The 144,179-nt window shown below is 40.8% G+C and overlaps 3 protein-coding genes and 1 pseudogene across 3 annotated transcripts; 2 read left to right on the top strand and 2 right to left on the bottom strand.

Moving 5' to 3' along the window:
• Window positions 1-38,778: 38,778 nt before the first annotated feature.
• Window positions 38,779-39,192, top strand: LOC147432202 (uncharacterized). Its single transcript, XM_086491896.1, has one exon. The coding sequence runs from the start codon at window positions 38,779-38,781 to the stop codon at window positions 39,190-39,192; it is 414 nt and encodes a 137-aa protein (XP_086348022.1).
• Window positions 39,193-43,296: 4,104 nt separating this feature from the next.
• LOC147432201 (pentatricopeptide repeat-containing protein At2g13600-like) lies at window positions 43,297-46,168 on the top strand. The gene has a single exon (XM_086492183.1). It carries the CDS (start codon window positions 43,657-43,659, stop codon window positions 45,553-45,555), a length of 1,899 nt encoding a protein of 632 aa, XP_086348309.1. The 5' UTR covers window positions 43,297-43,656; the 3' UTR covers window positions 45,556-46,168.
• A 639-nt stretch (window positions 46,169-46,807) lies between these two features.
• Window positions 46,808-49,941, bottom strand: LOC147432200 (pentatricopeptide repeat-containing protein At2g03380, mitochondrial-like). The gene has a single exon (XM_086492182.1). It carries the CDS (start codon window positions 49,523-49,525, stop codon window positions 46,949-46,951), a length of 2,577 nt encoding a protein of 858 aa, XP_086348308.1. The 5' UTR covers window positions 49,526-49,941; the 3' UTR covers window positions 46,808-46,948.
• A 15,570-nt stretch (window positions 49,942-65,511) lies between these two features.
• Window positions 65,512-112,321, bottom strand: LOC147432199 (uncharacterized; annotated as a pseudogene).
• Between the last annotated feature and the right edge of the window lie 31,858 nt (window positions 112,322-144,179).

Genomic DNA, 144,179 nt, shown 5'->3' with positions numbered 1-144,179 from the left:
CTTTAAATCTTCTTTGGCTCTTTGCTTGTCCTTTCTATTGAGTACATTGTGGATGTGTTGCCACATGGTGCCGGTGAGCTCCATTGCTTCTACTGCTTTTCTTCTTTTATATCACTTGATTTTCTCTAGCCGCTCAGATTTCCTTTGTTCTAGTTTCTTGTCGAGGTCTCCTCATCTTCATCGTCAGCTTTAGAACCCACTTTATCAATTTTCTTTTTCTCCTCTATAAGCTTTTGGAGTTGTTCCTCTCACAATCTCTGAGCTTCCTACATAGGAATCTTCTCCTCTAACTTTTATATGTTTCTCACCAAGGTAATGGTGATGTTTTCTTCTTTGTCCTCCTCAAAGGTCGATCGGAATTCAGACGGCATGTCCCTGTTCCTTGGCTTGACTTTGCCACTAAATTCCATGTCAGACTCCATGGCTTCACTATCTATCACCTTTTCTTTAGAACTCTAGCCTCCAATTCTTCTTTTGGTGGGAGTTCAGGAAGACCCCCATATTGCTATGATAGAGTGCTTGGCTTTGTGTAGAAAATCGAGCTAGGATTCAACAAGTGGCAGCTAGTCTATCATTCCCAAAGCTTGGTAGGTGATCCGCATCAATACTGGTTCAAAATTGATGTATGTTTTGTTGCAATTGCTTCTTTTCTTGTTAGCTTCTACCAGATTGTCCAAGATATAGTTGTTGAGGTCATATCTTATCGCTCATTTCTCAGCTAGCCCCATAGACATGATTACTGCAAAGTGTAAGTTTGGGAGGCTTTTGAACATTCAAATGTTGAGAAATGAGCGACAAGGGTAGCTTTGTCTCTGAATAAATGATGTCTTTGTGTGTAAATTTATGTCCTTGTTACTTGATAAATGCCTTGTTGTTATCAATTGCTTTTGGTTTAGATGAGGAGGTTGTGGTTGCTCGGTGGTATGTGTAGAGCTTGATTGATCAATTCATATGTTACTTTGACCTTTGCTCTAGCTCTGTCTTTATCCGTTAAGGTAGCATCTCTATTGTATTGAATAGAGCTCATCAACTTGTGTGCCCTCTAGAAGTCAGTTCCCCAAGGTGGAAGCTGAAAGAAGGGATCTAGATGTAAGCATATCAACCCTTCAATGATTTCCCTTTGCTTGTGCAGTGTCCACAGTTCTTTGCGGAAGATTGTGATCTTTACTTTGTAACTTGGAACTTCTCGATGAATACGTTGGCCACAATCTTTTCCAACTCCTCTTCAGAGATGTGGGCCTTCTCGTTTGATGAGATGTTGATTACTTTGTATGGTGCAACCTCCCATTGCTTGTGTGGTGTTCTATGAGGCATTTTGGTACCAAAAAATCAATTGATTAGCTAATGAAATTGATCAAAAAGTCATCAAAAAAGTCGTCAAAATGCAAACTTGATCGTAAAATAAAAAATGAGCATAACTTGAACAAAATAAGTCCAAACTTGACCAAAATTCACCAATGCGTCTAGGACAATTATAGGCACTAGGTCATGTGGTTACAAGTCAGATTTATCTTTGAGGTACATGGATTGTTGTCTATGTAGGATAACATTTTGGAGATCTGATGACATCATCTAATTTAGCATGGTATGGGGATGGTATGGTTCAAAAAAAAATTAATTTGGACTACTGGTTAGAGATTTATGCCATTTCTTGGGAATTTTCCATAGACTTAGAGAATTTGGCACTTTGGTTAGGGGTTTGAAATTCAAATAGCTTGAAACTTTAGGGTTAGACTTTTCTTTACAATTAGGACTTGATGGTATGGTTTTGGCTAGGAAAATTGAAAAAGGTACATGGATCGTGATCGATGTTTGGTAGCCTTTTGAGATTAAACTTGGTGTACATGTTCCTATAGCCTATCCTATTACAATGATGAAATCTTTTCAAATTTGGACAAGATTTTCCCTAGTTTTCCCAATTTATATTTGGTCTAACTTTGCCATATTTGGTTTTGGATGTCATTTTTTATCCTTCTGGGTGATTATTCTGTATGATATTTTGTCTATGTGATGGTTGAGAGTTGGAGAAGGGTCTTAATCCTAGCTATCTACTGCTGCTGGTTTTTCCCCAATTTGGAGCTTCTTTCGACCTCTCATGCCATCTAGCAAATTTGGCCCATTTTTCCAGCATGTATTGCATTCACTGAGATTTCTTCCAATCACCAATACTTTGCCCAATTTTCACACATTGGTTTCCATGAATGTTGATTGATACATTTGCTTGGCCAAAGCTAATCATTGTTCCTTTGTTGGCTACCCTTATCTCAATTTTGTTTGGCATCACTATCTCATCTGAAAACTTTAGATATGTTGAATGCTTGATGGCATTGACTCGGGTAACAGTATCCACAAGTGTGTGTTCTATTGATCCATCTATTAGCTGAACATTGATTTACACATCCATTCCTCCAAGCCAATCTGGTTCTATTTCGATTTATTTGATAGGAAGTTGCGGGGTTTCTAGTTGTTGAATTCGTGCAATATCCTGCTTAGAATCTGCAGTTTTGTTTCTTCCTATGCCTAATCTTTAATGGCTTGAGCCTTTTGATTATGTTCCTTTTCTTGGTGAATCTTTTCCAAAATGTTAGTAGTGAGATGTAAATGGTACTTCTTTAAGCCATAACCATTGATCCAATTAGGCACCTCCTCTCCCTCTAATGTTGTAAGTTTTACAACACCACTAGGTGATATGTCATTGATCACAAATGGGCAATTACCTTGATTTTTCAAATTTTTAGAGTGTTGCTTCAAGGTATAGACTAATACATAGTGAACTTTTTGAAACTCATTGTTTATCACATGCTGGTTATGAAACTCATTGTTTATCACATGCTGGTTATGAAACTCTCTCATTTGTCATTTTTGTGCATAAATGACTACAACAGCCCTGAGTCGCAATTTGTCTAGCTTGATGAGTTGTTCAATCCTGCTTGATAACTCATGTCCTGTCCATACTAAGTCCTTTGCCACTTAACATGGGAACCAAGAATTCTAAGGGCAGTATGGCATTGATCCCAAATACCAAATTGAAAGGTGTCATTCCCAGTGTTGTTTTGTATGCTACCCTATAAACCCATAGAGCTGAGTGTAATTTTTGGTCCCAATTGGCTCTTGATTCTTTTAAATTTTTTGTGAGCACGGTGCATATAATTTTTTTGTGTGCTCTCAGCTTGTCCTTTGCTTGAGAGTGATATGTCATTGACTTTGAATGAAGCACTATAAATTCCCACAACAACAGATGATCAATCAAATCATTTATGAAGTGAGTCCCCCTCTATCACTCACTACCTCAATTGGAAATCTGGAAATTGAGTGAGTATGTTCTCATATAAGAAATGTTGGGATAAAGGGACACATGCCCGCGTGCACCCTTATTGGGCAGTTGTATATTCGCTTATTGGGTGGTTGTATAATCCTACACTATATCTATCAGAAAAACTTAAAGAGGTACAACATTTTGTACCCACATTACATTGTGTTGAATCTATCCTCTCCATCTCTAACTTGTCCTTATCTTTTTTGCATGCATCTCCATCACTTTACTACTGCGTCTGAATTCTATAGGTTGCTCTGTCTAAATTTTGCAAACTGCTGAGTCTAAATTTGTAGTTTGAACAGATTCATGAGTTTGAATTTGTAGTTTGAGCTTCACTCAATCCTTACAAATTGGTATCAAAGAGTTGGTTTTGCAAGCTGGTGTGGTGAGCGTGGATCAACAACAGAGCTGTGCTTTGACAACAGAGTTCTAGTTCAACATCAAAACTCTGGTTCAACATCAAAGTGTGCTTGCAATCTTTTTCACTATAGTTGTGCATGAGATTTAGGTGGAGCAGCAGACCTGCGGAGAGTGTACACAAGCCTGAGGTGCTTATCAGATTTGAGATCTTAGATCTGTAAGCTTGATAACTCAGTTTTGAGTTAGGCAAGAAATATAGGTTTCTAGCAAGTGTTTTCTAGTTCTGGCATCATTTTTTTGGGTTGTCTTGGCTTCTACACATTTGGTCAACTAATTCGTGGCCACTATGATGTATTGAGCATGCGTCCCACAAGTCGGTGGTGGGATCAATCCAGCAAAGTCTATTCCCCATCTGGAAAAATTCCTTGCACCCATCATCAAGTATCGCTTTTGCAGTCTTGTCTACAGAAAAGTAACCTCCTGCCAGTCTCGCATGTGCTTGCTCAAGGATCGGTATGTACTTGCATTCTGTAGCACAGATCATAAGTTGTTATAGTTTCCTCTCTAATAACGATGATTTTCACTTATGACATAGTTCTTTACTTCTCTTTGGATTGAACGTGTCAAGATTAGCTCTTATTAGCTAGCAAGACTCATGTTTCTAGATAGTCCATCATGTATTTACTCCATCTGGGTTCTTCTGTTACTCTCTGAACATCGTCGCATGTTCAATTGGCATTTGAATTGCACAAGTATCACATGAACTAACATTATCATGGACATTTCATTGCATATGAGTCCAATACACTGCAAGTCTCATCAATCCTTGCCATGTCTGCATTTTTGCATTATGAATTCTTGTTGTTTGTACGTGAGCTGCGTAAGTCTTTCTCCGATGTCTCTATACATAGCTGAAGTATCCCATCCTTTCCATGCTTATATAGCCGTCATGCTATTAGCACAAGCAAGCTTGTTTTCTCAATGATAATGGATGCCTTTCAATCTATAGGGAACCAATGGTGAGCAATGCTATCACTTGTTCACTCTACATCGCTACCATCTTTTTTATTGAAAAGGTATGAGTCTGTCATTGTCAACTCCAAGAGGTGCTTCCCCATGAATCAATCAACACAAATGGTCCACTCTTTGATGAGTAGTCCCTTTCTTTACTACTACAATGAAGTCAAAATCTAGCAATATAATGAACCATAAAACTATACGGTGAGTATTGCATGGCTTGTTCACTAATACTTGTGATGAGGTAATGTCTAAACTTTTTGATGACATAGATCAGTTCCAATCCTTCTCTTTCTTTGTGGTCGTATAATTTCTCTTTGCACTATTGAGTTGTCTACTGGAGTAATAGATTGTAAAATCCATATTGTTCTCTTGAGGTTGTGCTAAGATGCATCTGATTGCATATGCCGATGTGTCTACATGGACATGGAAGATTATGTTCCAATCTAGAGCTTTCAAAATTGGAGTAGAAATCAATCTCTACTTTAATGGTTGCAACACTTTGTCACATTCTTTAGTCCACTCAAACATTGTGATGAGAGCATAAAGAGTTTTTGTAATGATTGCATACATATAAATGAATCTTAGGTAATAATTGCAATGACCCATAAAGGCTTGCACCTCTCTAGCTTTGGTGGGTCTTGGAAGAGAAACAATAACTTGTACCTTCTCAAGATCTATGGAAATGCCATTTTTAGACACAATGTGCCCTAAAATATTCCGTTGTCTTATCATGAAGACATGGGTGCTCAAAATGTTTGTTCCATACTAGAAAATGCACACACAAGTCATCCATATAAATTTCCAAGAATTATCTTAGATATTCTTTAAATGCGTGAATCATCAACTTTTGGAATGTGGTAGGTGCATTGATCAAACCAAATGGCATCACTCTATAGAATATATGTCCCATTATGTTGCAAAGGCAGTTTTGTATTGATCCTTTGGCTTTATTGTGAGCTGATTGTAGCCCAAAAAGCCATCAAGAAAGATGTAATCTTTCTTGCGAATGAATTTTATCAATCCCATGATATTTAATGGGTAAGGGATAGTTTTATCTTATCATGCTGACATTTACTTGCTTGAGATTCACACACACTCGCAATTTACCTTTCTTTTTGGGTACTACCATGATGGGTGACACCCACTCTATGTGCTCGATCTCATAGATAAACTCTATCTCTTTCAGCTTGTATATCTCTTTTTTTAATTTTCTTCACAAATGTTTCATTGTAAGTATAGGAACGTTGTCTGTGCATCTTAGCATCACTCGTAAGGGGTATTGTATGTTGACATATGCTAGATTCTACTCCCTTAAGACCCTTATACAAAGCAACGGTCCTTGATTGACACTCTCTTTGGTTGAAATATGACTAACTCTAGTAGTAGGGTTTATACTCTTGTATAGTCTACCTAATCACAAATACATCAAAAACCCTAATGTGTTACCTTTTATGATGCATCCATATCCTCCAATTGAAAGCACTTTGAGCCACACACTCTAGCTCTTGCAATCTGTACAAAAAACACTTGATGGCTATGAGTTTACAGTTGCTTTGTTAGTCAAAATCTAAAACCAAAAAAAAATTATCATACATCTGGCAAAAATTCTAGTTTTTCTTGTAAAATACACAATAAAAATCGAAATTGAAATTTGAAAACACCACTATGCTCCGAGGGACTAGTGTTAGCTATGGTATGAGTTTGGGCTCAATCTATGACAAAGGAACATGGATCGCGATCCATGTACCTTTGAGTTAGATTTCACTAAAACTTGGCACATAGCTTCCCCCTATTCATTGATCCTTGCTATATGGTGTCTATGTGGTTTTTAGGTCACCCAAAAGTCAAACCCTAGGTCTATATGGCAGTTTTTGCACTTGAAGTGATTTTGCCCTCTTTTGGCCCACCTCTTGAAGTCTTTTGGTTTCCTTGATTTTGGATGTTTTGTTTGTATTGGTCTCTCCTACAAGTCTATATCATCTCTGTCCAAAAAATTAGAGAGATACATGGATTGTAATCCATATTCCATCCTATTTGAACCCCAAATTTGGCTTGATGATTATTTGCAGCTTAAGTAGTCTCCTCCACCACTTATTTTTGGATTTGAAAAAGTGTTTGTCAATCAAAAGCAAATTTTGTGTCTGCCCTATGATTTTTGACTAGCTACTAGTTTTTGAATATTTGGTCAACTTTTTTGCAACTTTTGCTATGGTGCCCTTTGCAAAAGTTGTTCCAAATGTTTTCATATATCTATTGCTAAAATATCGCCTCAGATGGTCAAAATGTACATGGATTGCAATCTATTTTTCATAGCATCTTGGCATGAAATTTGGTCAGTAGAATGCTTATGCCCTGTAGAGACCAATCCTCATCCATTTTTGGATTTGTCTCTCTAAAGTAAAAAAGGCCCAATTTTTGGTCAAATTTTTAGGTTTTTTTTCCTTTTGTCCAAATTCTTGATTTTGAAGGTGTTTTGAGCGCCACTTTCTCCAAAACTATATATTTAGTGATTAAGAACCACCTTGGACCCAATGGTATCAACTTTGTTCAAACAATCAAACGGGGACATGGATCGCGATCCATGTTCCTCCACCAAATTGGATGAACTTTCTAGGTTGATTCCCTTGGGTTTGGTTATCCCCTTTTTCTACTTAATTTTGGGTTTTGATCAACTTTCAGGCTCTGACCATCAAATTTTCCTTTTTTTAGAGTTATAGTCTCACTTACCAAAATATGGTTTTTTGCAGTTTTTGTCTTGAAAATTTTAGCTCAATTTGATGGGTGTAGTTGTTACTTAGCCTACTCCTGGGTACTGAAATGAATAAAGAAACAAAAATAAGAAAACAATGCAAATTTGAACATGAAATGGATGATGGAAGATAGCGTGAAGTGGGAGCAAACAACACAATTTGAGTATAACTCAATTATGGCAAATAAAACATGGGAATTAAGAGAGTTTCCAGAGGAAAAACAAGCCTTGCCTTGCAAATGGGTGTACAAGAAGAAGTACATAGCAAAGGATCCCAGCCCTAAGTACAAGGCTAGATTGGTTGATAAGGGTTTTAAGAAAAAGAAAGGTGTGGATTTTGATGAGTTTTTTCTCCAGTGGTCAAGATGACTACATTGTGTCATGCACTTGGATTAGTAGCCACTGAGGACATGGAACTTGTCCAGATGGACGTGAAGATGGATTTCCTTCATGGGGATCTTGATGAGGATGTCTACAGTCTTAAGTCAAAAGTGAGAAGCCTACGAGGTCAAAACTAGTGTGTAGATTGTGTAAGCCATTGTATGGACTAAAACAAGTCTCAAGACAATGGTGCATGAAGTTTGAAAAGTGCATGCAGTCCTAGGGGTATTAAAGGAGCTAGGAAGATCACTACTTGTATACTCAAAAGGTGAACAATGGTTCACTTATCATCTTGATACTTTATGTTGATGATATACTCATTGCTAGGAAGTCTAAAGACAAGATTTCCATCTTGAAAAATTCACTTAGCTTATAGTTTTCTATGAAGGATTTGGGAGATGCAAATGTTACTTTCTTGGTATGTGCATCAAGAGAGAAAATGAGGAATACTAGAGTTGTCTTAGGAAACATATATCCACAAGGTCTTGTAATGTTCTAATATGCAAGCGGGATAGTTATGTTGAGTACCCCAATGTTGGCATATGCAAAACTTAGCAAGAATTTTGCTCGCAAGTCTGACATTGAGAAAGAATAAATGGCCAAGGTGCCATATTCTACAACAGTTTGCAGTCTTATGTATGCCATGGTAGCCACAAAACCAAAAATTTATTTTGCAATGAGGTTTGTTAACAAATTTATGGAAAATCTTGGTAGAAACCATTGGGAAATAGTAAAGCACATCTTAAGATATTTGAAAGGTACTACCAAAAAGTGCTTATGCTTTGAAAATAGTGATGCATCCATAGTGGGTTACACAGATGTGTATTATGTGAGTTGTGTGGATAGTTGAAGATCCACATCTCATTGTGTTTTTCTATTTGATGGAGTAGCCGTGTTATGGAGATCATGTCTCCAAGATTGTACATCATCTTCCACCATAGAGGAAGATTACGGGCAATTTATGATGCTAGCAAGGAAGTTGTGTGGTTAACTTGCCTAATGGGAGATAATGAAACTACTCAAACACTAGTTTTGCATCGTGATAGTCAAAGTGTGATTGCATTAGCAAGGACCCCACGTTTCACTCCAAATCAAAACACATGGAAGTTTGGTATCATATGATATGGGAAATATTGGCTAGCAGGCACATTGCGCTAGTCAAAATTCAAAGGGATGAAAACCTTGCAAATGCTCTCACAAAGAGCCTACCCTCATAGCAGTTTTCACATTGGATGGAGATTATGGATGTAGGTTGAAGTGACTTGAATACTTCACAATTGTACGAATGTACATATCTACACATATAGGCACTTGGGCCATGTTGACCTTCAAGTGGGAGATTGTCACGGTTCAAGAAAACTGGCCAGACACCAATCCTACTAGCTGTATAACCTTATCTCTATTCATTAGTAATATAGATATAAGGACTAGTGAGGCTTCTAATCCTCATGTTGAGCTCCACCCAAAATCTCTGCATTCTCCTTCCTTGCACAACATGCCAAGAACACATGCATTTGCACACTCACTCTTCACATTGTATTTAAAACTACTTTTGCTTTGAGAGACCTTCCTCTTGCTTCTTGCTAAAACTTGATAGAACGAGTTGAACATCTCATGTAAGGAATTTCTCATTTTTCTTCCACCTCCATGACATTGTGAAGGCTTTAGGGAATGTCCTATATAACACCTCCTATCACAATCACAAGATGATGATGAAGAAAAGGATCTTCACAAAGGGGTATGAACTCGGGGGATTCGCTCTATATACAAAAGGAGACGCCACCTGCGAGCGGACAACTTTGATAAAACCCTTGTATAGGGAATATGATCCCCCTTTCTACGCTTATATGACAATCAATGAAGAAAACTATCATACCCCTACCTTACATATAAATTTTAGGTCTTACATGATCTAACTAGGTAAAACTAGTCAAAGAGTGTGTAACATAGTGAGACTGGCAATGTATTAAGGAACCACTTGTGTTGATAACTAGATGTACCCTCAGTGTGTCTTAGTTTGACTTTTGAACTATGTGCTCAATCAGCTTGCACTCTGGCTACTCGTCCAATTTTGACCCATCCAAAGTTGGTGTAAATCAACCCTTGACTTGCTCCAAATCAGCCCTTATCTATGGCCGGCTTGATGCAAAATTTGATGTGTTCCTTGATAAAAAATTCCAAAATTCATCTGAGTTCTACTGCACATCAATGACCAATCATTACAAGTAATCAACCTGGGTCACCCCCCCCCCCCCCCCCCAACATAAATATGATACCCCCTCCCTTAATTTTAAGCTAGGGAGGTAAATCATTGGGGGCCTTCCCCTAACTTATACGCTTATGTAACTTGTAAAGAAACCCCCCTCCCCTGCACTTACGTGGTGCGGCAAGTTTTTCATGGTGAATCCCCCGGGGGTATGAAATGCACAAAGCTATGGAAATCTTTGATTTTTTAATGCTACCATGCTAGTTTTACATCTTATTTAACTTGCTAATGTATACCAATGCAAGATGACCATAGGTGCTCATGAATACACATAATATTGTGGCAAATGAAACCCAAACCAAGAGGAACTCAAAACCCAACAAACTCCAGAAAAAATAAGAAAAACTCAAAATTTGAAGCCCAAAAATTGAGTTAATCTTTGCACTTTCATATATGCAAAATTAGTGCTTCTATCCACAAGCAACATCGACTACACACAAGAGAGGGGTTATAACTTACCAAGGATGCTCAAATCAAACCCAAAGTACAAAAGAGATACACTTTTAGAGATAAAAAAACATAACCTAAAAAAGAAGGGATACACCCTCAGCTTGGCTACACAATACCCATAGCTGGCAATGATGGGCCTTCTGCATCTGAATGCCTCCATAACATGCAAAAAGTAGGAGTGATTTGCTTCCTTGTTCTTCCTATTGGGGTAAGCCTAGCTTATACCCCTAGTATGGATACTCTCCTTAACTCCACATGCATGATTATATACAAAAAATGATGCCCACATGTGTATATATGACCCATGGACTTTCTGGCTCTTTTCCACTTGCATATGAAGCCAATAGATAGGCCAAATGCAGCCCCAAAAAGGTGTGCACGAGGTTTTCCACTTGATACTCTCCTCTTAGGCTACTTTCAATAGTTTCCACACCTCATTGATGATGTCACACAAGCTTCCACTTTTTCTCCTATATATATTGAGCTCATCTCTATGTTGGAATAGATATGTAACTTCATTCTGCAATAAGAGCTTGAACAATTTCCATCTCCTTGTGCTCTTAAGAATTTTCTATATCAATTGGGATTAGCTTTGTCTAAACATGAATGGGACATTAACCCATCCCCCTTAACTACACTAATCCTAACTAGCGGTATAAGAGCCTATGGCTTATTCCTAGGTTTAACAATTCCACTATTGCATTAGCAAGTAGTACTTTTGCATTTAGGAAAAAATCTCCCTCTAAGCCCCCTTTGCTCCACTACTCATGGAAATAAGGTGAGGGAGAATGATTTAGGTTGTCAAAGTTTTTTTAAAAAGGTAATCGTCTGTCTTTAGCTTCCTTAGGTCAATCTCCATAAATCAGTCTTTTCAAGTTGTTGAAGGCCATCATTTAGTCATACAAGGATCAACAACTCATGCTTGTTTGGCCAATCAAATTGTAAAAGCAAACTTGCCCCAATTTAGATGGAGGGAATGGTGAAAATGGCAGGCAACTCACAGACACGTGTCTTGCAAAAGCTCCAATGCAGCGTACTCGCCATATTTGGCATTGACTTCAACACAAAATTTGTGGCTCAACTTGGGGCGCACCCCCATGTTTCTTCAATGAAAACCATTAGCCCTCCGATACACCAATTTTGTCCGGGCCTATTTGTAGAGTCTTCTTGCGTGCTGATGCAGAGATTTTTACTTGCACTGCATTACAAGTTTGCACAATTTCTTCAAAGTGAACTTTTGCCATGCTAAGCAAGACTTGCTCACCATTTTCATGCGGCTTCATCAATTGTACTGCCTGCTAGTCTCAGATATTTTTCGCTGCTTGCAAAGCTTCTTACATGCTAAGCTTCCCTCCTCAAAGCTTGCCATCAACATAAAATACTTCTTTCAATTTAGGGTGCAACCCCTCGTTACTCATGCCAATGCCCAATTTTGCCTAATTTCCCGCTACAAGCCGCGTGCAACTCAGAGAGTCAAAACCTGCTATCCCTTGCAATTGAAGCTAATTGCTTCAAGGCACAATTTTGCCTTGCCTAGAGGCATAAGCTCACCAAGTTTGAGGCAAATATACCGACTGGATTGGATGCTAGCATCCATTCTCTACCACTTTAGAGTTCTTCAAGAAAATGCTATAGTGGTAATGGACCATGGTTAACTTAGTGATTAATTTGATTATTCATCATTATAGTGTCACTCTTTTGATGTTTCACAAGATTTGAGAAAAGGCCTTAATGCCCACAATAGCTTTTGGCATTGAAATCAATGGCATCAATCAAGGTCTGATCACTTATTTGATTAGAGATTATTTGAATGTATTAGCTATGGCCTTCACTAAGATTAGTTGAATCTCATGCATCAATCCTTTGACACTCCCAATTCATTCTTCACAATTTTTGCAATTCACTTGTTTTTTATGTAGTTTATCTTCTTAATGAAGATAATGAGGTTAAGCTCATTGTAATACACTGTAGAGCTATAGACACTACCCCTTTGAGGCCAAGACCTACCTCTAACTCACATTTCATGAGCATTTACACAAACCCTCAACTTGGAGCTGAGATCGGGCATTCCATGAAGATGAATAACTCCACAAAGACTGAACACCATAAGAGGAATCACACGACCATAAGAGAGCTCACCTACAACACGAAGGAGAACAAATACCATGAAGACTATCTACATGAAGATGTAGATATAAAGAAAGAAGACATCGTAATCCAAAGAGCAGACCGTAAGGACTCAAAGACCCAAAAAAATATGACTATGATACTAAGGGCATCATCAACATTGAGAAGAGGTGACATTCCTCTTCACACACATCATGCATCTGAATAGAGGCAAAACTTCCCTCTACACACACACACAAAATTCCTTTTGGCTTTGTATAAACCCTAGGACCTCATGAGACCCTACATGTTGTATCCAATTGAACCATGGTCAATGAATCTATTGCAAATCACCACGATGTATCCAACATAAAACTGTGAGTGTTAAATCTAGTGAGGACTCGTCATGATGTATCATGAGAACCTTGTAGATATATCCCCAACAAGAGACCTAGGCACTATGATTTGATCACTAAAATAATATAGTCTAAGAAGGGTGATTGTTGAGGTAAGCCTAGCTTATACCACTAGTATGGAGACTCTCCCTAAGTCCACATGCATGAATTACATACCCAAAATGATGTCCACATGTGTGTATAAATGACCCATGGAACTTTCTGGCACTTGTTCACTTGCATATGAAGCCAATAGATAGGCCAAAAGCATCCCCAAAAAGATGTGCATGAATTTTTCCACTTGATAGTCTCCTCTTGGACTGATTTGAAAAATTTCCCACACCTCATTGATGATGAATGCCAGTTGTCTTTATGCATGTTGGTTAGTTGTGCATGGTACATATTTTTCTATTTTTGTATATGGAAGTGTCAAGACTTCAAAGACCGAGTAAATGCTTTAAAAATATGATGAAAATTGGAAATTTCATAAGCTTGGGGTTGTGAGTGCTGAGGAGGTTTGAGGGAAGTGTTAGGATTAGCATAGTTAAGTGGGACAGGTTAATGTCCCACTCATGTTTGGACAAAGCTAATCCCAATTGATATAGAAAATGCTTAAGAACACAAGGTAATGGAAATTGTTCAAGATCTTATTTCTGAATGAAGTTACTTATCTATTTCAACATAGAGATGAGCTCAATATATATAAGAGAAAAAGTGACGGCTTGTGTGCACACCACATTTGTACACTTTTTACAAGCATGCTTTATTTATATCCAAGGGGTCTGAGAGCACTAAAAAGAATCTAAGTGTTAGAACACAAGGTAATGGAAATTGTTCAAGATCTTATTTTTGAATGAAGTTACTTATCTATTTCAACATAGAGATGAGCTCAATATATATAAGAGAAAAAGTGACGGCTTGTGTGCACACCACATTTGTACACTTTCTACAAGCATGCTTTATTTATATCCAAGGGGTCTGAGAGCACTAAAAAGAATCTAAGTGTTTAAGGTGGCTTACATTATTTTGTTGAAAACACATTACATTTTTTCCCCCCAACAAGCTTGGAACACTTTCAAGTGTTATAACTACATTGTTTAGATTTTCTTGGCATCCTTATTACTTGAATTCCACATAAAATTGATGAATATCATGAGAAATAGGAAATGCATAGACTCTTGAACCAATCAAAACCATGTCTCATCAAGTAGTTATGTACATAGCATACCAAAAAGAAAGTCCCATGTCATCACCACATAGGGAAGATTCCTCTTACCATGATTAAACACAAACTATGCATATATTTCCATTTGTAGTCCTCATGATTCAATGCCAAAAACCTACCCATGGGTAGCCCATTCATCCCATTAATGGCATCCTTATCCATGAGTTCTTGAATTGAAACATAGCACCACATGGTAGTGTTTCTTTTCACAAATACTTGCCCATCACTTACAAGAGTTAAGACATAGCATCATCCCATTTTGCATACATATTGAATAGAAGGACATTACCCATATGACTAGTTATCTACTTTTGCATCCCCGTACCTCATTGCTCAAGGTAGTGGACAAATTCCCCTTGATATTCATTTCTAACATAGTGGAGGGGTTGTCTACCCCTTGGTCTATCTTTTTGGATCCACTTGGCTACCTACTTTTTGAGCAAAAATGATCTATAAGTGTAGTATACATATATACAATAGCCACAATTTCTCACATATACAATTTGTAGTACGTGTGGTGGACTATTTCTAGATTGAAGATTCCTTAGCACATGTTCCTTAACATTTTGTTAGTGCAAACATTTAAAGGAATTTCTAATGAATAAATAATCCAATAATACATTCCATTCAAAACCAGAGTTTGCTAGCAAATGTAAAACCCTCAAATGAATGGTATAATTGAGCTAAGGGCATTAGCATAAAGAAAGTCTAATCATCTTCATTTTTATGTCTATATGAACATTTCACATGAAAAATTCATAACACAATAAAAATAATCATGAACACCACCCTGTCATAGGGAGGCATCCTCTTGCACTCCAACTCCAGTAGACTAGTGACTCCTAGGTTTGTTGTGTATTACCAGTAGAAAGGAAATTTACTCCTATATGATATTGGCCAAATCTATAATCAATTAAACCAATGCAATCTCTCATTTGTCTTTGATTACCCTATGGGTTGAGGAGATGCCCTCAGTTATCCCAATGCACAACCCCACATTGGTTACCCAAGTGCCAATAAAATTCTAGCCCTCAACAACTTTTGAATAAAAATACATCAACTTGCCCATAAGGTGGCCTTTTCATCATGCCAACATAATGGACTTCTTTGATCAAGCCAACAATCTTGCCTTCTCTAATCAGAAACATAGACTCACAAAGTCCTCTATATGAAGAAGCATCATCTTCTTCCTTCGTTGATATTTTCTCTTCCTTTTATGGAAGCACCTTAAAAAAACACACAAAATTCTTAGAAACATGTGCATACTTCTTTTTAGAAGAGTTTTACTTATAAAGGTCCATGCACACTTCATGCATAGCATATAACTTCTTCATTATGTTCTCTGAGGCTGGTGAGAATAACCGGTGACCAAATATGTTACCGCAAAAGATAGGTACCATAGATGCGTAGATCTTGAAGAGATAATGCTTTTGAGTCCTAGATTGCACAATTCTGACCATTAAAGTTCAAGTGATGTCTATTTTTGTGAAGGGTTGTCCTACATGCATAGAGCGTGCATGTCAACCTGCTTCTTTGATCTAGAGGGTCTGTTGCATACAAAAGAATACTTGCCTCCCCTTTTTAGAGATTTTGACCTTCTTTTATTAGCCTTGTCTTATCTTTCTAAAACCAAACTTAGTGTACATGCTACCAGTAGGCTAAAAAAGATGTTAGTGTTTAACCTTAGAAAACCATCACTTAAACTTCACAAATTTCACATTCAATGATAGATTCTTGATCATGAAATTTCTCTCCTTCAAGAAAACATCAAAAGGCACCCTTGCTTTTTGGATATCATTTTTTGCTTTTTTAAAAGCACTTTTTCTTTTACAAGAAAAATGATTTCCAACGTACGTTCTAATCAAAATTCTCATAGAAATCATTCTTAAAGCATAAAAAGTGTACCATAAAAAGCATGCTTGGTGAAATATACATGAGGAATAGCCAAAGGTTGATCCCCAAAAACCCTCTCCTTAAGCCAAAGGATATGATAGTGTTTGATACTCTAGAAAAAGGTGACTTATAGGTCATCCTCTTGAGAAAAAAGAAGCACATTGATAAACTTCCTTACAAACAACAAGGTAGGACAAGAAAATCCATCAAACATACCGAGCAAGTTCAACTTTGTTTTGCCAATAGAAAAACTTAGAGATTAACCCTTGAAACAAGACTAGGTATAATAAAGCACCTCCAACAAACAAGAGTGCTCACAAACATAATGTTTTGAGATGGTCTTACGTGTCGAGCTCTATGGGGCCTCAAGGATAATGTCTAAACCTTGTACAATATCGGGCACGGACATACTTAGTCTGATTCATTTTAAGACTCTTTCAAAGCCTCTAAACATCTGCATTCGTTGGTAAGAATTTGGGCTTGATTCCTTTAGCTTTGAATAAAGATCTCATAGTCTTGTGTAAGAAGGCATATCCTATATAGCCTATACCACTCTCATCAATAGAACTTTGTACATGATTTAGGTAAATGGTGTTATCGTTGATAAAATAATCCACCACCTCCTTCTACACAACCTTAAAGTAGTTCTTTTGTAGAAGTACTTTGGCAAGCTTTGAGCTAATCAAAGGTTTCATTTTCCTTGTTGGTCTATTGTTAACTGAGTCGACGTCAGTTAATAGGAGCTGCTAAAGGCCCAAGCCTTACAAAAGCACATTGAATATGAATACAGAGAAGCAGTGAAGATTGTAGTTACACACTTTCTACATTTTCCCAAAATGTCCATGTATTATAAACTTCCGACTTATTTCAAGCCATTAAAATATTTGTAGTGTGTTACAGGCTCAATGAGAGTTCCAAGCTATAAAGCATAGGTCAATTAGTGTGTCTAGGCTATAGCTTTAGTAAGTTGTGGAGCCCTAAAGACCTTGGGTGCAGGCACATTGCATATTTTTACTCTAGGTATATAAAGTAGTGTGTAAATAAAATTAGTGTTCTCGTACTCATTTGTTGAGACCACTCTTTAGTGAGAGCTCATGAGGTGTGGGGCTATGGAGTCCTTGAGCTTTTCCTTGCTCATATGACTTGATTAACACTAATCAAGTCTTAATTCTCTTTCACTGTGCTTCTCTCATACTTCAAATGATTGTTAATGATGCTTTGATTAGCTATATAATAATTAATTAGTGGTTAATCCTGCTCTAATCTTGTGTCATTGCCCTCTATTCTTTGTGTGTGTACGTAGGTTTGGTTGGAGTGTGGATGCTCAATAGATATGTGTGTGGGCTTGTGATTAGTGTGTTGCATGATAGGACTAGTGATGTGTGCGTCTTTGCAATCGTTATTTTGTGTGATTGGGTTGATTTGAGGTGAAGAGAAGCGGATGTGGAGATTTCCAATCATTGTGTCTTAGCTCTTCCATAGGCTGAGAAGCTCACCTCATAGAGTCCCCATTCGTGTTGCCATAATTAGCTCACTAAAATTGGTGAGTGTTTCCATGCCCTAGCCGGGTAGCTTATCCCACCGGATTGACATTATTGTTGGTCATTGGAGCTATACTAGGATGGTACCGTCAACATTTGGTGTCGTTGCCGGAAGCGATGGCCTACACTAGTGTAATTATAGCATGATTAAATTGGTCTCCTCACTCATTTCCTCACTAATTTCATTTGTGTGTTTATCGTTTTGTGGATTTTGGATGTGTATGCATGAGGCAATGTGTACAATTCTCCCCAATTTATTACCAAATCTTGCTAATTGTGTGCCTACACACTCTAACTTCACACTAACTCCTTGCTAGTTTCACTATTTTTTGCTGACTTACACACTAATTTTCTACTAATTGGAATAACATTTTGTGCTTATGCTTTGATATTTGCCTAATTAGAGGCTTGGATTGCATTCTAACAATGCCCATTTGTGCTCATCGCTTAATGATTGTTGATTTTAGAATGCAAGATTAGGACTTTGGAGCATCAACAAAATTGGCCTACACATCATGTAATTGGCAAGTGGATGATGCCATTGGATTCAAATCTTGTATGGTATGCGTAGCCATCGTCTAGATTGTGATTTTGAGCTTTTGATTTTGCACATTTGTATGCCGTCGTAATGCCAAAATTCTCATAGAATTGAATGTGCAAATTGATGGCTTCATGTACTAATTTTCATGGTTAATTTGTGCAATTTCTTGCTTGAATGGTCAATTGCAATTGTGCACACTAAAATCAAGTGTGCACTCTAATTGACTGTATGTATACCTAATTTTAGGTGTGTGTGCACTACTTTGCCTTTGTGTATACACTTAAAAATCAATGTGTACATAATGATTTGGAAAATGTGATGATGGATTAATTGTGTTGTGGTCATGTCCAATTAGAGATTTGTGAGTTTATTTTGCAAATTTGATATGATTAACACTTGTGTGTGCGCACCTAAAAGTTGGAAAAAAGTGCCAATTATTAGTGTGTGTGTGTGTGTGTGTGTGTGCCTAAAAAGTGTTTAATGTGCATGATTTAATCGATGTTTGATTGCAAATTTGATGTGTGTGATGGTTAATTGCTGCACTTTTTAGCTCAAAACAAGGATTTACACAGTCCAAATGCGTCAATTTTTTACCTAATTTTGCTGGTTTATTTGTCTAGTTTTGGTTTTTATTGGCAATTGAATCTTTGTGATACTTGAGTTTTGATTTGGCTGCACCATCCTCTAAGTGCTGAGGATTTTTTTGAAAAAAAGGATAATTTGCGATCTTGACAAGCTATTACGTGTGCATATTTAGGGCATGATTTTGAGCGCATTTATGCCTGCATTGGTTGAGTTTTGTGCATTTTGCTATATTTGGGGGCCGATTCAATGATCTTATTTTGACCAACATTTGGTCCCCAAAAGATAAAAGACGTGTGTTGAAAACGGAAAAAATAGGGAACTTGTGATTTTGTGTATATTTTTGCATAAAAATGGGCAAAAGTGCTTGAAAAGCAGAGTTGGAGACTCGTGATTGCTTGTGGATGAAATCTCGCCAAAAAATCATCAGCAAACATCATACACGTATGATGTCTGAAGTATGAATCTGGTGGTCAAATTGAACTTTTGACTTTAAACACATAGTCTACATATTGTGTAGAGCACATACACCAAGTTTCATCTCATTTGGGCATATAAACCGAAAACTGTGAGAGTTTCACTCTTTCCGAGAAGTTCCTTGGTAAAAAGTGGCAATATGGTGCAATTTTGATATCACATGTGCATGTTGTACACATCAAGGGGCACTTGGGGGAGAAACATAACTTCATTCTGACCACTTACACATCATACGCGTAAGATGTCCAAGAGGCCTAATTTTGGGTCAAAAGACACATTTTGGCGAGCCATTGTAATTAAGAGAAGTTAAGAAGTATATGGGGAAATTTCCATTAAGTTCAAAGCAATTTGAGGCTTGTAAAATCCAAGAGATGGATCTGGGAAAAGTGAACGCTTGATTTGACCATATCTAGCACAAAAGGTGTTGAATTTTCATTTTGAAAGTTGCAGTGAGTTTCTTGTGTGATGGAGGACCCCTAGAGTGAATTGCACTTCATTTTGACCAGATAGACAGCATACGCATATGATGGACATTTTTAGTGACCTAGCTTTTGACCTGAAGGACATGAGCTACGTGGACCAAACATATGCAAACATGACATGGATCCACTAAAAGCGAGCGATTGGAAAAACATGTGGCTGGAGAGGGGAGATTTCATGCCACTTGGAATGAAAAGACTTTCTATTTTCCATGAACTCCCATACTGGAGTGACCTGCTGATTAATCATATGCTCGACCCAATGCACATCTTCAAGAATGTGGGGGAGATCATATGTAAAACCATCACTGGAAAAAGGGTGACCAAGGCCCAAGGAGATCGCTTGCAGGCTGTGGGTTGAATGCTAGAGATGTGGCCTTGACTTAAACCCAATGGAAAGTTTGCTATACCAAAAGGTCCATGGGTTGTGAGTCGTGCACAAGAGCAACAAGTGAAGAAGACTATATCTTCATTCAAGACTCCCACTGGGTGTATGTGATGTTTGAAAACGGTTTTTATGAGAGATGACAATCTTAGTTGTCTTAAGTCCCATGATTCGCACAAATTTTTACAGTTTATCTTACCAATTTCCATAAAGGATTTTTTGACATATGACACTAGAAGAAAAATCTATAAAATCAGTGAGTTGGTACGCTAGATCAATTCAAAAGAGATAAGAGAAGACAACATCGATGTAGCACGCTTAAATGCTATTGAAGTGGTGTATGGTGGAGAAGTACTTTACAACAAACATTCTTACCATCCAAATGCATGTACTTGTGCATGTGGTTGATGAAGTTGTAGTTGTTGGGGTAGTCCATAGCAGGTGGATGTTCTTCTTGGAGAGATTTATAAAGACTTTAAAGGGGTTCCTTCATCAAAGGAATCTCCCCGAGGGTAGAATGGTCGAAGGATGTCTTGTACAAGAGTCTCTTGTCCTCATCAGTAAATTTTTGGGCTCAATTGATTCAGAGATGCCCCGAATGTGGACTACTAAGGTCAATGTCAAGGTGACAAGGGACGAGCCACAAGGACAAGGCATCAGTAGGAAGATGGACATCACAATGTGAGAAAAAGTGACAGGGGACGAGCCACAGGGACAAGGCATCAGTAGGAAGATGGACATCACAATTTTGCCTTCTCAACTCAGACATCATGCAAAAGTAGCTAGAGAGGTATGAAGAGGAAAAGAAACAATGCTTGACAGATCGCTTGCAATTCAAGCGCAACCGTGCCACTAGAAACCTTCCTTTTCCAGATCATCTTCAAAAACTGCATGACTTTCCAATTGGGCGGTGTTTAGATGCGACAATCTCAGAGGCAAAGAGAATGGAGTGTTGATTACTGAAGAGGAAGAGGAGATGTCAAGGGGTTGCGATTGGCATGTAAATTTTCACAACTTCCTTTTCAATCTCCAGATGATCACATTACTTTAATAACTTTAAGTTTGTTTCAAGTTTGTGGCTGCAGTATCACAAATATGGATCTTTGTGGTCACATGGGAAACACTTTAGAGTGCAACAGGTAGACGAACAAAGGGTCACCTTTGACAATGGTGTTAGGGCAAGCTTTGTCCAAGAAAATAGGAGTAGTGCCAGGGATCAGAACATAGAGACTAGTCAGCTTGAATACTTTGGCTACAACCAAGACATCTTGAAGATTAGCTTTAGAAAGTTTGATATTTTTATCTTTGATGTCAAGTGGTTCAAAGTTATTACCAACGGCCCTAATGCAAATGTGCGCAAAGACAAGAGTGGAGGCGGGTGTGGACAGATGCGCGGGATACATTCGTATTTCCACAGCATTGTGAACAAGTTGTGTTCACACTAGATTCACTATGGTGGGAAAATGATGAAAAGATCTGTCTAAACCACGTTGGCTCTATGTTGTTCAAGTTGCTCCACGGAGCAAGCAAGTGTGTGAAGGATTGGAAATGGAGGTTGAAGAGCTTTATGAACAAAGTGCAGGGCCGACGGATGATATAAGTTTGAATTTTGAGCTGGAGGTTAGTGGTGAGCATATGCCTGAACCTAGAGATGAGCTTTCAAATACTGAAGTTGATATGGAGATCCACGAAGAAGTGGAGTTTGATGACAAAGATGCAGAAGTACAAATTGAGATAGACATCTTTGGTGCATCAGATCTTATAGAAGATGAGAGATTAGCTACTGATTTTTGCTAGAAACTCTCTTGTAAAACTCTTTTTATTAGTCTACAATATTGGATAGATTCATTGAGTTGTGTTATAGCTTTGTTTTTATGTTATATGTATTGTTTAAGCGTTTATTTTGTAAACTAATGTATTTTATCTATGTTATTGTGTATCTGTAGCCATGGCCGATGACGATGATACATCTCTCCTAGTTTTAGTTATCCTGTCACTTCGGCTAGCATGTCATCCGAGCAGATGGGCTCCTTTTTGACACAGTTCACACTAGAGCAGATTAGTTACGCACAAAACCTTTGGGTAGTTGGTTCCTCTAGCCCTACTACGGCCGCCCCTACGCCTAGGACTAGTGTGCCTCCTACAAGGACCGGCCCCACATCTCAATCGAGTGTGCCCCCTACACCGACGGGTGGTTCATCTTTGAGACAAGATAGGCGTCGTTCTGGAGGCGGTGGTTGCTGTGGTAGTGGCTCTACCAATGCGTCCACACCACTGAGAGATCATCCACCACTCTCCTTCAATAGATACTTCATTGATTGGCACACCACGTACACCTTGGGGATCACACGAGCATGATCCTAGCAAGGTGTACAAGAGCAGGGATGGGGCTGTTGTGACGGATATGATCGGAAAGGCCATGCGATAGAGGATTTGGCAGCTCTATATAGTTCAATTTGGCCACTCTTTGATGGAGATTTGGGGTAATCAAGATGATGAAAGAGAGAGATACATCGACAATGCCATTCACAGAGAATACAGGCCGGCAAAGGGGTACAATCCAATCTCAAATGACTGGATTTTGGGTGTGACGTGTGCCACAATGTCACACCGTCAATTAGAGACAAGATACAGGTACAAGGACAGCAATCCAAAGCCAGCATGGTTGGATGTAGAGGAGTGGTCGAGGATTTCACAAGAGACACAAGACAATCCTGATAGATTTCAGCACCAGAGAGATGTAGCTAGAGCACATTTGGAGTCTGCTGGAGCATCACATCTTGGAAGTGGAGGCTACAACACACTTAGACATGAGTTTGTAAGTATTATATGTATGCTTTATATTGTCAAAAATTTATATGTTATTTGAAGATTTATCTCATGATTAAACCATAATTTTGCAGGAAGTTTCCGTGAAGCCCCCTTCGACACGCCAAGAGGAGAAGTATGCGTACAGGCATGGACTTGTGGCCCTTTTGACCAAGCTACAGGAGGAGGGAGAGGCCATCGACTGGGAGGCATTACCATGAGGGTGACATCCTCCATATATGTTTTTTTTTGTAGTTGTGGTCTTCTTGATACAGTTTACTCATTCATTGCATACATGTACAGTTTCACGCTTATGTTTATGGTTTTGCATTCTGTTTGCGATTATGATTTTGCAATTATGGTATGGCACAGAGGTTTTGGTTATGGTATGGTTATGGTTTTGCAATTATGGTATGGCACAAAGGTTATGGTTATGGTATGGCACAGAGGTTATGGTCATGGTTTGGCAATCAAGTTATGGTTATGGTTTTGCAATGATGGTATGGCAATCATGGTATGGTTAGGGTTTGGCAATCAAGTTATGTTATGGTTTTGCAATGATGATATGGTGATCATGTTATGGTTATGGTTTGGCAATCAGATTATGGTTATGGTTATGGTTATGGTTTTGCAATGATGGTATGGATGTTATGGTTATAGTATGACAAGCAAGTTATGGTTATGGTTTGGCAATCATATTATGGAGATCATGTTATGGCTATGGTTTGGCAATCAGATTATGTTATGGTTATGGTTTGGCAATCAGATTATGGTTATGGTTATGGTTTTGCAATGATGGTATGGCTGTTATGGTTATAGTATGACAAGCAAGTTATGGTTATGGTATGGTAAGTGGGTTATGTTTATGGTTTTACAGTTTTCGAATCATGTTTGGCTATAAAATCTTCATGTTGTTGTGTCTATGGTTTGGAAGTCGACGTTATGGTTATGCTTTTGGGAACTTGTCATGATTAAGCTTTTGATTTTGTTGTTTTGTTCTTCTTATAATTTTGCTAATTTGTATACACTCGCTCTTTAGCGTCAAGATGTAGGTGGAGTGCGGTTGCTTGTGCACTCTTCCTTTGGGCAGAGAGGTCTGTTTTCTGTTGATGCAGTATAAGCAACATCAGTTCCCAACCCTCTCTGCCTACTTTTTTTGCAGGTTTTTTCATCGGTACAGAGTTCAGTACAGACGCTGGTATTCGCCTTGGAATAGACGTTGGTGTAGTAAAATACTATAACAATGCATATACAGGCGGTCTTTTTGGCGTTGTTTTCATTGATTATTCCGACGGCTAATATATCGATGCATATCTCGATGACACAATATCGATGTTTATTCCGATGCTTATTTCAACGCGTTTTAGTTTTAAAACTAGCTTTGAGTCGTCGGTATCCGCGTCGATTTTCATGTGGCGTGTTGTAGTGAGCCTTAATTGCAAATTCGAGTGCTTAAATCATTATTTTTAGTCATTTGACCATAGGAGAGTATTCCTAGACCAGGAGACCTTTCTGGATTGATTTGTTGCAATTTTTAGGAACCTTTTCATGATGGATTGTGATTTTGGTACCTTGTTGGATTGTGACCAGAGTTGGTAGGATAGTGTCCCTAGGTGTCCTACACCTCCTCCTCCGTTTGAGTGCTGAAATGGCACGATGACCTAGAACATTGAGAAAGGACATAGGCAGATTTCCCTGATCATTGAGTGATTGATTTTCTTGTTGAGTTGTTGTGTTAGCTTGTTAAGGTTCACTTCTTGATATTGACAACCTCAAAGAGTCTCCGTGTCCCATCCGAGTCACTTCCCTGAGTATTGACATTATGTTAGTGCCCGATAGCTATGCTACAGACGTCCGTTGTGGCGACCCGCTAACAATGAGTCTTTCTGTACTAGGTTTTCAGGCGTCCTTGTACATAAAGACCCTGGTCTATGGACTTGTGTATTGTTGTGGATTTTTGATGATAGTGGTAGATGCCCTCGCTCATTGTGAGGAGGGATTTATGTAATTCTTTTTGGAGTTAAAATATCACTCCCTGTTAGTTAGTTTTTCCAAAAATAAAGTGAATAGAATCTTCTCTCTCTCTCTCTCTCTCTCTCTCTCTCTCTCTCTCTCTCTCTCTCAAGTGAATACACTTTTCTTTTTTAAAGCTCGTGTGTTATCTATAAAAAAAATCTCTGCGTCGGTACAAGGAGATTTTCAAAAATTTACAATGTGTGTGTGTGTGTGTGTGTGTGTGTGTGTGTGTGTGTGAGAGAGAGAGAGAGAGAGAGAGAGAGAAAGAGAGAGAGAGAGAGAGAGAGTGGAAAAATCCATTAAGCTTAAATTTTTTTACTATACAAAATTGAAGATCGACTCTAGGCAAGAAGTTAGTGTTGTGTCGACTACCGCATGCTTGTCTCCTCGCATTTCTTGAAAGGGAGAATCTTAATAAAATCCATTAAGCTTGAAGGGCTTCCTCTAATTAACTCACTCAATTTTATCATCGCTCAAAAAATTTCGCTCGGAGTTTGTGATTCCTCGTTATCCAAAAGGTACAAAGCTTCTTTTGTGACTTACTCAAAGCTTTTTTAAGCCCTCTATAAAGAGAATTAACAATCTTTCCTCCTGTTGTAACTCTCGTGAGGGACATCTCTCAAGGTATTTTTTGAATTGAAGCAATGCTTCCTGCTCCTTTTCATTGTCCTTTTTCTTGAAAGCATAGATCTGTGACACTGTGTTATGTTTGATCCCCCTTTTAGAGAACGCATATGAAAATTCTTGCAAGAGTTGTTCAATATTTGAAAAAGCCTCTATGTTCAATGGCTAGAACTAAGTCAACGCTATCTCTTCCAAGGTTAAGCCAAATCCCTCATATTGTGAATGGAAATTAGATACTTGTTTAGTCCTTAACACTTGTTTATACAAAACAAAAAAAAATGTAAATAAAAGTCGTAACTGAAAATGGAACAACACTTGAAAGTAACGAGAAAATCAAAGAATGAATGCATTTGGCTATCTCACTCAAAACTCTCTTTACCTCTCGAGAATAGATCTAGCAAGTCCTTGAATTCTAAACACTATCAAGTACTAAAGCTCTTCTTAGCTACTTTGCTACTGGTGCAAATGGAATGGAAAGACTAATCTCTAGAAAACAAAACTCAAAATACGCACTAGGTCACTCACCACCTAAGGATCATTTCTCGACAATGGTACCAATAGCGGGGCGTCACATGATGGACGTGTCTAGCATAGCTATATGGCACTAACATAGTAATGTCAATACTCAAGGAAGTGACTCAAATGGGGCACAAAGACTCTTTGAGAGTGTCAGTCCTCATAAGTGAACCTAACAAGCAAACACATCAACTCAACAAACAAATCACCACTCCCAGATATGAAAATATACCTATGCCCTTTCTCATCGCTCTCGATCATCATGTCATTTCAATGACTAAATAGATTCAGATCTTCATGAAATTTTAAGGGAAGCTATATTAAGTGTGAAGAGATATGGATACAAACACTAGTTACAATCTAACAAGGTACCAAAATTGAAATCCATCATGTACTAGGTCATAGAAACTGCAACAGAAAAACACAAACAGGTCGCCCCAAGGTCTAATAACACTCTTCTGTGACCAAACTGTTAGGAAACAATGGTTTAAGCACTCAAAATTGAAGATTAGGCTCGCAGACACCTAGTCACAAACAACGATAGAACTTGAAATGCTTACACTTGGTTGAAAGAGCAAGAGAGAGGAAAACACAACAAGTTTTAGAATCAAAATTGATTTACCCAATCATTAGAATAGTTGACTACAAGTTGGAGCTGCTTGGCCGCTTGAGCGTACGTACACAGATTTTCCTTTCTCCAAAATACAAGTCTCTCTTTCATACTAAGGTTATTATCTTTTATACCTAGGGCTTTTTTAATGGCTAGTGAAACTGGCTCACATGGGCCTTTACAAAGATCTGAAAGAACTACAATTCACAGAACCAATCTACTACTCTAGAGTCAGGATTTACACATGATATAGCTACAATAGCTCAAAAAATAACAAAGTACAAATATATTAAAAATGTGGTGTCCGGTTAGGTAGGCACTCGTATGCTAAAATGGCCAAATAATAATGTTTGTGAACTTAAAAGTATATAATCTTGAGTGGATGCAAAATGTATTGAAAAAAAACTCAAGTACATTACAAGCAATGCACACATAACCCAATGTGTAGTGTAAGTTTCTCGATTGAAAATTAAAATTTCATTTGTACTTTCATTTGTCCTTAATCTTCAACTTTAATAATTGGGAATTTCAGTTATAAATCCCAACAAATACCTTAGATTTTGGCATCAATCTCGCTTTATCATTAGCTTGACCTTAAAAATTTAGGCCAAGAAAATGGTTCTTTTGTGAGTAGTGCATGTTAGTCTAGTTGATTAAATTCTTCTCTTTGTTGTTCTATCTCACGTAACATTTCCTAGGATTATGGTTGAGCTTCTAATGTAAGCGTGAATGATGATCTTGAAGCATGTAGCAATAAGCTTGGGTATAGAGCCCTTCTACCTCAACCAAGTGGCAACCAAGTGGCAAGAGGGCAGACCACTCAAGAGGAAGCAAATTGTGTATCTAAAATACAAAGTGCATTGAGAAAGTGGCCAAAGAACAATCAATCCCAATAACTAAAGTAATGCTCCAAGTGTGAACAACAAACTAAACCTTCTTAGGGATGGATACTACCCAAGTCAATTGTCAAGAAGATACACCAAGTAAGAGGAAGCAAACTACACACCTAAAATGCAAAGGTAATGATAAAATGGATGAGGAGAGATCCATCCCTACAACAGGGGTAATGCTCCAAGCACTTGCACCAACCTAAAACCCTCAAGAATGACTCCTATCCAAGCTAGTCAACATGAGGATACACCCCCCAAGAGGAATCAAATTATGCATGTAGAAGGCAAGGGCAGTCCCAACAGGCGGGAACTGCTCCTTAGAAGGCAAGGACAGTCCCAACAGGCGGGAACTGCTCCTTAGAAGGCAAGGACAATCCCAACAGGTGGGGACTGCTCCTTAGAAGGCCGACCAATGGGAACTGCTACACTGGCAGCAATTTGGCAGTAATTATAGCAGTTACTACAGTAAATTTATAACCCTATAAATAGGACCCGCTACAATGTCTCTAAGGCTTTTTGGCTTTTGGAAGCTCTTTTATCTTGGCTTACGAGCTCTTGCTTCTAGACTTTTAGCTTCATAAGCTTTTAGCTTTCAACTCTGTAATCACTTACTCTTGTAATCAATTCTCAAACTTCATTTGAGTTTAAGCTTGTTGTACACTATACTAATTATCTTTGTACCGTGGAAAAGATCAAAGAATTGACAAGGCAACTGCAATAACCACCTTCAGAAAAAAGATTGTGTGCATGGTTTTTGAATGGTTTTCATAGCAAGAAGCTGAGAGAGCAAGAGGTACCTGCACCTACGAAGAAGTTTAATGACTTGGTGCAGAGAGCTCTGAAGCTTGAGCGGCAAGCCAAGAAGGAGCGAAGCCATAAAAAGCGGAGGTCTAGCGGTAGCAACTCTTCTACGGAGAATTCTAACTCCAATGAGACTCCAGCGGTTCTGAAAGTAGTCAGATGAAAAGAGCAAGGACAAGGCTAAGAAAGGGTCTTGGTCCCAGACAACCAGTCAGGAAGATGGAAACTTCGTGGTCCAAATGCAAATCCAAAGATCATGTTTCCAACGAATGCCCACAATGCATGTACTGCAAAGCGTATGGCTATCTATGAAATAATTGTGGTATTTGAATCCATCATTTCAAGAAAGGTAAGGATTTGTCTCTCATTGCATTTACAAATGCCGAATCAGCTAAGGTAGAGACGACCAGTTGACCCAAAGAAGAAAAAAGGTAACAGTGGGACTGGTACTGGGCACGACAGATACCAAGGGGGTGTTGGCCGAGGCCGAGGTCGTGGAAATTTCTAGAATCAAAGTATTAATTTCTATAATTGTGGAAAATATGGACACTTTGCAGCTCAGTGTCTAGAGGCAACTAGTACTGAGGCTACTGCGGCAAAAGCGTCAGAACCAATTCCAGTACGGGTAGTCACTCGCAGTAAAGGGGTGATTATTGAAGAACTTTCAGACGAGCCTGTGAAACCAGTCAGTCCTGAAACCAGTAAATGGACTCAGCAGAGAGCGGTCTGGAAGGCTAAGGGCAAGGAGAAGGTAGTCGATGAATGGCAAGAGCAGCGAGAGCTAGCAGCTAGGAACACAGAGGATCTAGCTAAGAAGCTACCAGAACAGCCAGAGAGTTTTGATGCTCATGTTATTCAGAAGATACCAACCGTGTCTTCTGAGAAAAGGCAGTCAGATTAGTCCAGGATCTGGAATCTCTAAGACCATGCTTGCTGCAGTACAAGGATTGATGAATGATCTAGGGCAAGTCAAATCAGATTTGACTGCAATAGAAAACACTGAACTGGGGAAAGCATAATGTCTTTCTCAGTGGCAGTCACGGACACTAGAAGAGAGGATTGGCAATGTGAAGATAGTCTTGATTCCTTGAGTTCTAATGATGATTTTGACCAGGATAAAGAGGAGATCCATGTCAAAATCTGTGAACGAATTCAAAAATTGACGATCGAATCAGAGGATATCAGGAAAAATTTACCTGAAGTAGCTAAATTTATCAAATAGTGGATAAAAGCTGAAGCCGATGCCAGAGCAGTTGATTTGTCAATTGTCAGAGATGATGAGGTGCCAATAATCCAAGTGGATTACAAGGTTAGGAAACAAAGGGAGTCTCTATCCGATGTTATACTGGATGGAGGGGCCGGTGTGAATATTCTAGGGGCACATCTTAAGCAACGGCTTGGTATCATTGATTTGAAGCCATCACCCTTTAAGGTTAGAATGGTTGATCATAGAGTTGTTCAGGCAACTAGTATGATTGAGAATGTGCAAATTATGGTGGGAAAAGAGAAATTCAAAACAAGCTTTCTGGTACTAGATGTTCAAGGAGCATATGGTATGATACTGGGATGCCCATGGCTTTGGGCGGTGCAGGTTGTTCATGATTATGCGAATCAAACCTTAACTATTCAGGGAACCAGTAGGAGAATCCAGCTCCAGACAAATAACACCCACCAAAAGCTGGAAGAAAGCACTTCAACCTGAGGAACTTTGCCAAAAATATGGGGTTAAGAAGATTAAACGGATGCTTGCAGCCATGAACATTTTTTCATTAGCTGAAATCGATCTGAATGCAGTGTTATTCGACAAGGCTCAAGCTGAGAAATAGAGAAAGTAGTTTCCAGATCAGTTCACTAAATCCTGGAGAGAGACCAGTTTAGTTGACTGCATGGCCAGAGGAACCATCTGACTCCAAAGAGGGATATTCAGATTCCAGTACACCAGTGCACACTAAAGAGGTCACTGGAGTTCAAAATTAGAATTCATAACTAACAGATCCGTCCTGGGATATGCTACGAAGTCAACCAAAAGGAAGGGAGGTGGCCCAAATTGGTTGCTTCCAAATTATCAAGAGATTGAAGAGTGGAATTTGGGTTCTAAAGAAAGTCCTCGATTAATCAAGGTAAATTAGCATCTGAACCCAAAAATGAATGAAAAAGCCAGACTTATGTTCCAGAATACAAAGATGTATTTGCATGGGAACATACTGATTTGAAAGGTGTAGATCCAGAGGTTTGCCAGCATAGAATACCTATGGAGCCATATGCCAGACCAGTACGTCTATAGAGGTACAGAATGAATCCGAATTATGCTAAGAAGGTCAAAGAGGAAATTGACAACCTTCTGAAAGCCGAATTCATCCCAAAAGTTGTCAGTAGTGATTGGCTATTCCCTATAGTGGTCGTACTGAAGAAGAATGGGAAACTCAGAGTCTGTGTAGACTACCAGAAATTGAATGTTCAGACTATCAAAGATCCCTTTCCATTACCCTTTACTGATATGCTTCTTGATGAGATTGCATGCCATGATATGTATAGTTTTATGGATGGCTATAGTGGTTACAACCAGTTAAAGATTGTTCCTGGAGATAGGAGAAAAACCACTTTTATTATTGAACGGGGTGCATTCATGTATTTAGTCATGCCATTTGGTCTTTGCAATGCTCCAAAAACATTCTAGCGTTGCATGACAGAGATATTCAATGAATTCTTGCATAGATTTCTAGCTATATTCATCGATGACTTCACTATTTTCTGAAGCGAGGAGAAGCATCTACTATTTTTGGAAATGGTTTTTCAACGATGTCAAGAAAAGAGGATCTGCTTGAATCCATTCAAGTGTGTTTTTCTCGTTTGGAAGGGACAATTACTGGGGCATATAGTGTCCAGAAATGGCATAGAGATGGCCAATGATAAAGTCCAGTGTATCTAGCAGGCCAAGGCACCCCGCACAACATCTGAATTGAGTTCATTCTTGGGGTATGTCAATTTTTACACAAGATCTTAAAAGTGAAGAAAGCTTTCAATGTCTTAAAAATGCCATTATCAGTAAACCAGTACTCCGACAACCGGACTGGAATGTTATATTCCATGTGCATGTGGATGCTTCAAGGCTAGCAATGCGGGCAATACTGGCTCAACCGGATGGAAGGATGGATTATCCAATTTATTTTTCCAATCGAAGATTCAGTCTAGCTGAACAAGGATATACTACCATAGAGAGAGAAGCACTCGGTATGGTTTTTAGCGCCACCAAGTTTTGGCATTGCTTACTGGGAAAATTATTTCATTTCTATGTGGATCATCACGCACTACTATTTCTTATCAACAAAGTTATTATCCAAGGAAGATTAATCAGATGGATGATGTTCCTGATGGAGTTTGAATTCCGCATATTCCACAAGCCTGGGAAATCTCATTGTGGTGTTGATTTTCTCTCTAGAAGTATTGAAGGCTACTCCTAAGTATCCTTGAGGGATGAGCCAATAGATGTAGATCCATTTCAGGTGACAGCTGAGGAAAATTCAAATCCTGAATGGTATGATGTATATCAGTTCCTTTCAATGTAAGACAGGGGTGACTAGAGCCTGAGAGTCCACCACCCAACCACCCTTTATATAGGCATGCCCCTGGCCCTTTGCCCTAGTTGGACTCCCAATTCCATCCGTCCCTACCTTGTCTAGTCCGGCCTTGCCGGTGTCTTGACATTACTCCCCCCTTAAGAAGAGTTTTTGTCCTTGAAAACAAAAGTGGGAAACTTCTTCTTAAGAACACTAATGTTTTCCCAAGTGGCACCTTCTTCAGGTCGGTCTTTCCACTTGATTAAGGCTTGTTGTCGTACATGATCATGTGTATGCAACTCATGATAATCAAGAACACGTTCGGTTCATGCGGTAAGATAGGAGGTTCAATGTAATCAACCAAAACCTGTTGGTCAATGATATTGTCGTCCCCATGTAACCGCTTTTGTAGACGGCTTACATGAAACACCAGATGAATGCGAGAATGTGAAGGTAGTAATAGGTTGTAGGCACGATCACCTACTCGCTTGAGTATTTTGAAAGGCCCACAATATTGGGGAGATAATTTAGGCATCGTTCCAGTTCTCAAACTTTCTAAATGTTCTAGCACACGTAAAAATACTTCCTCCCCTTCTTCGAAGGTAACTTGCCGACGTTTCTCATCAGCGTATTTCTTATACCGATCATGTGCTTGCCGGATATTCTGACGAGCAAATTTCAGCATATACATGTGGTCTTGGAGAAAATCCTTAACTTGTTGAGTTTTTCGGTTTCCAACCCCACCGTAACTGGTGACCTAGGTTGAAACCCATACATGAGCATGAAAGGACTAAAACCTGTTGTGACATGCTTAGCACTATTGTAGGAAAACTCGGAATAGGTGAGTATTCTTCCCAGTCTGATTGTTTTTTGCTGACGTATGCTCTTAACATATCCTCTAGCACCTGGTTAACCCGTTTCGTTTGACCATCCGTTTCTGGATGATCAGTTGTACTGAGATTTAGTTGTGTACCCAATCGTTTAAATACAACTCTCCAAAAGTGGCTGTTAAACTTGGGATCACGGTCACTAACAATGTTACTTGGCAACCCATACAATTTGTATAGATTTTCCACAAATAACTTGGCTAGTTCTGGAGTCTTAACCATTGATTTGGTTGGAATAAACTTACATAGTTTAGTCAACCTGTCTACGACCACCCATACTGAGTCATGACCTCGTATAGTGGTTGGTAAACCTACAATAAAATCCATAGAGATACTTTCCATTTTCCATTGGGAATCTCCAAAGGATGTAAGAGTCCTCCTGCTTTCAGGTGCTCTGCCTTGTTAACTTGACACTTTTGAAGTGCAAGACATAAGCTTGAACAAAGCCATGTATACCTGGCCAGTAAAACTATCGTCGTACGAGAGCATAAGTTTTTCTAATCCTCAGGTGCCCTGCCCTTGGACTATCATGACATTCATAAAGAATTTGGCGCCGAATGTCCGTATCCGTCGGTACTCCCCTTGTGGAGTAGGTACCCATTGTCGATGGTAAAATGCTTCCATCGTTGTAGTTCATCACTTGATAAAGGAGAACTAGGTGTGGAGGTTAACTGTACCGTCATTGGAGTGAGAAGGATCCCTCTTTTGAACATGGCTCCACACTTTGGAATATGCTTCATCATGCTCATATTTGCCCTTGAGAGAATCTAAAAATTCACTACGAAGTTCCGTGAACAAGAGCGAATTGATCTCTAGCATTCTACTTAGAGTGTCTGCCACTACATTGTATTGGCCTTTGCGATACCTTAGCTTGGCGTCATATTCCTGAAGGGTCTCGGTCCACCTGGCTTTTCGACCCTTTAAATCTGTTTGTTGTGTAAACCATTTGATGCTTTCATGGTCAAACACAATCTCGAACTGAGCACCATACAGATAATGCCGCCATGTTTTTAAGGCAAACACTATTGCATAGAGTTCGCGTTCGAAGCAGAATAGTTCTGCTGAGCTGCATCAAGCTTCTTACTTTAAAATGCAATCGTCCGTCTGTCTTGTAACTTGACTGCTCCAATAGCACGATCGCTAGCATTCGTTTCCAAAACGAATGGTTTCAAAGGATCTACAATAGCCAATATAGGAGTTGTAGCTAATGCATCCTTGAGCGTATCGAAACTCTGATGTTGAGCGGATCCCCACTGAAAAGCTTTTCCTTTGCCTTTAAGTTGATCCGTCATAGGAATAGCCATTTGAGCATAGTTTTTAACGAACCTTCGGTAAAAACCTGCAAATCCTAAGAATATCTGTAATTCTTCCAGATTTTTAGGAGGAGGCCATTTTTTGATGGTATCCACTTTGGAGTGATCCATGTATAGGCCGTGAGCTGAAATAACATGCCCTAAAAAATGAATTTCATCTTTTAGAAAATCACATTTAGATTCCTTGGCATATAACTTGTTTGTACATAACAACTCAAACACCTGCCTGAGATGTTGTAAGTGTTCTTCTTCAGAAGCACTATAGACTAGGATGTCATCGAGGAAAAAAATGACAAAAAATATGGCCAAATATGGCTTCAAGACATTATCCATAAGTGTCATGAATGTTGCGGGTGCATTGGTTAACCCAAAGGGCATTACCAAAAACTCGCAGTGTCCAAACCTTGTTTGGAATGCAGTTTTAGGTATATCGGCAAGCTGAATACGGACTTGATGATATCCTGACCGCAAGTCGATTTTTGTAAAAATGCGAGCATGAGTTATCTTATCAAATAACTCATCTACTCTTAGCAATAGGTATTTGTTCTTAACTGTAACCGCATTTAAGCCCCGGTAGTCTACGCACATGCACATACTACCGTCCTTTTTCTTCACTAAAAGGATAGGCGAAGCCCATGGTGAAGAACTGGGTTGTATAAACCCTCTGCTAAGGTAGTCAGCAAGCTGGCGTTCCACCTCAGCAGCCTCTGAGTAACTCATATGGTAAGGTGGTTTACTAACAGGTTTACAGCCTGCAGCCACGTCAATGCTATGTTGTACTGATCGTGTCAGTGGTAATCCTGATGGCAAATCATTAGGAAATACATCTTGAAATTACTTTAATAATTTTTGTAATTGACTAGAAACGTTTGCTTGTTTAGAATTAGCAATTGGTGGAATAGAGGAGAGAGAAGCATGCGGCGTTGAGGAATGTTCAACAGACTCAATGTTAGAAAGAAAATGAGACAGTAACACAAGAAAACCTGATCTGTTTCATTATCAGAAACGAGCTGCATAAGCTCAGTGGTACAAATCAGTAGTGATGAAGGTATATCTTTTTCTCCTAACAACAACACATGTGCACCATGGGATTCAAACATCAAGCTGTTGTGCTCATAGCTAAGCGTCAATGATGGTCCTAGGCTATGCAACCACTCCCTACCAAGAACCACATCAGCCCTTTCCATGTTCATAACCTGAAAATCCAAACAAGTAGAGTATCCTTGTACTTCCAATGGAACAGATCGGCATTCAGTATCCCATATTTCAGTATCATGTCCATTCATCATTGTTACCTTGTAGCGGTGGGTACTCGGAGTTTGAGGCAGTTTGAGCTTTTTCACCAATCCATAATTGATGAAATTGTGAGTAGCACCGTCATCTACCAAGATGCGCACCTTGTGCCCTTGCAGATATTCGTGCATACGTACTAACTCATGTGGTCCAAAGGTTTGTTGCCACATGGAAGTTGTGAGACAACATTCATGCACCACCTCAGTGTGTGTTACTTCCACTGTGGAGAATTTTGAGGAAGACTCAAGAGGCAGTAACTGAACCGTGTGCATTGCTTTCTCCTTCCCCTGAGCAGTAGATTTCCCCTTGGTACAATCCTTTTTGCCATGACCTCTTCCTAAACATTTAAAACATAACTTTTCTTTCTTGGCTTTATCAAAATCCTCAGGAGAGAGAGGACCCCTAGACCCCTTGGGTTTTTTAGATGCATCTAAATTAGCAACTAGAAATTTTCTTTTATTGTGCCCATACTGAGTGCGTGTATTACCATGTATACTAGCAGACATATTACTATTATGTGTTTTCTTCTCATCAGGGTCATCATGAATATGTGCTTTCAATATGGCTTCCTCAAGTGTTTTAGGGTCTTGGGTCTTGACATACTTCTTAAGCTCGGATGTCAGACCTCGTATGAACCCTCGTACTTGTTGAAAGATACCCAAGCCTTCCAACTTGAGGATAACGTTCCGATAGTGAGAGATATATTCAAGGAGTGATGGTATTGGCGCATGGAACATGTGTCCCAAGCCGTCCAATTTCGATCGGCCTCGTTTGTAGGCAAAAATTCCTTGCTAAACATTGCTTCAAAGGCTACCCAACTCTATGGTATGATGTTCTTCTCCTTGAGAGACATCCACCATTTCTGGGCCTTGCCTTCCAGAGTTAATCTAGTCTACAGAGCTCTGACTGCATCCAGAGTACGTCGTAAGGCGTGAATTCCATCCCACTTGCTAAGAAAGATATTCACTGCATCCTTATTGCGGTCTCGGTATTATCCCTTGAAGACTGGTGGTTGAAAGTTCTTTAACAAGTCATCCACCTCTTTGGCAGTGAGCGTATGCAATGTATCAGTAGTTGGGCCTTGCCCTTGTGTGCCAATGTGCTCATGCATGTGGGTGTCAGCAGCATGACTCTTAGACTGCTAATGTATTGATTGAATTACTAATGTGGAGAGTTTAGTAACATTTTCATTTAAAGCTTTAAAATTTTCATCCATGACTGTCATGCGTGTCTAAAGAGCACGAAATTCTTGAATATCGAGCAACTCATAAGTATCTTCTCCTGCCATAGCGTCGCGGGTACTCTCCTTAACAGGATCCGGTTGCGGGCCATCATTGGTAGGATCAGGAGTACTTTGCTCAAATCGAATGTCATATTGATATCTGAATCCATGGCTACACAGTGCAGTGAAAGAAGTACTCAGAAAATATACCTGATATTGGGAGCACTCGCAAAGTATAGTAGCCATGCTAACTCCGTCAAAATCGAGAGTAGTCCACCGTATATGGAACTCCACAAGCTCTTGATACTTGAATCAATTAGGCTTGAAGATGCCGACCAAAACTTGTAATTGTTCGCTTTGAAAGTCGTAGACGACTTAATCTTCCTGAAGGAAGAAGGTGCAATAGATACTTTGTTCGAAAATTTCAATTCCATCGAAACTTAACCGCTACCAATTTATGCAATTTCTGAACTTTTGACAGTTTGCCAAGAAGTGACGGCTTACCGAAGAAGTTCGTGGCCCCTTGCCAACAACCTGTCACCAATCCCGTGTACGGGGTGTGTGCCCAGGTGGGCATGCACCCTTGGTTGATTTTTTTTTGAGGAAATTGCCTTTGGCATTAGGGCGCTTTAAGTGTGAAAATAAGCTCTGCCCTCGACTATGGTGACCAACACAGTGCCGCGAGGACGAGGGAGAGAGAGAGATGCCCGTTTGTTGCTTGTTGGGCGTCACTACAGTGACGAAGCCCCCTCCCCTTCGCAGCGCGCATCCGCCGAGCTAGGCCACACACCATATGTCAGAGGTCGAGAATCTCTCCCTCCCCGGACAAGCGGCTCTACACACGCTGTGGGATTTCGTCTTCCCCCTTAGCAGGCGTCTCTTCACGCCCTCAAAGAGAGGAACATGCAAAAATCTCTCAGTGGCTCCATGCCCTCTTGCCCAAAATAGACCATGCTCTGATACCAATGTAAGACAGGGGTGACGAGAGCCTGAGAGTCCACCACCCAGCCACCCTTTATATAGGCATGCCCCTGGCCCTTTGCCCTAGTTGGACTACCCGTTCCACACCGCCTAGCCCGGCCCTGCCTTGTCTAGTCCGGCCTTGCCGGTGTCCTGACATTCAAGAGGAGGATTCCCAGACAATTGGACTCAGAATTAGAAGAATGCTCTAATCATTAAGAGTCTGAAGTTCACCATAATAGGAGGATTGCTCTATAGATTGGGCATAGATGGTGTTCTTTGAAGGTGTGTGCCAATGGAAGGGAGGATGCAAGTCATCTCTGAAGCACACGATGGGGATTCTAGAGGACACTTCTCCACTGATAGCACTTATAAGAAGATTTTGCAAGCCGGATTATGGTGGCAAACTCTAATAGCGGATATCCAAAGTTTCTGCAAGACTTGTGATATATATCAGCAAATGGGCATACCAGCAACAACTGATATGACTCCACTCACTCTAGTACAACCACTAAGAGTATTCATGAAATGGGGTATGGACTTCATGGGACCATTCAAGAAGGTCACTCCAAGGAAGGACCGGTACATCTTGATGGCTACCTGTTATGTCACTAAATGGGTAGAGGCCAAGGCTCTTCCAAATATTATTGCCAAGTCCACTACTGTTTTTCTTTTTGAAAACAACATCTGCCGCTATGGATGCCCCATTGAAATTGTGTCTGATCAAGCGACACATTTCATTAATGACACAATGGAAATTCTAATGGAGATGCTTTCAGTTAAGGACAGGAAATTGACTCCATATTATCCCAGGTGCAATGGTCAAGCAAAGAGCAGTAATAAAACTATCAAGAATATTTTGACTAAGATTGTTCAGAAGGAGCCACACCAATGGGATATCAAGCTCCAGACTCCTCGATGGGCCTACAGAACAGCTTATAAAGTCACCATTGGAATGATACCTTTCAAAATGGTGTATGAAACTGAATGTGGTGCCTATTGAATTTGTAATTCCCAGTCTCAGAATGGCAGTTGAATATGGATTAGATTTCAATCATAATCTCAAACAAAGACTAGAGGAATTATTGCAGTTGGATGAGTTATGACAAAGAGACATGCTGGAACAGGAGATTGTTCAGCAACGCAGAAAGCACTGGCATGATAGAATGATAAAGGTTAAGGAGTTTCATAAGGGTGACTTAGTTTTGCTATATCAGTCCAAACTGGACCCTAAGAAATCGAATTTAAAGATAGCTTGGGTTGGTCCATTTGAAGTTGATTGGGTATTATTTTCAAATGGCACAGTGAGGCTGAAAGACTTATTTGGATTACTGCTGCCTAGTGTTTATAATGGGGCCAAGATCAAGTTATATTATTCTAATGACAAGGAGACTTCTAGAGGTGATGATACCAGTATTCCAGGTATTGATGACCAGGGATTGTCAGATTCGGTTGTTCTAAATCTTTTCCATGTCAACCCAGTATCAGAACCAGTAATGCTTCAATATGACAAACTATTGCCAATATAACAGAGCCAATGGAGTTTCAAAATCAGTACCAATTTCTATGGGGAAAAGGGCCAACTGGAATAAATGAGGTAATCATTAAGGCGATTATTGAACAACATGGACAATGCATGTGTGCCACGTTGCCACTGGTGTACATAACTCTAGGAACGGTAAGTAGTGGAGCTTTTATGACGTGTACACGTATAACAGTGAGGAGTGTGGGCACTCTTCCTCACAAGTCTCTTGAGCAATGACTACCTGCTATCACGCACTCGCCATCGCCAAGCTCCGAGAACTCTTCGCTCCAACCTGAAACCTCCTCGTCGACAGCTTTTTCTCGTCCCTATCTGATAGCTTTTGTTGGTCCCTATCCGACACTACCTGATACACCTCACTGGGGATTAGCATACACAAGTAAGTCTTCTTCCTCTACAACTTTGCAGCCATCGCAGAGTATGGGTCCCAAGAAAGTGTTATAGAAGATGCAAGACACGATGGGTGAGACTACAATAGTCATCGCTTCTATTCAGGCCTCCCTACCACTCATTGCACACAGCAAGATACACAGATATGTGTTTAATGAGCGGGAAGAATTGCTGCTACAATTATGGGGTCTGCATGTGGTAGTACAAGCTATGAGGTTTGACTTTGATGCACATATTATTAAATAGGTCCTCGATTCTTTTGATGCTGATAAAGGTAGTGCCAATGTTAATGGGATCAAATATGCTGAAGTTAGAAACCGAAATCGGCCACTGAATTAAGAGAAGGAAGCTGCCTTGAGAGATGCTGATAGATTTCAAACCATGTTACAAATGAAGCGTGCAGAGTTCAAAGAACTACTCAACACCCACAATATGTTAAAAGATTCCCTTGCAGAGAGATACATACAATAACCTTGCTGATATCTTGAATCCTCAAGGAAATGTAACAATGAATATGGATAATTTGAAGGCACTCATTGAGACTATTCGGAGTGATTTGCAAGATAAGATCACTGAATATAATACAGCCTTGGTAAATCAGACCATTATGGATTATATCAGTAAGCAAGATGATATTGAAGAGGAGTCTGAGCAGGAAGAAGCGCATGAGGAGAAAGAGGATGACAAGTCGGACGACAAGCCTGATGATGATGACTCTCCTCCTTCCCCATCCTCAGGCTCTGGAGCTAGAGGATCACTGCAACTGGGGACAGTGGACCCAACAAAGCAATCCGGGTACTGATCAGGACCAGCAAAACCAGCAATCGGATGATCAGTAGCAGCAAGGCAGTGACCAACACAATAAGGGCAACACTGGAGACCCTTTAGTACACCAGTCACACATCATATGCCAGACATCGAAGGAAAAGCCAAAGCTGTGACTGAATCTTTTGTAGCTGATGCACACTACTCTTTATAGCTCATCACACTGAATAAGAGATTAAGGCATCAACAAGCTCATATTACTAGACAATATTTTGAGGATGACACTCCGATCTCTGATTTGGAACGCTTCCAAAGGCTACATGTAGGAGCCAGGGAGATGGTTCAGCACTGGAAGTCGGTTGCTTTTCATGATCAAGAGCTATGCCAACTACCTATTCACCCCAGCAGTATTTAGCTACTGGAAAGGGTGCCTGAGTGGACATTGAATTATGATGATATGATAGTCAATTCACATTGGCAGAGACAATCTACTGTAGATTGCCACTCCATAGCTATTGAACTGGATTTGCTCCTAGGAAACAGACCTACATACAGATGTATGAAGGAGGTCAGGAGTCAATTAAAAAAACTATTGCTTCATATGCAGATTGCCATAGGTGTCTTGGATCAGAGGGTGCAAGCCATCATTGAAGATCAGCCTTCCAGCAATAAAGGACCCAAAACCCAAATGTCACTAGGAGAACAGGCAACTGTTCTCCAAAAAAGCTTTCAGTTGGTCCGGATTACTAGGAAGATGATGCAGCAGGAGAACCAAACTGTTCTCAATTTTTTGAAGTTTGTACCTGAATCTCCAAGACTCCTGTATGCTTTACCTGCCAAGGAGGCGGAATTGCCAAGACTCTTCCCAGCCTTGTATCCCCAACATCCGAAACCAGTAGATCGGCTCACTTATCTCAGCATCACTGATGGACTCCGTGACTGGTATGAGCGGGCCACTATGGAATGGAAAGCCTGGCAATCACTTGTCAATGATGCCCTGAAAATGGACACAGTCATGGATCTACAGGGAGAAATGCAAAAGTTCCATCTCTGTATGGGTCAGTGGAAGATCCAGCTCCGTGGATTAACGAAGATTATAAATTAGGTACTTCAACTGACTGTGGAGTCCTCCAAGATTCCTAAAAAGGATATCATTGTCAAACCAAGACTGGCACCACAATACAGAGAAATGACGGAGATTCTCTTCGAAGCTAAAATAAAGACGACACAGCCTCGCATTGTCATAAACTGGCGAGAACCCATCTAACTAAGCGCAAACGTAGTTTATATGATCCCGACACCAAAACTTATAACGCCCTCACGTCTTATGAATTTGAGATAACCACCGAAAGGCGGGATCAGCTTGAGCAGGAGGCCATTTATAGACTTATTCAGAAGGACAATGCTGACATTGGGATCTCTGAGGCACCAAAGAAGAAGGACAAGAGAAAGCGGGTTCAGTGGAAGGATACTGGGTCGTTCTATCTCAAAATCAGACGATGGATTTTTCCAGCCATCCAAAAGGCACTGAAATCTCCTCGGATGGGCACCCTTGGAATTACAACTATATGGGTGTCAAGCACTCAATAAGCATGAAGTATGGTATAAAGCTAGCAATACCAAAAGAGAGGAACATTGGCCAACTCAGAAAACCAGAGGGGTTTTCTCAACAACAAATCAGAATCAGGCGGTGGGTTTTTTTTTTCAGAAGGAAATTTTGGGTTATACCAAAATTCAAGAAAGGAAAGAAGGATGTAGAAGGCAAGGACAGTCCCAGCAGGCGGGAACTGCTCCTTAGAAGGCCGACCAACGGAAACTGCTACACCGGCAATAATTCGACAGTAATTACAGCAATTACTGCAATAACTTTGTAAGCCTATAAATAGGACCCGATACAATGTCTCCAAGGATTTTTGGCTTTTGGAAGTTCTTTTAACTTTTGGCTTACGAGCTCTTGCTTCTAGACTTTTAGCTTCATAAGATTTTGGCTTTCAACTCTGTAACCAATCCTCAACCTTCGTCTGAGTTTAAGCTTGTTGTACTCTGTACTGATTATCTTTGTACTACTGATCTGAACCTATAATACCATTCCCAGTCTTCGAGTTTGTATCTTCCATTTCAATACATTTTTCCAGTTCAATTCTCTGTTTCAGTCCAGTACTTAATTCCAGTCCTTAATAACTGAACCGCTTAGATAATCAGTAGCTCTGAACTCTTACACTGGAATAGCTGTTTGAAGTGACCAACTCCCATTCCAATGCACCTTATAAACAAGCTCAATAATGTAATGAACCAAGCACAATTTATTCAAGCATCAAGGATAATGCTTTGAGCACTCACACCATCTAGCTTTCTCTCAAGAGTCAATCCGGCCGACCATGAGGATTAATGAAAAGCAATATCTTGATAGGATCACCAAATCCGGTCTTGCCATGGTATAGCCAAAAACCTTGTTTAGAGTGACTACATTACTTAACAATTAGCAAACCAATCATGTCATTGTGAATTAACATTGAATGGGAAAGCGATTTACTCATCTCATGGGATACTGGCTCAAAATTAAAGAAAACCCATTAGTCTCCATGATTTCTTTCCCGAACCTCCCCTCTTCCTTGAGCCCTCCCTCCCCCTCTTCCTCTTGCACCTGCCCCCGCCGCCTCTCACCCTCCATGGTCGCCTTTTGAACTACAAAATTTACAAGTAATACAAATCTATACGCCAGGCTCTCTCTCTCTCTCTCTCTCTCTCTCTCTCTCGTTCCTTCTTGCCCTCCATTACTTCATGCAGTAGCTTTCTTTGAAGTTTCTCCATGGCGAGCATACTAATATGGACCTTTGTTTCAACTATCAACAAGAATCTGGCCTGTGTGTAGAGGGCTCGAGAGGAGGGAGAGAGAGACTGTGTATGTGCATGTATAATCGTATTGACATACCCACATACGAAGCTATGTAGCTGGTAAACATGTAGACGCATAGAGAGAATCTTTATTGATTCTTCTCTTACTTGTTTTTTTCATAATCGTTTGACATACCCGGTAAACATGTACACACATTAGAGGCTCTCCTTCGACAGGTTTTGATTCAGGTCTCCTGCAATGCCCCAGACAATTGGATCTTCGACTGGTTATGCATGCTGCTGAAAGTGGGAAACCCTTGAGCTCGAATGTGGCCTGGTTTTGCCTTATTCTTTTTTTAAAAGTCAGGCCTGCTGGGCGAAGTGGCCGCTTCGAAACGCAGAGAAACTCATAAGCATGAGTGTCGCCAAGCAATGCCAAATCCATGTTGCGCCTTCGTAGATGAATTGGCAGCTGCTGTCGTTTTTTATCCTCCCTAAAAGTGCCCTTGCTCCAGAACGATTCCTGTCAAAAGGAACTATGTTATGCGTTTGCATTGCACCAAGGAAACTTTGTGGGTTTATGGTACCTCTTGGACAAGTGACAAGCTTCACAGAAAGGCTCACAAAAAGGGGAGCCGCCCATACTCAAAACTGGGGTGTTTTTAATCCCAAGGATGAGGGCTCTGTGTTTGTCGCGTTACTCCGAGCTTGTGCCAAGAACAAGGATCTGCACAGGGGCTCTCACATACATGAAGATATTGTGAGAAAGGGCTTACTTGAAAAATGCTCCAATGCCTTGATTTCCATGTATGCTCAATGTGGCGCCCTTGCAAAAACAAAGGAACTCTTTACTATGTTGAAGAACAAGGATGTCTTCACTTGGACTGCTCTGATAGGAGGATGTGCCCAAAATGGTGGGGACCAGGATGCCGTTGGATACTTTGAACAGATGAAGCATGAGGGTCTCTCTCCGGATGCTGTGACATTCATTTGTGTCTTGAGGGCTTGTGGCAACATGAGAGCACTCGAAAAGGGAGAACAAATTCACGATGAGATTGCCAAACAAGGGCTTTTGGATACAAACACTGAGCTTGGTAATGCTCTTCTGACTATGTATGCCAAATGTGGAGCTCTTGCAAAAGCAAGACAGGTGCTTGAGGATCTTCCTTGTCGCAATGTTATCTCTTGGTCTGCATTAATTGCAGGTTATGTCCAACAAGGTGAAGCTGAGCAAGCCTTCCTTTGTTTTGAACAGATGCTGCGTGAGGGCCTTGATCCAAATGAGGTAACTTTGATTTGTGTCTTGAAAGCTTGCAGCAGTTCAGGAGCGGCTGATCGAGGAGAAAGAATTCATCATTACATTGCTAAAGTCGGTTTTTTGAGAGACGATATAATGCTGGCCACAGCTCTCATTGAGATGTATGCCAAATGTGGTGCTCTTGCAAAGGCACACAAAGTGCTTGAGGAACTTCCATTTCAGGATGTTATCATATGGAATGCGCTGATTTCAGGATCTATTGAGCAGGGGGAAGTTGACCAAGCATTCAAATTTTTCAGGCAGATGCAACGTGAGGGGTTCCATCCAAGTTCAGTAACCTTCATTTGCATGCTGAAAGCTTGTGGCACTACAGGAGCAGTTAAAGAGGCAGAAAAAATTCATGAAGAGATTGAGAAGCAAGGGCTACTTGAACATGACCTAATACTCGGCAATGCTTTATTGGATATGTATGTGAAATGTGGAGCTCTTATGAAAGCACTCATAGTGCTGAAGGAGCTTCGAGTTAGGGACGTTGTTTCTTGGAATTCTTTAATTTCAGGGTTTGTACGACAGGGGGACATTGAGCATGCATGGAATTGCTTGGAGGAAATGCAGAATGAGGGCCTCTCACCAGATGTGGCGACATTTTCTAGTGTGCTTAGCGCATGTTGTCATTCAGGTTTAGTGGAAGATGCTGGGTTGTATTTTCTGCAGATGAGTACAAAGTTTCGCATCAAGCCAGATCTTGAGCATTTCACAAGCGTAGTTGATCTTTTGGGGCGTGTTGGGCACCTTGACAAGGCAGCAGGACTAATAAAAAAGATTAGATCTACTGATAGTAGAGTATGGTCAGCCCTACTGAGTGCTTGTCAAAGATGGGGAGACGTAAGTGTTGGAAGATGGGCATTTGACCATGCATTACAGATAGACCAAAATGATGCATCAGCTTATGTTCTTATGGCTAATGTATACAAAGCTGCTGGAACGCAAGAGGACGTGAGAAACATCGAGGTCATGATATCAAAGGCCCACACCCAAGAACCAACAATTGGCTATCAAACATGTGAAGCTTCTCTCAAAAACCTGCACATGCAAGCTTAGTTTTGTGTCACTCTGATTCCATGCATCATGACAATTTGATCCACCATCATTCTGTTGAAGGTGCTTTTTCCAGACCATGGGTGACTACTGACGTGAAAGAGACAAACAGAAAGGTGGCAACCCTCGACCAATTGCGTGGCTTGCGCCAGCGGCCATAGTCCCTCTCCACAAGGGTGTAATTTCCCTCTCCAGTGGTCATGACTCACAAAGAACACAAGAACTATAAGGCGGTATGATAGTTTGGAAGAAAGGATGACTCAGATGACATATGCTCTACCTTTGGAAGAAAGTGGAGCCACATACTTTGACCAACCAAGTACGATGAGTTGGAGCCAAGAAAGGGCAAGAAAGAATTCAAGGATGGGGTCAAAGTGTCAGGTTTGCTACTTTCTCCGGATTTAAGGATATGAACAAAGCATTATCTTTCATCTAACAATTTGATGCTGCTTTCTTGCGAGGCAATTTCACGGAGGCTTCTGAGGTGAGAAAGCAGCATCCTTTATGGCCCACCTTAAGGGGAACACACAGATTTGGTGGTCAACTCTTTCAGTGCACTGAAAGGCACCTCGCAATTGGGTGGGGTCCAAGAGATTGTTGTTAGCTCTTTGGTTGACATCATTCTATGAAGTAGAGATTTCGTGTAACAGGCTTGGACACACAAGCGAGAAATCAAGAGCAACACACGAATAGAAACTGCAACAACGAACTTGAATAGGTGGAGATCCTTGTCTAGATGCACTGGCCCCAAAGACTGGCGCTCCTTTTGGTTATTGCTCGGTCTCTGAGGGACCTTTGCACGAGCTCTCCCAGCTTTCCGCGTTTGAGATTGAGCCCTTGGGCACACTTACAAATAGTGCATGGATTCTAAAAGCAGAGCCCCTAAAAAGCATCAGACTCTAAGAGCAGTTTCTCCAAAAGAAAGGCGTCAAAACATAGATGTTAGTCCCCTCCACAAGTGGCATACGTGAAGGACCAATGATTCAAGCATTGCTCTTTGAATGAAACACAACCCATTTTGTCAAAAAAAGATAACCATCATCATATCTTATTGTCCCAAAACATTTGGAAAACATGGAAACATTTTGGTATGATGTTCCATGTACTCTTGCCATTAGAGTTAAGTGGTTTTTGGCCTTCTAAAAGAGGCCTTACAGAAGAAAAGAGATAGGTTATACTTTAATGTTCCTTTTGTTCTTATCTTCAAAAACTTTATGTGAAACTATTCAAAGTTTAATGCTGTAGTTATTTTTTAATTAACATTACCAAAATACCCCTCAAATTTTAAAAAAATCCAATATAACCAAAAATTTTAGGGGCATTTTGGTATGTTTTCCTGTATTTTAATAGTTTTCTTGCTCATGTCTTTAATGGCCCGTACTAAGCTATTCAAAGTTCATAATGTCACACATTCCTTAAAGGCCACCTTTCCGATAGTCAGATCTCCCCACTTTTGACAGGCAGCCAACAAAGTAGACCAAAGTCCCTTCTCAAAAGAAGGGAGTTCCTCAATTAATTTCAAAGCCTTATCCAGATGCCCTACACCTCCATAAAGATCGACCATGCACATGTAGTGCTCTAATTCTGGCTTGATGCCAAACTTTGTGCTCATAATGTCAAGAAACTTTTGAGCATCGCTGACAAGACCTGACTGACTACATGCTCTGAGCACTCCTAAAAAAGTGGTTGCATCTGGAGAGAGGTCCTCGCATAATAGAAGGTTGAAAGAACTCAGTGCCTGCTCATATTCGCCTTGTTGAACATAGCCTCCAATTAAAGCATTCCAACACCCCGTGCACTGAACAGAAAGCTCCTTGAGCACTTGTCCTGCTTTTGAGAGAGCACCACATTTGGCGTACATATCCACCAAGGCAGTTGGAAGCAAAACATCGTTCTTTAGGAGCCCTTGCCGAGCAATCTCATCATGAATCTTCTCTCCCATTTCTGCTGCTCCAAGGCTACCACAAGCTTTTAAAATGCAAAGAAAGGTCACCGCATCTGGAGCAAGACCCTCTTGCTGCATTTGTTTGAAAGAGTCCAGCGCTCGTTCATTTTCAGCATGTTGGGCATAACCAGCGATGATCGCAGACCATGATATAACATTTCGAGCAGGAAGCTCCTGAAGAACTTGACGAGCCTTTGTGAAAGCACGACACTTGACATACATATCTACCAGTGCATTGCCAAGTTCAATATTATTTACCAGCAACAATTGATGGACAACCTCCTTGTGAATGCATTCACCCTTGTCCACCGCTCCTAAACTACCACAAGCTTTCAAGAAGAAAATGAAGGTTACTGCATTTGGAGATATACCCTCCCCCTTCATTCTTTCATAACAATCTAAAGCTACCACATATTCCCCCCTTTCCACATAACCAGCAATCAGAGAGTTCCATGTTATGACATTTCTGACAGGAAGCTCCTCAAGCACTTGCCGAGCCTTTGCAAGAGCACCACACCTGGCATACATATCCACCAAAGCAGTGGCGAGCATATCATCGTCTCTCAACAATCCCTGTTTTGCAATCTCGTTGTGAATTCTCTCCCCCTTTTCAGCCGCTTGTATGTGGCCACAAGCTTTCAAGATGCATGTGAAGGTTACTGCATTTGGACAGAGACCCTCATTCTGCATCCTTTCATAACAAGCCAATGCTTGCTCACTTTCTCCACGATCAGTATACCCTGCGATTAGGGTGGACCAAGAGACGACGTTCCGGACGGGAAGCTCCTCAAGCACTTGCTGTGCCTTTTTGAGAGCACCACACTTGACGTACATATCCACCACAGCAGTACCAAGCACAACATTATCATTGAAAAGCTCCAGTTTTACGATCTGATCATGTATTTGTTCTCCCCTGTCCACTAACTGCATGCGGCCGCAGACCCTCAAAATGCTAATGAAGGTCACTGCATTGGGAGAAATACCCTCGTGCTGCATCTCATCAAAACAATCAAATACTTGCTTGTTCTCGCCATGTTGAGCATATCCTGCAATGAGTGTGGACCAAGAGATGACATCCCGCACAGGAAGCTCTTCAAGCACTCGTTGTGCTTTTGCAAGCACCCCACATTTGGCATACATGTCCACCAAAGCATTTCCAAGTGTGATATCATTTTGCAGCAGCCCCTGTTTAGCAATCTCTTCATGTATTTGTTCTCCCATGTAAAATGCTCCTATACTGCCACAGGCTGTCAAAATGCAAGTGAAGGTCACTGCATCGGGAAAGAGGCCTTCTCTTTGCATTTTATCAAAACAATCAAGTGCTTGTGTACCTTCCCCATGTTGACTATATCCTGTGATTAGCGCATTCCAAGAGATAACATTTCTGCGAGGAAGCTCCAGAAGAGTTTCTCGTGCCATTTCAAGGGCGCCACACTTGACATACATGGTCACAAGGGCATTGCCGACTATAAGGTTACAGCTAAGCAAACCCCTGTTAACAATCTCATCATGAATTTGTTTCCCTTTGCCAGCTGACCCTATGCAACCACAGGCCTTGAGGATGCAAGTGTAAGTGACTGAGATTGGAGTCACGCCTGCATGCAGCATTTCCTCAAAGAGAGCGAAAGCATTATGGCCCTGCCCATTTTGTACATAACCTGCAATAAGAGCAGTCCAAGTAGACACATCTCTGCTTTTGGAGATGTGAAGCACTTCTTTAGCTTTTGCAAGAGCGCCACATTTGGCATACATGGAGACCAAAGCATTGGAACACTTTTGGAGCAAGCCATCATTACTCCGAATATACTTGTCTATGTGGGAGCCCGTGCGCAAATCCTTGTCCTTTCCACAAGCCCTAAGGAAGGCAACCAGAGCTGTAGCATCGTCCTGCTCAGGTACCGTCCCTTTGCAACCCAAAATGGCTGATGATTGCACAAGCTCTTTTGAAAATGGATTGGAGAAGCCATTAGTCCAAAGGATCTCTTTGGTGAGCGTGTGCGGCATGCAGGGTCTAATACCATACAGCATTGCTTGCGTGACAAGGCGTGTGCAGCCATGTCCGCGCTGAGCACACTTCCCTGCTCTCTACACGCAGTTATGTTTTGGTTACAATCGAATCCCGACATGGTGAGCCATGGTATTATTTTCTAAACGGCCCCGCCTCACGACTATAGCGTTAGACATGAGATAAGGCTTCTCACCTTTTTGGTGTGTGCAGGTGGCATATGAGGGGGAGGACGACGAGGATGAGCCCGTGTCTTGGGGCGGGGGCTTGGTTCTCTAAGACAACTGTGCAAAATGTTTTGAGCAAAGAACCAAGGCTCGCATGACAAGCAGAGAGATAAAAGACAGTATGGTGGATCCAGCATGTGGGAGGGGACGTGGTGGTGGCCGCTCCCAGTAGCAAAGAAGAGGAACTCCCCATGCAGAAAACAATTGGAGGGCGAAAAAGGTATGTTCTAGTTTAGATCGATCTATGTATGTCCTACAGATTCTGAAAAATAGAGCATCTACTAACATATTATGGCGGACGGGTGGGCATGGTCACGTGTCACTTTTGCGTGCTTCGACAAAGGACAAAAAAAAAAAACTTCCTGTATTCTCTTTGCGTTGGATGGCGGCTCTGCAGACCTTTCAATTGCGTTGGTGGCGGCTCTGGCTCTGCAATGCTTTCAACTACACATTGAAGTACAGCAGGGAACCTCGGACCTCACCACCTCATATTCCTTGCTCACTTCCCTGCTCTCCGTGAAGTACAAAACACACACACACACACACACACACACACACACACACACACACACACACACACAGAGAAGAAGACGCAGAGGAGCTCGAAGGTCTAAGGTCTGTCTCCTCCCCCCCCACCCCCCACCCCACCCCACCCCACCCCAAGCTTGCTTGCATCTCCTACTACCTCCCTCCCCCCCCCCTTTGACGCCACTGTCCACACGGCAGTGTCTCTCCTCTCTCGCATGCTGCTTCGTCTGCATCTCTCCAGTGGCACAAATGCTTGGTCTCTCCATTCCATTCCCGTCGCCCCAGGCCTGCCGGAGCCAAGCTAGATTGTTGAACGCTGCTAAGGTCGGTTGTTCAACGCTAGTGTGAATTGCTTGACAGTAGCAGCGCCGGTTGTTGAACGCTTTTGCGTCTCTCCAGTGGCACAAATGCTTGGTCTCTCCAGTCCATTCCCGTCGCCCCAGGCCTACTAGACCCAAGCTAGATTGTTGAACGCTGCTAAGGACGGTTGTTGAACGCTGGTGTGAATTGCTTGACAATGGTCCATGTACCAAAGAATGCACGTGAGGGTACTCTCTGTGTGTGTGTGTGTGTGTGTGTGTGTGTGTGTGTGTGTGTGTGTGTGTGTGTGTGAGAGAGAGAGAGAGAGAGAGAGAGAGAGAGAGAGAGAGAGAGAGAGAGAGAGAGAGTTGTTTTAGTGTGGTTGGCAGGCCTCTATCGAGCGTGTCTACAACCCATCCTCTAGCCGAGCTCCAACTGCAGCTCGTGGAATTTTTGCTCGTAGTCCACCTAAGCATCGTCCGAATGTAACTTAAAAATATATATTTTTATAGTAGGCAGCAAGTGTGCAAGCCAAGGAGATTGGAGTCGTGCTGTGGTGAGGCAGTTCAACCAGGTAGCGTAGCCAGGTAAAATGTCGTAGCTAATTTTTATTTCAATTTAATTATTTGATTTGTTGATTATTTGAGAGAGAGAGAGAGAGAGAGAGAGAGAGAGAGAGAGAGAGAGAGTTGTCACGTGACCGAAAATGGTAAATTAAAATAATCCATAATCCATAAAAATACAAGATAGAGAGAAAGAAAAGAAATGATATTAACGTCTTCAAAAGGCTAAAAGTCCTATGAGACCAAACTGTTACATAATTGTGAAGATAGAGAGAAAGAAATGAAATGTTATACTAATGTTTTCAAAAGGCCAAAATGATCTGTGAGACCAATTTGTTACAAAATTGTGAATGTTTTGACCTAAACTTAGGTACATTAGGTCAAAAGGCCAAAATAACCTATGAGACCAAACTGTTACAAAAAATGTGAAGATAGAGAGAGAGAGAGAGAGAGAGAGAGAGAGAGAGAGAGAGAGAGAAAACGAAGTCGAATGAAATGAGATGTTATATTAACGTCTTCAAAAGGCCAAAATCAACTATGAGTCCAAACTGTTACAAATCTGATACCATGTCTGGGTGCTAAAAGACTAGAACAAAAATACTACTACTACTACTAGAATCCATCCTCATTTGCACTCTAGATATCGAGAGAGTATGGCTCAAATCCTTTGTTGTACTCTCTGCTATGTGGCCGCATAGCTACATAGCCGTCTGGATCTCCATAGCTCCTATGCTTGACCGAGAGAGAAATAAAATGAAATGAAATGTTATATTAATGTCTTCAAAAGGCCAAAATGATCTATGAGACCAATTTGTTACAAAATTGTGAATGTTTTGACCTAAACTTAGGCAGATTAGGTCAAAAGGCCAAAATAACCTATGAGACCAAATTATTACGAAAAATGTGAAGATAGATAGAGAGAGAGAGAGAGAGAGAGAGAGAGAGAGAGAGAGAGAGAGAGAGAGAGAGAGAGAGAGAGAGAGAGAGAACGAAGTCGAATGAAATAAGATGTTATATTAACGTATTCAAAATGCCAAAATCAACTATGAGTCCAAACTGTTACAAAACTGTGATTTTGATACCATGTCTGGGTGCTAAAAGACTAGAACAAAAATACTACTACTACTAGAATCCATCCTCATTTGCACGTTAGATATCGAGAGAGTATGGTTCAAATCCTTTGTTGTACTCTGTGATATGTAGCCCCATAGCTACATAGCCGTCTGGATCTCCATAACTCCTGTGCTTGACCGAGAGAGAAATAAAATGAAATGAAATGTTATATTAATGTCTTCAAAACGCCAAAATGACCTTTGAGACCAATTTGTTACAAAATTGTGAATGTTTGGACCTAAACTTAGGTAAATTAGGTAAAAAGGCCAACATAACGTATGAGACCAAACTATTTGAAAAAATGTGAAGATAGAGAGAGATAGATAGAGAGAGGGAGAGAACGAAGTCGAACGAAATGTGATGTTATATTAACGTCTTCAACAGGCCAAAATCAACTATGAGTCCAAACTGTTACAAAACTGTGATTCTGATACCATGTATGGGTGCTAAAAGACTAGAACAAAAATACTACTACTACTACTAGAATCCATCCTCATTTGCACTCTAGATATCGAGAGAGTATGGCTCAAATCCTCTGTTGTACTCTCTGCTATGTAGCCCCATAGCTACATAGCCATCTGGATCTCCATAGTTCCTGTGCTTGATCGAGAGAGAAATAAAATGAAATGTAATGTTATATTAATGTCTATAAAAGGCCAAAATGATCTATGAGACCAATTTGTTACAAAATTGTGAATGTTTTGACCTAAAATTAGGTAGATTAGGTCAAAAGGCCAAAATAACCTATTTTGGCCTAAACTTAGGTAGATTAGGTCAAAAGGCCAAAATAACCTATGAGACCAAACCGTTACAAAAAATGTGAAGAGAGAGAGAGAGGGAGAGAGAGAGAGAGAGAGAGAGAGAACGAAAAGACTGGGTGCTAAAATACCTTGTCTAGGTGCTAAAAGACTAGAACAAAAATACTACTACTGCTACTAGAATCCATCCTCATTTGCACTCTAGATATCGAGAGAGTATGGCTCAAATCCTTTGTTGTACTCTCTGCTATGTAGCCCCATAGCTACATAGCCGTCTGGATCTCGATAGCTTCTCTGCTTGACCGAGAGAGAAATAAATGAAATGAAATGTTATATTAATTTCTTCAAAAGGCCAAAATACCAATTTGTTACAAAATTGTGAATGTTTTGACCTAAACTTAGGTAGATTAGGTCAAAAGGCCAAAATAACCTATGAGACCAAACTGTTACAAAAAATGTGAAGAGAGAGAGAGAGAGAGAGAGAGAGAGAGAGAGAGAGAGAGAGTATAAGACCTAGGGTAACTGAACCTGGGATCCTCCTCCCTACCGCCCCTTATATAGGCTAGCTCCTAGCACTTGCCCTAAGTGGATCCCCAGGCCGCACTGGTCCAGCCGTCCCTTGGCCTAGGTCCCTGACCCCCTAGGTTGGGCCTTGCCCCGTAGGACCCTTGTCCTGACATTACTCCCCCCTTAAGGAAGAGTTTTCGTCCTCGAAAACACAAGTAATAATATCTTCCTAAGAATACTGATGTTCTCTTTATTGACGTCCCATAAGGGAGCCAGTTGTCTGTATGACCGATAATTGGTGCAGTGAAGAGGTTCAATGAAACCAAGAGCAATATCTTGATTTTCAACATTGTTGTCCATTTGCAACCACTTGGGCTAAATGGTAACTCCATTTACAACTCACTTGAGTACTGTAAAGGAGTAGCCACAACTAAGAGTTGTCCAAAGGCACAACCAGTTTTCAGATCTTCTGAAGGTACTGGAATAATGCAAGGAAACCTTGGCGTAACTTTCCATGCAGTTGTGAGCCAAATTTCTTACTCGCCGGAGTATCTTGAAATTCCGTAGATAGGGAATGTCCTCGTGTTAGAATTCTGAATAGTTTGGAACTCGAAGAACTACATGTTCATCCCTAATGAAGGTTACTTGCCAACATACTTTGTCAGCACACCTGGTAAGTCCTTGACGTATGAAAGTATTGACACAATCTCCAACCCCACCACAAGAGGTGTTGAAAGTCAAAAATCGTACTTAAGCAAATTCTAGAATAGGGAAAAAATCATCTATTCAGAAATGCGTTGTGCTAACGTATGCTCTTAGCAGATCCTTTAGCACAAGATTACTCTTTGTAATCTGCCTATCCCCTTGGATAACTGACAGTACCGAGGTGTGTTTTTCTCACGGTTTACAGAGAGTCATCCCAGATGACTGGTAAACGGGGAATCACAGTAGTGTTTAACATTGGCAAAGAATCAACAATGTCCGAAATAACCATCGTGGTTAACTTGAAAAAATCCACAAACGCCCAAACCGAGCCATGACCACTATTGGTGATTAGTGGATCCAAAAGTAATCTCATAGAGATAGTGCACATAGAGTGCAAAATGCTTCATAAGCAACAACCTGAGGAATATGCATGCCGTTCCAAATCAACCTTTGCTAAACACCAGGGCCCATAACACCTAGTGTGCATGCATTTAGCAAAAACTAACCCGAACCTGTATATCCATAATGAGCCTTGCCAATACTTATGGCAAAATGTGATGCGCGTAGCACACATTAAAAAAAGAATGTAAATAGTTCTGAAAAGAAACTAAATACTTTTAGTTGCAATCTTTTGCAAGCCTTGCTGAAACGTCTGAATGGCAATAGAAGGTAAAACATTGATCACTTCTAGGTACAGACAATGAAACTTTTTCATTTACAACTTATAGCCTTGCTATATGTATAAACAACCATCTGTAATGTTGTTTAGTAGTACTTGTACCTTAACAAGTCATTCTAAGTATTCGACAATTTCTGGCCACGAAATTGCTCCTGATACGTCGTGCTAAAAATGGTCTAGAAAACAGTTGTGACCAGCACTAGGGACTTTGTCATGACACATAATTGAAATAATGGCGCCAGTGTCAGTCCAGAGACTCATATTATCCACATGTGAAATATGTCTCATGTAAGGATGTGTAAAAAAGAAACATCCTTCAAGTACAAGATGTACTTGTGTGTGGAGGTAACTGCAAACACTCTACAACGGGAGTGAGAGGGACCCTCATTAGCCTTGCTCCACACCGGCTAAACCGAACTCCTTGAGTTCCTAGACCATGATGTATCCCATGTGACAACATATGCCAAATTGAACCCTACAAGTAGGTTCATAATAGCATAAGACAGAAAGATAGATTTGACACTGTGCCCAAAATACTTTGTGTCTACATGCCCTTGGCATGGCTCTGTAGCATTCAAGCGTACTTAGACGTCTTGAAAAACCAAGCGAAACATACTAAAAATGGAGTAACACTAAATCAATAGATGCGTACCTGGAGATTTGAAGGTAATGTCCCCCTACCTATATTCAAATGGAGAGGAGCACGTCCCCTACCTGAAAAAACAAATAGCATTGCACTGGGAACCGTGGGTGTTGCCGTTGCAATCTCAACTCTTGAATTAGAATCTACATAGTCAAACCCCTTGGTAAGACTCTTTGTAGAGAAACTGATCAACTAGCAGATAACGGTAACCAACAAAGTCAACCGTGTACAGACGGATTGGAATCAACTTGATAAGTGTGTCCGTCCGCTACTGTGTGTGGGAGATTACGGAAGTCTTTCTTGGGAGAGATCAACTGTGATCCTTAATGCAAATCAAACTGTGATCCTTAGCGCCTATGGGGTGATGTAACAATCACCCGCTGGGTCTTACCCCAAAACAGTGGTACCGTGACCACAAAGCATTATAACCACCTGAGGCTATAGAATGCTATAGACAAGATGCTGTGACCTTGATCTCCAGACTAGGACTACCTACAAGAGAGTGGTAAGTCATATAGATTGTTTACACATAAAAACAATCTTAATAAACAATCGTACTCGCCTTGAACTATCGTATAGAAAAAGGACACTATCTCTGAGGCATTGAGAAGAGAAATAGCTCACAAGAAAACAGGAATGAATCATAGTCATGAGACTCGTATCCAAGTGACGTACAACAATATAACTCATAGTCAAAACTATGGTAAAAGAACCACCAAGACAAGTGTCATCCATCTGCTGAAACTGATCCTCATGCCTTGCATGTGAGGACAAAACACCTCAAGCGTATACTACACTTGCAACTTTGTGTAGAATGAGGGTAGACATTCTTTAAATCCCAACAGTGTAGTGAACCAACTAGATGTTCACAAGAGAAGTTCATGGCTCCTAGCCTAGCTTGAAGTTGGACAAGCCTTGCTTACCAAATCCTAGTTGTGTCTTGCACAAGTCGAGAAATAACAACTCAAGTAGCTCTAGTGTTGTATCTTACAACTCCCCACATGCCTTATATGTGGTGCATACCTAGCATACAAACTTTGCTTGATGAGAGGTTATCTCGAAGACAAGAGAGTTGAACACAACTCTTTTTTCCCACACAAAGGAGAAAGCGTGTCTCACCAAAGTATTAAAAAGTCTCAATGGGACAACTACTGGAACTATGCCGTGCATATTCCTTGTTGAAATTTCTAACACATGCTCGTAGTAGTGTGTCCTGTAGCTCTAGAGCAAGTAAACCATAATAGATGTAATCACAGGCGAGCTAGCATCTTCATGCATGAAAAAGGATGTACCCTTACTCAACATACGAGGTCATGCCCAATTCATAGAGTATGCCTTGTCATGCGAGTAGGAGGGATACCAATTCATGCAAGCAAGAAAATCCCAGCAACATGCTACATACGATGGTCTACTAGTACTCCAGTAGAGCATACACCTTGTGTGACCACTCTACCCACCTTGTGACGAAGAGTAGGCTTTAATTCATAGGTTATGTCTCGTAGATACAAACGGAACATATTTTACATGTCAGAAACTACTTGTAGTCTTTAGAAGACCACGCAACTGGGAGTGTGCATATATGCACAAAGACATGGTATCCATGGCAGTAAGTTCAAAGTACTCTGGATAGATAAAAGAACGTAAGCTGCTCACAAACTTCGTAGGATGTGCAATGAGCTCGTACACCTCTTGTGTATGACTCCGATTGGATAACTGAGAAGCATACCATGACATGAAAGCCATTGCTTCCTAACCATCATATACATATAGATTTAAGATGGATAGGTGCCAGTAGGATAGTCTCAAGGAGTAGGTGACTTTACCATGAGCCACGACCATCATTGCACCGTAAGTCACTACAAGCGTTTCAAAATAACATGCCATGCATTCTTGAATCTCCTTGAGAGAGCTTGTCCTATCGACTCCAGCAACAGAAGAATATGTTTGTAAGCCTTGTAGGATAATGTAATCCGTAGACATGATGGCGTATGAAAGTATAGACATAGACTCATTGCCTAGTGGCATTTAGACAAGCTATGGTTACCTGTCTTACATGTTTCCCGACATGCTCACCGTCTAGGTCACATCATCGTAAAAAAAACATGATTGACTAAAACAAGAAGCCGTGCTTGATGTGGGCGTGCAGCTAATAATTGGCCCTTGCCAGTAATGTAGGGCAACATTATGTGAATGCTTCAAATATCTGTCACAAGCTGTACGTGCTTGAAGTGCTTGATACTTGCTTGGAGTGCCTGATGTGTGCTCACTTCTATTGCAGGATATAACTATGCAGCATTCGAAACATTGACCAATCAAACAGAAAATTTATGCATACCTTGTTAATCATGCGACTCGACTTGCTGTGCCGTCGAAGTTTTGACAATTTATGCATACCTTGTTAATCATGCGACTCGACTTGCCGTGCCATCGAAGTTTTGCATGATGCATGAGCATGCATGCTAAACGTTTCATGTCCATGCAGATATTTCCTGCTACCTATCCGGTATTGCCGAGGTCATTGAATTCCGTGTGTGTATTCTGTGTTGCACTCATGCAACTATGAATCCGGTGCGGATACCCTTGCATGTGTATGCCGGCCACCACCACTGGATGCCATGTGCCTTCATGCTGAAAGTGCCTATAAAACCCTGGTACCCCTTGTATAGTCTGTTTGCATGAGCGTGCAGTCATGCATGACTGCATCGAGGCAAACCATGGAAGGCCATAGTGTGGGATGGGCTGCCAGGATTGGATGGCGCCCAACTGAAGACGACCAAAACCTAAAAAAAAAGAGAGAGAAAAAGGAAAAGACCTGCACGAGCCATGGCGGCTCTGCGCAGAGAGAGAAAGCCGGCTAACCGCGGCTTCTGCTGCAAGTTTGGGCTCGGCCGTGTGTTGAACAATGGTCTCCTTCGCCTTGCGCTCCCATCGACTCCACGTGCGAGCGGTTTGGTGGAGGTTGAGCTTTGCTCCCTCCCCGCCGCAAGCGGCCTCACAAACGGAACGTCTTCCACCACTTCTTTGCTAAGCGGCTGGGCACACACCGTGAACCCCGACCCCGAGCTTCTTTTCTCAAGCAGGCGCTCCCACGGCCCTGCTGCTCGTGTCAACTGTCATCTTCTTCGAGCAATCTCTTGAAGGGGCCATGCCCACGCAGCTTCTCCCTTGCAAGAGGGCTTTCCCACGACCCGAGAAAGAGAGAGAGACATATCATGCAATCCTCTGTGCAAGGCTTCCTCCTCCTCCATAGCTCCTCTCTCCCCCCTAGCTCTGATACCAATATAAGACCTAGGGTAACTGAACCTGGGATCCTCCTCCCTACCGCCCCTTATATAGGCTAGCTCCTAGCACTTGCCCTAAGTGGATCCCCAGTCCGCACTGGTCCAGCCGGCCCTTGGCCTAGGTCCCTGACCCCCTAGGGTGGGCCTTGACCCGTAGGACCCTTGTCCACAGAGAGAGAGAGAGAGAGAGAGAGAGAGAGAGAGAGAGAGAGAGAGAGAGAGAGAGAGAGAGAGAGAGAGAGAGAGAGAGAGAGAGAGAGAGAGAGAGAGAGAGAGAGAGAGAGAGAGAGAGAGAGAGAGAGAGAGAGAGAGAGAGAGAGAACGAAGTCGAATGAAATGAGATGTTATATTAACGTATTCAAAAGGCCAAAATCAACTATGAGTCCAAACTGTTACAAAACTGTGATTCAGATACCATGTCTGGGTGCTAAAAGACTAGAACAAAAATACTACTACTACTACTACTAGAATCCATCCTCATTTGCACTCTAGATATCGAGAGAGTATGGCTCAAATCCTCTGTTGTACTCTCTGCTATGTAGCCCCATAGCTACATAGCCATCTGGATCTCCATAGCTCTTGGCTTGATCGAGAGAGAAATAAAATGTTATATTAATATCTTCAAAAGGCCAAAATGATCTATGAGACCAATTTGTTACAAAATTGTGGATGTTAAACTTAGGTAGATTAGGTCAAAAGGCCAAAATAACCTATGAGACCAAACTGTTACAAAAAATGTGAGAAGAGAGAGAGAGAGAGAGAGAGAGAGAGAGAGAGAGAGAGAGAGAGAGAGAGAGAGAGAGAGAGAGAGAGAGAGAGAGAGAGAGAGAGAGAGAGAGAACGAAGTCGAATGAAATGAGATGTTATATTACGTCTTCAAAAGGCCAAAATCAACTATGAGTCCAAACTGTTACAAAACTGTGATTCTGATACCATGTCTGGGTGCTAAAAGACTAGAACAAAAATACTATGACTACTACTAGAATCCATCCTCATTTGCACTTTAGATATCGAGAGAGTATGGTTCAAATCCTTTGTTGTACTCTGTGCTATGTAGCACCATAGCTACATAGCCGTCTGGATCTCCATAGCTCCTGTGCTTGACCAAGAGAGAAATAAAATGAAATGAAATGTTATATTAAGGTCTTCAAAAGGCCAAAATGACCTTTGAGGCCAGTTTGTTACAAAATTGTGAATGTTTTGACCTAAAATTAGGTAAATTAGGTCAAAAGACCAAAATAACCTATGAGACCAAACTCTTACAAAAAATGTGAAGATAGATAGATAGAGAGAGAGAGAGAGAGAGAGAGAGAGAGAGAGAGAGAGAGAGAGAGAGAGAGAGAGAGAGAGAGAGAGAGAGAGAGAGAGAGAGAGAGAGAGAGAGAGAGAGAGAGAGAGAGAGAGAGAACGAAGTCGAATGAAATGAGATGCTATATTAACGTCTTCAAAAGGCCAAAATCAACTATGAGACCAAAATGTTACAAAACTGTGATTCTGATACCATGTCTGGGTGCTAAAATACTAGAACAAAAATACTACTACTACTACTAGAATCCATCCTCATTTGCACTCTAGATATCGAGAGAGTATGGCTCAAATCCTCTGTTGTACTCTCTGCTATGTAGCCCCATAGCTACATAGCCGTCTGGATCTCCATAGCTCCTGTGCTTGACCAAGAGAAAAATAAAATGAAATGTTATATTAATGTCTTCAAAAGGCCAAAATGATCTTTGAGACCAATTTGTTACAAAATTGTGAATGTTTTGACCTAAACTTAGGTAAATTAGGTCAAAAGGCCAAAATAACCTATGAGACCAAAATGTTACAAAAAATGTGAAGAGAAAGAGAGAGAGAGAGAGAGAGAGAGAGAGAGAGAGAGAGAGAGAGAGAGAGAGAGAGAGAGAGAGAGAGAGAGAGAGAGAGAGAGAACGAATTCGAAAGAAATGAGATGTTATATTAACGTCTTCAAAAGGCCAAAATCAACTATGAGACCAAACTGTTACAAAACTGTGATTCTGATACCATGTCTGGGTGCTAAAAGACTAGAACAAAAATACTACTACTACTAGAATCCATCCTCATTTGCACTCTAGATATCGAGAGAGTATGGCTCAAATCCTCTGTTGTACTCTTTGCTATGTAGCCCCATAGCTACATAGCCGTCTAGATCTCCATAGCTCCTGCGCTTGATCGAGAGAGAAATAAAATGAAATGTAATTTTGTATTAATGTCTTCAAAAGGCCAAAATGATCTATGAGACCAATTTGTTACAAAATTGTGAATGTTTTGACCGAAACTTAGGTAAATTAGGTCAAAAGGCCAAAATAACCTATGAGACCAAACTGTTACAAAAAATGTGAAGATAGAGAGAGAGAGAGAGAGAGAGAGAGAGAGAGAGAGAGAGAGAGAGAGAGAGAGAGAGAGAGAGAGAGAGAGAGAGAGAGAGAGAGAGAGAAGTCGAATGAAATGAGATGTTATATTAACGTCTTCAAAAGGCCAAAATCAACTATGAGACCAAAGTGTTACAAAACTCTGATTCTGATACCATGTTTGGGTGTTAACACTAGAATGGTAACCTAACAGGACATAAAAGTGTCCTTTCAGGGTTTTGGAAAAAAATTCCAAAACTATAGTAGATCCACTCGTTTTGAAAAATCCTTTCATGAGCTTATAGTTCAATAACTACATATGGAAAAAATGAGAAACTTGTAATTTTTCTCATCCCTTGGTCACTACAAGCCTCCAAAGTTGATGGACCAGTGCATTTTGCCCAAAACAACAATTTCTTACGGTTGATTGCATATACATAAGAGTGGAGATTTTTGTAGGACATGAGATAAAATGCCCCGTTAACTTCAATGGGTTGGTGATCAAAACATATGGTTGCTTTTTTTTTTTGGGCAAAAAAAATAGGTACACAAAAGTTGCATTTTTACCATTCTGCGGACCTATCATCAAAGTTTCGATAGTCACGCTCAATATAGATACTATATACATGTTTTCTTAGTTCCCTTTGGGCCTCTAGATTCAAAAGGAGCCATGGAGCATGTCAAAAGGATAATGGATCTCTTACAATTGGAACCTTGGGGGCAATGATAAAGTGCTAAATACAGCAAACATGAAAAAACTGGGTTTAGCATTATGACCTCTAGAAACCCATAGAAACTACTCAATATCTGGCCAAGTTTGTAGTCTATGATTAGATATGGTTACTACCTACAAATAAATACAAAAACAATGGCCTAAGAAACCAAATTGCAAATATTGAGGAAAGTTATACTTAGCTCTCTAAAAATGTATCGTATTTTTCGGCAAATCCAAAAACTCTCAACCATCATCATATACTATGCTATTATAGCATATTAGGTCCCCCAAAACTCAAGGAAAGATTAGCTGCTTTATGTTATACATTACACTTAAACAATCAAAATTGATTGGGAAATCAAGAAAGCCACCAAAAAAAAATCATAAAAAGTGCTAATTTTGCCACCAAAAAAACGGATTATGCAATTCTTGTAATTGGTCATAACTTTCAATTTAAAACACTTAGCTCTCCCTACAAGCATCAAAACATGTGAGAACTATGAAGGCCTAACCTCTAGACCATTCTAAACCTCACAAAACATGAAGTTTTAGAGTGGTATAGTTGCCAAAATTTGAAAAAAAAAGCCAGAAAAACAGGACCCGCTTTTTTTCACACAGTTTAGGTTCAAAAATGTTGTGCAAGAGTAAGGTTAATGGTGAGGTCGATACTAAAAAAAAAATGCTAAGTTTTTTTCAGCTCATAAGGCAACTTTGTGGATATATAGCACCTAAAAATTCATTTTCATACTCTTCAAATAATTCAAGCAAAATGGTCACTTAAAAGAACACAAAAGTGTCCAAGGACACAAAAGTGTCCAAGGACATAAAAGTGTCCTGTTACCATTCTAGTGTTAAAAGACTAGAATAAAAATACTACTTCTACTACTAGAATCCATCCTCATTTGCACTCTAGATACCGAGAGAGAAATGAAATGAAATGTTATATTAATGTCTTCAAAAGGCCAAAATGACCTATGAGACCAGAGGGTTACAATGTGTTGAATCTGATACAAAGTCAAAGTAACAAAATGAAATGACAAAATGATAAGCTAAAAGTACTATGACATCCTAAACTGGTAGGCGTGAACTAAGCAAAGAGAGAGAGAGAGAGAGAGAGAGAGAGAGAGAGAGAGAACACACACACACAAACACACATAGAGAGACAAAGAGTTGAAAATGAATTGAGTTTTACACACATACACGCGTGCATGCCACACACACACACACACACACACACACACACACACACACACACACACACACAGAGAGAGAGAGAGAGAGAGAGAGAGAGAGAGAGAGAGAGAGAGAGAGAGAGAGAGAGAGAGAGAGAGAGAGGAAGGGAGAGAGAGAGAGAGAGAGAGAGAGAGAGAGAGAGAGAGAGAGAGAGAAGAAAATGACCAAAGTGAATAAATTATAGGTGAGTGAGATAAAGAGAGACAACAATGAAATGAGTAATGGTAATGTGCTCAGAGAGAAGAAAAATACCAAAGTGAATAAAATTATAGGTGAGTGAGATAAAGAGAGAGACAACAATGAAATGAGTAATGGTAATGTTCTCAAAGGAGTACATCCATGTTCCCCAAGACTAGATTAAAGATAAGAGAGAGAGAGAGAGGGAGGGAGAGACATAGGGAGAGTTAAACATGAGTAACAATTCCATCCAAAGATGTAGATTTTAATGTCATAGAGAGGGTTTCCAAAGATCTCGGGCTTGATGTAAATGCCTAGAGCAATTCCAATAGACCTTAGAGATTCATGCGTAGTCTTGAAAATCAAGGCATGATACTCAAAAAGCAATCCCAAGGGAGCCATAATACTGAACCAAGATGGGATCTTTGTCTTCACCTTGATAAGGAAGAGGTTTTTAGGTTCCTGTCTATGGATGTATTGAAAGATCTATCTAATGATAGGCCCTCCAAATCTCGTTATGCTATTCCAGTGATAATAGTTTCAAAAGATCCCAAGGATACTATAAGTGCCTTGATGTATGAAATTCAAGAGGGGATATGTATAATCAACATCTTATTTTTAATAATAAGATAAAACACCTAATTATTCTATACATTATGCCGAGTTTGATAATTGTGGGAGGAGATGATGTCCCAAAGAGGCAAGGACTGATCTGTTTTCCATATGATGCGAGCTGAGGGCTTCTCTCCTGATGCAATTACATATGCATTACAGTTCAAAATAATCCATAGTTTGATCACCAAAAGGTGACCACATGGATAGAAGATCACACGAAATCATTATAGATTTCAAAAAGGGTTGGATAGAGAGAATAACACGTGTGATTGAAAGATCCAGTACTGCTTCCGAACCCTATAAATTTTAGATATAGAGTGAGAGTGAGAGATAGATGGAGAGGGAGAGGGAGAGAGAGGGATGGGAAATAGACCTAGAAACAAACTTATTCAAAGAGACATAGTAAAGTCAAGTTTTGTGAATGAAATCCTAGAGCAACTACACTTACAATGTCTCTTTTCTTTTTCTTAGGAACTTTATGGCACCTAGGGTATCTGCTGAATGTTTTGGTCATGGATTGGAAGCGATGGAGATACAAATGGATCATATAATGATTCACTACTCTCCGGAAAACAAAGCTGACTTCTTTCAAAGCATTGTTGGAGGTTTCTTTCCGGGTGTTACTATAGAAGAAGCTTGGAGAACCTACGACCGCACTTCCATGACTCGAGATGGGACACCCTTTCACCAGGTGTTTGTCAGAATCCAGAATGATCCCAGTCAATGGTTTTGCAACCTACGCCTTTTGCAAATTCGAGTAAAGATGGGATACTCAGATGCCCTCTACCTTGATTTTGAATTAAGTTGTTGTTCTATATCTGAAGTTTATAGCAAAATTAATGCGCTAAAGAACATTGTAGAACCTGATAAGATAGAGAATCATAAGGAGCCTATTTTCAAGCGTCCCAATGCTAAACGCTCTTTTCCCATTTTCAAATGTAGATGGGGTTGATCATGTATTGAGCAAAACTTTTATCTACTGAACAAAAGTGATTCATGAGCATTTTGGTTTGTTTTCCACTTCTCATGCAATCCTTTGCTGTTTTTCACATCTAGATAGAGATGATGTATTTTCTTGATTCTAAAATAGCAAGCACTTAAGAAGTGAATATTCTACGAGGGTTATTTTTTAATTTACAAGCATTCAGACCTTCTCTTTGGTTGTCACATTTCTCTTTGGAACCACTGTAGTTTCTTGTATACAGTAAAATGGAGATTAGTTGTGCCATTCCATTGGCTATTGCAACCAATGGCTTGATATCTTCTGGGATAGCTGGAAGTGCATCAGCGGGTGAAGAGGAGATACTTTCATCTCTTCCTATTATTCGCAATGTGTGTGCAGCAAGGAGAGAAACTTGAAATGTCGGGAGGAATAGTGCATCTGCTAATGAAGGGGAGATACTTTCATCTCTTCGTATTCGAAATGTGCGTACGGCAAAGAGAGCATCTCAAAATGTCGAGTGGAATTCTAAGAAGCAAATTATTGAAACCCTGCTAGAGATCAAAGCCTCCTGCAATAGGATTGAGACAATGCAAACCAATGTCTCGGATGTGGTTGAAACTTTAAGCTCTGCATTGGAGATTGAAAGTGGGACACTATGGAAACTGCGAGAAGAGACAAAAGCATTAAACTTGCAGAGACTAGAGAATGAGGCATACATGAGAGAGACTTTCCAAAGTTGAGGATTCTCAAAAGATGATATTGGCATCTATTGAGAATCTTCGAAAAGAGGCTTCGCGGAGTCAACATGAATCAAAAGGACAAATGCAAGACAATAATCTACGACAAATCGTGCCAGGACTGAGAAGTATCGTCAACAAGCTCGGTGCTTTGACAAAGGTTCAAGGTTCAAGACTTTCATATATCCGGGCTACCTCAAATAAATTAAGTGCTTTGGCTAGATTAGTTCGACCAAAGCAGCATCAAGTTTCTCAACGACCTAATCCTACTAATGGTAGAATATGTAATGTTATGCTGTATCTTCATCAAACTATATTTTTTAATTGAGTCACTGTGAACAATGTCAAATGTATTTAGTCCTACTAATGGTAGAAATATGTAATGTTATGCTGTATCTTCAGTAAACTGTACTTTTTAATTGAGTCACTATCAATGTGTCAAATGTATTTAGTTTAGAGGATATAATTAGATGTTCCTTTTTATATTGATTTTCTAAAATGCATAAGAATGTTCTTTTAGTGATTGATCAAAATTATAGCAAGTATATTATATTTATAATATGAGATCTATTTGCACTTGATTTCATAGATGGTATCTGGACCACGTATATTATCACCTGGTCATGCACTCATCATGCATGACGTAGTCGACTGTGTGATGATTCCCGAAAGGCGAGGCGGCAAATAGCACAAGAGAGAACAAGGCATTCACTACAAAGTACTATTGAAACTTTATTGGAGTGCAATGAAAGGAGAGCATGCATGATGTACATGAAGGAAACTCTGAAGCCATGAATGTTGGGACAACAATGAACATAGTAGAGGGAAACTATTCTAAAGTAGAAAAACATTGTTTGTCCATCCGCTTTGAATATCCAACGTCTCTCCTTTTACATCACAAGTCTATGGCACCAATTATATCCAAAAAGTGTGTGTTGCACAACTTAGGAAGCTTATATTTTGTTTGCTCCAAATGTGGAGCAAAGACATGGAAGGATGAAGGAAAGACTATCCAAACATTTGTGGGTAAATATTGCTGCTCTGATGGAAGAGTTTGATTACTTCCTTTGAATGAGCCACCAAATTAATTGAAAGATTTGATGAGCTCAACCACAACAAGAAGTAGACAGTTCTTACAAAACATTCCAGGATATAATAATGCATTGGCATTTGTGTCTCTTAGTGCCCATATCGATGAGACTATTAATTATGGTGGGAGAGGTGTGTACACTTTTAAGGTTCATGGCTTTATCTATCATAGCATTGGTTCTCTTAGCGCCTGTTAAAGGACAAAATGAAGTTCCACGCTTTGCACAATTATGCGCCTGCTGAAGGACAAAATGAAGTTCCACGCTTTGCACAATTATATTTTTTTGATACCGAACGAGTTGAGCAACAGATTGCATCATGTTTCAAATTTAGATTGTAGTATTCTAGAGTGTTTACAATTGATGATGCATAGAGTAAATCCCCATGAAAATGCTCTACGATCTGCTGCTTCTTTGTCTGGAGATGCTATTGTACCCAATATGAGGATGGTTATTGTGGAGTATCGTTGTGATGGTTGGCAATATCTTGCTCCAAGGGGTTCGGAGGTTGCTGCAATTATGCCAGGACAAGGGGATGACAGAAATATAGGCTATCGCGACATTGTACTGAATTTTTGACATGGGGGCTTGAAAAGAATTTCCAGCATGCATCTAGCTTACATGTCCTTATTGTATGTTTTATTATTTTCAAGTGGAGAGGATGGGTGGCATCTTTATTTACAGACTACCGATGGAAAAAAAAAGAGTCAAAAGCAATATTATGTCTTTTTCTTACAAATAAGAGATGATACCGTGGAGTGTCTTCTTTGAGGGGGTAGGCTATTACAACAGTATGTCGTGGATGCTTATAGTACTCTAGAGGAGTCACGGATTTTGTGGATGCGAAATAACCAAAAAGCACTTCGTGGTGAAGTGTATCAAGGATTGGTTGACATGGTTGAGGCTAGAGATGGCTTAGAGAGGGCTGAAGGTCAAAATGTTTGCCGTAGAATTTTCTGCCTTCATCTTTTGTTGGAGGTCCAAGATATATGTGCCAACTATTTCAAGATGCAATGGAAATTGTTCGTAGTAGGGGTAAACTGGATCTCTTCATCACATTCACATGTAATCCACGATGGAAGGAAATAGATGATGCATTACTACCTGGACAAAGTGACGTTGATTGTCCTGATCTGACTATACGAGTGTTTTATTAGAAGTTCCAAGATATGATGCATTTACTTATCAAGCAAGCCGTATTTGGGGAGGTGATTGGACATGTTTTAGTGATTGAGTTTTAGAAGAGAGGTCTTCCTCATGCTCATATATTGTTGATACTTGCATCTGAATATAAACCCATAGATACATTACACTATGACAAGTTGGTTTGTGCAGAGCTCTCTGACAAGAATGTGTTTCCAGGATTATTTGATGTAGTGAGTCGTTGTAATGTTCATGGGCCATATGGTCCTTTGAACCCAAGTTCTCCATGTATGGTTGATGGAAAGTGTAGATTCAAGTTTTCGCGAACATTTTCTACGTCTACAAATGGAAACAAAAGTGGATTTCCTATGTATATGAGACGAGATGATGGAAGGTTTGTTCTTTCTAAAAATTACAATTTAGATAATCGTTGGGTTGTACCTTATAGCCCTCTCTTATCACTAAGATACCAAGCCCATATTAATGTGGAGATCTTCTCAACCATCACTGTCGTGAAATATCTCTATAAGTATGTCTATAAGGGACATGATCGAGCCACTATTGTTCTTCAAGATTGTGAAGGAGCTACTGATGAGATCAAGAATTATCTCAATCAACGTTATGTTTCTGCATCTGAGGCTATGTGGAGAATATTTGGCTTTGACATGCATTAGTGAAAGGCCAGCTATTCAACGATTGCAAGTACACCTTCCATTGCAGAATATGGTTATATTTCAAGATGGTGATGATGTATCACATTTGCTGGATAATGAGAAAAATAAAAAAACTACCTTGACAGAATGGTTTGTTGCAAATCAAAACTATCCAAAAGAAAATAGCTTCACATACATTGACTTTCCAAATGGTTGGGTATGGAATAAAAGTCAAAAGGCATGGTCTCACAACAACAGGGTGTTTCTATTGGAAGAATGTATAATATTGTCCCTACTGCTCGTGAGGTTTATTACCTACAAATGCTTCTCAATATTTGCAAGGGATGTAAGTCTTTTGAAGACTTGAGGATGTATGATGGTCACATTTATGATACATACAAGGAGGCATGTATAGCTAGAGGATTATTGCAAGATGATGAAGAATGGCCACTTTGCCTCCAAGAGGCATCTTCTTTTCAAAATGGAATGCAGTTGAGACAACTGTTTGCAATCATATTAGTCTTTTGTGAGCCACTTCATCCGGATGCTCTTTGGGACAGGTTTTGTACCAAATTTTGTGAGGACTATGTTTATGCCCTAAGGATGCGTATTTCAGATGCAAGCGTGCAATTTGATGTGGCAAAAAATCAAGCTTTGCTTCATATAGAATGCTTTTTGCAACAACATGGCAAGAGGCTTTGCGATTATATAGTGCCTGCAATAGACTCAACAATGGTATCCTTAAGTGAAAATGGTGTTATGGCTGAAAAAACAATGTTCAACGTTGATGAACAATGTAGTATAGCAGATTGTATGGAGACTTCCTTAAATGAGGATCAGCGAGATGCTTACCCCCAAATGCTACAAGCTGTTGACACACATTCAGGGAAGGTATTTTTCCTAGATGGTCCTGGTGGCTCAGGAAAACTTACTTATATAATGCACTTCTTTCACGAGTACGAGGAAGTTGTAGAGTTGCTCTTGCATGTGCATCCTTGGGTATTGCAGCTTTGCTTTTGAGTAATGAAAGAACTACTTATTCTAGGTTTAAGATACCTTTGGAGCTTCACTCTGATGCAACTTGCAATATAAAGATACATAGTCAACTTGCAGAACTTCTAAGGAATGCAGATTTACTTATATGGGATGAAGCTCCCATGACACATCGCTATGTATTTGAAGTAGTGGACAGAACTTTAAGAGATATTATGCAGCGAGATACTTTGTTTGGTGGAAAAGTCATTTTGCGTGGAGACGACTTTCGACAAATACTACCTATTGTACCAAAAGGTAGTCATACAGACATTGTAAATGCTTTGTTGTGTCATTCTTCCATATACGAAGATATTGAGGCTTACCAGAAATATGCGTATACTTGATTGCGGTTCAAATTCACTTCAACAAAGTTTTTCCCGTTGGGTGCTTGATACTGGCAATGGGGTTATGGATGATGGAGGAGAATTAGACAGAGTCAAAATAACTTCACAAATGATGCTTCTAGGAAATAGTTTGGCAGATCTTCTAAGCTTTATATATGGAGATTTGTTTCATGTGCAAGATCATGCAACTTTTTTCAGAGATCGAGCAATACTTGCTCCGCAGAATAAAGAGGTGGATTTAATTAATGACTATGCATTGAAAAGAATGCATGGAGATTGCAAAGAGTATTTGAGTGCAAATTCAATTTGTATGTCAGAGGAAAACACACAATTGTACACAATTGAATATCTAAATAGCCTTACTCTTGGTGGTGTTTTTCCACCTCATGCTTTAGTATTGAAAGAAAATGCTCCTATCATGTTGCTGCAAAATTTGGATCCAAAACGTGGATTATGCAACGGAACCAGATTGATATGCAAGCAATATTATCATAAGGAAGTTCTTGGATACTACAATGTTGCCTTTTCTTTGAACCACGAGCATCGTCAAATTCAAGTTAATATTTGGTTTGTGAGTGACGAGAGGCCAGTCAATGCACAACAGGTGGGGGTTGCTGGAGACTGCACTACACCATATCGATTGAGGATATTTACTCAAGTTAAAACACCACCCCGTATCTTGCAAAATGTATACAACATAGGTCCTTGGACTTATAGAATCCCTAATGTGGTCTCTCGAAGGCTACACTTTGAATAACTGTTTTGTATTGTCTCTTTGTGAAGTTGTGAAATTTCAAAGTCTTTTGAATTGCTTTCATTCCTCTCTCTCTCTCTCTCTCTCTCTCTCTTTGAAATCCTTCACTAAAACAAAAGAAAGAAGGACATGGTTCTCTACGGCATGATCGTCAGAGTCTTCTTTATTCTATTTCATCTTTGTTTCTCTTAAATCTGTGCTGTTAGAGCAGATAAATAATGGCACGACATCATGGTTTCGTACACCCTCAATGATGTACCTACTTATATTAGAGGTATGTAAATGTAAAATCTTATCTTTGTTACTTACTTTTACCATGAATGAGAACTTTGTGGCCTTTATTTTGTATGTTTATACGTGTTACATTTTTTCTAGATCCTCCATTGTGGAGGGGTCCTGCACATGCTGAGGATATTGTTCGTATTATCGAGGATTTTGAGATCCTTCGATGCGTATAGCTTGAACTTGAATCCATATGACGTTAAATGTGTTGTTACTTTTTATGGCGGAATGGTTGGTTTTTATTTTCATTGCAGGCTTCAATATTATTGCAGACATTCTGTCTTGGCATTATATGAAGCACGATATTTTAGAAGTGTTGTAGGTTATTATCACATAGAGTTTGATATAGATGATATGCGAATCACTATATGAGAGTTAGGTATGCAACGGCCTCTCAATTGCAACTTTTCATACGGTCCCTATGGAGTGAATGAATGGATGTTTAGAATCTATTCTTTGTGTGAATCACCTCGACGCCTCGGTCGCAGTGCTCGACGTGTCGGACCTTGGATCTTGAGAGTTCCAAGCAGAGTGTTTCGTAGGCTCAACTTCTCTAGATGATCGAACACTTTGATCCATTGTCTATGCATGCTAAGTACCATATTTTTTTAGTTATTGTTGGCTTATTGAAGTGGGTTTTTATCTACTACATAGATTAAAGAGAGAGAGAGAGAGAGAGAGAGAGAGAGAGAGAGAGAGAGAGAGAGAGAGAGAGAGAGAGAGATTGAGATTTGCGAATTGCTAATATAGGTTAACATGGGTCATGATGTATTGGCTATTCTCCCAATACATATAAGGATGATTATATATTTGAAAGTTAAGGAAGAGTACATTTGTCAAGGATATGGTACATGGTGTTGGTGGCATCATTGGGTGGATTCATATGCTGATGGGTGGTATGGAAATTGTGGACGGTTAAGCATTTCACTATGCAAAGTGGCACAAATATTGAGCGAAATAAAAATGATGAGAGTCATACTACATATGGTTGATATTTATTATGTCAATGTTTGTGGTTGTGATATTCAGTTACGAAAGATATATCACAATCACAAATCTTACATTTTGGATGAAGAGTTTGAAATTTTGAAATTAATTGTGAAGTTTATCAATGGGGCATATTGGAGAGATCCTCAACCATCCAATTATAGAGTAGAATATGAGTCGTTTTGTAAACAAAATAATTGAGGTTGTTGTAAAGACTTTGACCTAATGAACCTCTTGACACTTTTTGGCATGACAATTAGTAATTGAAGTGTTCGTATTGCACTTATACTTTTTTAAAGTGTTTAAGTGGCCATGTTGATTATCTCTCTCTCTCTCTCTCTCTCTCTCTCTCTCTCTCTTTAAGCTTTGAGTACTAAATGGCCCACGGAATTGTGAATATTTTTCCAAGTGTAAAAAATCTTATTTTTGATGCCTTTGAAGAAAATTTGTTACTTGCTGAACGGGGATGGCAATGGGCATGGGAAGTGATTGAGAAAAACTACATTGTTTGGGGTCATTTTGGGGGTCATATGTAGATGAAGAGTTGGACACGATTTACATCAAGTTTCTTGATCCCTATTTCTTTCCCAACATTAGGCTCATGCTCTTAAAGCAAGAGCTTGGGTTGATTCATCATTACAAGATTTACTTGAACTGGGTTCAAAAAATAGATTTAAGAGAAGTTTGTAGAGCTCCACCTCAATATATTGATCCTCTTGAAAGAGCACGACTAAGAGTGCTATGCAGATATGTTCTTGAGCCTTTTTGGCAATAATGTAAACTATTTTTTCTTTTGAAATATAACTCTTTAGTCATGTGCTTTTATGTAATCTCTCTCTATGTATCCAATTTCAGAAAAAGGTAAAACTTTGAAAAGGCATGCAATTATATTCCACAAGAAGGAAACTAAAAGATGGAAGGATAGTAAAGTTTTGAAAGGTTGTGTGTCAAGAATCTAGAATTTGGAAGGTCAAAAGTGATATATATCATAAGGACTCTTGTTGGAAGGTCAAAACTGGTATATATTATAAGGACTCTCGTTGCAATCATACTGCATGCTCATATTCCCTCTCTCTCTCTCTCTCTCTCTCTCTCTCTCTCTCTCTTTGTTGTTGTCCACTGATTAGGCAAAATTTGGACTCACAAAGGGGCCCTTTAAGGAGTTTGACTTTACCTCCCTCTACCAAAACGGGCGCATGGATAAATTTTTGCAAATAAACTCCAAAGTTGGCGGAGGTTTGACAGTTAGAATGTCCTCTTCAAGCTCTATCTACTGATATATAATAGCACGCCATGAGATTCCTCATATTTTAGAAGATTCTTTTTTTTATTCACCTCAAATTTTGCCTAATCAGTGTGAGCAGGATAGTTGGTCGCCATGCTCTATCACTTTCACTACCATGCAATGCTCTATCTTTCTCTATGTTTGCAATACGCAATGCATGTGCCATGCAATGCCTCTAATGCTTTGCTCTCCCAACCTTGCATGCCCAATGCGCGGCGCAAGACAGCAAAAGCATACAACACACTATCCTCTGCACACCTTTAGCGGACTTTTGCAACCTTGAGCCCGTGGTGCATCCTTGCGTGCATGCTCAGTCTCCTTCGGTGCACCCTTTGCGTCCATGAACCCTCTACACAACCCTGTACCCTTGATGGGCTTCATTGTGCTTCCATAGCTTGATGCACATAGTCGTGGCGATGGCTTGATGCCCACCATGGCTTGTCGAGCTTCTATGCAGTGGCAAACTCATTAACTGGATACACACGTGACAACAGATACACACATGATATTGGCCCGGTAAATCTCGCAATGCAACCCCAACAAGAAATATTTTTAGATTAAGTTATGGATTCTTTGATTTGTGTTTAGTAGACACAAAGGCTTACTTAGCTTCGTTTCCGTCCTTCCATCTCATGAAACTCGATCCTTTGTCTCTCTCTCTCTCTCTCACACACACACGCACACACACACACACACATACACACACATGTCACTTTCATATGTGGCTTATTGTCATGAGAATGGATATTTGATGATATTTAACACTACACGGATATTAGATATAAGTTAAAAAGGTTTTAAGTAGGACATGGATAACAACTGATAGGTTTGTTGACATCGGTAATATGTATTCAAGACTAAAAAATCTGTTGTCTTGTTTATATGGATGCAAGTGAGGACTCTATTTTTACTTGGAATCTTTTTGGCTAAGCTGTTGTCCATCACCATCGAACTTGGTCTATTTCACTTCAGAAGAAGTTTTCTTGACTATCTTATGTACAAAACACTAGAATGATATCTCATTCTCACTATGATATACACCATACAAATATTCTCTAATCGCTTTGAAGTTATACTTACAGGTTTTGGTTTAAACTTAGGAATGGTTTGATAGGTTGGAACTCTTTGATACAGTAAATAGTTACTTTAAAAGTTAGATCATTTGGATGCTACTCTGAGAATAAAGTATTTGTCCCATTATTTGAAGGGCTATACTATGGTCCATACATTATGTAGTAGTTACAAAACAAAGCATTGCATACAAGTTTTGGTCCATACATTATGGAATAGTTACAAAACAAAGTATTGCATGCAATTTTTGGTTAACTTATGCATGGGTTGGCATTTTTAAAACAATAAATGTTTACTATAAAAAGAAATTTTTTAGGCCATATGGTACAATTTTGACAAGAATACTTAAACTATGAAAAATAATTGAGATTTGATATTTACTTTAATATTTAGGATAGTAGCTCGTTTAATAATTTTTAAGTTTTACATGGATAACAACTAATAGTGTTTGGCAATGCAAACACAAAGTAGGAGATGACCTTCAACTATGCTATTTTTAGCATATGCTTATGATGTATTAGCATACCTTGCTTTCATTTTTTGACAGACACATCATTTTGTATATGTACTTTTGACATATTTACGGGCTCTACATGAGTTCCAGCTTGTATATTTGATGTTACCATGATGCCTAGGAGCTATAGAGATGCACACAATTCTACGCATCTCATGGACGGCCGGACATATTTTTTATGCCCTAGGTATAAAAGTGAAAGTTAGGTCATTTTTTAGGGATCCTCAAGTGAGTTAAGCTTTCATGGAAAGCTTGTAGAGAAGATAGAGGTGAAGATGTTTGGAGTTGGAGCTTCCTCTTGTGCTCACCTACTTTCTATGGCATGCAATGGAAAGCTAAGTGCTTTTTCTTTGTCAATTGTGTTTATGGTGTGTAGTTAAGCATTGATCAGTCTCTAATTAGTGTTTCCCTCTCTCATTTATCTTCACTTTTACATTATTTGTGAGCTCATTGAGCTTTTGATTGATGTGTGTGTGTGATTGATGAGAGTGTGCACCCATTGTCCTCTTGATTGTTGAGATTAAAGAAGATTAGAGAGTAGGCATTGAGTGATTAGCTTTCTCCATAGCTTTCTATTCTTCTTAACTCTCTTGATTAGGATCCTCTTCTTGCATTTCTAGTGATTCTATGCCTTCATGCACTAGCCGGGTTATCGATCCATTGGTTTGACATTATGTCGGTGGATTGAGCTATGCGACAACCCCCCAACATTGGTGCCGCTGTCGGGGATCGATTACCTAAGCTAGAGGAGTCATTAGTGTGTTGAAGAGTCATTAATCATGTTTTAGAGTAGTTTAGATTATGCTTTAGGTGTTGGTGATGGTGAATTGTGGATTTATGGTGAGATTTGGTTAAGAAATTGTGATTAATTTGTATGTTGTTCTCTCTTTTTACACTAATTATTCACTAATTTTCTACTAATCCGCTAACAATTGGAGTGATTTATATGTGTGTATGCTTAATTAGAGGCTTAAGAATCACTCTTTTGATAAGAAATTGCGAAATTGAATGAAATCGAGTGATTTTTGAGTGTGTAATTAGGGATTTTTCCTAATTAGGCTCTCTAATTACTCTCTAATCACACATGATTTTTGTGTTACACATAGCTAAATCATTGATTTGAAGTGTGATTATCATTCTTTTGTGTTTAATTTGATTGAAAATGATGCTACACATGAGATTTTGTGCTTGATTGATTGTAGGTGAATTGCGGTTAAGCGGTTGCTAGTACACACACATGTGTGTAGGCGTCAATTGGAGTGGAAAATCGACGCGATGCTTATGTTATTGTGAGTGCATTAACCCATTCATTTGTTGATTTTATTTTCAAGTTTGATTAAAAATAAATTTCACAAAAAATTAGTGTAAATCTAAGTGCAATTAGTGTGCCTATGTGTAGGCAAAGTGCACATTTTTTAGTGCAAATTATGGTTTAATTGGTACCAATTGGGTTCATAAAAAGCATTGGATTGCTTGATGTTGTTATGATGATTATGGATCAGTTTTTTCATTGCTAAAATTGCGTCAAAATGCTGCCCAATTTTTGCTAGATTGTGTATGCATTGATTAGCGATTAGTGCTTGATTATACTTGTGTGTGTACACTTAATTGGGATTGTAATTGACTGCAAATTGGTGTGAAATTGGTTGAATTGAAAAGTTCAAAGTGTGTTGATCAATTGTATATGCTTAATTCTATTGCTAATTATGCTTATTTTTATTCAAAATTAAGCAAAAAAGAAGCAAAAATCGACCTAATTTGGATGCAAAATGCATAGAAATTTGATTTTGGGTGTAACTTTGAAGTGTTAATTGCAAAAAATTCTTTATAAAATTGAGCGTGTACGCACTTCACGACCTATTTTTAGTTTCGCACCCGTATACGTCTCACTTCTCGTAACAATGTGTGCATTTACTTAATTTAGGTGTGTGTGTGCACTTACTTAAATTGGATGTGTGTGTGCATGCATTTACTCAATTTAGATGTGCACTTACTTGATTTTGGTGTGTGTGTGAACTTACTTGATTTAGGTGTTTTTGCATTTACTTGACGTAGGTGTGTGTGAGCACTTACTTGATTTAGGTGTGTGCATCATTTAAGAGGGGTGTGTACCATCCTCAATTTGGGTGTGTGTAAAGTGTAGTGCACAAGCAAACAAAGGGGGTGGGGGGTCAAGCACATGTGCATGCTTGTTTTTAGGCGTGTGGAAAGGGAGTAAAGTCAACAAAAGACAAGGCATGTGAGAAAAGAATCTAGGTGAGAGAAAGAGAAACAAAGTCAACAAAGATAATAAAAAGAGTGTGTGCATGGGCGTCCGAATTAAAAAAAAACCCCAAAAAAAAACTTTTTTTTTGTTCTCTTTTTTTGTAGGTGTCCCATGCATGTGCGCATCTAGTCGGCCTCTTTCGGACCCTGTATCACGAGGATCTCTCTCTTATACTTTCTCTTATATACCTCGTTCACGCGTGCATTTATGCACGACTAGACACTGAGAGTACATATGTCCGGAGAGTCGTTTGTGTGATTCGCTTACTTGTTTGACATAGCACACTGTAGGATTTACTGGACTCTTGACACATTGACATCATTGTGATGTGATTTATGAGCCACTATTATCATGCATGATTGACTATAGGTCACCCGTGTGACAGTTTCATTTGATCACACCATTCACATCACGATCTTGCCATACAGTTATTATATTGCTTGCTATTCCTTGAGAGATCTAGATCAGTCATAGTGAGCTTCCACATGATCATTGAGTATTTGCACTCTCTAGATTGATGACGACCATGGCCTTGAGAGGTTCCGATTTGGTGTTGCTATGGTTAGTAGGAGAGTACGAGAGACATTTATGTTATCGAGATCGATATACCGATCGCCAATTTGTGAGGCTTCAGGATCATAATCACTCTACTCATGCGTTTCAGTTAGTTAGAGCCAGAGCCCACGAGGTCTGATCATCTCATAGATTTCTTAGATGTACTCTATTGAGTACAAAATATCCATTCTAGACATGAGATCCCAGTACCATCCCTAGACACACGATACCATCCAGTGACAGTCCAGTTTACAACGTATGCATGATAGTTTTTTGTATGTTGATGATGATGCATGCATGTATTTGAGAGAGTCACAGATGCCTGTACCAGAGCCTCAAGTAGATTTTGGTAGATCCATGGGTAGTAGGACCTATTATGGCCTTGATGATTATAGTACCTACACAATGATTTTTGGCCTATCTTATCGACCTATCCCTAGCCCTAGATCACCTACATCTAGTGTCGGCATTGAGCTTGAGTCCACATACAAAACGAGATCACCCATTAGACCACCTCCAGGCTTTCTACCTAGACCTATTTCTCCACAGGACTCTATCGATGACCATAGATCTAGGTTGACACTAGAGATTGACGAGTCACGAGAGCAATTATTGAGAGAGCCACGCATAGAGACCGAGACGAGATTGACATCAGAGTCCTCACAGACACCACACATTGCTAGATTCGGCATGATGAGCAATTCACAGTCTATGTTTACGATGAGATCAAAGCCACCACAAGTCATCGAGATGAGAGCACCCGCCGTGAGTGCACCACACATAGAGCCATTGACTATGAGACGATTACATTGCGGACCCATGAGAGAGCATCCACAGCCTTTGGTGACGGAGCATACCATGCATTTACCTAGAGAGGCTGTTACGACCACAACATTGAGCCATATTGATGTTTCAGGATCACATGACCGTGAGAGAGTTATGTCACATGGGGCTATAGTTTCGACGAGTGACACGAGTCCTACGATGAGAGATGAGCTACACGAGTTAGCCACTACTTTGCGGACAAATAGACCTATGCTAGTCTTGTGTGGTGAGAGGATGGGATTATGCATATTTCATGATCTGAGCCAATCGAGTTGCTTTCAGAAACTCAAGCGCTTTGTTCAAGATCCTCCCACACATCAGTTAGTGCGAGTTATGCCTAACCCAAGCATGCCAGGATCTTTTAGAGACGAGTAGGATGCGATGTACTTTCTGATGTTTGCGATTGACTTACAGACCATAGAGCCTTTATCATATGACGAGTCCCTAGATACACATACTCATCCCACATTGGTAGAGTTGTATAGACTTGAGCAGACAAAGACATATGTTGACGACTGTGGACGTAGATACACACGAGAGTCTAGCACATCTAGTGAGTTATGTCAGAGAGTGACCTCACCTTGCGACCACAACCATAGTAGTGAAGATGGCCAATGGGTCTATTGTTAAACCTATTGGGATGCTAGAAGATCTCGATCAAGGTCTTTGGACATAAATAAGAGTTACCTTCATTGTTATGGATTTCTCTAAGCACACTATGGGATCGGAGATGATCTTAGGACGTCCTTTCATGAGGGAAACAAAAATGGTGCATGAATGGTCTAAAAACCATGTCTACCTGCAGTTCCAAGATTCTAACATTCGAGTGGATCTTGTAACTGGTCGAGCACATCCTCTAGGAAACAGGTTTATAATTGATCATAGATCTGACACCACAATTCATTAGGCCCCATTGCAATATTGTTACACGTGTAAAGCAGACACTGATGTTGGGGAATATTCTCCTTATATGGATGTACTACCTGGGATGAATGAGTCGAACAATGTGGATTGGGTCCACCTAGAAGCAGCCATAGACACTTGGGGAAACAGGGAGACAACCTGGGTAGCACTTGAGGGGGATGAAATGCCACCACTCATATCCTTAAATATGCTAGAAGCAATGCACATAGCTTCTGACAAGGCTCATCCTCATATAACAAAGAAAACATACAAGTGGGTCCCTAAATCTTCTTTAGCGACCATGAAATGATGCTAAATACCAAAAGCCTTGTAATAAACGTCCCACTCGCTCCAAGAAATGTAAGGAAACGTGGCATTGGATTCCCAAAAAACTATTGGAAGCCCAAGGCTACTATGAAGGAAATGATCAAATCTGGGTGCCAAAACGTAAATTGTGCTCTTACCTGTCACCTGACCCATGTGAGCCCAATCCTGTAGCTCCAAAACGAATTGAAGATCGCGGAAAGGAAAAAATAACGGAATGCTACACACCCGCTCCAGAGCTAGTTTGGGTTCTAAGGAAAAACCAATCTATTTGGCCTAGCTCAGGAAGGGGGGAGTCCCATGAAGCTTCTAGCTCCTCATGTAATGCATCCATAGAGGTAAAAGCTTCTCCATAGTCTCCACCTACAATAGTGGACCTCCATGAAGCTACAAAGAAATCCACATCTCCTAGTGTTCAAGCATCATATGATGAACCACTTCAAGCTCGATCCTGGGAGAGTACCTTACCACCCTTGCAACTCGACGAGGCACGTACAATAATAGAGAACTATTGGCAAAAATCCTTACCTATTACCAATTGGAATAACTGGTTCAAAAGGTGATGACATCCTTTTAAAGTATAATCTACCAAGGAAGGGGGGAGTCTTCATTCACGTCACCTTATTGATTTATTTTTGTCTTACCCTTCTTTCCCTGACTCTTGAGCTTTCCGATCTTAGGGAATGTATATATATAAAGCCTTATACTCACAAAAAAACAAAAATAGTAAAGAGCAAGAGCAATTAGCAAACGAGTGTGCACAATAAAAGTCAAACTATGACCCATACCTACACATTCACATCCGATACACTGAAACAAAAACCTATGTCATCAAACACCTTTGATCCTCATCACTCGAGTGACGGAGGGTAGGTAGGATTAGTACAATAGGAGTGTTTCTGTTTTAGAGTTAAGTGATTAGCAAAGTTCATTTTTTCCACCGATGTGCCTCCTAGAGGTATTCTTTGTGTTTCCTAGTGTGTACAGGAACATGTTGCTATTGTTGGACCTTCATGGAATCTTCTCTCGTCCACTTTTCAAATCAAGTGTGGTCATCAACACAAACAGGTGTTTCTTGTCCATTAGCATGGCCCCTTATCTTTTTTGCATCCATGTTTGTCTGCTTTGATTGTGATTGGTAGCAAATATTGCGCGCATTTATTAGTATCAAACATTAAATTCAATTTAATTTTTTGTCATAATCACTAGTCTACGTTTAAAAAAACAAGCAGTTCGACTAAGCTAGTTTGACCAAGCTAGGTGTTAGAGATCTTCTCTTAATACCATGGGGAATTCCTTCCTAATAATCTATGGTTACTTAGGTTCTTAATCCGATTTAGGCAACATTGTGTGCAATGTACCAGGGCTTTCTAGTGGGCTTAGTCCCTATTGACCTTTAGCTTAAGTAATTATAAAGGGAGTTTACTAGTGTGATGAGCCTGGGGAGGGTAACAATGTTATATGATCCCCCAAAGTCAAAAATTAAAATGCTGAAAACGAACAAACAAAAAAATCAAAGTGCCACAATGTAAAATCTTAAGCTGAAGAGAAATCTCAGCTTGATTTCGTACTCCACTCACATGTATCACCTATGGTACTAGAGCCCTAGAGGTTCCCAGTGTGGGCGCTTTTCCTTGAAAAGAAAAAAATCCAAGGCAAACAAAATAAGCACACACATCAAAATTGAATCACTGTGAAAAGAATTTGGGGGGTCAAAGAAAAGGAAATAAGTCAGGTGATGATTTCATGAGCAATTCCTTTTATCGTATCTTAACTACAAGGTCCTCTAGGTATAGCCTCTAGTGAGCCCTCGGACATGAAATACTTGGCTCTCGCGATTAAAAATCTTAATTGACTAGAGAAGATTGAGAAGCTTTCCCATGGTATTAATAGTTGATCTCTATTGTCTTTGACCGTTAAATTAGCGACCCAAGACTTGTTAAGTTTTTGAACTTTACAATTGTTTATGCGATGGATTATATTACATTTTAGTGTTTATTACTGACAAATGGTTTCAAATTTTGTTACCGATCAATTTGTCTGCCTACAACTTCATATGCTTTTTAATTGTATATGAGAATGCAATTACTGTGCCAGTGTTGTTTGATTTTGCAGGGACTGAAGAAGGCTAAGGACATTCATCTCAAATGCTCTTCCACCTCGATGAAAAAACTTCAACTCAATAGGTTTTGAGGATGGAATCTACATCAGCAAGGGGGGCATGTTAACCCTCACGCACATTCTTGTCACCTACGACAGACGCCGTATTATTTATTTGGTACAGTCAGGTACTGAGCTTGTCGGTCCAATACAAAAAGGGTAAGAGTGATCACCAATGAGAGGCTCACTCTAACAGGAACATTCAAGGGTTAGTTGGCTAAGTCTGGGTGCCCAAGTGTGAATGGGGAGAGTTTATATAAAAGTCACCTAAACCTAAAAATCTCTGGCATTCTCTCATTTGTGCAATTGAAGACTGCTCTTGCTCCATCTCCATCTTCTTCTTCTTCATCTCCTTGTGTGTGTGTGTGTATGCGAGAGAGAGAGAGAGAGAGAGAGAGAGAGAGAGAGAGAGAGAGAGAGAGAGAGAGAGAGAGAGAGAGAGAGAGAGAGAGAGAGAGAGAGAGAGAGAGAGAGAGAGAGAGAGAGAACGATCGAGCATTGCAATGACAGCATGGCAGCGGCGGCGGTGAAGCAGTTGAGTGTGACGCAGTGGTGGCTCCTTCTTCTTCGCGGCAAGGAATCCTCCACGAAGGCGAGTGTAGGGCGGTGAGTGACACACCCTTGCTCTCTGTCAAGGCTAGGGACTTGCTACGCGCCGTGTATGAGCCACAAAGGCTCCTAGCACACAGTCATACAACAGACAAGCTCACAAGGAAGAATGGTGTGTCACTCACCTTCCTGCGTAGTTGCGAATGAAGGATTCCCGTGCAGCGAAGAAGAGGGAGACGCCGCTACGCCGCGCTCAACCGCCTCGCCGCGGTCGTGCCGCCGCAACGCTCGATCACACACACACTCTCACACTCTCTCTCACACGTACACACACACACACACACACACACAAGGAGATGGTGAAGGAGAAGGTGGAGATGGAGCAAGAGCAGCTTCTATTGCACAATGAGAGAATGAGTAAAAATTAGGTTTAGTGGCTTTTATATGAGCTCACCCCATTCACACTTGGGCGCCCATACTTAGCCAACTAACTCCTTGAATATTCCAGTTAGAGTGCGCCTGTCATCGGCGATCACCCTTACGCTGTTCCTATTGGTTCGACAAGCCCGGTACCTGACTCTAAATAATACAACGTTTATAGATCATAGGGTGTCCGCGTGCCGTGAGGGTTAACATGCCCCCCTTCCTGATGTAGATTCCGTCCTCGGAAGCTATCCAGTTGAAGCTCGTTCGTCGAGATGGAAGAGCAGCCGACATGGATGTGCGTAGCCTTCTTCAATCACTCAAAATCAAACAACATTGCCACAGTAATTGCATTCTCATATACAATTAAAAATCATATGCGATAGACAGACAAATTGATTGGTAACAGAATTTTAGACAATTTGTCAGCAATAAACATTAAATTGCAATATAATCAAATGCATAAACAGATGTAAAGGTAAAAAATTAAACAAGTACGGGGTCGCTAATTTAACGGTCAAAAGGCACTAGAGCTCGACTATTAATAGCATGGGTAACTTCTCAATTTTTTCTGGTCAATTAGGTTGTTTAATCGCGAGAGCCAAGTATTTCATGTTCGAGGGCTGACTAGAGGCTATACCTAGAAGACCTTGTAGTTAAGCTACGATAAAAGAAATTTCTCATGAAATCATCGCATGACTGATTACCTTTTCTTTGACCCCCCAAAGTCTTTTCACATTGATTCAATTTTGTATGCCTTGGGTTTTTTGCTTTTCAAGGAAAAGCGCCCACACTGGGAACCTCTAGGGCTCTAAAGGGTGACTTTGAAGAAAAGTGGGTGCCAGACCCCACTAAAGTCGAAACTAGCTCAGCCAGGCCACATATTGATCAATACGATCAATATATTAAAGCTTATGAGGAGTCAGAGGCTATTCTGGAGCAGCAACCTGTCGAGCCATACACTGAAGAGGAGGTACAACAATTAAAAGCTGAGCTGAAAAAAGACGACAAGGGAAAAAGGAAAGTAGATGAGTCTACTAAGCCTCAAGAGAAAGATGGGCAAGCCGACAAAGGGAAAGCCAAGGAAGCTGAGGACAGATATCCCTCTATGACTGATGTACCAAGCCCTAAGAAGACGGAAAAAATTGTGGAAGAGACCACAGTAGAGGTGGACACAGATTTTTTGGAAAAGCCAGAAGCCGAGACCAAAGAAAAGAAGATAGAGCCAGTTCAGCAAAAGAGAAATGATTATGAGGAACTGGTAGAGATAGGATACACCGAAGAAGAGGCCCTTGAGGCAGTTTATGGGATCACCCTACAAAAACAAGATGAACGGAGGAAAAAACAAAGAGTAAAAAGGAAAGTAAAGAGAAACTGGACGAACCAAAAGTACTAGAAGAGCCAAAGCCAGTGGAGGTGGTGGCGGAAAGAGCTTTAGAGCTGACAGATGATGATGAAAAAGACATGCACATGGTGCATGAACTGCTCAGCAAGATAAAAGAAAGGTCCAAGGCAAAGGAAGTAGAGATTGAGACAGCCAAACAGAGGGAAGCGGAGTTGCAGAGAAATTTAGAGAATGCTATGATTGAATCTGAAAGTCATAAAGCATCACTCTATGACGCGGAAAAGGAGAGAGACGGCTTGATACTCCAACTAGCCGAGGCTTCAAGAGAAGTAACAAGTGCACAGGAAGCAAGGGAGCGGATAGAGGATGAGTTGGAGGCGGCTATGGATGAGCTCATTGAGCTAAGGGAAAGAGTCGAGCTCCAAGAAAGAACAATCACTAAACTCAGGTCTACCCCTAGAGCTAGCAAAGCAGGAACCGAACAAGAGGAAGCTATCGTACCAGTTTTGGAAGACCAGGTCCGAAGCTTACAAAGAGAGCTAAGATTAGAGCAAGTGCAAAGGTTGCACATTGCGGAGGGATCATTGGCCGCAGAGGAGAGGCTCACATTAGAAAATCAAACACTACGGACAGAGAATGAGGCCCTCCGCAAACAGCTCCAAGATCTACAAGAGCAACAAAGAAGAGAGACAGAGACACCACAAGAAGAATCAGGTTTCGATCACCTGTATATTTCGGCCCGTCTTCATACGCGTTTACCGCATGGAGTGGTTATAGGTTGAGTTTGCAGTTCAAGTCTTTAGGGTGTTGTTCTTACCTAGTGTATAGACTTCCCCTTGAGTTTGAGATCGATTCAATGATTCTAGATCTTGTTTCATATAGCATTCGTTCGTAGTACGGATTTCAGTCACTTGCGTATTTTAGAACGTAGATTTGATTTCCTTAGTAGTGATTTTCATTAGAAGGTCGAGTAGGTGATTTGACACCCACCTAGTTGTTTCTATGCGCCTGCGGCTCAAGCTCCGTCCTCGTCTGACAAATTCTGTTGTTGGTTGAGTTCTCTCTATTTAGCTTCCGCTAGCGGCGTAACCGCCTAACTAATTACATCAGCAAGTGAAATTACTTCGGGATTACAAGCTGGAAACTCAATTGAGTCCCGTTACTGAATGAATGGCTCAAATCAAAATTAATGTCGGAAAGACATTTATTACAATCAATGGTTACAAAATGATGAGTGTGAGCAAAAATGTGGGTGTGATCCTCTGCTGGCTCAACACTCCTCTCCCCCCGGCGTTCATGTCGTCCCTGACATGACTTTTATGCTTGGTCAATAAAGTCCTGTCGTCTTGAGCATCTGCAAATGTGATTCGTATCGTAGGTTGCCGATGGTCAAGGTTGGGCCGAATATTTTGCTTTCGTGGGTGAAAAAGCCGGTGTAGAAAGCTTCTTCCAATGTTTGCATGTGGAAGCTAGGCAAAAACATAATCCTTTGGTATAGGAGGTGTAACAATTTTGGAGAAGGCTGCAATGAAAGATCGTACATCATATCAGACACCGTGTCGGCCGTCGATAGTAGACTCGAGGTCGTGGCTTTATCTGGCGCGAACACTTCAATGCAAGCTAAGAGAGTCCTGCAGATTTTCTTGAGCATCTGACATGAAAGGTGAGGAGAGCCAGTAAAGAGCTTGATGGTGCCCGTTAGGGTTTTCACCATGTAGGCTTTACCTATTCTCTCTCCTGCCTTTGGTCCTGGCATCCTGGGATAATTAAGCCAATTTGACTTCTTTTCTGCAATCCTGCCATGCTCTTTTCAGTTTCTGACTCTTGGCACCGGGCAGAAGGTTGCATCCTCCCGAATCTCCTTTGGTGCCTCCACCAAGTAGATGAGGTAGGCTTGGTATTTGTTCAACCAACATTTCCTCCATCTAGGTTGTGAATCTACTATCTTCTTTGATTGTTCCTCCTTTGTGATGTCGCCTTCGTAAAGAGCGACATACTACTCCTCCTCTATTCTCTTTTTCGTCTTTAGCACTTCAAATTTCATAAAAGGGAAAGGCAGGCTGGGTTGCATCCACTGTTCATGGAGCACTTTTGTGTCTAGTCCCTGAAGTCTAATGGAGATTAGGAGTCTCCTCTCCCATTCCATTTCCACCTTGGCACTCTCCTCTGCTGACTTTTCTATTTGGTCATGGAGCCTTTGTTCTTCTTCTTCAGAGATTCTTGAAGTCGAGGCCACCTCTTGAGCTGGGGTTGGATCTTCAATTGTGGTTGCCTCTCCAGTTTCTGGTAGCTTTATGGCTGCTCCACCTGATTCTTCTTGTGGTGTCTCTGTCTCTCTTCTTTGTTGCTCCTGTAGATCTTGGAGCTATTTGCGGAGGGCCTCATTCTCTGTCCATAGTGTTTGATTTTCTAATGTGAGACTCTCCTCTGCGGCCAATGATCCCTCCGCAATGTGCAACCTTTGCACTTGCTCTAATCTTAGCTCTCTTTGTAAGCTTCGGACCTGGTCTTCCAAAACTGGTACGATAGCTCCCTCTTGTTCGGTTCCTGCTTTGCTAGCTCTAGGGGTAGACCTGAGTCTAGTGATTGTTCTTTCTTGGAGCTCGACTCTTTCCCTTAGCTCAATGAGCTCATCCATAGCCGCCTCCAACTCATCCTCTATCCGCTCCCTTGCTTCCTGTGCACTTGTTACTTCTCTTGAAGCCTCGGCTAGTTGGAGTATCAAGCCGTCTCTCTCCTTTTCCGCGTCATAGAGTGATGCTTTATGACTTTCAGATTCAATCATAGCATTCTCTAAATTTCTCTGCAACTCCGCTTCCCTTTGTTTGGCTGTCTCAATCTCTACTTCCTTTGCCTTGGACCTTTCTTTTATCTTGCTGAGCAGTTCATGCACCATGTGCATGTCTTTTTCATCATCATCTGTCAGCTCTAAAGCTCTTTCCGCCACCACCTCCACTGGCTTTGGCTCTTCTAGTACTTTCGGTTCGTCCAGTTTCTCTTCACTTTCCTTTTTACTCTTTGTTTTTTCCTCCGTTCATCTTGTTTTTGTAGGGTGATCCCATAAACTGCCTCAAGGGCCTCTTCTTCGGTGTATCGTATCTCTACCAGATCCTCATAATCATTACTCTTTTGCTGAACTGGCTCTATCTTCTTTTCTTTGGTCTCGGCTTGTGGCTTTTCCAAAACATCTGTGTCCACCTCTATTGTGGTGTCTTCCACAATTTTTTCCGTCTTCTTAAGGCTTGGTACATCAATCATAGAGGGATATCTGTCCTCAGCTTCCTTGGCTTTCCCTTTGTCGGCTTGCCCATCTTTCTCTTGAGGCTTAGTAGACTCATCTACTTTCCTTTTCCCCTTGTCGTCTTTTTTCAGTTCAGCTTTTAATTGTTGTACCTCCTCTTCAGTGTATGGCTCGACAGGTTGCTGCTCCAGAATAGCCTCTAACTCCTCATAAGCTTTAATATATTGATCGTATTGATCAATATGTGGCCTGGCTGAGCTAGTTCCGACTTTAGTGGGGTCTGGCACCCACTTTTCTTCAAAGTCACCCTTTAGAGCTCTTTCCGCTCTAAACTGCTCCACTAGTCTTTCCATTCTTGCCGCTTTCTGACTTTTGGTTTGCTTGGGAGCAACCTTCTTCTTTACTTTCTTCTTAAGCGGCTTGTCCACATCCTTTGCAGGTTCTAAAACTACTTCTAGTTTCCGGCGTGCTCTTGTGGATGCCCTCTTGGATACTTCGGGCTGTTCTTCCTCCTCGTCGGCTTCTCTAAGCCACTCATTCTGGGAGGGAACCTTTGGCCACTGATCTGTAGCTCCAATAGGTTCATAAGCTATTCTTGTCAGAATTTCCGCTCCTCCTATGTACTTTGGCTTCTCGTTGTGCATGGAAATTACTTGCTTGCGGATGTGTTGAGCGTAATTCACCTCTTTTGGCATATTGCTCTTTAATGCCCATGTGCTGGTGGTCGCAATGGCATGGGGTGGTGTCGTATACTTTTGCGGTCTTTTACTGCAAACATGAAGAAATTGGTTGTACAGTCGGCAAAGGGTTGCCGCTCTTGGGTCCGCCATATCTCCATAGGTTGCATTTTGCTTCTTGGGCCCATAGACCTCTATGGCCTCCCTTCTTTCCCTGACTGAGCTCCCTTTGTTGTGCAGCTTCAATGCGTCTGCAATGAGCTGTGGAGTGATCTGTACTTCTACTTTCTCTCCATCCATGGCTGTCAATGTGGCTTTTCCATCCTTCTGAATGGATGTTGCCAACTCGTACACTCTTCTTGTATCCACACCTGATGGTCTCGAGGTGAAGAAATTGTGCAAGTATGCCCTTTCCAGGTACCTGCTGATGTCTTCTGACCTGCTATAATCTACCAATTCCTGTGGGATCATCGGTACATCCACCGCTTGCCCTTGAGGATCTCTGAAAGTCCCCTGGTAGATCTTTATTCCCTCTTTCTCCAATACTGCTTCCTCCACCCAAGTTTTGGTTGGCTTGAGGGTTTCTACAGGAATGTCAAAGGGTTCCGCTTCTGCAAGAGCATCTTTAATTGTCGGTCTTTTTCTCTTCGTTGCCGATGACTTGGCAGAATCCATGGATCCTGTAACTCCAATTTCAGAAGTTAGCGTCTTTTTAGTACTGAAAGCCGAAATGAAGCTTTTAACCATTCAAATGACTTGAAAATTGAAACATGAGCTATTCAGGGCCTAAGGATGCAAGGTAGGTGAAAAAATATGCAAAATGGGCTCAAAATCATGTTGGAGACATCATACGCGTATGATGTCTTTTCTTGAAATGTTGGTCTTTTTGTGCAAAGAATGCTTTGTGCTAGTGCCCTAAGCCCTGCTAACTAGTTTTCAACTTAAAAAGTCATCAGTTTAGCTAAAAAGCCCCCTTATAGGCATTTCAGTCTCCAAAGTCGTCTTTTTGCCTTGGAGTTGAATTTCTTCAACTTTTCTTCTCGAGAGTTGCATTTCCAGCTCATTGGATATGTTGTGAAGCCATCTATTTGGGTGAACTTGACTTTGGCTCCCCGTTCTCCATCTTTCTCCCTTTGGTTGCCCGAAAGCGTCTTTTTCACCATCGGTAAGTGAATCAGCTTTCTTTTGGGTTTTGCTTGCAAACATAAGTCATCGATAGTTACTTGAAGCTGCTTGTGAAGTTTCATTTCTTTCGGTCGTCAATTTCAGCCGTTATGCCAAAATGACGCTTTGTGTGTCCGCAGCCAAATCGGTTGTTCCGACCTACTTTTTGTGATTCAAACTTGGAGATATTCTATGGTTGCATTGTCCTTGATGTGGTTGAACTTCCTGTGAAGTTTCGTGTTGTTTCGACAACTTTTTCCTGTTGGCCTCTTGCAGGCTCTGTTGACCTAGGGTTTTTCCAGTCGTTCTTTCTCGAGCTTTGAGTGTTAGAAACCGATCTTCTATACTAGGGTAACCCACCTATAAGTTCTTGCAAGGTTTGGTTAGGCGGTTGTGCCACTACCTAGCATTCTACCCCATTCCCCGTCTGCTCTTATTTCTTGGTTTTGGTCAGTTTTCGCGACAAAAGTTAATGATAAGCATCAAAAGCTTATGGCAACGAGGCTACCTCTCATGTCTGGTGTCCTCTGAGCTCTCGTGGAAGTCGTAGAAGGTCGTAGAAGATCTGTGCTCCTGTGGCTCTCTGCTCTTCTCCAAGAAGGTAATAGTGTGAATGAGCTTAGCTTGAAAGTGATGTGAAAAATACTTGACTTCGGACTTCCCGGTTCACTTGCCACCAAATTTGTCATGTGCTCCTATCTCGTTGTGAGATGCGCTTTAGGATCTGAAATTTCCCAAATCGGACTCCGTTTGACCTGTTTTCTTAGAATTCCGTCCACTTGCCATAATTCTGCCGTTTCGGACTTTCCGCAACTTTTTCAGAATTGTACCCAATTTTTACCATGGGTTGCCCTTGTCATTAGGACCATCACCGTCTATTCTTTTCTTTTTTCCGATCTCATTTCACCTGCTTTTTTCTTATTTTTCTTTTACTTTTATTAAGAAAATCATAAAAAATAAAGAAAAATAGCAAATTGAAGCCAAAAAATTCCAAACATACACAATAAATCGCTGGTAACCCTGTGTATATGAATATACACTTATTTGTGATTTCTGGACTTGGATTACCACTTTTTTCCACTTTTTAGCTCCAAAAACACTCTTATTTAGTGATATTTACACGTCTAGAGACCCAAATTCATCATTTGATCTCTTCTTGTTGCAAAACAAGGTATATAAGGGCATAAATATTATCAATATCCACAATCAAACATAAAAATTGCAAAATCATGTAAGACACTGCCCTTGTAATATAATTTTTGTTTTTCTTTGTTTTTTGTCGCTTGTAGCTGCTTTGTAGCTCCTGTATACCTGTATACCTCCCCCCCTCCTAGTCTGAGTCCTCCCGGACGACTATGAAGTGTCTGTGGGCAAAGCATTGTAGTTGTTTGGGTCATAAGTTCCCAATGCAATTGTAGAGCGATGATACAACAGTCTTTCCAATAAAGCTGCTCTTTGTTTGATTGAAGGATTGGTGGTCGGGTTTTGGGTTGGTTTTGGCACTTCTGTAGTAGAATCAGTAGATGGATTCTTCTTTACCTTGTTGTTCTTTTTCACAATCCAAATCTGCTTCCGCTTCGCTTGTGCTTGCCACAAACTCTTTGCGACCCAAACCTGCTTTGTTCTTTGTGTTGATTTCCTCGCCTTGAAATACCTAGGAGTTTCCGTGGATTGTACTAAAGGGAGTTCCTGTTTATAAATCCTTGGGATCCAATTTTGCTTGCTATAGCTTTGTGACCTCATGAACTTCTTTGGAAACCAGATCTATTTCACTGTCCTTGATTGTCTGGAATCACTCTGTTGTCTGGTATTGAAGACTCTGTTTTCCACCTTTGTGTTCTCTGGCACAACCTTTTTTGGTCTCCATACCAACTTTGACTCCGTTTTTGCCCAAGGTTGAGCTGTTATATTATTGCTTGTCTTCCTTATCCAATGTTGAGAGTTCCTCGGCGAAGAGCAATCCATTTGTATAGAAACTTTTGGTTGCCATTGCTTCTTTTTTTTCTCTGGTTGTTGTTTACCTTTGTTCTTGGATTCTTCCTTTGGAGTTGTCTCTGATCCTTTGGTGAACTTAATTGATTGACTTTCACCTTCGTATTTGATAAGCACTGATTTAGAACTCCAGTCAATCATTGCATTGTATTGCTTCTGCCATGGTTGTCCTAGCAATAATGGATGTTGTGTAGCTTGGTCTTCAACCACGTAAAATATATGAGGATACACATACTGGTTAATCTGTATATGTAAAACTGTGCATCCGACAGTTTTGATTGAATTCTCATAGTAACTTTTTAACTCTTGCTTGGCAGTTTGTAATTTAGTGTCATTTGTCAATTGTCTGTACAAACTGAGTGAAAGTAGGTTAGTTTGAGCTCCTGAATCCAATAGTGCTCTGGCTTTGATTTGATTGGTTCCTACTTTGCATTCAATGATGGGTTCTTCTTTGTCATTATCCATTTCTGTTATACTGACTGCGTTTATTCGTATTGCTCCTTCATTGCGTTGTTTCTGACGTAGTAGTCTTCTTTTCTCCATTCTTTCCTTCGCCTTGGCTTGCACTTCCTCCACAATCTTTTTCTTTTTCTGGACACGCAGCTTTTCTTGATGTATTTTGAGAAGCATGTCTTGGGTTAGCAGCAAAAGATACTTTTTCACTCTGCATCCACTAATCCAATTGGGCATTTCTTCTCCGTCTAATGTAGCAAGCTTGACGGCTCCACTTGGTGATAGATCTTTAATCACCAGAGGTCCCATCCCTCGCTTTTTAAGCTTCTTAGCATGCTGTTTCAGAGTGTAAACTAGGACATAGTCCCCAACCTTAAAATCTTTAGTCCGCACATGCTTATCAAAAAATTCCTTTTGTCGCCTTTTTTGAGCGTAGATAGAAGCTACTGCTTTTAGGCGAAGCTCGTCTAGCTTTTCCAGGTCATCTATTCTATCAGAAAGCTCGTGCCCTGTCCACTCTAGATCCTTAGCCACCCTTAAGGTTGAAATCAAGAATTCTATTGGTAAGATAGCATTTAGCCCAAAAACCATGTTATATGGGGTCGTTCTTATTGATGTTTTATATGCTACCCTATATGCCCATAATGTTGAATGCAACTTCTGGTCCCAGTCAGTTCTCGACTCAGATACAATCTTCGTAAGGACCGTGCATATGGTTTTTTTTGTTGCTTCAGCTTATCCGTTTGCTTGTGGATGATACGGGGCTGATTTCCTATGGATTACCATGAATTCATCTAGAAGGATCTCTATCACTTCATTTATAAAATGTGTGCCTCGATCACTCACAATTTCTATTGGCAATCCATATCGTACAAAGACGTATTCATATAGAAATTGTGCCGTGGTCCTGGCATCTGCTTTTTGAGTTGCCTTTGCTTCGACCCACTTTGTTAGATAGTCTGTAGCCACAACGATGTATTGTGCATGAGTCTTATATGCAGGAGGTGAAATGGGTCCGACATAATCAATCCCCCATTTTGCAAAAGCTCTTGCCCCCATCATTGGTCTAAGCGGCATATCATCTCTTTTAAGTGGTACTTTGGTCCGCTGACAGTCATCACACCGTTTAACGTATTCCACAGCGTCCATATGTAATGTTGGCCACCATATTCCTGCGGCTAAGACAAGTTTTGCTGTCTTATCACCTGAGAAATGGCCTCCACCTACTCCTCCATGAGCTTGCTCCAGGATTATCATATACTCAGACTCTGATGCGCAAATCCTAAGCTGGTTGTCTTTACCTCTCTTATAGAGTTGATCTCCTATTAAAGCGTAATCTCTAGCTTCTGTCTCTACAGATTTCTGTCGAGCTTTTGACGTTCCTTCTGGGAAAGTTCTAGTTGTGAGATATTCAACAATATACTGACTCCATTCCGGAGCTATCATTATCTGATATAATGTCGAATACTCTGCTGGCGGTTTTGATGAACATACAATACATACACTGACATCTTCATGTACGCTTTCTTTCATTCCTGGCCAATAGACTCCCAATTGTAACAAATTCCTATATGTGTTCCTTCTTGAACAATGAAATGCACATTCCTGAACATGTGCTTCGCGCAGATATATATTATATTCCTCAGGATTGATGCATAGTCGTAAAACATGATCATTTCCCAATTGATACAACCTTCCTGCAACCAATTGAAGATTCTTGGATTGCTGAATAGCAATATGTTTTTGGTTGTATTCTCTTCTATCAAACTCTCCTCCATAGGTTAATAAGCTAACAACATTTTGAGACCACTTCGGTATCATTTCTATGTTGAACAAGTACGCGTCTGGCATGTCGTCATCTACTCCTATAGGGTCTTCCCCATTCGTCAATCGCGAAAGATGATCAGCTCTAAGATGTGTTTTTCCTTTCTTTACTACTACCGTGAAGTCGAATTCCAGTAAGATAATGAACCATCTCACTATTCTCCCGGTATTGCATGGTTTATTCACTAGGTAGAGCAAGGCTTGGTGATCCGTAAAAAACACAAACTTGTTGGCTAGAAGATAATGCCGAAATTTCTTCACAGCATATATCATTCCTAATCCCTCTCGCTCTGTTGTGGTGTAATTCTTCTCTACATTGTTGAGGTGTCGACTGGCGTAACAGATAGGAAAATCCATGTTTCCTTCTTCTGGCTGAGCCAGAATGCATCCTATTGCATATGCCGAAGCATCTATATGCACATGGAATATCTTCTCCCAATCTGGTGATTTCATGACTGGAGCAGTAATGAGTGCCTCTTTAAATTTCTTGAATGATTCCTCACACTCCTCTGTCCATTCAAAGTTCACTATTAGCTTGTAAAGTGGTTGTCCTATTATAGCGTACATGTAAATGAATCGTCTATAATATCCGCAATGTCCCATAAAGCTCTGTACTTGTTTCGCATTGGTTGGTCTAGGCATATCCACTATATCTTTTATCTTCTCTAAATCCATGGATATTCCGTTTTGTGAGACAATATGTCCCAGAATTCTGCCCTGTCGGACCATAAACACACATTTCTCAGGATTGAGACAAATGCGATATGTCCTACATTTCTCAAATACTTTTCTTAGGTGTTCTAGATGCTCATCTCTCAGAAGAGAATGTACACATAAGTCATCCATGTATATTTCTAGAAACAATCTTAAGTATTCTTTGAAAGCATGCGTCATCAGCCTCTGGAAGGTTGCGAGAGCATTGGTTAGACCAAAAGGCATAACCCGATAAGCATAAATTCCCCACTCCGTTGCAAAAGTTGTTTTATGTTGATCTTCCGGTGCTATGGCTAGCTGGTTATATCCTGAAAAACCATCAAGAAAGGAGTATGCTGTTTTCCCTGATACACACTCTAGAACATGATCAGTTATCGGCAGGGGATAATTGTCCCTGATTGTTGCAGCATTCACTTTCTTTAAGTTGACACACACTCGGAGTTTTTCGTTCTTCTTGGGTACCACCACAATCGGAGATACCCAATCGGTGTGTTCAATCTCGTATATGAATTCAGCTTCCATTAGCTTATCTATCTCTTCTTTGATTCGCTTAGCAAACGTATCATTATATGTGTATGGTCTCTGTCTACTAGGCTTTGCGTCTTGTTTTAGTGGGATTGTGTGTTGGCATATTGATGGGTCAACTCCCTTTAAGTCCTTATAAGACCATGCAAACACATCCCTATACTCTCGGAGAAGACTCAAAAGTCTCTCTTTCTCGCCTGGAGACAAATCTGTGGCTATGTACACCGGTCTAGGTGTCTCACCTAGAGCTGCTAAATCAACTTTTTTTGCATCCTCCGGTCCGTCATAAGATTCGTTCGTCTTTCTCTTTCGAATAGGTTGGGTTAATACCACCTTCCTATCCTCTATTGTGAATTTCTTGTAGTGAGAGGGAACATCCATGTTTTCCTTGATTTTGGCGTTTTCGTCCTCTCCACTCTCAATTTCTGTCGTCCAAACTTCTTTCAGAGTTTTCTTGAGCTCTCTGTACTTGTTTCTACGTTCTAACTTGGACTCCGTGTGTTCTATGTTGCACTTGTTCTTTTCTGATTTTTTTGTTTCAGTTTTCGTTTCATTCCTTTGAACTTGATTTCTTGAGCTTCTTTTGTCTTTTCGTAAGCTCTTTTGATCATTGCCTCTCATTCTTCCAGAAATCTTGTCCTTAACACAATCTTCCGCCTTTACTAGCATTAGGAATTGATTTTTTCCTCTTATTCTAGGCATCGGATTGGTTCTAACCCCCTTTGTTTTTCTCTTTGCTCTATAGCGTTTCTGGCGTTGTTTAGTTTGGTTCGAAAAATCATAAAATCTGACATCTGTTATAGTTTCTTCGTTTCCGCTTGAATTGTCCGTTGACTCGTTGTCTGCTTCATTTCCCCACTCTGGATGATCGGGAATGTCGTGAAACACCTCTTCTTCATCTTCCTTTTCCAGTGTATCGTTCTTTTCAGTTTCTTTTTCGAGTACAGTTCTCAACATGAAGTACGGAACCACGTCGTACCCGTCCTTGTCGCAAAATTTTATTGTGGGACCCTCCGGAATTGCACAAACATCTAGGGTTGCTAGAATGTGTGTCCATTCTAATGGTTCAAGCGTGTCCTCTGGAAAGGGTTCTCCTATATAAGTTTCATCTTCGATAGCACTTTCTAAAACATATTCTTCTCGCCTCAAACTTCCACATTTCGAGGCCCCACACATCCATAACTCCTTGGGCTTACCTAACCAAGCTGGAAATTTGGATCCCGCCAAAGTAGATGAATCAAACTCCTCTACCGGTGTTCGGTTCACATCTTTGTAGCTATGGTCTTTCAGGTTCACACGTGTAGTGGTTTCCATATTTCTCAGGTATATGTGATCGTAGCCCCAATCCTGGACCATTTTCAACTGTCTCATGAATGGTCTTCCCAGTATGATATCATAGTTGTTCTCCTTGCCAAAATCGACAATGGAAAAAGTATGTTCGTATTCAATGCCGCAAGAAGTTACTACGACTTTCTCTAATAACCCCATAGGTTTCTCCATGTGTCCATCTGCTAATTGGAGTTTCAACCTAGTCTTTCTTATTGCTGGTTTCCCCCATTTTTTCCAGATTTCTTTTGTAGCAATGGCTACCCCAGCTCCACTGTCTAGTATTGCCATCGTGTTCACTCCTTGGAATTCAACTGGTAAGGTTGTATTCCCCTCTTCACCTTCGCAATACTCTCCGACCTTGTTTAAGGGTACAGGCTTAGCGTTCTTTTGTGGTTTGCTCAGCTCTTGTATACCCTCTTGCAGTCTCGATGTTGGGTCTTTTATCCCAAATTTCTCCAAGCATTTTCCTACAGTGGTCCACATATGTGGTCTTAGCCTCAAAAGCTCAGCTAGAGTGATAGTGCATGTCACTGGTGTTGACAAGATCTCTATCAATACTTGCGAGTCCATGACTTTTTCTGATGAGATTCTTCGTGAGGGAAGTGCTCTAATCTCGGATTTTGCTTCATACTCTCCTAAGTATGAAGGTAAGGTATTCAGTGAATGAGGTTTGCTCTCCATTGTTCTAACAGAGCCCCCATCTCCCCAGTAAGATTGCAGATCCAAGTCCACTTGAGATCCTGCCTCAAATTCCACTATGGGAGGATTCCTGATGTCCTTTTCCCAATTTGTCTGATTAGCTTGGCAACTTAGCTCGTTTGCAAAGTTTGCCTCTCTCACTTGTTTCCAAAATTCATTGTAATCCTCATCTCTTCCGTAAGACCTCTGTATGACTGGATGAAAACTCTCTATCTCCTGATCGGTTGTGTTCAATACTATGCGGTCATCCTTGTGTGTATCTTCAGACTTTTGTGCACTGTGAGTGTTTTTAGCTACCCGTGAAATGATAGTCTCTTGCTGAATTGGGTTTTCCGTTCCACAATTCATTGTTTCTCTTGGTGGTTCTAATAAGGCTTGTGCAGTCTCGATCATTCTCTGGCACATTTCAAGTCTCTGCTTTTCCAATTCCGCGTTTGGGTATGTCATCCACCTCTGTTCTTGTGTTTGGTTGTTCTTTAACCTAGCTTCGTAAGCTCTCATCAGTGCGTCCAATGGTTCGTGTACTTTGTCGACTAGCACTGATCCCCCTGAGCTTAAGCTCGTTGTTTCTTTGATACTCTTTTGTTTCGTTCTTTCCGGGCTCATCTCTCGTTTCCCGTTTTGACTCTCAAGTTTTTCTAATCTATCTTTAGTTCGCTTTAGTTCCTCACCTAGAATAGCGCCTTCACGTTCTTTTCTCAACTTCATGCGTGCTTTTCTAGCTTTCCATGTGTTTCTCTGACTCCGCGGTCCTTGACTAACCACGTCAGTCGCTAACTTTCCATTCTCAGGTTCTCTAGTGGTTTTCTTAGCTTGAGCTCTAGTAACAACTTGCGTTGGTATCAGAGTTTCATTTTCAGACCCACTACTGGTAGGAATAGTTTCTAGCATATTCAATGTCATCTTTTGCACTTTGTTTGGATTCTTTGAGCAATCCTCAATGAAGTGAGTAACCCCACACTCAGTGCAATAAGCGTTAATTCTAATGATTTCCGTATGTGGACAAACATTCATCAGATGGTCACCTCCACACTTGTAACAGGGTCCTAGTGCTGGTCTTGGTCCCACTTGATTCGTCCTTTGTGGATAGGATAGTCTTTGTCCTGTTAACCCTCCATGAGCTATGAACATCAATGTTCTTGCGTCCAAATTGTATCTCTCTTCATCAAAAGCACTTGTAACTGTTGGTATTCCAACATTCCCAATCATGCCCCATGGTTCTGGTTGTTTGGGTTCTTCTGGTGGGTAATACACAGTTGGAGACATGTGTGCACCAGATTCTTCATAATAGGCTTGAACAGGCACTAAGGCTTGTTCTTTCTGATTCTCTAAGGTTGGTGCATATCTAATGCCCACTGGTCTTGCTGCTGGTAAAGGTGGTTGTTGTCCCAATACCGGTTGCGGTCTTTCTATCCCCATAGGTCCTGGTACATTTCCCCTTGGGTATCGAGGTACTGGATGTACCTGAGGTGGTGCTAATTGAGCAGGAGGTGCATACTGACGCTCCCTTACATACCCTTTGTTGTAATAGCACTCCTCTGTTGGGTGGTTTGTCCATTTTTGTTCAATAGCACACCATTTCAATGGTTTTGGCAATGGTTTTTGGTATGGTGCCATCCTTTTTAGAGCATCTTCTATCATTTGCTCTACATTTGGCATGGTTGTTGTTTGAACATTCTTTTTAGTGGTAGTCTCTCTCGCTATGGAGGAAGAGCTACTGGATGCAAAATCTGTATCCGCCGACACCTCTCCATAAACCGTACAGTTATCCACTAAGTACAATGCTTCTCTCGTTACTTGCTCGAAACTTGTACAAGCTTTCAAGTGCAAGTCCTTCTTGAGAGTGTCGTTTCTCAATCCTTCAATAAAGAGAACAGATAGTCTGTCATCTTGTGGTCGTTCACGTACTGGACATCTCTCAATGTATTGTTTGAAGCGAAGTGAAGCTTCCTTAACTTTTTCGTGTTCTGTCTGTTTAAAAGCATATATTTGTGAGACCGTATTGTGCTTAATCCCTCGTTTTGAGAATTCCTCAGCAAACTCTCTTAGCAAATGGTCAATGTCATGGAATCCCCCTCTGTTCAGTGGTTGAAACCATGTCAATGCCGTACCTTCTAGAGTAAGATCAAATCCCTCGTATTGTGTATGGAAATCTGTTATCTGCTCAGCTCTTAAGACTTGCTTAAAGAGTGACATATGTGCATACGGATCTCCTGAACCACCATACTTCTTTGGCATACACTTGGCTACTTGAGATGGTCTCATACGTCTATGGTCTGCTACCAATCTCATTGCTCCTGTGTCCCGGCTAAAGCTTTCTCTAGCATCATGGACTTCATGGGTTACCCTTGTCGGTTCCCCTGCCCTGAGTCTACTACTAGGAGGTAAATGTGATGGTTCCGCTTCGAACCTTGGACCTGGAGTGGTATACGTGGGGATTGGAACTGCACTACCTCGATTCATATCCATTGACTCTCTGGAATGTAATGATCCCATTGGTCTGGGATTCGAGTACTGAGGTTGACTGAAAGAGTCAGCAGCCTGAGTTCTTTGTCCTCCTGTCATCATTGGGTTTTGCACTCCATTTGTTGGTGCTGGTCTTTGTGAGCTAGAAGTAACATAATACTGATGTAGTGGTCCCCCAAAGTATGTATATCCTTCTAGTTCTTTCTTGCCCATTGTTGAGTATTGCCTCCCATACTTGTCGCAAGCGGCAATTTTCACTTCCGATCCCTCTGTGTAGGTAAAGACATAAAGTCTATTTTGGTCTGGCAACTCTCCGGTGTAGGGTTCTTCACATCTATAATAGAGATCTTGCTCCCCATTATTATATTTGTATAGCCCCACATAGATGTTATCAGTGTTGATCCTTGTAGTTTCATTCTCTCTTCTTAACCTCACATTAGCGAAGTTCATTATTGGTGCTTTCTCCTCGAGTTCTTCATCTACTTTGGCTTTGGTACCCATCAATCCCCACTTGTCCACAATGTTAGGGTTTAGGACTACCAAGTACATGGTACCCTCGTCATCTAGATATCTATCTCCGCTATAGCTCACAGGCACTAAGTCCTTGAACTCACTAGGTCTATCTTCTATCTTTACACAATAGCGGTCCATTCCATCTTTGTAGATCTTGGCACCTTGCTCATTGTCGTACTGATATTTTATGAACAATAGCTTCATTGTGGCGGAAGGGTTTGATGATCTTGCTGCCATATTTTCTCTGTTGTTCAGGTTCAAGTGTTCCAAGTATTCGGTGAAAATCTTGTAAGATCTCTCCGAAGAAGTATCAGAAACACTTCCTTCAAAGATCGGCTCTAACCGTTGCACCCAACTTTGGTATACACTTCCCTCGGTTAATATGACACTTGCTTGTTCCCCTTGTTTTGGTTGGTTATTCTGGAGATTCCTGCCCGATCTCAAATTCATCAATTCCCCTAAAGGACTTTAACTTTTCCGTCTCGGCAATTTGTTTTTCCAAGTTTTTGTGGTTAGAATTGATCCAAACTGATTGATACTTGGTCAATTGTTTAATCTTGTCAGTTGGACAACTTCTGTTTCACCAAATGGGATGAAACTTGAAATATAACCTATAGACAGCTATTAAAATGGATCTGTGTTGGCAAAGTATCAAAATATGTCCAAAATTAGGTCAAAGACATTATACACGTATGATGTCTTTTTCATCAATTTGGGTCAAGACTTGATATTTATGCTTTCTACAGTGTTTGCAAAAATCTTGTCAGGTCAGATATAAAAAATAAGCAGTGGATGTGCTAAAAGACATTATACGCGTATGATGTCTAAAGTTGCAGATTTCCAATTTTTTGGCACAGAATCTTCCTAAAGCTTTCTCAAGTGCTCAGCAGCTCCCAGATACACAAAAAATTTCTCTGACTTTTGTTTATTGCAAGTTTCACTACTAACTCGACGGTTTAGTGATCTATCATGCAATCAACCATATCAAGCAAATACTCCAATGATTACTAGCTCCAGATCAGGATCAAATGAAGTCCTACCTAAGCTATTCCTAATCATAAAATGGGTTTGGTAATTGTGATTTTAAAGAGATCCACTGTCACTCACGGACTAGAAAATTCTTCTTCTATCAACAACTACTCAACACCAACAAAACAACAAACAAATCTAAGCTAAACTAAAAATACTGTCAACACGAAAGACCCAGGAATACCCCACTTCCTAGTATCTCTCGAGATCTTCGGAGTCCACCACTCCTAGATCTTTTCTAACTAAAGTATACAAAGTAGTTTATACAACTCTCCTCGTAGGATTAGTCTAAGGTCACCTACTTAAGGCTCTCGTCCCCGGCAGCGGCGCCAAATGTTAAGGCGGTTACGCCGCTAGCGGAAGCTAAATAGCGAGAACTCAACCAACAACAGAATTTGTCAGACGAGGAAGGAGCTTGACCCGCAGGTGCATGGAAACAACTAGGTGGGTGTCAAATCACCTACTCGACCTTCTAATGACAATCACTACTAAGGAAATCAAATCTAAGTTCTAAAATACGCAAGTGACTGAAATCCGTACTACGAACGAATGTTATACGAAACAAGATTTAGAATCATTGAATCGATCTCAAACTCAAGGGGAAGTCTATACACTAGGTAAGAACAACACCCTAAAGACTTGAACTGCAAACTCAACCTATAACCACTCCGTGCGGTAAACGCGTATGAAGACAGGCCAAAATATACACGTGATCGAAACTTGACCCCGATGGTACTAATGTGTAGCTCTACTCGTTGTGGTTCTATAGATATGTTGCACGCTCCATTCAGACACACGAGTTGGAAGAAAACTCACATAGAAGCTCGTAGGAACTTACCACACATAGAAGCCGATAGCACGCACTCTTGGTATCTGTGCGTAGCTCTCGCCGTTGCTAACACAATGGCGGTGTCGCTTCTCCAATGGCGGCTCCGTAGCTCGCGTAGCAAGTAGATAAGACTCTCACTCTCTCTCTCTCTCTCTCTCTCTCTCTGACACAGTCACTGCGCTCCAAAAACTCACTTTGATTAATAATCTCCTCTTTAGGTTACAAAAACTTTGGATTATATACCTCAGCCTTGGAGGTGAGAACATCTCTAACTAATTACATCAGCAAGTGAATTACTTCGGGATACAAGTGACTGAAATCCGTACTACGAACGAATGCTATACGAAACAAGATCTAGAGTCATTGAATCGATCTCAAACTCAAGGGGAAGTCTATACACTAGGTAAGAACAACACCCTAAAGACTTGAACTGCAAACTCAACCTATAACCACTGCGTGCGGTAAACGCGTATGAAGACAGGCCGAAATATACAGGTGACCGAAACTTGACCCCGATGGTACTTATGTGTAGCTCTAATCGTTGTGGTTCTATAGATATGCTGCACGCTCAATTCCGACACACGAGTTGGAAGAAAACTCACACCGAAGCTCGTAGGAACTTACCACACATAGAAGCCGATAGCGTGCACTCTTGGTATTTGTGCGTAGCTCTCGCCGTTGCTAACACAATGGCGGTATCGCTTCTCCAATGGCGGTTCCGTAGCTAGCGTAGCAAGTAGATAAGACTATCTCTCTCTCTCTCTCAGACACAGTCACCGCGCTCAAAAACTCACTTTGATTAATAATCTCCTCTTTAGGTTACAAAAACTTTGGCTTATATACCTCAGCCTTGGAGGTGAGAACATCTCTAACTAATTACATCAGCAAGTGAAATTACTTCGGGATTACAAGCTGGAAACTCAATTGAGTCCCGTTACTTAATGAATGACTCAAATCAAAATTAATGTCCGAAAGACATTTATTACAATCAATGGTTACAAAATGATGAGTGCGAGCAAAAATGTGGGTGTGATCCTCTACTGGCTCAACACTCCCCCCCCCCCCCGCGTTCATGTCGTCCCTGACATGACTTTTATGCTTGGTCAATAAAGTCCTGTCGTCTTGAGCATCTGCAAATGTGATTCGTATCGTAGGTTGCCGATGGTCAAGGTTGGGCCGAATATTTTGCTTTCGTGGGTGAAAAAGCCGGTGTAGAAAGCTTCTTCGAATGTTTGCATGTGGAAGCTAGGCAAAAAAATAATCCTTTGGTATAGGAGGTGTAACACTTTTGGAGAAGGCTGCAATGAAAGATCGTACATCATATCAGACACCGTGTCGGCCGTCGATAGTAGACTCGAGGTCGTGGCTTTATCTGGCGCGAACACTTCAATGCAAGCTAAGAGAGTCCTGCAGATTTTCTTGAGCATCTGACATGAAAGGTCAGGAGAGCCAGTAAAGAGCTTGATGGTGCCCGTTAGGGTTTTCACCATGTAGACTTTACCTATTCTCTCTCCTGCCTTTGGTCCTGGCATCCTGGGATAATTAAGCCAATTTGGCTTCTTTTCTGCAATCCTGCCATGCTCTTTCCAGTTTCTGACTCTTGGCACCGGGTAGAAGGTTGCATCCTCCCGAATCTCCTTTGGTGCCTCCACCAAGTAGATGAGGTAGGCTGGGTATTTGTTCAACCAACCTTTCCTCCATCTAGGTTGTGAATCTACTATCTTCTTTGATTGTTCCTCCTTTGTGATGTCGCCTTCGTAAAGAGTGACATACTACTCCTCCTCTATTCTCTTTTTCGTCTTTAGCACTTCAAATTTCATAAAAGGGAAAGGCAGGCTGGGTTGCATCCACTGTTCATGGAGCACTTTTGTGTCTAGTCCCTGAAGTCTAATGGAGATTAGGAGTCTCCTCTCCCATTCCATTTCCGCCATGGCACTCTCCTCTGCTGACTTTTCTATTTGGTCATGGAGCCTTTGTTCTTCTTCTTCAGAGATTCTTGAAGTCGAGGCCACCTCTTGAGCTGGGGCTGGATCTTCAATTGTGGTTGCCTCTCTAGTTTCTGGTAGCTCTATGGCTGCTCCACCTGATTCTTCTTGTGGTGTCTCTGTCTCTCTTCTTTGTTGTTCTTGTAGATCTTGGAGCTGTTTGCGGAGGGCCTCATTCTCTGTCCGTAGTGTTTGATTTTCTAATGTGAGCCTCTCCTCTGCGGCCAATGATCCCTCCGCAATGTGCAACCTTTGCACTTGCTCTAATCTTAGCTCTCTTTGTAAGCTTCGGACCTGGTCTTCCAAAACTGGTACGATAGCTCCCTCTTGTTCGGTTCCTGCTCTGCTAGCTCTAGGGGTAGACCTGAGTCTAGTGATTGTTCTCTCTTGGAGCTCGACTCTTTCCCTTAGCTCAATGAGCTCATCCTTAGCCGCCTCCAACTCATCCTCTATCCGCTCCCTTGCTTCCTGTGCACTTGTTACTTCTCTTGAAGCCTCGGCTAGTTGGAGTATCAAGCCGTCTCTCTCGTTTTCCGCGTCATAGAGTGATGCTTTATGACTTTCAGATTCAGTCATAGCATTCTCTAAATTTCTCTGCAACTCCGCTTCCCTTTGTTTGGCTGTCTCAATCTCTACTTCCTTTGCCTTGGACCTTTCTTTTATCTTGCTGAGCAGTTCATGCACCATGTGCATGTCTTTTTCATCATCATCTGTCAACTCTAAAGCTCTTTCCGCCACCACCTCCACTGGCTTTGGCTCTTCTAGTACTTTCGGTTCGTCCAGTTTCTCTTCACTTTCCTTTTTACTCTTTGTTTTTTCCTCCGTTCATCTTGTTTTTGTAGGGTGATCCCATAAACTGCCTCAAGGGCCTCTTCTTCGGTGTATCGTATCTCTACCAGATCCTCATAATCATTACTCTTTTGCTGAACTGGCTCTATCTTCTTTTCTTTGGTCTCGGCTTGTGGCTTTTCCAAAACATCTGTGTCCACCTCTATTGTGGTGTCTTCCACAATTTTTTCCGTCTTCTTAAGGCTTGGTACATCAATCATAGAGGGATATCTGTCCTCAGCTTCCTTGGCTTTCCCTTTGTCGGCTTGCCCATCTTTCTCTTGAGGCTTAGTAGACTCATCTACTTTCCTTTTCCCCTTGTCGTCTTTTTTCAGTTCAGCTTTTAATTGTTGTACCTCCTCTTCAGTGTATGGCTCGACAGGTTGCTGCTCCAGAATAGCCTCTAACTCCTCATAAGCTTTAATATATTGATCGTATTGATCAATATGTGGCCTGGCTGAGCTAGTTCCGACTTTAGTGGGGTCTGGCACCCACTTTTCTTCAAAGTCACCCTTTAGAGCTCTTTCCGCTCTAAACTGCTCCACTAGTCTTTCCATTCTTGCCGCTTTCTGACTTTTGGTTTGCTTGGGAGCAACCTTCTTCTTTACTTTCTTCTTAAGCGGCTCGTCCACATCCTTTGCAGGTTCTAAAACTACTTCTAGTTTCCGGCGTGCTCTTGTGGATGCCCTCTTGGATACTTCGGGCTGTTCTTCCTCCTCGTCGGCTTCTCTAAGCCACTCATTCTGGGAGGGAACCTTTGGCCACTGATCTGTAGCTCCAATAGGTTCATAAGCTATTCTTGTCAGAATTTCCGCTCCTCCTATGTACTTTGGCTTCTCGTTGTGCATGGCAATTACTTGCTCGTGGATGTGTTGAGCGTAATTCACCTCTTTTGGCATATTGCTCTTTAATGCCCATGTGATGGTGGTTGCAATGGCATGGGGTGGTGTCGTATACTTTTGCGGTCTTTTACTACAAACATGAAGAAATTGGTTGTACAGTCGGCAAAGGGTTGCCGCTCTTGGGTCCGCCATATCTCCATAGGTTGCATTTTGCTTCTTGGGCCCATAGACCTCTATGGCCTCCCTTCCTTCCCTGACCGAGATCCCTTTGTTGTGAAGCTTCAATGCGTCTGAAATGAGCTGTGGAGTGATCTGTACTTCTACTTTCTCTCCATCCATGGCTGTCAATGTGGCTTTTCCATCCTTCTGAATGGATGTTGCCAACTCGTACACTCTTCTTGTATCCACACCTGATGGTCTCGAGGTGAAGAAATTGTGCAAGTATGCCCTTTCCAGGTACCTGCTGATGTCTTCTGACCTGCTATAATCTACCAATTCCTGTGGGATCATTGGTACATCCACCGCTTGCCCTTGAGGATCTCTGAAGGTCCCCTGGTAGATCTTTATTCCCTCTCCAATACTGCTTCCTCCACCCAAGTTTTGGTTGGCTTGAGGGTTTCTACAGGAATGTCAAAGGGTTCCGCTGCTGCAAGAGCATCTTTAATTGTCGGTCTTTTTCTCTTCGTTGCCGATGACTTGGCGGAATCCATGGCTCCTGTAACTCCAATTTCAGAAGTTAGCGTCTTTTTAGTACGGAAAGCCGAAATGAAGCTTTTAACTATTCAAATGACTTGAAAATTGAAACATGAGCTATTCAGTGCCTAAAGATGCAAGGTAGGTGAAAAAATATGCAAAATGGGCTCAAAATCATGCTGGAGACATCATACGCGTATGATGTCTCACTATGTGATTTTGGCACCTCAGGGCTTCAACCACCAAACAGAAGTGATCTACATACCATTTGAAAGTGAACCACCAAGTTTTATCCAATTTGGATCATAAAATCCAAATCCCTTTCAAAATTTCGTAAAGAGCGACATACTGCTCCTCCTCTATTCTCTTTTTCGTCTTTAGCACTTCAAATTTCATCAAAGGGAAAGGCAGGCTGGGTTGCATCCACTGTTCATGGAGCACTTTTGTGTCTAGTCCCTGAAGTCTAATGGAGATTAGGAGTCTCCTCTCCCATTCCATTTCCGCCTTGGCACTCTCCTCTGCTGACTTTTCTATTTGGTCATGGAGCCTTTGTTCTTCTTCTTCAGAGATTCTTGAAGTCGAGGCCACCTCTTGAGCTGGGGCTGGATCTTCAATTGTGGTTGCCTCTCCAGTTTCTGGTAGCTCTATGGCTGCTCCACCTGATTCTTCTTGTGGTGTCTCTGTCTCTCTTCTTTGTTGCTCTTGTAGATCTTGGAGCTGTTTGCGGAGGGCCTCATTCTCTGTCCGTAGTGTTTGATTTTCTAATGTGAGACTCTCCTCTGCGGCCAATGATGCCTCCGCAATGTGCAACCTTTGCACTTGCTCTAATCTTAGCAGTATTGGAGAAAGAGGGAATAAATATCTACCAGGGGACTTTCAGAGATCCTCAAGGGCAAGCGGTGGATGTACCGATGATCCCACATGGGTACCATTATCACTAACAATTTCAAAAGGGCAACCAAATCTTGTGATAATGTTCTCAAAAAGAAACTTAGCTGTTGTCCTCGCGTCAGCTTTTTGTGAAGCCTTAGCTTCAGCCCACTTTGTTACATAGTCCGTAGCAACTAGAATATATCGAGATTGAGTGTTGCGAGCTGCGGGACTAATTGGACCTACAAAGTCTAAGCCCCATTTTTCAAATGGTTGGGTTACTTTAACAGGATGTAAGGGCATTCTGTCTTTGTGCTGTGTGGTCTTGTAACGTTGGCACTCATCACACCCTTTTGTAAAAAGTGATGCATCCTTAAATAAAGTTGGCCACCAATAGCCTGATTGCAGCACCTTTCTAGCAGTCAGGTCTCCTGAAAAATATCCTCCTGCTATGCCCATATGTGCTTCTTGCAAGATATACAAATATTCATCCTCGCGGGCACAACGCCTAAGAATATCGTCCTTGCCTAGTCTATACAGAGTTCCGGCAATCAAACAATAGGGTTCACATTCTTTTACTAGCCTTCGAGCGATATCCTTATGAAGTTCCTTGGGTGGAAAACCATTAACTAAAAAGTTAACAATGTTCTCACTCCATTCACGCATAGTCTCAACTATGAATAGGGAAGTATCGGGTAATTCATCATCAACTCCTGTAGGGGCTTCACCATTGGGTATGCGAGACAAATGATCAGCCATGACGTGCCTTTTACCGGGTCTCACTACAATCGTGAAATCAAACTCCAGAAGAATTAACAACCATTGTGTGATTCTTCCTGTGGAGCATGGCTTGTTTACTAGATACAGCAACGCTTGATGATCCACATAAAATACAAACTTGTTTGCCAGAAGGTAGTAGCGAAATTTCTTTACTGCATAAACCATTGCTAAACCTTCTCGCTCTGTAGTGGTGTAGTTCCTTTCAGCATCGTTCAATTGACGGCTTGCAAAGCTAATGGGATAGTCCAATTTATGTTCTCCTGGTTGAGTGAGAACACACCCAATAGCAAAGTTTGATGCATCAATATGCACATGGAAAATGACATCCCAGTTAGGTGTCCTTAAAATCGGAGCACTTGTTAGTGTTTTCTTCAATTGTTCATAGGCCTGGTCACACTCTTCAGTCCATTTAAATTCAATGAGAAGCTTGTACAAAGGACGTGCTATCTCAGTGAAAAATAAAATAAACCGTCGATAATAACCCACGTGTCCCATGAACCTTTGAACTCCCTTGTAATTGGTTGGTGGTGGTAACTCTAGAATCACTTTAATTTTGCTCTCATCGGTTGAGATACCATTCTTAGATACTATATGCCCTAAAATAACTCCATGCTTGACCCAAAATTGGCATTTGAACGGGTTCAATGAGATACAATATAACCTACACTTTTCAAACACCTTCCGCAAACATGATAGATGTTCTTTCCAAGAAGAGTAAACACAAAGGTCGTCTAAGAAAGCTTCACAAAACTCTCTCAAATATTCTTTAAAAGCAGTGTTTATTAATCGTTGGAATGTAGCAGGGGCATTTGTTAAGCCAAAAGCCATCACACGAAATGCAAACACGCCAAATTCTGTGATGAAGGCAGTTTTAGCTTGGTCCTCTAGCGCTATCGTGATTTGGTTGTAGCCTGAGTACCCATCTAGAAAGCTATAAGCTTCCTTGCGTGGAACTCTTTCGAGTACATGTTCAGAATATGGTAGGGGGTAATGGTCTCTTCTAGTAGCTGCATTAACTTTTTTGAGGTCCACGCACACCCTGAGTTTCCCATTCTTTTTTAGCACGATAAATATTGGAGACACCCATTCAGAGTGTTCAATAGGATATATGAACCCACATTTGATAAGCTTTTCTAGTTCTTCTTGAATGATCTTTGCGTACTTAGGATTCATCGGGTAGGGTCTTTGTTGTACGGGCTTCGCAGTGCTAATCATAGGGATCGTATGTTGGACCACAGAAGGTGGAACACCTTTCATATCATGGTATGTCCAAGCAAATATGTCCTTGAATTCCTTGAGAAGCTCTTTGAGGACCGCCTCTTCAACTTCTGTGAGGTCTTGGGCAATAAAAACAGGTTTTGATTCTTCACCGGGGTCGGCTAATTCTATTTCTTTAACTATTGCCGGACCATCATAGATTCCATTATTCCCATCGATAGGTATTCTTTGGGCTTTTGTGTACACAACCTTTGCTTCCCCTGTGGTGTAAGATTTGAAATGTTCTGGTGCAGGATGCAAGTCTGTGGATTCTGGTTGTGCTTTGGTCTGTGCTTCTATTTCTGCTTTCTTGTGTTGTCGAGCTAACTCTTGGTTTTGACGCCTCCTTGCAGTGCGGCTCAACTTTGGCTTGTCTATGATCTCTAATTGGGCTATGTCATGGGGTCGTGGTCTACACCACATAACATTTTGGAGATATTCACCCCAATCGTCTACCAATTTTCGATGAGCATCACATGCTCCTATATAACTGAGCCATTTTGCTGAGGATCTCTTCTTTTTTATCATAGCACGTACATTGGCTCGATATCGACGCCTCTTAAAGTTTTTCTTTTTCTTATTTGAGACCTGCTTTTGATTTGCATTTAGATCTGGCTCACTAAAGGAGTCCTCGTTGGTGTCCTCTTCACTCTGGGAGGAGCTATCATCGGTTGATGTGCTCGGTCCTTCCGAATGTTTTGACTCTGAACTTGCTCCACTCTCTAATTCATGAGATTCAGAATCCGTTTCACTCTGGGAGTCCGTGTCTGAGTCGTGTTGGTCAAAGTCTTCTATTGAGCTATCGGTGTCACTGTCAGATTGGTCTACAATTGCCTTGCCCTTAGAAGATGCATGTATGGCACTTATCATGTTCAGAGGTGCAATTTGTGGTACCTCTTCCCCCTCTGGTGTGACCCAAGTGGTTCCTCTATTTCCCCAGGTATCTATGGTTGCAGCTAGGTGTACCCAGTCTACGTTGTCTGATTCCGTCATACCCGGTAACACATCCATGTAAGGAGAATCTGGGCCAATGTCTGTATCCTTCTTACAAGTGTAACAATATTGTAGTGGGGCCGAGTGAACTGTGGTGTCAGAGCGATGATCAATAATGGTTTTACTCCCTAAGGGGTGTACCTTACGAGTCACCAAATCCACTCTAAGGACAGAGTCTTGGAATTGCAAATAGACATGATTTTTAGACCAATCATGAACCATTTGTGCTTCCCTCATGAATGGTCGTCCTAAAATCATTTCATATGACATAAGGTGTTTAGAGAAATCCATTACAATGAACGTATGTCGTACCTTGTGTCCTAGAACTTTGATCTTAAGATCCTTGAGCATCCCCATAGGTTTGGCTATGGTACCATTTGCCATCTTTACCACAATGTTAGTAACACTGAGGCGGGGTTTTCCCATGGATTCCCAACAATCTTTTGTAACGATGCTAACTCCCGCACCACCATCAAGAATTCTCTTTATAGTTAATCCCTTGGTAGTGATGGGTAGGGTCGCATTAGACTCGTCGCCTTCAAAATACTGCCCTAATTCGTTAATGGGTACCTCGATCACAGACTTGTGTCCATCTAAGTCAAGTGATTGCACATGATTTTCCTCATCAATCATAATCGAGTCAGTCCTATTTGGTTACGCAAACTGCGGTAATCCCGTTCGTAGCTCTCCGTTAAGGAATGCTCGAAGTGCAAGGAATAACTCAGGATCTCCATACAGCTTTGCTATGATCGTGGTTCGGACCTCAGAAGACATGAAGTCCACTAGTTTGGCAACATTCATTGGCATTTTGCAGGGTGTAGGTCCTTGACTAGGAACTGGTGAGGATGGAATCTCATATTCCTCAATGGGATCAGGTATTCCTTCGTTAAACATCCTTTCCAACAAGAAAGGTGTATGCTCACTTTTTGATGTCCCGTCCTCACTCCCTTCTTGGATGATACTAGATATGGCTAACGGTCTATGGTTCATGTGGGGTGGATGAACTTGCGTGGGAAACACTGTGTCATGAAATTTGACATGCATGGGTTCTGGTTCTAGTTTCCTTTGAGTCTCCTCCACTAAACCTCTTAGATGTTTCACCTGCTCAATCTCGTCTACTGGGTTTGGGTACGTCCCAATCTTCTTTTTACGATTCTTCCCTTTTTGCCCCTGCGGTTTATCTTGGGGGTCTTGGATTGGATTTGGAAACACTTGTGGTGTTTTCAGAGGCTCTTTATGGTTTTCTCTTATTCGGTTTTCATTTGGTTCCATGTTACGGTTTTCTTTGTCAGTCTTTCCCTTTGTGGTATTGATTCTAGTCTCCATTGTCTCGATTGAATCTGAATCATCCTCGAGGTCGTTCATATACACGGGGTCATCTTCTGTTCCTATGTTTGTTTTGGAACTTGGCTTTGAATTTCCCGTATTCTGCGACCTCTTCCTTCGTGTCTTCTTTTTCTTTGCTTGGATAACTGACGCGGTATCTCTCTCTTCGAGGATATGGCCTGGCCCTTGAAGCATGGACCGTGTAATTGCATAAGCGGGTGCGATGGGTGGTATTGGCGATGTCACACTAGCAATTTCGACCAAATTTAGGGGTGTGATTTTAGGCGCATTTGGGTTATAGGGGCATTGGGCAATCAAGTGATCTATGCCACAACAATTACATGTGAGTAGTGGCATTGCAGACGTGCTCCCTTGATTCATTTGCATCTGTGCAGCATTCTTTTGCAGCCTAATAGGGCACTCCGCTGCCCGATGTGGTCCACCACACTCGTAGCATTGAAGAGGTGGCCTCCTAGCCTGGGTGTTGATATTTTGACCTTTGGATGCGAGAGCAGTAGCTTGATAAATCGGCTTGACTCGCACCCAACAATCTTCCATGTAGTATATAGGACACTCTTCCAATGTATCAAGTCCGTAGGCAATACTAGTGTCTATTTCCTCCTCACAGCCATCTGCATAAGCATTAGATGGCTCGCAACCCACTTCGTTCATAGGGGCGACTCTTGGATGCGGGGGCTGCGGTCCTAGCACAGGAGGTGGTAGCGGTGTAGCTTGTACAACATTTTGAGATCTAGGGACCATGTGTTGCGGTAGTTGCTCAACAGGTGGAGCAGGCATCAATACAGGAGCTCGAGGCGCATCCGTTCAAGCTACAGGTGGTCTATTTGCCATCATATGTTTGATCATTAAACAATCCTTAGCTTGGTGACCATACCTACCACATGCGTTGCAAGTTCCATTAAATTTTACTCTAAACGTAGGGCACTCACTAGTGCTATGTGGACCTAAGCAAATGGAACACCATTGTTGCTCCCTTCTTGGATACATGTGACTATTTTGAGGGGGTCGATTATCCTTAAGAGACTCTTGGATTGCCTTGGTGAGGTCTGTCAAGAATGTCTCAAAAACCTTTGGCTCATTGGCAATGGGCTTTGCAGTCATGGGTTCATACTCAATGGCTTGTGAGCTAGTGGATCTTGTGTCAATAGACACCCTCATGCCTGCTATCATCAAGTTGTCCTCTAATTGGATTGCATTGGCAGTGACATCTTCCCAGGTTGTGATACCTCTAATCACTAGTCCATTATAGATTCCTTCATTTCTCAACCCTCGAATGAATCGATCGAGCATTTGGTTATTGTTGAAGCGCTCATTTACAGGGCAGGGAGAGTTAAGTGCTTTAGACGACTAATGAAGTCCCTTACTGACTCTCCTTCCTTACGTTCGGCCTTCTGTAGCTGAGATGCTACACCCCAAAGCACACCTTCTCGTATGTAATCCTTTAGAAACAACCTTAGAAGGGTAGGGTAGATTGTTTTCTCGTCCACCCTTGGGGTTCTATACCAATCTCCAGCCTTCCCACTTAATGTCAAGCTTAGGGCATTGCACTTATGTAGTTCGTTGCGTTCCCCTAAGGAATCACATACTTGTTCAAACACTTCAATGTGTTTTCTAGCATCTTCGTCCCCGTTGAATTTTTGCGTGAGTTTGGAAATTTGTACTTCCTTACTTCTAGGCTCTCTATCAGATGCATGACGCATATTTTCCGTGATAGATCGACCTATGGTTTGAGCAAACGCTGCCAAGTCACCTATGTGAGGAGGCAGGGCCGGTGGAGGTACTCTTGGAATCATATGTGGGAGAGGGACGGGTACCGGTCTTGGCATATGTGTGGATGATGCAGGATATGGAACATAACCCGGCATAGGTCCACTCGGATAAGGGCTAGGGAGCGGCACTCAAGGAGCATAAACAAGTGGTACAATTGGAGGTGTGGGGGCCATGTGTGCATAAGGGGCTAGAGGCACATACAGTCGAGGCCCCATATTAGGTACTACGACACTAGGTAGTGGCACTGCGCTAACCATAGATGTCATCGGTACATTCTCTGTCAGGCCTATCCCTGGAGTGAGCACTGTGTTTTCCTTAATAGAGGGTTGAGCCAAGTTAGGGAAGCTAAAGTTGTCGCTCGGAGGCTCAGATTGCATAGAGACCCCAGGTGAAATGACGTAAGATGGGTCCATGGGACTCATTAGAGGAGTCTCCATTTGTGATAGAGTAGGCTGTTGAGCTTTGCTCGTATCCAGAAATCTCATGGGGCCAGTTGAGAGTATGTTTACCCCTCGGTTTTGCCTTTCTGATTGAATAATGCCATGGATAACATTACAGATCATTTCCTGTTGATCTTCGATGCTCGTGGCACTAGAGGTGGATTGTACAATCTCTATCCATCCTACATGGTAGGCGTGGCTAGAGTGTAGATCCGTCAACACCTCAGTGTGGAGGTCGTATGTCCAATGATCATTAATGAACAATCCTTCTAGAGTCGACGTGTTAACGGTTTCTTGTGAGGTAGAAGCAATGTTGCTCCCCGTGGTTTTACTTGTCACCAACGGTACTCTAGAGGGAACTTCTGAAGGAGGCAGCTCAACAGGGCCTTCTTGGTAAGAAGTTGGCAGGATATCCACATGGACACTCTTTGGTGGTGTGGGGTCCACGTGCGATGTGAAAGGAGAGTCCACGTCCCCACCCCCTTCGTGTGCTTCATTTGCATCAGGTTCCGAGCGAGTAGCTCTACCTAATGTTTCCATGAAATGACTAAACATACTAGTACTAGGCTGTGGAGCTTCGGGAGGTGCATGGCCTTCTCTCTCAGTGTTTTGGGTAGGGTATGCTTCCATGATTTCTGAGTCGGAGGAGGAATCACTAGCGGCTATTTTAGGGTCTTGGGTGGTGCTACCTTGTGTCCCCGCTGAGAGTCTAGAGCCTATCGTGGATGGGTAATGGGTGTCCGTGTGAACAGAGGCACCATCAATATGCTCATGTTCTAGCACCCGCCCAGAGCGTAAGTGCATGTGCTTTTGATACCCTAAGGTGTCAAAAAGCTGCTCTAGGAGGCCTTGTGACAAGTTTTTTGCGTGTTTTTTGTTTGTTTTTTTGCTAGATTTTTTAGAGCGTGTCGTGGAATGGGCCGTGTGATAGCTCTAAACGAGCGTATCGCTAGGAGGGACACGCTGTGCTTTAGAGCCCACCATTTGGTTCTATTTTGCTCCAGAAAAGCCCGAAACAGTCTTTTCCTAGCTGGGGAACTAGGCTCCAAATAGCAAGTCCTAGTGAGACTACCCTATATCATAAGACAGAGACAGAGCCTGAGCCTGGGCTTGGGATTGGGATTGGGATTGGGATTGGGTCAAATGATCCCGATCCCAATCTCACTTTTATACAAACCAAACCGTCCGTTTTTATAACCTCCCCCTCTCTCACGTTTTTATTTTTCGATTTTTTTTTCATACAAACACAGAAAATGCAAAAAATTGAAACTTGACAGAACTGTGCAGTGCAAAACAGAAAACGCAGAAACGCAAGAAATGCTAACTGTGTAAGCTGAAATCAGAGCTTAACAGAACACAGAAAACTTGAATGCAATCAACAACATTGTGTCTTTCTCTACTGTTTTTGCATAACAACAATAATCAAACTTAAGCCGCACCTTTCCTACATAAAAAATAGCTTCAATACAATTTACAGGTCGCCATTGGAGCTTCACGTGCAGCAGCTCCCCGGCAGCGGCGCCAAATATGTCAAGGCTAGGGACTTGCTACGCGCCGTGTGCGAGCCACAAAGGCTCCTAGCACACAGTCATACAACATACAAGCTCACAAGGAAGAATGGTGTGTCACTCACCTTCTTGCGTAGTTGCGAATGAAGGATTCCCGTGCCGCGAAGAAGAGGGAGACGCCGCTACGCCACGCTCAACCGCCTCGCCGCCGTCGTGCCGCCGCAACGCTCGATCACACACACACTCTCACACTCTCTCTCACACGTACACACACACACACACACACAAGGAGATGGTGAAGGAGAAGGTGGAGATGGAGCAAGAGCGGCTTCTATTGCACAATGAGAGAATGAGTAAAAATTAGGTTTAGTGGCTTTTATATGAGCTCACCCCATTCACACTTGGGCGCCCATACTTAGCCAACTAACTCCTTGAATATTCCAGTTAGAGTGCACCTGTCATCGGCGATCACCCTTACCCTGTTCCTATTGGTTCGACAAGCCCGGTACCTGACTCTAAATAATACAACGTTTATAGATCATAGGGTGTCTGTGTGCCATGAGGGTTAACACTCTCTTGAGCTTGCTAGATTAGTCTAGTTGTGTGCGTGGAGCCATTTGTGGCTTGCACACAGTGTATCGACAAGTCCCTTGCATTGACACGTGCAACAGACGCGCACAATCATCCTTAATCTTTTGAAAATATTCTTGTAGGTCACGGCTATATTCATCTGCAACAAAGATCTTCCAATGTACCTTGAGTACCAAGGGACTTTTTGATCTTCCCTCTATCACCTCAAAAGGTGCTTTTCCCATGGAAATATGTACAGTGTTATTGTAAGCATAATCCACTAAAGGTAAGTACTTCCCCATTGGGACTTTTGATCTACTTCTGTGACATAATATTTTAGTAGATCAAGAATTGTTAGGTTAGCTATTTCATCCGTTTGCGGGTGATTGCTGAAGAGAAATTTAGCCTTGTACCTAAATTCTCAAAGAGACCCTTCCAAAAATTATTGGTCATTCAAGGATCTCTATCTGACACTATGGACATTGGCAAGCCGTGGTACTCGAAGATTTGTGATATAAAGAGGGTTGCCATTTGATGGGCCTTGATAATCTTTTTGACAGGTATGAAATGTGCTTGTTTGCTAAACCTATCTACTATCGTCCATATTCCTATATTCTCATGGATAGACTTGGGCAATCCAAAGATAAAATCCTTGGATATGCTCTCCCACGGTGAATTAGGGATTGGCAAAGGTTGAAGCAATCCAGGTTGCTTCCCTCTATCAAACTTCGTCTTTTGACATACCACACATTTTGAAACATACTCTTGTATGTTTGCTTTCATGGCAGGTCAATAGATGTATGTTTTTTTCCTTTTAGGGTAGACTAAATCCCTCTATGCCCCGCATAAGGAGGAGCATGAGATTCATACATTACTTTCTCACCTAGTGAGTTAGTAACGCATAATCTATTGCCATAGAGAAAATAAACATCTTGTAGGGTAAATGGTTCTTCATTCTTCCCTAGTGCAAGGGCTGAAATCACATCTCTAAAATTGGGATCAATAACGTACTCATCTATCATAGAAGATAGATCATTGTGAGTTGCTATGGATATCACATTCACTCTCGGTCGTCTTCAGAGTGCATCGGCCACTTGATTATGCTTGCCAGCAATGTGAGCAATATGAAAATGAAATTGAAAAAGGAAATTTTCCCACGTCATTTGTTTTCCGGAGAGCTTGGACTGCGTCATGAAGTACTTAAGGCTTTGGTGATCCATTCATAGAATGAAAGGAGTCCCCAATAAATAGTGTTTCCACGATTCTAGAGCATGTAGAACTGCTAAGAGTTCCTTCTCATATATCCCTAGAGCTTGATCAACATGGTCGAGCCTTCGAATTTTGTAGGCCATGGCATGCTCTTCTTCAAGTAAAATAGCTCCAAGGCAATCACCACATTTGTCGCATTGGACCTCAAATAGCTTTGAGGGATCCGACAGTGTAAGCAAAGGTTGAGAGATAAGCTTCTCTTTAAGATTTTCAAAAGCATTGTTCTCCTTGGTGGACCATATATACGTAGCATTTTTCTTTGTTAGGTCATGTAATGGTTTCGTGATTTGTGAGAACTTTTCTATGAAGCATATATAGTATGCACACATACCTATAAAGCTTCTTAGTTCATATAGATTCCTTGGATTAGGCCATCCTTTTATTACCTCTAACTTTGATGGATCCATTGGGATGCCATATTGAGAGATAATGTGACCTAAATACTGAATCTCTTGTAAGAAAAATTCACTTTTCTTTCTATTAATATAAAGTTTATTCTCTTGTAAAACTTGAAATATTACCTGGAGGTGTTGCTTGTGTTCATCTAATGAATTAGAGTAGATGATTATATCATCAAAGAACACTCGAGTAAAGGTTCAAGGAGGCCTGAATAGCTTCTCCATCAGGCAGTTAAAATATGGCTGGTGCATTGGTTAAGCCAAAAGGAATGACAATGTACTCATAAAGACCAACATAGTGCGAAATGCGATCTTTACAATGTCTTGATGAACTATCCTTATTTGATGGTAGCCACTTTTTAGGTCAATCCTACTGAAGTAGATTGACTCTATAGCTTATCAAATAGGTCTTCTACCCATGAAACGGGAAACCTATTCTTGATAGTGATCCTATTTAGTGCTCTATAGTTGACAACCATATGATATGTGCCATGTTTTTTTTGCACTAATAACACTGGTGAACAAAATAGAGATGAGCTAGGCCTAACCCGTTCTCAACCAACTCATGCACTTGCCGCATAATCTCCTCTTGTTGAGCTTGGGAAACTCGATAATTAGGTGGTGATCTTCTTGAAAGAAGTTCAATTGCATGGTCGTCATCCCCTTGTTTGGGAGGCAGCTCACAAGGGATGTCGTCAATAAAAAAATATTGGAGTCCCTTGAGGAACTTGGATAACTCTAATTCCTTTTGATTGGTTATATATTCTTTTGCTAAAACATTAGGTTCATTTGAGAATATTTAACAAAAATCATGTACACAAAAATAGAGCTCTTTATTGACTTATTGGAAGCTTGCTTATGTACCATGGTATGGTACCACCCAACTACTAAGCATCTATGTACATATCTTTTTCCCTGAACCTAAAGTAGATTTGTCTTTTAGGGAATTTAACATTGGCAACCATGCAATCAAACCATGGTGCCCCTAGGATTACATCCTCATGCTTGAGAGGAGAGAGGAAGAAATCCTCCTTGTCCACATAGCTTTGGATATGGAGTCTCAATTTCCCAATCAAGGGAGTGATTGAGGCTTCTTGCACCTTGAAATAACCATTGACAAGTAGGAAATCTCCCATCTCATAGGCTTGGGTGCCTAGCTTGGTGGCCAACTTTGTGGATATGAAATTGTGAGTAGAACTAGGGTCAAAGAGAATGAAAGAATCATGTTATCTTACCTTTCCCCCAAGCATGACATAGAGGAGATCCTTTGTGATGAGCATCCTCTTCTTGAATTTTGACCAAGGTAGCTCTAGGGGCGCAAGCACGATAGGCATGCCCTTGCTCCACGCACTTGAAACAATGGTTATCTTTTTGATAACACTCTAGATCTTCAAGAGAGAGTTTATTTTTGGCTTTATAAACTCCCTTCTTCTTGGCTTTGTTGTTGTTGGCATTGCCTTTGGGAGACTTTTGGATGTTGTCCTTCCCCTTAGGCTCATTACGGTCCTTGTTTTCCATGGGCTTAATATTTCTCTTAGCCCCTTGTTGGAACTTGATTCTTGAAGCCACCATAGTATGGTGTATGACCGCAGATATGGTGTGTGCCCTTTGGGAGTTAACATACTCCACCATATTCTTAGATAAACCCGCACAAAATTGTTGTTTTTGCTCTCCAAAATCCATCTTTTTGTAGACAATGGCTTTGAGATGTAAATTCCAAAACTTGTCTACATATTTGTGAACAAATTTTTAGGGAGAAAGCTTCAAGCTTCGCCATTTGGTGAGTACTTTGTCTTTGGCATCGGTAGCCAAAAACTTCTACATGATGGACGCTCTTAAAGCTTTTCATGTTCATGAAGCTTCACCCTTTGATTGTAGGCTAGACCACCATTGCTTGGTGGACTTTTGAAAATGCATAGCTACATGATGTAGCTTAGAGGACTTTGTGAAGCCCTCATCTCCAAACGCCACATCAAATTGTTGCATAAAGGACAAGACTTTGTCCTTAGCACCAAAGGTGCCATCGTAGGTGAGAAAAGAGATGTTCTTTCCTCCCTCTTTAAAATTTTTGAGCTTGTAAGACCTCTTCCAGGCGGCATATGATTTCCTCTAGCCTCTCCTTTTGGGTGGTTCAAGAGTTGCACCATCACTTTCTTCAGAAGAGGAAGAGTATGAGGAGGATGGAGAAGAAGGTGGCCTGTTTCTTGCCTTTTTCTTCCCGTGTTCCTCCTTGTTTGCACCATCACTTTCTTTAGAAGAGGAAGAGGATGAAGAAGAGAAAATCTATTGTCTTGACTATATGGATGAGGAAGAACAAATTTGTTGTCTTGACTATATGGATGCAGGTAAGAATTCTGTCTTGACTTAAAAAGGTTTAGCGTGCTGTAGTCCGACTCTGAAGACACTTGATGATTCAACCGAGATGACCTCAAAAACTCTACTACTGTTGTATAAAATCATTAGAATGATATCTCATCTTATTATGTTGTACATTCTTAGTATACAAAGAGGACACGTGACCATTCTGTTAGTCTTTCCAATGCTTTGAAATGCTCCCTTCAGTCACTAAAAAATTCCAGAAGAGTTTCCAAATATTCATCCAAGAAATTTGTATGCTACTGTGGCTCGAGTTGAGACTGGAGTTGAGACTGATGAAGGATCTTTAAACATGCTGGTATTACACTCATGTAAAAGAAAGGTAACCCACAACAAGTTACTGCTTGAGATGAAGGTAATTATTGTCTAATTTTGAACAGAGCACACCCGAGTATCTCCAAACACGTAAGACATCATCCAACACCGGATTGTCTACAAGAAATATATGGAGCATCCACTGCATTTTCTTGATTATGAGAGATATTCTATCGTAGTGTGTAGAGTCTTTCTTTTAGCTATAAGACTATGATTTCATTGCATGTGTTATCTTCATAATATCACAATGAAATGAGACGCATAATCCTATCTACTTGCACACCTCAACTATTCCATCCTTTGGTAGACTATTAGCTAGATACCTTATTGCCTGGGCGCTATTTCAATAATCATGTACTATATGAAATGTTGTGTTCTTTATAGCAAAGGTTTGATGCTATGAAAAACCATTGTGCTTTGTACAAAAAAGAATAGCAAGGACAATGTGCTATGACATGGTGTGTGGCACGTTGGCAAAGGCTACATGCTATGAAAATAGTGCAAGCTATATAGTATAGTGCCCAAGATAGAAAGTAATCTCATAGTGTATGAGCTATATTATCGCATAAGGTGTCATAATAGAGTATAGTATGGTAGGTATCATGACAATGTATGCGTTATATAAAATAACCATTGGTGGTATGAAAAGAAATTCTACTATATAGTTAAAGACTATGTGCTATGAGAAGAATGATTTTTATATAGCACCAAGGTAGTTGTCATGATAGAGTGTATGTACTATATAGTTGTGTGATATGAATTTGTGCGCTATACAATTGGTGGAAAGAGAGTATGTGCTATGTGTGTGATGGTACATGGAGAGTATGTGTGCTACAGAACACTAGAGTGAGTGGCATGAAAATGATGTATGGTTTTTGTTCAAGAAGTGTTGGTAAGTGCAGTTCCAAAAGAAGAGAATCTAGAATTAAATAATAACTTTTTTTAGCAAAATTGAAAAAAATGCTTCAGTCCCAAGCATGCTTATAAGTTTGTTTCCTTGCAGAAAATACTCCACCAAGTTTTAGGAGGCCAACCCACATATTCAAATGGCGTAGAGATCATTGGAGAAGCTCAAACCATGGTTTGAATAAAAGCTTAATGTGGATGGAACACATCTTGTTGCATATATTTATCATTTGCGCTTACATGCATTTGGGTTCCATTGAAAATCATGTACATACAATTGTGATGTATGCACATTAGATGTAACATTTAATGCACTAGTAGCTTGTGTATAGCGGAAATTGATAACTAGTGAGCATTTCATTAAGAACGTGTTACTAATGAGCATAGAGAGAGTACTTGATTTGAGAAAGCAACATAGCCATTTACACCTAGATAATTTGGCAGTGACAATACTTGAAAAAAGAGATAAATAGAACAATTGGCAATAGTTGAGGACCGGATTTACATGGAGCCGGTCCCCTCTCCATAAAGGCTTTGTATTATAGCTTCTTTCATCAAAGGAGACTTTTTTACAATACAATTCTTGTGTTCCTTGACAAAACTTGTTGGTCCAATGAAGATGGAAGCTTCATGCACCAAATTATGCTTGAAAAACACACCTAGTGTCCCTAGCCTCAATCCCAAGACCTCACACACCTTAAAAAATTGGTGAGAGCTAGTAGGGAATGAGGATGATTGAGAGAAAGAAGATGTATCTTAAGAGAAAGAGGTATTCTCCTCACATAATCAGTCTAATAGAATCGCTCAGCTTAGTAATTAGCATGGTAGAGGAGATGAGAATTCCATTGAAGCTTGGCTCTTGGTTGGATTTGCATTCCTTAGCCAAGAGTTGTTGGTGTAGGCCTCTACTTCTCAATGCTTGGAGAAGTAGATGGAGTTCTTCTTGAACACATGAGTTTTGTGTGTGTGTGTGTGTAGCATTGTGTTAGACAAAAATGCAGCCCTCTCTCTCTCTCTCTCTCTCTCTCTCTCTCTCTCTCTCTCTCTCTCTCTCTCTCTCTCTCTCTCTCTTCTTCGTTGACCCCTCTTGCTAATCACTCATGCTGGCCTCCCATTGGATCCTATAAAGTTTATCCAATCACAAAATAGAAGCATAATTAATAGCCTTGTGACATGTGTCCCCCTTTCCCCTTTTGTGAGAGCCTTAGGTAATTAAAATAATTATTAAATTTTCATTGGACCTTATAGTCTTCTGGCCAATAGGAATTAGGCAAGCCATTGGGTTGCTTGATGCTCATTGGACCCCCTGGTAGATTGTCCAATAGTCATCTGGGAGCGTAATTTCTATCGTTTCTTTTATCAAGAACTTTAAAATTAACTAGACTAATTTCACTCTAGCCTCATTCTCATTGGTCCACCTCTATGGCCATCCAATAGGATTTAAGGGAAGATTGGGAGCAACTAGGCTAGGAGTCTGCCAGTATTCCCTTTGGGGGAAGCTTTGGAGTGTGTGTGTGTGTGTGTGTTTCTCTCTCCTCCCGTACTCTTAGGACTCGCCCCCTCCTTGATAGGGATGTGAGAATACTTTTGAGTCTTCCCACCACCATCCAATTTTCCCAGCCTTGACCATTTGGACTTTTTAATTAAAATTTTGGAACCTTAGCCTATGAAAGTATTAATGGAGCTGAATCTTAGGTCTTTTAAGCTCCAGTAATGTGCATTGCTCTTTTGCAGACTGCCCCTATTTGGATCCCTATTTTCACTCCTTTGGATCCCTGTAGAGACCGGTCTGATAACCGTACCAATATTCTAGCTTTTACTCCCCTGGTACTTCCCCATATTAAATGATCAATTTAACATGAGAAAATCATTTGGGAGAATTAGATATTAGTTTTTATAACATTAGATGGCATTGAGGGCAAGCATCAGGCCCAAAATAATTCCTTGTCAAGAATTCTAGAATTGTGAAAAAACTGTGTATAATCAAAAGAGGAGGAATCTACTTTTCACGAGATTTTCACCAGTTCAATTGTCGTTTCTCCGTTAAGGGAAGCTTGCTCTCGCAGAAGACAGCAGAGTAGAACCATTTGAAAAAAACGTCATGTTGAGCCTCACTTGCAATTGCTTTGTGAAGGGCATGTTGCTCTACTTATACAATGGTCAAAACTCTAGCTTTGATAGTGCTTTGCCTTGGTCGGCGGGCTAGTTCTCTCTCTTCTAAAGGGGCTCACAGTGCTATTCCATGAGGACCCCAACACGCAAGTCTGCTGCTAGAGCCTCACTTGGGTCGAAACCAAAACCAAAGGGCAAGGATAGTGCCATGAAATCTCCTCAGAGAATCAACAAGACATTGTCACCTCTACAATAGAGATGAAGTAAAAAAGCACCCCCAACACTTTTGTTACCTGGTAATATCACCCAATGGAATAGAAGGCCTTGTTACATTAAATTGTGAAGCTGCAACATCAAACCAAACATAGTACATTTTAAATTCTAAACTTTGATCCTTTAGCCACTGGTTATGAAGAAAAAAGAAGTGCTAGACAAACAAAGTATCGTGTTGCTTATCATCAGAAATGTAGACATGCATCTCCTTGGCTATGCTATTTCAGGTTGCATGTGTAAGTGATGTGAACAAGGATGGTTCATTGATCAGTGTACCAATGTATAGACTATATTTCATTTTTCTCCTTGGACGAATAACAAAATTTGTAACAAAGATAATGGTATCTGCAAAAAAGGTCTTCCAACACTCCTTGTACTATTTAGCTTACCATCTGTATGTGAAACTGTGAATGATAAATGTTTTTGTGCACACTTTAAACTTCTTCAATAAATCATTGATAAGTAGTTTCTTAAGCAAGAAAATTTTCCTCCAATGCTTGTTCTAACCCTCCCTATTTTGGACAGCAATGTCCTCAAATTTTTTGAATTGGAACTATGTTTGTTGTCTCCATAAGTAAGTCCCAACACAACATTTTTGCAGATGGCTCTACTCTAATCTCTTCCACGAGTTCAAACACCAGCCACTCCAAATAATAATGAACCCATCATCTTAATATGTTTCTTTCACATGTATGGTCATACTTTTAATTTTGTTATTATTTGCCTTCAAAATTCAAAAAAAAAACTTTTTGCAACCTGTAAATTCCCTCCAAAATTCCAAGGGTATGTGGTCAAAGTACCAATTAGGTGGAAAAAAGATTGGTCCTTTTTTTGTACCACCAAAGCCTGCTTTGAGCTTGTAATAAACCACTAATTTTGCAATTGTCGCCACTCTCTATCCGCAGGAGAAAGACTCTTGTTGCAAGGGGGTTGTGCAAAGACATAATGAGGGATTTCTCACTTTACAAACCATTATTTTGTTGGAATTAGGCTTGTAGAGAAACGCACACAGCTTGGAGAAGATGAAGGAAGCTCAAGGCACACAATAGAGTGTATTACTTAGTGTGCAATGGAAAGATAGACAGCCCTAGAGTGATGGGCGTATATACAATGCAGGGGGGGGAAAAACCTCCTAAAGAGGGAAAAATGCCCCAACGGTCCTAGTGTGTTCACACACATCACTACCACATGTATATGGTAACAAATCCCCCGTGGAGTGATGCGGTGAATGAGAGATGGGACATGAGTAAAGGGAAGTGCCATGCCCTAAGGACATGATCAGTCCACAAAGGGGAGTAAGCCCAAAGCTTTGTGGAAAGCTTTGAGCTTATCACGAGACAATGCCTTTGTGAAAAGATCTGCAAGGTTGTCCTGTGTTGGCACATAAGCCAAGACGATCTCTCCTGCTGAGAGCCTCTCCCTGATATAGTGGTAATGCACCTCAATGTGCTTTGTGCGAGAATGAAAAATTGGGTTTCTTGCAACTGCCAATGCGCTCTGACTATCAGTGTAGATAGTGTTGGCAGTGTCCTGTCCAACAACCAAATCAGCCATAAGGCGTCTAAACCATACACACTCAACTGTAGATGTGAAGATTGCCCTATACTCAGCCTCACAACTAGAAGTGGCCATAGTAGGTTGCTTCTTGCTCAACCATGATATACATGAACTACCAAGCATGAAACAAAAACCACTTGTAGACACTCACGTGTCAAAACAACCAACCCAATCTGAGTCTGAAAAAGCATGTAAGTCTGGCGGCAATGATCCCCCCTTGGGATAAAACAAGCCAAGATGTAAAGTGCCACTAACGTAGCGGAAAATCCTCTTGACAGCCTGCCAATGCTTAGACCTTGGGCTATGCATAAATCTGCTAACCTGTGAGACTGAAAACTGAGTATCCGGCCTCGTGTTGCATCCATAAATGAGGTAGACAACAACAGTTTGGTAAAGAGTGACATCAATAGGATCACCAGCATCATGAAGACTCAATTTCAAACCTGTTTCCATGGGAGTGGCAATAGGTTTGCAATCCTCAAGTCCAAATTTTACATAGCAATGTCTCTATGTAAGTTTTCTAACACAAGAAAATACCACCATCACACTGCTTAAATTGTATGCCCAAGTAATGATGCAATAGCCCCAAATCTTTCATCTTGAAAGTAGCATTCAAATCAGTCTTAAATTCAGCAATATGTCTCTCATTTGGTCCAGTGATCAACAAATCATCTACATAAAGAACCACAATGAGAAGTACATCACCCTCACGCTTTACATACAATGTGCTTTTTGTTGGACTGCTATGAAAGCCTCATTTGACCAAATCAGTGTCATCTTTCTCATACCAAGCATGAGGAGATGGTTTTTGTTTGACTGTTACAAAATCCTCGTTTGACCAAATGAGTGTCAGCTTTCTCATACCAAGCACGAGGAGATTGCTTCAATCCATTCAAAGCCTTCTTACATCTGCACACTTTGTCCTCTTGTCCTTTCTTGACAAAACAGCAAGGCTACGTTACATAAACTTCCTCAAATATGTCACCATTCAAGAAAGAAATAACAATGTCTGATTGATGTACATCCCAACCACAATGAGCTGCCAATGCACATAGAAAATGCATAATAGTCATACGACGACAAGTGGGAGAAAAAGTCTCTTCATAATCTATGCCTTTTTGCTGTGCATAACCCTTTGCAATAAGTCGAGCCTTATGGCGATAGATCTCACCATCCGGCTTGCATTTCAACTTGTAAACCCACTTCTTACTGATGGGCTTTTTTCCAGGAGGCAAATCACATAAAGTCCATGTGTCATTTTCTATAGGTGCATCATATTCTGATTGCATGGCAGCCATCCAATTTTTTGAATTCTGTGCTTCATCAAAAGACAGAGGTTCCTCAACATCATGTAAGCTAGACACAAGCAAAGCATAACAATTTGATGTATAAGATGCATGGCGAGAGCGTGAACGAGTACGACTAGACAAAGGTGCATCCAATTTACTGTCATGCAATGTATGCACCAGCCATTTTGGCATACCTCTAGCCTGCTGTTTTTAAACCCTTTTCTCATCAAGTACATCATGTACATCTGCATCAATAATAGGCTGATCCGTAAGATTTTCACCGTAGGCTGTACATTTGCATCATTGGAATTTACATTCGTATTTCCACCACTAAAAAGAGGCAACAGAGTGTCATAAATGTCATGTGAGCTTACATTAATGTCTCTAGTACATGACAGAAAGGGCTAAATAGAATCTTCCACAAACACTACATCCCATGAAACCAGAATATGCTTTGTTTGTGGATGATACAACTTGTAACCTTTTCTTTCAGCACTATAATCAACAAAAATACATTTGACAGCCTTATCATCCAATTTTCTGTGTTGTGTTTGTGAAACCAAAGTATATGCCAAACATCCAAAAACACGCATGTGCTCAATAGAAGGCTTTCTATCATGACATGCTTCATACGAGGTAAAAGACTGCAAAGATTTTGTAGGACACCTGTTTAGTACATAAGTGGCACAGATGATGGCCTCAAGCCAAAAAGAATGCTGCAAAAAGCTTGAATTTTGACCATACATCGTGCCATTTTCGTAAGTGACTTGTTTTTCCTCTCAGCTACACATTTTGTTGAGGCGCATAATGCACTGTACATTGCTGTTTTATCCCACGACTATCTAGAAATGCATTAAATTCATGAGACATATACTCCCCCCCTTGATCGGAACAAAGGGTGCCCATAGTACATTTCGAGACATTTTCAACCATAGCCAAAAATTGTTTGAAGCACATGAAAACTTTGGACTTTGCTCTAAGAGGGAATACCCATGCATTCTTGAAGTAATCATCAATGAAAGTCACGAAGTACAAGTAATTTCCCAAGGACGGAGTTTGCATGGGCCCACAAACATCACTATCACAAGGTTCAACCTGCATGTGGTCCTAACTGAACCATCCTTTGGAAACTTTGAATGCTGCATCTTACCCAAAATACAGTCTTCACAAACATGTTTGATAGGTGCTTCAAGAGGCAGCAAAGAAGCAACCATATTAGATTTTTGCAAACACAGCAAACTGGCAAAATTTATATGCCCAAAACATGCACGCCACAGTTTCACATCTGAAACAACCCTTGAATCTACATCTGCATTTGCAAAATTTTGTCCACACTTGTCACACAAAGTGATCTTATACAGCCCACGGTGCAAAAGGCTAGATGCAACAATTTCATTGCCAAAACTAAGATCATGAACTGTACATTTGTCATCCACAAATTTGACTACAAGTCCAAGTCTAGCAAGTGCATATACAGACAAAATATTCTTCTTGATTGCATGTACATAAACTGCATCAACAAGTTTGAAATAACTACCATTTGCAGCAGTGAGCACAATCTTTCCAACTCCCTGAATTGGATAAGAGGCATTATTGGCACAAGTGACTGAATTCCCATGAGGGATAGACTCGAGAGAGGTGAACAATTCACAATGTGAGGTAACGTGCTTTGTAGCACCACTGTCGAAATACCACACATGTGAATCTGCAACAACTGAAATGCATGCATCATGGACAGCAAGAATGTAAGTACACTCTGCACTAAAAGCCCATTCTGCATCAACATCATCATCACAGTCTCCTTTCACAGAAGACTCAACAATGGCTGCATTTGTAGTGGAACCAGCATTTGCAGTGGAACCACACTCTTTCTTCTTAGCCTCTTTGGCCTTCAACTTAGGAAACTGCTTGATCAAGTGATCATTAGCTTTACAGTCATGGAAATGTATCTTCTTTTTGCCCTTATCACCAGAATTTCCAGACGAAGTGTTGCCAGCAGAAGCATTGGGAACAGAAGTTTTGCCACTCACGGCAGAACCATAAGAAGTGGTTGCATTGTTGTTACCACCCTTTCTTTGAGAAGCAATAAAAGCCTATTCAACTGCATGCTTTCTAGTCCTGTTTTTTAATGGAAAATGACTCTTGCAACAATAATATACATAATACATCAAACTTGAGAACTTCAGGATCTCCTTGGGTCATAAGTCTCCAAGTACTAGCAAAAGTCTGGTAAGAATCTGGTAAGGCATCAAGAATAGTCTGCACAAGGGAACTGTCAGAAATGACTTCACCTACAGAAATAAGTTGCTCATTGATATCCTTGACACCAGCAAGAAAAGTGTCCATATCATCTTCCTTATGCATAATCTTCGATTCCAACTCTTTACGCAGAAAAGCAATTTTAGCCTCATTGCGACTTGCATAAAGACCAACCAAAATATCCCAAGCCTATTTTGCAGATTTTGCTGAACGAATGTGAGGAACAATGGTGCACTTCATAGACAACACAATCAATGCATGAGCCTGCACATCCTTTACATCCCAACGAGATTGTTCTACCATAGACAAAACAACTCTAATAGTAGCAATCCTTGCAACAAGACCTGCCACATCCTCAACATCGCCTACATCCTCATAACCAGGACGTACATCAATACCCTACACAATATTCCGAATGTCCTTTGACACAAGAACATGTTGCATCATGTAATCCCACATAGGGTAATTGTCCCCATCCAATCTGTCCTCAGCACAACAAACATCTTAAACACATATGTGTTGTTGTCAGCCATGGTAAATGCTGCACCTGATGTGAAAACTGCCCAAAAGGGGAGAAACAAAGCAGGAACAACACGTGCTATATAGCACAAACTGTAGAAGGCTGTAAGATACCTATTATGCAAAAAACGGCACTGACAAAAATTTTGCACAAAATGACAAAATAACATGTGCAGTATTGCCTATAGTGGAAACAGAGACCAAAATGAGTCCGAATCAGAAATCTAAGCAGACTGAGCTCTACGAGCATTCCCAAATTTTTGTCAACCTGCGAATGCTTGCCAAACCTCATTGAAATCGGAGAAAATGAGTAGGCGTGTGCTGGAGCTACTGGAGACTAAGCCCGAAAGGATGCATCCTGCTTTGATACCAATTGTTGGAATTAGGGTTGCAAAGAAACACACATAGCTTGGAGAAAGTTGAAGGAAGCTCAAGGCACACAATAGAGAGTGTATTACTTAGTGTGCAATGGAAAGATAGATAGCCCTAGAGTGATGAGCGTATATACAATGCACGGAAGGAAAAAACTGTTACCATATACATGTGGTAGTGATGTGTGTGAACACACTAGGACCGCCGGGGCATTTTTTCCCTCTTTAGGAGGTTTTTTCCCCCGTGCATTGTATATACGCCCATCACTCTAGGGCTATCTATCTTTCCATTGCACACTAAGTAACACACTCTCTATTGTGTGCCTTGAGCTTCCTTCGTCTTCTCCAAGCTGTGTGTGTTTCTCTGCAACCCTAATTCCAATAATTGGTATCAGAGCAGGTCACGTCCTCCCGGGCTTAGTCGCCAGCTGCTCCAGCACACGCCTGCTCACTTTCTCCGATTTCAGTGAGCTTTGGCGAGCGTTCGCAGGTCGACAAATATATTGGGAAAGCTCGAAGAGCTAGGTCTGCTCAGAATTTTGATTTGGGCTCATTTCGGCCTCCGTTTCCACTACGGACAATACTGCACAGGCTATTTCGTCATTTTGTGCAGATTTTCTGTCAGTGCCGTTTTTTGCATAACAGGTGCCTTATAGTCTTCTACGGTTTGTGTTATATAGCACAAGTTGTTCCCGCTCCATTTCTCCTATTTTCGGGCAGTTTTCACATCAGGTGCAGCATTTACCATGGCTGACAACAACAACACAGATGTGTTAAAGATGTTTGCTGCTGAGGACAGGTTGGATGGGGACAACTACCCTATGTGGGCTTATATGATGCAACATGTTCTTGTGTCAAAAGGTGTCTGGAACATTGTGCAGGGCATTGATGTACGTCCTGGTTCTGAAGATGTAGGCGATATTGAGGATGTTGCAGGTCTTGCTGCAAGAATTGCAGCTGTTAGAGTTGTTTTGCCTACGGCAGAACAAGCTCGTTGGGATGTTAAGGATGCGCAGGCGCATGCATTGATTGCGTTGTCTGTGAAGCGCACCATTATTCCTCACATCCGTTCAGCAAAATCTGCAAAACAGGCTTGGGATATTCTAGCAGGTCTTTATGCAAGCCGCAATGAGGCTAAAATTGCTTTGCTGCGTAAAGAGCTAGAGTCGAAGATTATGCATGAGGAAGATGATATGGACAGTTTCCTTGCTAGTGTCAAGGATATCAATGAGCAACTCATTTCTGCAGGTGAAGTCATTTCGGACAGTTCCCTTGTGCAGACTGTTCTTGATGCCTAACCAGATTCCTACCAGACTTTTGCTAGTACTTGGAGACTGATGACCCAAGGAAATCCTGAAGTTGTCAAGTTTGATGCATTATGCACATTGCTGTTGCAAGAGTCACTTTCTAGAAAAAACAGGACTAGGCAGCGTGCAGTTGAACAGGCTTTTATTGCTTCTCAAAGAAAGGGTGGTAACAGTAATGCAGCCACTTCTTATGGTTCTGCTGCGAGTGGCAAAAATTCTGTTCCTAATGCTTCTGCTGGCAGCACTTCGTCTGGCAATTATGGTGATAAGGGCAAAAAGAAGATGCGTTGCCATTATTGTAAAGCCAATGATCACTTGATCAAGTCGTGTCCTAAGTTGAAGGCCAAAGAGGCTAAGAAGAAAGAGGGTGGTTCCACTGCAAATGCTGGTTCCACTACAAATGCAGCCATTGTTGAGTCTTCTGTGAAAGGAGATTGTGATGCTGATGTTGATGCAGAATGGGCTTTTAGCGCAGAGTGCACTTACAATCCTGCTGTCCATGATGCATGCTTGTCAGTTGCTGCAGATTCACATGTGTGGTATTTCGACAGTGGTGCTAAGCACATTACCTCACATCGTGAATTAATTACCTCTCTCGAGTCTGTCCCTCATGGGAATTCAGTCACTTGTGCCAACAACGCCTCTTATCCAGTTCAGGGAGTTGGAAAGATTGTGCTCACTGCTGCTAATGGCAGTTCCTTCACACTTGTTGATGCACTTTATGTACCTGGGGTCAAGAAGAATCTCTTGTCTGTATCCGCACTTGCTAGACTTGGACTTGTAGTCAAATTTGTGGATGACAGATGTACAGTTCATGATCTCAGTTTTGGTGATGAAATTGTTGCATCTGGGCTTTTGTGCCGTGGGCTGTATAAGCTCACTTTGTATGAAAAGTGTGGACAAAATTTTGCAAATGCTGTTGCAGATTCAAGGGCTATTTCAGATGCAAAACTTTGGCATGCACGTTTTGGTCATCTGAATTTTGCCAGTTTGCTGCGTTTGCAGAAATCTGATATGGTTGCTTCTTTGCCGCCTTTTGAAGCACCTGTCAAACATGTTTGTGAAGGCTGTATTCTGGGTAAAATGCAGCGTTCTAAGTTTCCAAAGGATGGTTCAGTTAGGGCCACATGCAGGTTGCAGCTTGTGCATAGTGATGTTTGTGGGCCCATGCAAACTCCGTCCTTGGGCAATTACCTGTACTTCATGACTTTCATTGATGATTACTCCAGGCATGCATGGGTATTTCCGCTTAAAGAGAAGTCCGAAGTTTTTATGTGCTTCAAACAATTTTTGGCTATGGCTGAAAATGTCTCAAAATGTACTATGGGCACCCTCCGTTCCGATCGAGGGGGGGAGTATATGTCTCATGAATTTAATGCATTTCTGGCTAGTCGTGGGATAAAACACCAATGTACAGTGCCTTATACACCTCAGCAAAATGGTGTTGATGAGAGGAAAAACAGGTCACTAACGGAAATGGCATGATGTATGGTCAAAAGTAAAGCTTTGCCGCATTCTTTTTGGCTTGAGGCCATCATGTGTGCCACTTATGTACTTAACATGTGTCCTACGAAAGCTTTGCAGTCTATTACTCCATATGAAGCATGGCATGATAGAAAACCTTCTATTGAGCACATGCGTGTTTTTGGCTATTTGGCATATGCTTTGGTGCCACAAGTGCAGCGCAGAAAATTGGATGATAAGGCTGTCAAATGTATTTTTGTTGGTTATAGTGCTGAAAGCAAAGGTTACAGGTTGTATCATCCGCAAACAAAACGTATTCTGGTTTCACGGGATGTAGTGTTTGTGGAAGACTCTGTTCAGCCCTTGCTGTCATGTACTAGAGACAGTAATGTAAGCTCACAGGACATTTATGACACTTTGTTGCCTCTTTTCAGTGGTGGAAATACGAATGTAAGTTCCAATGAGGCAAATGTACAGCCTATGGGGGTTTCTGAAAATGTTTTAGAACAGCCTATTACTGATGCAGATGTACATGATGTACTTGATGAGGAAAGGCTGAAAATGAGTAGGCTAGAGGTATGCCAAAATGGCTGGTGCACACTTTGCGTGACAGTAAATTGGATGCACCTTTATCTAGTCGTACTCGTTCAGGCTCTCGCCATGCATCTTATGGATCAGATTGTTATGCTTTGGCTGTGTCTAGTTTACATGATGTTGAGGAGCCTCTGTCTTTTGATGAAGCACAGAATTCAGAAAATTGGATTGCTGCCATGAAATCAAAATATGATGCACTTATAGAGAATGACACATGGACTTTATGTGATTTGCCTCCTGGTAAAAAGGCCATTGGTACGAAGTGGGTTTACAAGTTGAAACGCAAGCCGGATGGTAAGATCGATCGCCATAAGGCTCGACTTGTTGCAAAGGGTTATGCACAACAAAAAGGCATAGATTATGAAGAGACTTTTGCTCCCACTTGTCGTATGACTACTGTGCGTTTTCTATGTGCATTGGCAGCTCATTTTGGTTGGGATGTACATCAATCAGACATTGTTACTGCTTTCTTGAATGGTGACATATTTGAGGAAGTTTATGTAACGCAGCCTCGCGGTTTTGTCATAAAAGGACAAGAGGACAAAGTGTGCAAATGTAAGAAGGCTTTGTATGGGTTGAAGCAATCTCCTCGTGCTTGGTATGAGAAAGCTGACACTCATTTGGTTAAACGAGGCTTTCGTAACAGTCCAATAGAAAGCACATTGTATGTAAAGCGTGAGGATGATGTATTTCTCATTGTGGTTCTTTATGTTGATGATTTGCTGATCACCGGACCAAATGAGAGACATATTGCTGAATTTAAGGCTGATTTGAATGCTACTTTCAAGATGAAAGATTTGGGGCTGTTGCATCATTACTTGGGTATACAGTTTAAGCAGTGTGATGGTGGTATTGCCTTGTGTCAGAAAAGTTACATAGAGACATTGCTATGTAAGTTTGGACTTGAGGATTGCAAACCTATTGCCACTCCCATGGAAACAGGTTTGAAGTTGAGTCTACATGATGCTGGCGATCCTGCTGATGTCACTCTTTACCAAACTGTTGTTGGCTACCTCATTTATGTATGCAACACGAGGCCAGATATTCAGTTTGCAGTCTCGCAGGTCAGCAGATTTATGCATAGCCCAGGGTCTAAGCATTGGCAGGCTGTCAAGAGGATTTTCCGCTACCTTAGTGGCACTTTACATCTTGGCTTGTTTTATCCCAAGGGGGGATCATTGCCGCGAGACTTACATGCTTTTTCGGACTCAGATTGGGCTGGTTGTTTTGACACGCGAGTGTCCACAAGTGGTTTTTGTTTCATGCTTGGCAGTTCATGTATATCATGGTTGAGCAAGAAGCAACCTACTGTGGCCACTTCGAGTTGTGAGGCTGAGTACAGGGCAGTCTTCACAGCTACGGTTGAGTGTGTATGGCTCAGACGCCTTATGGTTGACTTGGGTGTCGGACAGGACACTGCCAACACTATCTACACTGACAGTCAGAGCGCATTGGCAGTTGCGAGGAACCCAGTTTTTCATGCTCGCACAAAGCACATTGAGGTGCATTACCACTATGTCAGGGAGAGGCTCTCAGCAGGAGAGATCAGCTTGGCTTATGTGCCAACACAGGACAACCTTGCAGATCTTTTCACAAAGGCATTGTCTCGTGAGAAGCTTGAAGCTTTCCGCAAAGCTTTGGGCTTACTCCCCTTTGTGGACTGATCCTATCCTCAGGGCATGGCACTTCCCTTTACTCATGTGCCAGCTCTCGTTCACCGCATCACTCCAGGGGGGATTTGTTACCATATACATGTGGTAGTGATGTGTGTGAACACACTAGGACCGCCGGGGCATTTTTTCCCTCTTTAGGAGGTTTTTTCCCCCGTGCATTGTATATACTCCCATCACTCTAGGGCTATCTATCTTTCCATTGCACACTAAGTAACACACTCTCTATTGTGTGCCTTGAGCTTCCTTCGTCTTCTCCAAGCTGTGTGTGTTTCTCTGCAACCCTAATTCCAACAAAAACCTCCTAAAGAGGGAAAAAAAGCCTCGGCGGTCCTAGTGTGTTCACACACATCACTACCACATGTATATGCACGAAAGGAAAAAACCTCCTAAAGAGGGAAAAAATGCCTTGGCGGTCCTAGTGTGTTCACACACATCACTACCAATGGTGTATGGTAACATATTTTACTTTACAACCTTACAACACCATACCTTCATTTATGATCTACATATCATTCATGAGTTTTGTTATGGGTCGAGATTGCTCAATTGTCTCTACAAGCCTTGAGGCAACCCTATCTACAAAGTTCTAAAGTGTATGTAGCTAGTACTTAACCAAAGGACAAAAATAGAGAAACTAGGAGCGATAGTACACTTACACCCTAGCCATTCCATGATGTCCCTCAAGAGAGTTCAATATGAAGCATGTGTTATCAATCATGCCAAGTGCTATATAAGACTCTAACGTGCGCTGTGATGAGCTAAGGAGTTTGTGAAATTCAAAGATTAAATTCTCAACTTTAATTAGGCTTTTTGAAAAAAAAAACATACCTCTCACGATAAAGGCAAAAGATAAGCTCACAAGCCTCAAAATATTTAATGTATAGCCAATTCTTTAGTTCATTAACTGATGTTTCACTTCTCAAGTAGAGAGAGATGGTTGGATGAACCACCTCCACTTTTTGATGGACATCTAACTTATTATCATGTATCAATATCCATAGAAGATACAAAGATTATTTATTAGCTATCAATAAGATTTCTCAATACTTGAGGCCTTGGGTGGAAGGGAAAACATTGAAGATGCTAGGATAATAGAGTCATTGATCTTTTTTTCCAAGTTTGTAAGACTACTAACACTCTCAACACTTAGAACCACATAGTCTTTCCTTTGTAAGACGTCATCATTGGAAAAGGCAGCCACCATGAAGCCTTTCGGGTTGATACTTCTTAACAATGACAAGAGTTCTGCTTCAATCTCCCTAAGCCTTCAATTAGGACCACATAGTCTTTCCTTTGTAAGACGTCATCATTGGAAAAAGCAGCCACAATGAAGCCATTGGGGTTGATACTTCTTAACAATGATGAGAGTTCTGCTTCAATCTCCCTAAGCTCCCTTGTTTTGAGCTCCTTTATTTCAATATCCATCTCCTCCCCTTCTTTCACATCATTCTCCTCCTCTATGATCTTCTCCATTACCACCTCAATCTCTTTAGGTTTTTTTGATGGAGATATGTTAATTCAAATGAAGGTTTTCTCATCTTGTAGTGGTACTGGCTCTCAAGATAATCATGTCTTTGTCCATTAGTGCAGTCTTGTGAGAGTGGGATGCACAAATGTATGAATCTTGGAAGAGCTCAATTAAAAAAACTTCAGCATTTCTCTCACTAATTTCTTCCCTAGTTTTTTTTGTTTTGTGGATATTGCATGTGTATGCAAATGGCAATGTGTTCAATTTCCCCTATTTGTTACCATATCTCTCTAATTGTGTGTCTACACACTCTAATTTCTCATTAACTCCTTCTTAATTCCGCTAATTTGGGCAAACTAACACACTAATTTTTTATAATTGAATTAACATTTAGTGCTTATACTTTGATATTTTCTTAATTGGAGGCTTGAATTGCATTCTAACAATGTTGATTTGTGCTAATCACATAACCATTTGTGAATTTTGGAATGCAAGATTAGGAATTTGAAGCATCAACAAATTCGATTTATGCATTAAGAAATCGGCAAATATGGTGCCAATGGAATCAAGACATGTGCAGTATGCATAGCCGTTGTTCATCTTATGATTTTGGGCTTTTGATTTGTGCGCTCCCATGCCGTCATAATATTGATTTTTTCCTAGAATAAAATGTGCATAAATTATTGGTTTTGCATGGTAATTTTCATTATTGATTTTTCTAATGTGTGCTTGAATGGATCAATTGTGATTGTGTGCACTAAGATTAAAGAATGTATGCACTCTTATTAAGTGTGTGTATGCCTAATTGCCTTTGTATGTGTCCTAAAAAATCAATGTGTAATTATGTATTGGGAAAATGTGATGGTTGATGTGTAATATGGACATTGCCAATTAAACATTTGAGTGCTTAATTTGCAAATTTGGTAAGATTAACATTCCTTTGTGTGCATATGAAAATTACCAATTACTAGCGTGTGTGCGCACAAAAAGTGATTAATGTGCTTGCTTAATTGGACATTGGATTGCAAATTTGACATGTGTAATGGTTAATCAAGGCGAGTTTGAGCTCAAAAAAATAGACACACACTCTAATTGCACAAACTTTTGGCCTAATTTTGCGGATTTTAATTATCTAGTCCTAATTTTCATTGGTAAAATTAATTGGCAATTGAGTTGATGTGCTAATTGAGATTTAATTTGGCTGCACCATTCACCTATGGGTGGAACTTTTACAAGTTTTTTGGATAATTTTTGCACATTTTGGCAATCTTTTGCTATTTTTTGCATAAATTTCTAACTAATTTTGTAAAAATTTGACAAATTGTGATCTTGTTGAGCTATTTTGGGTGCACAATTGGAGGGCTTTTGTGCTGTCATTGGTTGAGCTTTGTGCATTTTGCTATTTTCGGTGGCCATTTTGATGATTTTGTCGTAATTGGTGTTTTTTATAAAATATAGTACTTTTGGTCTGCGTGTATATTTTCAATGCATGCAAATGCAATTTTTCATGATTTCTTGAGGTCTTTAGACGTTTTTGGAAATTTTGAGTGATTTTTCGAAATTGTGGCTAATTTTTGGGCTGATTTTGGCATTGCCAAAGATTTAAAAGCTAAAAGTTCAAAATTCTGCCTTGACACAAGCAGACAAATGTTCATGAGCCTCAATGCACACTCTGGCAAAGATTTGGCTGACAAAGATTCCGTTGACAAAGATTCGACGCGCATTGTGAGCTTGGTGGTGAAATTTTGGTGTGGCTAGAAAATCGAATTTTGATGACTTGCCTTGGTGAGAATTTCGTGCTACAATTCAAAGGTTAAAAGTAAAATTATCAATAAAAACCCCCACTCTCTTCGCTTATTACCCCTCTCTGGAAGCCCAAGTATGGTTTAACTTACTTTATTTTAATTTTCTATTTTTTATTTTTATTTCATAAACCCCCCACCAAAAAAAGGAGGAATATTTTTAATAAAAAAAGAAAAAAGAGAATAATTTTAAAAAATCAAGAAAAATGAGAAAAAGCATTTAAAAAACACCTCAAAAAATTAAAAATAGGCAAAAATCCAGAAAAAAGATAAATACACAAAAAATTCAAAAAGGTAGAAAAAAGCACACCAAAAAGTTAAAGAAAACAATAAAATCACAAAGATCTATAAAAGATTAGAAAAAAATAATAAAAAGCCAAAAAATAGCAAAAATACCTTTGAAAGTCACAAACAAAATTTCAAAAAAATCATAAAACCTCTCAAAAAATAATCCATAAAAATTCAAAAAAATTGAAAATAAAAATAAAAACTCTTAAAATTTTTTAGCGATACACAAGAAACATAATGTTTTTTTAGAGAATTGAAAAATTTCACAAAAACTAATTTTAAAAAGAGGGAAGGTGCCAAAAAAGAAAAAAAAGAGAGTCACATAGTAAAAATCCAAGGAGGTGTTCACACCACGAGCAACAAGCAAGCCTTGAGCCGTGAGTAGCTGCAAAAAATTCCAAATTTGTCAAAAAGGAACAAAAACAAAACAACGTGTAATCGAGAGATCGAAATTATGTTGAGAGCTGATTGGCTAGCAAAAGTCCACACGAAGCTCAAGTCGAGATTGAATTTCATTAAAATTTAGATGGTAGGGCAATTCTCACGAGTTAAAATTGCAAATTGGGCTCGAGAGCTTTGGCCTTTCCTTAGAGCAAACTGACAAAATCCGAGTTGCAAAACTCGCAAGGATTTCAAATTTGGACCTAGAAATAGGGGAATCATCAATAGTCATTTGGTAACCGTTTTGGCCAAGAACATCAAAGTTCTAGCCCAATTTTGGAAAGTGATCCCACAACTTAGTCAAAGAGCACCATAAGCTAGAAGCGATTGGGCCAACCAGAAATTGGCAGCTGCAAGTAATTGCATTGCAAAAATGGGCTGAGAATTAGATGACCAAGGATAGTATTCACATTGGGTTGCAAATTAGTCTCTTTAGAACCTAGATTTTCATCATTTCAAAGACCACAGTCAATTTTAACACATTCGAGCTAGAGTTAACTCAAGGAATAACCTCTACACACCTAGAGGACACTACCATAAAGTCTCTAACCGAATTTACTACCATCAAACACTTGGTGTAGAAAACGCGTATGAAGACATACCAAAAATTAAAGGTCACTGATTCTCAACGTACTTAGGCCTAAAGGGTAGTTTAACTCATCTTGAACGCAATGACATAAATCAATCACAAAACAAATACACGGTTAGAGAAAAAACTCAATTCAAATCTCGTGGGAGAGATCTTTGTGAAGATGCCAGAATCGCTTGGCATTGAAGCGTAGCTCTCACCGTTGCTAACGCGATGGTGTAGTCGCTCAAAAGAGGATTGATTCAAAATTTGTGCTTAAGGTTACAAAAATTGGCTTATATACCTCAGCTTGGAGGTACTAACTCATCAAAACTACCTCCTACTTTCTACAATGGGTTCTGCTAATCCGCACATTTAATAAGTTATAATCTAGAAACTCAATTGAGTCCCAAAAAATAATAACAATTGATTCCGTCAAATTAAACAATACAAAAAATTGGTGTAGCTTCCCCGGCTGTCAACACTCCCCCCCCTCCGCATCCATGTTGTCCTCAATGTGATATTTCCACGTGTTTGTCGTTGTCTTTGTAGTGCTTCCGGCCTTGTTTTTTTATTTTGAGGCAATCTTCTTCCATTTTCGTCAATGAAACCTAGTGGCTTTAACAACTTTAGATATGACTCATATCTTGTGTTGCCCATGGTGACTGTAGAGCTAAAGATTCTAATGTCGTAAGTGAAAAAGCCGATGTAGAAGGCCTCCTCAAATGCTTGCATGTGGTAGCTTGGTACGAACATTAATCTTTGATAAAACAAGTGCATCATCTTTGAGGATGGATGCTTTGACAGATCATAAGTCAATTTGGTGACGATGTCACCCGTTGATAGTAATATTGAGTCCGTTTCTTTGGACGATGCAAACACTTCAAGGCAAGCCAACAATGTTTTACATATCTTCTTAAGAATTACACAGGTCAAGTCAAGGGAGCCGATGAAAAGCTTAATGGTGCCCGTAAGGGTTTTCAACAAATAGGTTTCACTTATTCTCTCTCCGTCCTTAGGTGCTGGAAGCTTAGAGAAATTTAGCCAATTTGGATGTTTCTCCAGCAATTTGTAATGATCCTTCCATGTTCTAACTTTGGGCACAAGACAAAAGGAGGCATCATCCCTTATTGATTTTGGCACCTCAACCAGACACACAAGGTATGCTGGATACTCGATACTTGGAGAGCCATCCTCTTCACCATTTAGGTTGTGAGTCCACTATCCTTTTGGAATCCTCTTGATCTTTGATATCATAGTCAAATACTGGTGTTGGCTCCTCTCCTGGATGCGCTTTTTCATTGTCATCACTTCATACTTGAGTAGAGGGTAGGGAAGGGATGGCTGCATCCATTCCTCTCGATCACATTTGTGTCATGCTTTTGGACACCCACTAAGTGTAGCATCATATATTCCCATTCTATGGTAGCTTTTACACTCTCTTCGGTGGATTTCTCTATTAGAGTGCAAAGGCGAGCCTCCTCTTCAACCATTCAAATATGTTCTTCTTTTTGGATCTGTGGAGGTATCTCCACCAATAAAGGTTCTTATAAACTTTTGGGGAGTTCTAGAGGCTCATGTTGGGTGCTGACTCCAAAGTCACTTGGACCCGGATCTGTAGTTTGGTCTCTTTCCCTCTCTACCTCTTTTTGTGGGTCAACTAGTTGCTACTGCACCTCTTCATCTCGTCTTGTTGCTTCTTTTGCATTATTGACCAATAGGTCTTGTAGCATTTCCAATTCCTTCTTCATTTGGTCATTCTCTTTTTAAAGTTCTTGATGTTGAGCCTTAATATTTCTTTGACTGCTAAAGACCCTTTTGCCATGTGCACTCTTTGTTGTTGTTCTAACTTTAGCTCTTTTTGGAGTGTTATGATTTGGGCTTCTAAGGCCTACACAACCTAGCTATCTGCGCTAGTACTTTCTCTTGCAGCCCTTGGGGTTTCTCTGAGCCTTTGTATGTCCAAATCTTGGAGTTCTAATTTGGGTTTAAGCTCAAGTAGCTCATCTTGTATTGCCTCCAACTCATCTTTTGTTTCCTCTTTTGCCTCTTATAGGGTTGGCAGCTTCTTTGAATACCTCAGCCATCTAGAGCATGGATGTATCCCTCTCTGCTTCTGCTTCCTTTTAAATCTTTATTTGAGTCTCTTGCTCTCGCTCTCTCTCTCTCTCTCTCTCTCTCTCTCTCTCTCTCTCTCTCTCTCTCTCTCTCTCTCTCTCTCTCTCTCTCTCTCTCTCTCTCTCTCTCTCTCTCTCTCTCTCTCTCTCTCTCTCTCTCTCTCTCTAATTTTTCCATATCTTTGGATAGCCCTTTGCATCTCTTTGGTGAGGTTGTCATGCTCACTTATCATATTTTCCTCTCTTTTTGAGCATGCTATTTTCCTCCACCATAGTGAGATTTCACGTTCTGATTCTATCTAATAGTTGGTGGGCAACGTGTACGTCTTTTTATTATCAGCTACCACACTTGTTGTAGATGGTCTAGGAAATGGTCCTTTGAGGGGAACTTGATGGCCGGTACTTAGCAAACTCCTACTGGAGGAGGTCTCCAAGGGCTGGCCAAAGGTCTCCATTGTGGCACTGCTAGAATTTGTACTAGCCTTGGTACTCCAGGTTGTGGTGACTGAAATTCTGGTGCCATTCTTTGTGTATCTTGGTCCCTGGGATTTTCTTTAGCTTTCTCTTCGTTCTTTGTATCCCATGGTGGGATAGAGGTGCCATATGCAACCTCAAAAGAATCCTCAATAGATGAATATCCAGCTTTGAGGAGGTCATCATAGGTGCATCTTTTGGACTTCTCTTTTTCCTCCAGCATTGGTTCGGCGTATGATTTCTTCTTCAGAAAATCCTTCTGTTGAGATGCTATGGGTTCTGGGCTTGGAGGTTGTTGGGCGTATCATGGGGAATAGGGTGGGGTTGTTCTGTTGCCGCCTTCCATCTGTGACTCGATTTCTTGCTCCCCTTGCTCTTCTGGTTGTTCTTGCAGCTTTCTCTTAATGTTTTGTACTTCTATAACTGTGAAAGACTCTAGATTCTTTTGTTCTATAATTTTTTTTTACTCTTCATATGCCCTAATATAGTGATTAAATTGGTCTTTTGATGGACTTGAGGAGTTGCCACTCATCTTTGTTGGATCTAGTACCTAGTACTCCTCAAAGTCACCTTTCAGAGCTCTCTGAGCCCTAAACTATTCTATTAGCCTCCCAATCTGGGACGCTTTCTGACTCTTGGTCTCTTTTAGTCCTTCCTCTTTGATCATTGTAGCTTTTCTCTTTTCCTTTGGTGGTTCTTCCACTCTATCTTCCTGCATGGTCTTGAGTTTTTGTCTAAGCCACATAGAGATAGGTGGTGCTCCAAATGCAGAAGGTTCCTCTTTTATATCCATTAGGAAGAGAATGGGGTCTAGGAGGGTCTCTTTATTTGGCGGTTTAAGGAAGTCATACCTTGAGTATTAAGAAAGTAATCAAAGGACATCTTTTGAATTCAAACATGCAAAACGGCTAGTTTATTTGAATTCAAAGTTTCTCCCCAAAAATGGAATCCAAAATCTAGCGGGTAAAACCATATCATGTAGCATATCTATGGAAAGAGCTCGACGTGTAGATTTCAGATCAATGATCTCTTCTCAAATCGGAGATTATATGTAAGAGTTATGGAAGACCAAAAATTGTAAAGTTATCCACCTTCTTTTTGGGCGGAAAAGTGTATCCTTTGACCACTCTTATACATCTTTTACATACCCACCATTCTTGCACACATGGCGTAACCTATTCGTCAAAATGTTAGTCACCTCCAAATGCTCATGGCAAATAAAGAGGCCCTCCTACACCCCATTCTCTTCCTAATGCCTCTTTTAGTTGCAGCCACTCATTCTATGTGGGTGGGTTTGGCCATTGTCCTCTAGCTCCAATTGCTTCGTATGCAATTTTGGTCAGAATTTTTGCACCACCAATATATTTTGGCTTGTCAATCCCCAAGCCCACTACCTGCTCATGTATGTAATGTGCATAGTTCATGTCTTTTTTTATACTGCTGCCCAGTGCACAAGTAATTGTGGTGGAAATGACATGTGGTGGGATTGTGTACTTTTGTGGCCGCTTGTTGCAGACATGAAAGAACTGGCCGTGCAACTTGCAAATCCTATTTGGTCTTGGATCCACTAGGTCTTCAAAGGTGGGATTGGTCTTATTTTGAGAGTAAAATTTCACTTCATCTCTTCTTTCATGGACAAAGCTACCATCGTTGTGCAGTCCCAAGGCATCAACAATGATTTGAGGTGTAATGAACACTTCTTTGCTTTTCCCTTTATGTGTGGTGAGAGTTGTCATGCCATCTTTCTTGATGGTGGTTGTCAGCTCATAAACTCTTTGGAGATCAACACCAACTGGCTATGATGTGAAGAATTTGTGCAGGTCCACTTTTTCTAGGTGGTTGAGAAGGCCCTCTTTGCTGGCATCCTCACTTAGCTCTCTTAGAATCATTGGCATGTCCACCGTATTGCCCTATGGGTCTTGATATAGACTTATGCCTTCCGCTTCTAATGTGGCTTCGTCCATCCAAGATTTAGTTGGCTTTAGTGTTTCATTTGGGATGGTAAGAGGCTATGCTTCTACCATGGTATCCTTTAGGGTAGGCCTTTCCCTCTTTACAAGCGACTTGCTTGCTTCCATTGATCCTGAGTGCACTCCAAGTGCAAAAGTTAGCATTGTTTACAAAATCTAGAATTTTCTTTGTTTCTAGCTATCCAAATGACTGCAAAATTGAAACATAATCTAATTAGGGCCTAAGGGTGCTATGCAGGTTTCCAAAAGTGCAGATGTGACCATTAGAGATCCTTTCGGGCCTTGAATTTGGATTTTGGCTTAGTTTTGAGCAAAAGTGAAGTTAAAATGAAATCAAAATTTGGTAGATAGGCTCATGGACATATGGCAAGAATTGGGTAGGCTAAAACGTCCTCAGGTGGACAATTTAACTCCTTGAGACATCATACGTGTATGATGTCTAAGTGCTCTGAATGAGATGAGATTTGACATATGCATAAGTTATAGTATGTATATCACCCATATATGCTTGGAATTGGAGTTGAACATGTTATAAGCAAGATTTTGGCTCAGAAACTCTTTTTAGACTCTGAAATGGTGATATGGCTATATTTTGGGTATCTGAGGTTCAAATGGCTTGAAGCTTGATATAATGACTCATGAGCACATGATAAGAGCATTGGATAGGTCAAAACCTTATTACATTGCCAATTGGAGACATCATACGCGTATGATGTCTTTTGGCTACAAATAGCTTGCAGCTCATAGGATAAAAAGTCTATAGCATGTGCATGGTGCCCATAGCCTCAGATTTGAAATTGACCTTGAAAATGGATGTCAAAAGCTATGAATGGAGTTTGTGCATCTAGAGTTCCCGGGTAAATATAGGTCAAATGATCTCCAAATGTGATGAAAATTTGTTGGCAAGCTAATAATGATGTTTTAAAAGTG

The sequence above is a fragment of the Adiantum capillus-veneris genome, chromosome 20, assembly GCF_014529385.1.
Source record: "Adiantum capillus-veneris isolate H3 chromosome 20, ASM1452938v2, whole genome shotgun sequence".
Classification (NCBI taxonomy): Eukaryota; Viridiplantae; Streptophyta; class Polypodiopsida; order Polypodiales; family Pteridaceae; genus Adiantum; species Adiantum capillus-veneris.
Note: the sequence above shows the minus strand (reverse complement) of the source record. Positions and strands in the feature narration are given on the sequence as shown.

Coding starts and splice junctions, on each gene's coding strand:
- LOC147432201 (XM_086492183.1), top strand. CDS start 43,657: ATGAATTGGCAGCTGCTGTCGTTTTTTATCCTCCCTAAAAGTGCCCTT.
- LOC147432200 (XM_086492182.1), bottom strand. CDS start 49,525: ATGCTGTATGGTATTAGACCCTGCATGCCGCACACGCTCACCAAAGAG.
- LOC147432202 (XM_086491896.1), top strand. CDS start 38,779: ATGCTGGAACAGGAGATTGTTCAGCAACGCAGAAAGCACTGGCATGAT.